This window comes from Aythya ferina (assembly GCF_964211825.1).
Source record: "Aythya ferina genome assembly, chromosome: 1".
In the NCBI taxonomy this organism is placed as follows: domain Eukaryota; kingdom Metazoa; phylum Chordata; class Aves; order Anseriformes; family Anatidae; genus Aythya; species Aythya ferina.
In genome coordinates this window covers 86,139,446-86,282,905 of record NC_140296.1, presented here as the reverse complement: position 1 = coordinate 86,282,905, position 143,460 = coordinate 86,139,446, and the positions used below count along the sequence as shown (strand labels likewise).

The following is a 143,460-nucleotide window of genomic DNA, read 5'->3' as shown; positions in this document are numbered from 1 at the left end:
CCTTTTTTTGTTTGTTTTAAAATGTAGCAATATCAAACTTACTGAGTATGATGCAATGTTCACAGAAATGACCCATCGTGTTTTTCTGGTTACATTCTAGTTTTACTCCAAGATAAAACATACCCTGCTTTGACTAAGCGGCATCCCCAAGTATTTGATTGTTTCTTGACTGATCTCATCTGCTTTTGGATAGCAAAAGTTTTTCCAAATTTTCACCTTAGAAGTCTGTAACACTTCCTGGTGCACATGGTCTCCTTGTGAGTGTCACTGTCTCTCTAGCAACATGATTGAAGCAGATGTCTGATTCTTTCACTTCTCAGCTAGATTTGCTATGAACTTCTGTGACCTTTATCTGCTAACTCTGCATTTGAGTGCTTAACAGCTGCATGTGTACAGGACTTGTCATGAAGAATGCTCTTCATCATTGAAATGTTATGCTGAGACATTATTTCAGCAGTGGTAATGCCTGATGCAGCTTGTATCCTGGTGCATTAGCTGCTGTTCATCTAGAACTTCTGTGTGGTTCCCCGCACCCAATTAAATCCTGTAGACAAGCAGAGTGGCTTAGCTGTATCGCTGCTTTTTTTGACTGGTTCTTTCCTAGGTGGCTAGTTAATCCCTCAGTTTGCTCTTCTTTTTTTTTTTTTTTTTTTTTCTTTTTTTTTTTTTTTCTTCTTCCAGGGAGTCTGAGGTGCAAAACCCTACCATTTGTGTTTCTTTACAGTGTGTTTTTCTAATGAATCCTGAGTACAAATTCTACGTTCATGAGAACGTTTCAAATCCCAGCTGTGTGCTTTCACTATCTGCAATTGAGAAGCAGTATTTATTTCTCCCTGCTTGTCTTTTTGATCTGCCTGGATCAATAGCAATTCTCAAAATCCTGCAGTCATCCGATTTGCTAATCTCAGAAGGGGTATGTCTGGGGGCACTCTTAAAATTCATTTTCCCTCACTGGGAGCCAAAGGGAATTGGTTTACTGCATTGATACCGTGCCCACCATTGCACAGGGTATGATCCAGTTGAGAAAAGGGCTTTGCAGAATACGATTTTTCCCCCTGCTCCTCTACTCCCACTATTTTTGTGTGTGTGTGGTTGTGGTCTCGTGCTTTATTATTTTTCTCATGCAACTTCACAGTATCACCATCATTCCCATCACAAACTGGCTCTGTCATGCCTGTGGTAGCACAGACTTTGAAAGACCCTGTGTGCAAGAGAGTCAGAGAAAAGCACATCTTGGTGGATGGTTGTATCCTGCATGCCTACACTGGGAAATTTTAGACCTGTTAAACCCAAGCCCAGTGCATCAGCTTTCTCCCTCCAGGAACCTGCTGCCCTGGAATTCTTATGTGCTTAGAGAAAACTTGTTAATGCTGTATGGTGCAATGTGCGGTACAAGTAAACCACCACAGAAGAGATGTGAATCAAACAAAAGGGTCGAGAGATTCCATAGTACAGCCTTTACAAGGCTGTCAGAGGCTAGTTCTCACTAGTTGGGTTAGGGAGAATCAGTTTATTAGGGCCCAAGCCTCATGCAGTCAGTCCTTCAGGAATATCAGGCAGGGCAGATATAGTATATCTCCAGCAAGGAGACTGAGAAGTCATTGATTGAAAATATGAGGGTATGCAGCTACTGTGGTGGGCCAGGTGCCAGCAGCTGGGCAGGGCGAGGGGCCAGGGCAGCCCCTGGAGCTATCTCGTGTCTGAGTCTGGTTGTGGGGGATCCACGTTGGACGTGTGCATGTGTGCTCCCAGTGACAGGCCTTCATCCCAGACAGCTGGAGAGGGGAAAGGAAAGAGAACACTGGTGCTGGTTGTGTTTAAATGCTGAGTGTATCTCTGTGGATGTGTGTGCCCGTCTATACATATGCATGCATACGGGTATACACATGGGCACACATGTGGGCACACATGCCCACATTGCACACACATGTGGGCATGTGTGTGCTGTGAACATGTGTTCAGCCCTGTTGCTGGTCAGACCTGGGTGCTGGACCTCCTGTGGCCTTGTCTCCATCAGGCTGCGGGATGTGGCATCTCTGAACTGCTGATATTGCACAGCAATAGAAATGCACTTTGGGAGATGGGGCAGTTCAGGAGAGCGTAGGATATAAAACTGAGGAAAGTCATAATAACAATGACAACAGAGTAATAGCAGGATGTTACACTAAATATGGCTAAATTACTAAAGTATATTCTGATTGCTACATGAGTTATCTTTCCAACAAGGAAGGAAATATAAATGTTTTCATGAGCTATAAAAATCAGTGTGTGTGTGAAATTTCCACATGGTATTGCCTGGTCTGAAAATGAAAGCAGGTTTATTACAGCAATGAATGCAGTGTGTGTAAATGTTTCCCTGTAGTTTTCAAAGCTGTTCCTTAAAACTGGAAGTGAAAGATAACCACGCTGCTCTTTTTCTGACTCAGAAATTCTGCTGACATCAAATTTGTTCTACAAGAGAAACCACTTTGAAAGAAATTCTCTGTCTTGACAGTTTGGAGACCTATGCCTTACCCAGAGGAAATAATTTACTGTCTCCTGTATAACATTATTTTCTTATCCAGATTTTTCTAAATCCTGCAGATATTCAAATCTTTATCAAGTCCTGCCACTCTTGAGAAGTATATCACATCTCATTTTTCACCTGCCTGTGCCAGTGGCCATTTCACCAGCCTCCTGCAGAGTGCTGATCCCACACTGAAGTTTTGCTGTGTGACAAAAGTAGGCACATGTGTAATCTAGATAGGATTAATGATCATATTAATTTATTTTGGGAAGTGGTCACTACTGTGGCTGTTTTATTAGGGGCTGAGTCTCCAGCACTGCCTTGGGCACCGAATTATTTCATCATCCTCATCAGCTCTCAGACTGGAGAGCGACCCATCCGAACTACCTCTTTGGAAACTGCTCACTCATGTGCAATATATTGCCATTACAGACATCTGAACATCTGATAGAGACTTTACAGGTGACTTTCGCCTTTTGTTCTGTGCCTGACTAGAAGACAATACTTTAGACTCACTACAACCAAGTGTGTATATCCTGGCTCAAATAAAGAGAATCCTTTACCTGCACCTGTTTTAGTAAGCATATCTTGGCATATTGATTTTAGTGACAAAACATGAGAAACCACAGCCAGCTGCTATTTTTATTCACTATATTCAATATTAACATCAGAGAAGAGTTAGAATATAAGAGAAAAACTATATCTTGTTTCCTTTGTGTAGTTATTTACACGAAAATTGTATTTGAGCAGTTGCTATTACTGGAAGGCAACGGTCAAGAAAAAAAGATAAGTGCTTAATACTCTGCTTATTGAGGATTTTTTTACATGTCTCCATTCAATAGTAGTGAGAGGAAATTTTCTCACCCCTAATTCACCTGGAATGTTTTATATGACAATACAAAACAACAACAAAATATTTTCAGCATGTGTACTTCTAAAGGAATATGAAAAGAAAAATCCCAGCTTTACAATTGTAACAGGAAATAACATGCTGAACACTTCATGTACATTAATTTGAATGATCTCTTTGTCACTATTTTCCCTAACTCTGGGAGTAGATAGGTGGATGTCTGAATTCATCTGTGATCTCCTCAGACCAAGGGATGAAGTCGTGCTGGGCAGAGAGGGTTCTGCAGGGTGCAGGGGTGGCAGGGGAAAATGTAGGGCACTCTAGGCCTTCACACATCCTGATGTGCCCAGATCTCCTGGGATTTGGACATAATCATGCCTTTAATGTTACATCTTGCTAAGATTTTATTTTTTTTTCTTTTTAAGACAGGGACTTTGTGCTTTACTTTTTATTAGCAGAGGTTGGCCTTTTCCTTCGCTGTTAAAACAAACAAACAAACAAACAAACAAAAACTATCTCACATGGAAAAGGGGGAAATTTGAGAAGAAAAAAGAACGTTTTCTTCTCAACCTGAAATCAGTAGAGAGATGCAATGTTGATAATGCACATTAGTTATCTGAGACCACAGCCAGAAATAGATCCTTACCCACTTATTTATGACCCTCCAGTCATCATCCTTGAAGGTATTTAAAAGATGTGTAGATGTGGTGCTTAGCAACATGGTTTAATGGCAGACTTGGCAGTGCTAGGTTAGAGGTGAGACTTAATTGGCTTAGAGGACTTTTCCAACCTAAATGAATCTATGATTCTATGATTTGGATGGCCTAAATGAGATTTTTATTATTTATTTATTTATTTATTTATTTATTTTACAATCTGAACCTCATTCAGTTTTTAGCTTTCTAGGTTTCTCAAGTTACACTAATGTGTCTTCCACTTGTGTTGAGAAACTTCAAAATTAGTGAACGTGAGTACATCCTTCTGTCAGTAGTTATACTGAAAAATCTGCGTTTGGGAAGTGTGCAGGAATCTCGATAAAGCTGGGCCTTCCCCTGTTGCCACAGCAAGTTGTGTGACTAGTGCTTGTCCCTTGTTGTCACAGCAGTGGCAGTGCCTGTATTCACATCTCTGAGTCCCAAAGGCGATGAGGAAGGCCAGGTATGGTTCCAGCAGCTGAGGGAGGCCTATCTCAGAAAGCCATGTGCCTTGCTCCCAGAGACCTAAGGCATGGAGGAAGAATTTAAGTGAGCAGCACGTCCTGAGGCCACCACCCCAGGCTGGCTGCCCGAGGGCTGTGCAGGAGCCAGCAGCAGAGTGTTGGCCTGCTCTCCTGTGCATTCCCTGCAGCCCCCTTGCGTGGGGTCACACCAAACCCACCAGCACAGGGCCTGTGCGAAGTTTTGTTTCCTCCCCTTTGATGTTCTCCTACAAAACCACACAGCACAACGGTGGAGGTGGGGAACAAGCATCAAAGTCAAGTTAACGCTTGTATTTTGTGTTGATGTTGTGCTGGGTCTTGTGACAGCTAAGTCTCTCAAGTTTCTTGCCCCCAGCTTCTGTTTGTCAGTTAAATACATCTTGATAAAAAGAACAGAGTCCTCAATATGTCCCACTGTATAAAACAGCAAGCAAATGCCTATAAAAACGTTGCTTCTTATCAATTTGCTGCTGTAGTACTAAAGATGAACTGCTGTCAATAAAGACATGACCAGAAGCTCTCCTCACTGGTACTTGCTGCTCCCTAAAAGTGAGAATATGTGATAAAAAGAAGTATGATCAGAAGGTTGAGGGAGGTGATTCTCCCCCTCTGCTTTAATGAGACCCCATCTGGAGCACTGTGCTCAGCTCAGGGTCCCCCAGCACGGGGGGGGGGCCTATTACCCTGTTAGAACAAGTCCAGAGGAGGGCCACAAAGGTGATCAGAGGGCTGGAGCACCTCTCCTATGAAGAAAGGCTGAGGGAACTGGGGTTGTTCAGCCTGGAGAAGAGAAGGCTCTGGGGAGACCTTATAGTGGCCTTCCAGTGCCTAAAGGGGGCCTACAGGAAAGCTGGGGAGGGACTCTGTGTCAGGGAGTGTAGCGATAGGACGAGGGGTAATGGCTTTAAACTAAAAGATGGTAGGTTTGGGTTAGATATTAGGGTAGATTAAGATTAGTTACATGGAAGAAATTCTTTGCTGTGAGAGTGGTGAGGCGCTGGCACAGGTTGCCCTGAGAAGCTGTAGATGCCCTGTCCTGGAAGTGTTCAAGGCCAGGCTGGATGGGGCTTTGAGCAACATGCAACCTGGGCTGACTGTGGCAGGGAAGTTGGAATTAGGTGATCTTTAAGGTCCCTTCCAACCCAAGCCACTCTATGATTCTATGAACATTACACGATTTATTATTAAGGACATATTATTTTATAGATTTTTTTTTTTGATTGCTTGTTTCCTTCTTATTTTTTCATGTAGCCTGATAGGACTGCATGGCTGTTCTTGGTGTTTGTACCATAAACTATGCTCAGTGCTAACTTTAGCTTGATAGATAAAGAGTATTTCATGATTTCCTAACATTGTTATCTGTCAAGTGAAGAACTCAGAACATCTGCACCTGAAATGTTTTTCTGCACTGTCCTAGGTTTGTTGACTGGCCAACATATCCCTACAATGTAATAATCTTCAGAGGAGATGAGCAAGGACGATGTGTTCCTGAAGCCCAAGGAAGAATAGAGTGAACATATAGCTGTTGTAAAGGCAGAAGAACTTATCTCAAAACCAGGGGAACTGGAAGGGGGCTTTTTCAGTAAATAAATATCTGTGTGTGAGTTGAGTGGGTCATGGGTTGCATAAATGGTCTGACTTGAGTTCACCAGAAGAGCATGAATGTCTTCCTGAGCCAGCCAGGCCAGCATGGGGTAAGTGTCTAAGTGGCTCAGCCCAACACTGAGTGCAAACACTGAGCAATCAACAAAACTGACTGGGAAGAGAGCAATGCGCTTGTGCTGGCTTCAAGCCACATACTCTGTCCTGGTATTAGGGATGCCCAGCATCCTGACAGCAAGTATATAGAGACTCACATCTGTACTGTCATTCAGCCATATTGCTATTGCTATATTGTGCTTGTGTTGTGATCTCAGTACATTGCTGTATCTCTTTGCTACATCACGATCCCATGTAACATCAATTACCTTCAAGTAAGCGAATTAGGTGTTAAAATATTAAGCCCTCCTTGCATGGGCTATCTGAAAGAGCCTGGCCAGAGAGTACTAGGCTCTGGCAGCTTGCCAGTGCTCTCCCCACGGGGCTGTTAGCTGCATGGCTGCTCATTACCTCAGCACTAACAAATCCCCTCTCTGATCAAAGTTGACAGATTACTTACCAAACAAATATATAGGGAAGGAGAGATCAGCTGAAAGAACAAGTTGACTGTTGCTGCATATAACAACAGACTTTTTCATCTGCTTTTAATATTATTTTTCAATAAATTATGATTAAATAGCTTTATTTTTCTCTCGTTCATCACCTTGACCTTAGTTTTTTTTTTTTTTTCTTTCTTTTTTTTTTTTTTTCCTACCTGATAGTTTGTGGGATTATGTTTCTCAGACAATGTGAACAATAAAAGAGATTTTGGACATATTCTCATAAAAAGTGGTGATGAAGATGCTGTGCATATTTTCCAGACTACACCGGATCCATATTCACAAGCATACTAGTTCATGTATAAGGGCTTATATACAGGACCAGATCTTGGACAACTGTAAAAGAAAACAATAGTGTTTGGACAGCTGCAGGATGGCTAGTTTTCACTGCTAGGTGTATCTGAGCTTACTACCTCCATAACTGATTGGGAAACCAGCCTACTGCTGAAGAAACAAAGCACTAGGATATGGCAGCATCTTTACCAGTTCCTGTTGTTTCTGAAATGGTCACATCAGTGTACCTTGGTCACAGGAGTGTGTGATCAAGCAGTGACCCATTCACCAGGTCAGTGAGAGGCAGGATACCGTGCTGGGCTCTGCAGAAGGTGTTTTGTTCTTTCTCACAGAGTCAGCAACAGGAGAGCAACAGGTAACAAGGGAACATGCATATGAAGAGCCCTGGGTGGGCTTGTTTGGCTTATTTAAGTAGATTTAAAAAAAACTTAGTGAAATTAAAGGTGCTATTTATCTCACCTAAACTTAGCCACACAGCTGATGTCTGTATCTGAGCTACTCATTTTGGGTCCTCTTTTAAAATGGAGAGCAGACACAGGAGCAGCATTCATCTGGCCTGTGTTGGTGGTGTCTTGTAAAATAACACATATTTCACCCTAAAAGTACATCTTTCCCTTTGCAAGTAGAAAAACAAGCCACCCACTTCCTATCAGTTGAATCCTACCTCAAGACTAAATTATATTCCTGTTATTGTAAGCTGCTTCTTCAAGGGTCGTAGGTGTGAAGTGCACTCACTTGCAGCATCTGCAAATGGGGAACAGAGTGAGGTAGAAGTAGTGGGGGCGTTTGGATAACTTCTGTCTGTTGGGTCTGTGTTTGCAGTTACCAATGTCCAAAGTGCAACTGCTTGCTTATTATGCACATGGTAAAAATAAATCATTTTTCCCTGAATGTGTCATGTCAAAGAAATAATAACAGCCTAGTAATACCAAACTCCTTTACTTGCAGCTGTCTTTGTGTATAAGCAGTCACCCCAGGCAGGATATTTTTTTCTGAGTTCAGTTCAGTCACAGATCTACTGTGAAAAATGGGGAAAATAAGATAAGAAACAGCTATATTTGTTTTGTTACCTCTTTGGGAAAACAACAACAAAAACAGCCTACAAGCTAGTTATCTTCCTGCCTCTCATTTTCAAGTTCTGCTCATTTAAAAACAGTGTTGCAGAAAGACCATTTTTCATTGCCTCTTCTGTTTCTCCCCAGGCCTGTTGTACACTGGAGACACAAAAAGAGCCTGTCAGAAATATACCCTGCTCTGCCTTGTTTTGGAGCCACTTGCACCCTGTGGGGAGCTGGCACAACTCTTTTTGATTCATGTAAAAAAATGTGTAAGGTGGTCAAATGTGCAGCACTAATTGTTATCACTGCTGAAAGGTGCAGTAACAGCACTGAATGTACATCTTTCAGTTTTACCTCTCAACTTTGAGTGGGCTAGCATGCTGATGAAAGCCCAGGTAGTCCTTTAACATGTACCTCTTAGTGGTCAAGTTAAGTTTATTTCCACATTGCAATAGTACAGAATTTCTTACAGGTTCATCACAAATTCCTTTCCAAAGATTTCCACCATGTCCTACAAAGCAGCTGTATTATCATGTGTTGAAATGCTAGCCCTTGCCTTCCAGGAGGAACAGGAGAAAGAGGGGGAGAAGGAGCCAAGAGAACAACTTCTATATCCATATGGGTATAGAAGAAATATCCATATGGATATGGAAGAAATTATAAGCTAATACACACTCATCTTTATCATCATGACAGATTTTTGAAAGCAACAACAGTACAAATTGATCTGAAATGATGCAGGTGTGAGGCACTGTGTTATCACATGTAATGTTTTGCTATTGTTTCTTGCCTTCCAACATACGGATTTTTGAAATTGTGTTATTAAAGTGCAGTTAAATCAATGAATTTAACAAAGAGAAGCTACCTATAAAGGAAGTATTCATGATACAATCCACAGGCTATATAATCATGTTTTGTTTTCATCTAATATGAACATCTAGATAGTCTTACCTGGTGCTTACCTGCTCATTAAGCAGGCTGTTTATCATGGCAGAGGGGTGTGCGTGTATGTGTACACAAATATAACATCTATGCTACTGCCCTAAATTAGAACATCTAAGAAAATGAACAGCAATCTTATTTCATCTATTTATGAAACTACGAGGTCTAGATCATGACTTCATAACTACAATGGACCTCAAATGTTATCGCCTATGTTATCCTTCCACACATTTTAAAAGCAATATCTGCAATAAGATCTCTATTGAAAAGTGTACCAAACCTGGATGTAGCATTGAGTCCTGTGCATGATGTGCCATCAGAGCAGGCAGCTCCAGAGTACAGGGTTGTTCTTAGGCCATTGCTAGTGTAAGGAGGCAAGGAGGCAGAAGTTACTGTCATCATCCTCATTTCAGCCTTGATTCTGTTGCCCAGGCCAACTGTGGCCTGAACGAAGTGACGCCACCACTGAGTGCTGCAGTGCCGGACATGCTGGAACTTCAGTACAAACTTGAATCGAAGGCAGCCAAGTGGTACGCCACAATTGATATCGCTAATGCATTTTTCTCCATCCCTCTAGCAGCAGAGTGCAGGCCACAGTTTGCTTTCACTTGGAGGGGAGTCCAATATACTTGGAATCGACTGCCCCAGGGGTGGAAACACAGCCCTACCATTTGCCATGGACTGATCCAGTCTGCGCTGGAGCAGGGGGAAGCTCCTGAACACCTGCAGTACATCGATGACATTATTGTGTGGGGTGACACAGCAGAGGAAGTTTTTGAGAAAGGGAAGAAAATAGTCCAAATCCTTCTGAAAGCCGGTTTTGCCATAAAACAAAATAAAGTCAAAGGACCTGCACGAGAGATCCAGTTTTTAGGAATAAAATGGCAAGATGGACGTCGTCAAATCCCAATGGATGTGATCAACAAAATAACAGCTATGTCTCCACCAACTAACAAAAAAGAAACACAGACTTTCCTAGGTGTTGTGGGGTTTTGGAGAATGCACATCCCAAATTACAGTCTGATTGTAAACCCGCTCTACCAAGTAACCCGTAAGAAGAATGAGTTTGAATGGGGCCCTGAACAACGACAAGCCTTTGAACAAATTAAGCAGGAAATAGTCCATGCAGTAGCCCTTGGGCCAGTTCGAACAGGACCAGATGTAAAGAATGTGCTCTACACTGCAGCCGGGGAGAACGGCCCCACCTGGAGCCTCTGGCAGAAAGAACCTGGGGAAACTCGAGGTCGGCCCCTGGGGTTTTGGAGCCGGGGATACAGAGGGTCTGAGGCCCGCTATACTCCAACTGAAAAGGAGATACTGGCAGCATATGAAGGAGTTCGATCTGCTTCAGAGGTGGTCGGTACTGAAGCGCAGCTCCTCCTAGCACCCCGATTGCCGGTACTAGGCTGGATGTTCAAGGGAAGGGTCTCTTCTACGCATCATGCAACTGATGCTACATGGAGCAAGTGGGTTGCACTGATTACTCAGCGGGCTCGAATAGGAAACCCCAGTCGCCCAGGAATATTGGAAGTGATTATGTACTGGCCAGAAGGTAAATACTTTGGGATATCATCAGAGGAGGAGGTGGGTCGTGCTGAAGAAGCCCCACGTTGGGCGCCAAAAAGACTGTCGTGGTTTAACCCGGCTGGCAGCTAAACACCACGCAGCCGTTCGCTCACCCTCCCCCCTCCCTCTCTGGGACGGGGGAGAGAAATGGAAAGTGAAGCCCGTGAGTTGAGATAAAGACAGTTTAATAAGACAGGAAAATAATAATAATAATAATAATAATAATACAATGATGATAATAGTACTACTACTAATAATATTTACAAACAAGTGATGCACAATGCAATTGCTCACCACCCGCTGACCGATGCCCAGCTTAACCCCGAGCAGTCCGGCCCCCTCCCCCGGCTAGCCACCCCCTATATATTGTTTAGCATGACGTCAGATGGAATGGAATACCCCTTTGGCTAGTTTGGGTCACCTGTCCTGGGTCTGTCCCCTCCCATCTCTTACTGCACCCCCAGCCTGCCTGTTGGCAGGACAGAGCGAAAGGCTGAGATGTCATTGGCTTGGTATAAGCACTGCTCTGCAACAATTAAAACATCGGGGTGTTATCAGCACTCTTCTCATCCTAAGCCAAAACACAGCATTCCACCAGCTACTAGGAAGAAAATTAATTCTGTTCTAACTGAAACCAGGACAGCGTGCATCTACATGGGCATGTCCACTGCACGAGAATGTACAGTCACAGCTTGGGTGGATGTCCACCATCAGGGTTAGGTCAGCTAGATGGCTGAACCTACAGCTAGCCGAGGTTTAAACCACATGTGAGCAATTACATAGGTAGCCACAGCAATAAGGAATTAACCTGAGGTTGTCTGATACATTTGAGTAACAGGAGATAAGCTTTGGAGGGCATCTGGTGTTGGAAAAAATCTCTTGCTATTTTTTTAAGTCATCTGATGATATCTGAATATGCCATAGTATTGTAATTGCACAAAACAATAAAGATCAACGTAATGGATTTAAAACTTTTATCAAGAGCTATTTATTGCTGATGACACACTTTACAGGAAAACTTATGAGCACCCATTAACTATGGTGTTCAGTGTAGGTTCAATATGTATTCTTGAAACATGTAAATTACAGTGGTTGAAAATATTTCATTGCAGAGGAAAATGGTATTCAATAGAAACACATAGTTTTATGTTGAGAAGTTAATTTTATTTTATAGTAACATATGGAATAAATCAATTATAACATTAGTGCAATTTCTTATTTCCAACACTAAGATGCTTTCAAATGTTGGAAATTCTTTGAGGGCTGACTTTGAGCTGCTCAGGACACTAGTTGGTGGAGTCCCTTGGGAGGCAGTTCTGAAGGGCAGAGGGGTCCAGGAAGGCTGGGCACTCTTCAAGAGGGAAATCTTAATGGCGCAGGAACGGTCTGTCCCCACGTGCCCAAAGACGAGCTGGCGGGGAAGAAGACCAGCCTGGCTCAACAGAGAATTGTGGCTTGATCTTAGGAGAAAAAAGAGGGTTTATAAGCTTTGGAAAAGTGGGCAGGCCACTAGGGAGGACTTTAAGGACGTAGCGAGGCTGTGCAGGGACAAAATTAGGAAGGCCAAAGCTCATCTGGAGCTCAATCTGGCTACTGCCGTCAAAGATAACAAAAAACGTTTCTATAAATACATCAACACAAAAAAGAGGACTAAGGAGAATCTCCATCCTTTACTGGATGCGGGGGGAAACTTAGTTACAAGAGATGAGGAAAAGGCGGAGGTGCTCAATGCCTTCTTTGCCTCAGTCTTTAGCGGCAATACCGGTTGTTCTCTGGATACTCAGTACCCTGAGCTGGTGGAAGGGGATGGGGAGCAGGATGTGGCCCTCACTATCCATGAAGAACTGGTTGGTGACCTGCTACGGCACTTAGATGTGCACAAGTCGATGGGGCCGGATGGGATCCACCCAAGGGTACTGAGAGAACTGGCAGAGGAGCTGGCCAAGCCACTGTCCATCATTTATCAGCAGTCCTGGCTATCGGGGGAGGTCCCAGTTGACTGGCGGCTAGCAAATGTGATGCCCATCTACAAGAAGGGCCGGAGGGCAGACCCGGGAAACTACAGGCCTGTCAGTTTGACCTCAGTACCAGGGAAGCTCATGGAGCAGATCCTCCTGAGAGTCATCACGCAGCACTTGCAGGGCAAGCAGGCGATCAGGCCCAGTCAGCATGGGTTTATGAAAGGCAGATCCTGCTTGACGAACCTGATCTCCTTCTATGACAAAGTCACACGCTGGGTGGACGAAGGAAAGGCTGTGGATGTGGTCTACCTTGACTTCAGCAAGGCTTTTGACACTGTCTCCCACAGCATTCTCCTCAAGAAACTGGCTGCTCTTGGCTTGGACTGGCGCACGCTTCGTTGGGTTAGAAACTGGCTGGATAGTCGGGCCCAAAGAGTCGTGGTAAATGGAGCCAAGTCCAGCTGGAGGCCAGTCACTAGTGGCGTCCCCCAGGGCTCAGTGCTGGGGCCGGTCCTCTTTAATATCTTCATCGATGATCTGGACGAGGGCATCGAGTGCACCCTCAGTAAGTTTGCAGATGACACCAAGTTAGGTGCGTGTGTCGATCTGCTTGAGGGTAGGAAAGCTCTGCAGGAGGATCTGGATGGGCTGCACCGATGGGCTGAGGTCAACTGCATGAAGTTCAACAAGGCCAAGTGCCGGGTCCTGCACCTGGGGCGCAATAACCCCAAGCAGAGCTACAGGCTGTGAGAGGAATGGTTGGAGAGCTGCCAGGCAGAGAAGGACCTGGGAGTGATGGTGGATAGTCAGCTGAATATGAGCCAGCAGTGTGCTCAGGTGGCCAAGGAGGCCAACAGCATCCTGGCTTGTATCAGAAACAGTATGGCCAGCAGGGCTAGGGAGGTGATCGTCCCCCTGTACTCAGCTCTGGTGAGGCCGCACCTCGAGTACTGTGTTCAGTTTTGGGCCCCTCGCTACAAGAAGGACATGGAGGTGCTTGAGCGGGTGCAGAGAAGGGCGACGAAGCTGGTGAGGGGCCTGGAGAACAAGTCCTACGAGGAGCGGCTGAGGGAGCTGGGCTTGTTCAGCCTGGAGAAGAGGAGGCTCAGGGGCAACCTTATCGCTCTCTATAGGTACCTCAAGGGAGGCTGTAGCGAGGTGGGGGTTGGTCTGTTCTCCCACGTGCCTGGTGACAGGATGAGGGGAATGGGCTTAAGTTGCGCCAGGGGAGGTTTAGGTTGGATGTTAGGAAGAACTTCTTTACTGAAAGGGTTGTGAGGCATTGGAACAGGCTGCCCAGGGAAGTGGTGGAGTCACCATCCCTGGAAGTCTTCAAAAGACTTCAAAAGATGTAGAGCTTAGGGATATGGTTTAGTGGGGACTGTTAGCGTTAGGTCAGAGGTTGGACTCGATGATCTTGAGGTCTCTTCCAACCTAGAAATTCTGTGATTCTGTGAAATTCGGCGAAGATTATTAAAGGAAAGTCATCCTTGCTCATCTCCTCTGAAGATTATTACAATTGCCTTTCAGTAAGTAAGAAACATTTTCTTGTCTGCATCTTCCACAGATTTCAATGCATCCTTTAAAATCTATTTTTTTTGTCAATTGAGACTGTAAACTTTGAGAAAGGTACTGTATACGCAGGTCCTAGCACAACAGAGTATGAATAGCAAAATCCTATGCTGAAACTTGGAGATTACTTTATCTAGTATAAACATAATAACAAAGTATTTAAAAAAAGGCTGAATATCATCAAAGTAAATAGGAAATACTTAGCAGTCTATTTATTTTCCTTTTCTTCCTATCAGAAACAATATCATTTTAAAGAATCCTATCTGAAAATCTATTATTTCTAGAAAAGATAAACAGAAATAATCATGTCCTTCAAAAATTGTAGGAAATCAACCCATACAAATTACTTTTTTTCCATTTTCTCTGGGGAAAAAAAAAATATAAGATGTAGTAAGCAGTTTTCTGATTAAAGGAAAAGAAAAAGCATATATATCTATACACACACACACACATATATATTTCTCTAAAAAGAAAGTAGAAAAAACTCCACAGCAGATTCTATATAAAACAAAGACAATAGACACCAGAAGAACAAAAAAGAGGCTCTGGTTGTCTTCCAAGTTCATTGTAGCCCTGTTTCTTCTACTGCTGTTTATAGAATTACTAAAGCAGATACTCAGCATGAAGCCCTTTTTATAATTTTCTATGTAGAGAGAAGGTTGAAATGTAATTAATTTATTTTTCCTCACATGAAGCCTCTACACTACATTCCATTTCTGTTAACTCAGAAACTGAAATAAAATAAAACTGAAATAAAAACAAAAGAAGAAAATGTAGATACTATACTACTTTCAAAATTCTGACCATTGTTTACCTTGTAAAAGAAGAAACATGGACTAAAACAGTGGTGGCAGGATTTTTTTGTTGTTGTTTAATGGCTCCTCAAAATAACAGACAATTAATTTAGCCAATTTAGGCTTACTTTAGTGCCAGGATCCAGCTGGAGCTACTTAATGGCACCTTCCCAGGTACACCCAGCCACTGTCAGGGGTCTGGCGCACTGCAATCCTGCACAGCCTTTCATAGCATGTTCCAATTAGTCTCATTCACACAGCCAGAATTTCTAGCAAATATAGCATGAAATGTGAGTGAAGGCTTACACTTCAAATTCCCTGAACAATTATTTTTTCCCCCAGTACAGACATTTAATCCATACTGAGAAAAAAAAAGTGTTATCTGGAGCAATTTATCACAATGCTGGGAGGCTATTAAAGGAAAAACTGTCAGGAAATGAAGTTAGAAAGCAGAATTGTATAGAAGGATTAATTTGAGGATTTTCTTGCTCTTTATATCCTTTTGTATATTTAATACTGAGAGAAGATACCTTCTTCCCCATGGAGACAATGTAAAAGAAAAAGTAAAAAAGTACATTAAAGAAAAAGTGTAGTCCTGAAACAGAAAGGGAAATGAAAAATTGGCACCAAAATGAGTATGAGCTGCTAACAGAAAGAGAGAGAGAAAAAAGAATCTATGTCTTGTAAAAAAAAAAATCTGAACAACTGAAAAAGCACTTAAATGTAAGGTGTAATTAAGTGTAAATGGAAGGCTGGTTGGCAATCTAATATAGATAAAAATTCAAATAAATATTGCACAGTGGTGAAGTGTTTTGGCCTAGCCAAGTTGATGGATGAAATAAAGACGGTATGTCCCAAATACAGTCTAAAAGAAGCTAGCAAAAGTAAAAGTAAAAGTAAAAGGAAAGGAAAGGAAAGGAAAGGAAAGGAAAGGAAAGGAAAGGAAAGGAAAGGAAAGGAAAGGAAAGGAAAGGAAAGGAAAGGAAAGGAAAGGAAAGGAAAGGAAAGGAAAGGAAAGGAAAGGAAAGGAAAGGGGAAGAAAAAGATAAGGAAGGAAGGAAGGAAGGAAGGAAGGAAGGAAGGAAGGAAGGAAGGAAGGAAGGAAGGAAGGAAGGAAGGAAGGAAGGAAGGAAGGAAGGGAGGAAGGAAGGAAGGGAGGAAGGAAAGAAAGGAAGAAAGGAAGAAAGGAAGAAAGGAAGAAAGGAAGAAAGGAAGAAAGGAAGAAAGGAAGAAAGAAAGGAAGAAAGAAAGGAAGAAAGAAAGGAAGAAAGAAAGAAAGAAAGAAAGAAAGAAAGAAAGAAAGAAAGAAAGAAAGAAAGAAAGAAAGAAAGAAAGAAAGAAAGAAAGAAAATTTCAAGCATATGCTCATTAATTTCGCCTCACTTGGGATGCTTTGGTGCCATCTAAGTAAGCGTTCCTCTCGTCCAAGTCCCTGCCAACCAGCTCTTCCCCACCCCGCAGGGAATGGGCCATGCCAGGCTGATAGCCCAGATCATTAAGGTCCCAGATGCTCTCCAGAGGGGACTTCTCTGCTGCATGGGATGGGGCCTTGGGCAGTGCAGTGATGGCTCTGGAACTTCAGAGGACCCGAACCTTCAGAGGGCCAAAATGCTTCCCACAGCCTAACCTGGAGGACTCTCAGCACTTTTTAGTCAAGAGGACTCAACCCACGTAGGAGTGAGCTATGAAGTCCTGGAAGAAGGCACACAAATGCACAGGCTGTGACATTTCCTCAGGGAAAGGGGAAACTTGTAGCCTCAGGCCTGTATTTGATCAATGTGTTTTCTTTTTTGATGTCTCTGGTTAGGTTAGAATTTATTTGTGCCAGAGTCCTACATATAAATGCCACAGGTTAAACATAAAATTATGAAAAGTTTGGTCATAAATCTGCTAACAGTGAGATTTTGGTTAATTATAACTGAAAAGCTAAAATAACAGAACATAATAAATGACCATTTTATAGTAGAAAAAAAATGCAAAACAACAACAACAAAACCTTAATTTTCAAAAAGAAAGGGTTATGTATGAATTCTCACAGGCAGTAGTAGAAACTTCAGATTTGTGGTTGGGCAGCTGAAACTGTCCTCACATACAATGTGGAAATAATGGTTTTCCAAAAATAAACAGTCACTGTGACCTTGAGTAACAAATATGTAGCTTTTGAGGATGGTAAAAGTCCTTAACTTTTCAGGGTTGTTCTATCTAATTCAGTAATGACCTGCAAGTGCCTTTCAAAGGAGACATAAAAATCAATACTGAGTTACAGGAATTTTCTGGTACCTTTCCCATTATTGATTAAACTCTTTTTAGAATGTAAGGCAATGAAACATTTATTACTTTTTCAAACTTTCTTTTTCCTGATTTTTTTGTCTCCTTTCTTGCAGTCCGGTCTTTGCAGTTACTAATTTTACCTTGCTTGAAGGCACTCCATATTTCAAAGATATGAGGTACATAGCAAGATTTTCCCTACTTAAATTTGTTCTAAATATTGTACTGAGTCTTCTAAAAGGTCAGTCATTTAAAAAAATACCACATAGGCTCTGCATTCTCAGTCATCAGGGAACCCAGACCTTCTACCTCTATGGGGAAGAGGGATTAAGTAGGCAAATTGCTCAAAGTTGGAAACACACACCTACATGTTTCCTCTTGAAACTGATAACATTAAAATACAGTTAAACAAATTAAACTTTTTGTTTTTTCCACCCCCACTGGAGACATTTCTCTGGATCGGAACTATTGCGTCCAGCACTTTTCTCTGCACACTATTTTTTCTGCACTCACCGATCCTGAAAAGATGAAGAAGAAATGCACAGCCAGCGGAAACTAAAATTTCTTCTCATCTTTCAAACTAGAAGTAAAAGATGGGAAAAAGCACAAGAGGAAATACAACAAAACTAATGACCCGAGAGGATGCTACCCCACAGACCAAGTCATCTTTCAATATAGAAATATTTATTGAGCTTAAATCATGTTTAAATTATAGTAAAGTAGTGATAAACTTTATTTATTTATTTATTTAGTTATTCAGTTATTTTTAAATGAAGCTTTTAAGATAAAAACCAGCAACATGCACTGTTTTGTTCAATTGCAAAACTGAGGTGCCATGTATTCACAGCTATTAAGGACTTATTACAATATCTATCCTAATTTTTATACTTCATCTTTTAAGTACTTCTGCAAAATACAATTGAAATAGACAATAAAGCCCTCAGAGCACAGGCTATGTTTTGGACTGCACTTGTGGTATCTTATAAGGCAGTATCAAAACCTGTACCAATTTCAAACGAGTTTCTATGTTCAGCCCATACCCCAGCACACCAAGCAATATGTCCTACACAAGTTCATGTTGACCTGCCAAAGCAGATACCAGCAAACTGATGAATTTGGTTTAAGCTCTATCTTCCTTCCATACAAAAGGTGCAGTCATGTTTCAGTGCTGGATGGAAGGAACTTGTAAAATGTTGGGAAAGTGTTTATGTGTCTGTTAGAATTAGAAGGTAATAGCTTTCCTTTTTCAAAAATCCAACTACAGCAGGCATTACACAGTTTGCATAGTCAAATCCTTCCTAATCATGTTAACTAAATATATCAGCAAACTTTGAAATAACTGTTTCTCTAAAATGGGTGGGTACTAAAAGTAGGTAAATTTTTCAGTGTGCAAGTTAGTAAAAGGTGTTGCCCAATATGTACAGAATTTGTAACAATTGCTCCTGAGGAGAAACAGGCTAAGTCATGCATGGACCACTGCTGGGAGAGGTCTATGCCAGGCATAAAGGGTGGCTGGAGCAGGGGATGGCTGCTGCTTTTTCCTTTCACAGTCATGGAGTTGTCATAGTCCTCTCACAGCAATCCTCAGCTCTACCCTGCAAACACAAGTAAAGCAAATGAGGAAATGGGATGCACATAGGATGCACATGCACTGGTGTCTCCAAAACTCACTCTCCTTATCTTACTGAAGTCCCTAGGATGACTGAGAAAATGCTGTAGAGAAGTATATCTGTCTCTCCAGCTTCCCCTGAGCCATGAGAGACCCAATGAACTTTTGTTGTTTTCGTTTTTATTTTTTTGGTTTTATCTTTTATCTTTTATTTTATTTTATTTTATTTTTTCCTTCTATTTGCACACAATTGTCTGTTGTTAAACTAATGTTAGACAATAAAGATATGCTTGGGCACTGGCAAACTACTACTCCTACTGAAGTAAGCAAGAGGAAACCATTCACCTTTTCTCTTTTTCCCAGTTCATAGCTTGGTAATGGCAAGATGAAACCATTCCTTTAGATGCAGTTGCCATCCAGTCAACATTTGGACAAGCGCCCAGGTCCCTAAATCTTCTCCACTTATTCCTGCTCACTCTGAAGAAGTTTAAATACTTGAGAATGTTATTAATGTGCAAACAAGACCTGATCCAGACCTCAATGATATTTAGAGATCCTGTCAACAGCCCACTGCATAATATTTATACTGGAGGAGCTACATACACAGCACTTGGCTGATTTTAAATGACTAATCATGGCTTGGAATAGCAATATTCTCATCAAAAATTGCTTCTTACCAGCAATTAAGTACTGTGTTTTTAACTGCCTTTGGGGTACTTTACATAAGCACTGCTCATTAGCTCCATCAGGAACAGCAGAAACAGAACGAAGGTTATTTTAAAACTAAAATGAGCATGCAAGAAAACAAACACTTGGGCTCAACACCTCATCTGAGGCTGATGGGTCATCACAGTTAATATGCAGTATATCACCGATGCAATATGAATAATCCATGTCCCACCGTGCAGTCTGGAGACAATAATTATGAAGATTTTACATACTTATCCACCTACTCACATTTTGATTTTAGAGTAGTCTGTAATGTCTTGCATTCTAATTAAAAAACCTTTATTCACTATTCCTCCTCGCCCCATGTCAGAAAAAAAAATATTAAAAATTAAAAACCACAATTAAGGTAATTATTCATCACTTTACAGTTTAAATCCTAAAATGCAGAAAATATGATTTCATTAAAAATGGGTAGTCAGTAAAATAAACCCTGGCTATCTGATATATTATTACTGTATGAAGCACTATTGTGTAAGTTCCTCTTTTAACTCTTCACAAAGGGAAGTAACAGAAAAGTAATTCACCTCAAGTGTAATAATCCTGATGTACTCATAGTACTCTACAGAGAGACCAAGGAAAGGTACATGGAAATGAAGAGAAGACAAGCTCTAGTAGGCCCAACAAACCTCCCAAGAGCTGTCTTCCAAATTTCAGTCGGAGGAGAGAAATACACCACCAAGCCCAACAACTCAAATGCTGTTTGCTTTGAGAAATATATTTTCTTCTTCTTCTCGATCTTGAGAGAGAGAGAAAAAATTGAACTAGATGGCCTTTAAGGTCCCTTCCAACCCAAACTGTTCTGATTACATGAACCTCTGTCACGCCATGCGAAAGGAGGCATGTGGTGACTGAACCTCTGTGGAGCAGTCACTGAGATGTAGCCTGAGCCAGAATCTGAGAGGGCTTGCTAAAAAGCAAGCCTCCTGAGAAATTTTGGTGTGCTGGGCCACCACCACCTCTCCAGCCTGCCCCAACATTCAGGCTGTTTTGCAACTTGTGCAGCTTTGTGGCACGTCAGTGGGGAGAAGGGAGGCTCCAGAGCTGAATGCACCAAGGTCTGCAACCTGGGCTGCAGAGACAGGTTTTGGGTACGGAAGAAGGGAATGCAATAGCAAATGTAACCTCTTCTGAGGCAGGAGCTGCAGCTTCACTTGTGGGGGAGCTGTGGGGCTTCATGGGGTATTTCTAGCTCTCGTTTTTGCTCAGGTGGCTCATGAAGAGGAAGGGGATGTGCTCTGAAGGAAAAGTTGCTGATGTTACCACCACTGTCTTGCTTGACAAAATATAGACGGAAAAATCTGAAAATAAAGTTTCTTTTTGCAAGAAAGCTGTAATTTGGAGTCTGTTCATGTAGAACAAGAAAATGAAACTATGGCTCTGACCCAGATGCAGAAGGGACTGGGGAGGGAAGGGAATATGTTCCTGGAAAGTGGAGCAATGAAAGCGCCACCATCCCTTTCCAGCTGCTAATGATATCCAGCTGTTCTTCCCCACTAAGCATATCACTTTCCTCCCTCTTAAAGTTACGGTAATGCATTTTATTAATCAGGAAGAGTTTGAAGTGACTAATATCCACTCATGCAAAGACATTTCAGCATGGCATTTTTATTCTTTTCATTCCTACTCCATCAGAAAAGCAGCAGAGTTAGCCGTGTTGATAGACCTACATAATTAATGCAATTTAAATTAATGCAATTTAAGCCCTGGTATTTTCCATTAAAATCCTTTTTTTTTTTTTTTTTTTTTTTTTTTTTTTTTTTCCCAAGGTTTAATTATAAAACCTGGTTGATTAATTTTATGTATTGAAATAAATTTTAATTAAAACCTTTGTAGTTCCTTAAATCAACTTACCTTACACAAATTACTTGATAAATTTGACAAATACATACAACCACATTACTCTGGGTTTTTAAATTGTTTTTATTTTTGTCTGGAACCCTAACGAGGGCACATGTCACCTGGGCAAAGGCAACATGACCTGAATGGCTGAGTATGAGTCGTTGTTGGCTGCCACATTGATTAAACACTCATCCTTTGAGCAAACTGCTCATATCTGTCCTGGTTCTGGTGCTTGGGATGGATGCCTTGAATGAAAGCATCACAGCCTCATGGTGTGACCTTGGGTGAATTCCTTAAGCTTATTCTAAGAATGGTGCGGAGAGGAGAGGAGAGGAGAGGAGGGGAGGGGAGGGGAAGGGAGAGAAGGGGATAGAGGATCGGTGTCCCTGGATGTTGGTTGCCCACTGACAGTGGGGTTAGGAACTCTTTTGGTATTGAGCAGATGGGTAACCACCCAGGGACATGGCATTTTCTCAGTGGCACCCTGATACCAAAAGAGACAGTCCAAATTCAGCTGGAGTTAAGAATCTACCTGTATACTTGGTGCACAAGGGTAAGAGAGAAGGACTTTGTCTGATGCCCATGCACAGCTTGTTTTGTGAATATGCAAAGTGTTTCTGCTTGTCATACCATCACCTGGGTACCTCTAATTATAAATGAACTGAACTTCCCTGAGAAATGAATGCAGACAACATGCCTTGTTTTTAATTATAAACAGGTGGTACTTTTCAGCAAAGGCTGAATTAAGAAAGCTAAGGCTGTGATTAAGAAAGCTAAGCCAATTCTCTGCTCCTTTGTTCAGAAAATACAATTTATACTTTAAACTTCTAATCAATCAAAAGCTTCAGATTTGAAGCAGAGCTTATCATAACCATATGGAAGCTTTTTGTATTACCATTGTTTATAAACTAACCAATCATTTCCAATTCTCTCTCAAGTCACTTGTGGCATTAACTTAATGCCAATGTAGGCAGTGCTAGCAAATGATGAAAATGTCAAAGAAGGAGATCAAATGTATGTTTGTTGAAAATGAACATAAAAAATATTGCATCTGTGTAAATTGCTTCCGAGTGCAAAACATGCCTTACTTAGTAAGAGTCCCATGCATGGCCAGCAATATCAAGATACTCAGCTGATCGAATAGCTTTAATTTTACAATTAGGACTACATTTCCGTAACATCTGCTCTGGTAGGAAAATGACAGTGGTGACAAATCTACTTCTTGTATTTTGGAGAACTTCAATCATATGTGATAGGAGCAAAGGTCAATCTAAGGAACAACGGGGACTGAAGGAACAAATTGATGCACATATCCAAATAAAGTGATACTATCATTTGATTATTATTATTTTTTAACCTTTGACATTAGCTTCTTTCTCATATTCTTTAAAAGTTTGTCTTCACTGAAGAAATATTACTTTGAATAGACTATATTTATTATATTGTGTTTAAATTAGAAGCACTCTGTGACTTGGCCTGCGCACTGAGTTATTAAAATTGTTCTGATAACTGTCTGGTTTAGTCCAAGCCCAAGATGCCAAGGCTATGACTGCAAATGCAGGATTTCTTGCTGTGCAGAAGTGAGATAACAAGCAATTTTGCTGTGGTAATACAGAGATTTTAGATCAGTCCCCACCTAAAATACTCATGTTGCCAGTAAAAGCACAACATTGCTACTATGTCTGATGTGTGTGGGTGTTAAGACATCAACCAAGCAAAGCATCCTTATACCCGTGGGTAGCACAGCTGTGCTGGCAAAGGGCTACAGTGTAGGTCTGGCTGCAGCACTGAAGTCGGAACTGAGAGGCAATATTTATACATTGTATACAAACAAATTGTATACAAACACAAATATAAAGAATATCAGATATGTATATATTTTTTTCTCCTTAATGTTCTTTTCCTGGCCAGAGAACAAAAGAAATATTCTAACTATTGTCATGACGTAAGCCAGCTCCATAAAAAAAAACACGAAGGATGCTATCCTGAATCCCAACAGGTACTCAGTGTGTGGACTTCAGTGCAACTCTTATTTATATCATTCCTCTACATATTGTGTCTGTCAGACTGTAGCTACGGACTGTGGCTGCCTGTCAAGATGCAAAAGTTAACACTAGCTCTGTAAAGGCAGATAAGGAGTATGTGCTCTGAAGAAAGCATCTTTAACATACGATGTTGCCTGGCATCTAGGTGCATGATTATGTGTGCTCTAAGACTGCTCGTGTTCCTGTTCTGAAATCGGAGTGCCTGTATTGACACTGAGTCCGGACTCAAAGAGATAAAGAAGATGACCAAACCCAAAACAATAAACCAAAGTCTGTTAGCAGCCTTCTGGATGGATAATAAAAGGCCTGCATTTTTGCCAGGGCTAGAGAATAGAGAAGGCTGGACAAACAGTTTCAGAGATGTGGGCTACATTAGGCAGATTAAACAGAATCTGCAGGATCTGGAGACAGGTGAAAATCAAGGAACATCAGGGAAATCTGAAAAGTGAAATAAGGACTTTTATTTATTTATTTATTTAATAGTACTTAGTGTTTTTTTTTTTTTAGATGTTTCAGTGTTTAAAAAAAATTCATAAGGTTCCAAATAAAATGACAAACCAGGGGACATGGGAGGGAGAGGGAGAAGTATCTCGGAGAGAATCATGGAATGGTTTGGCTTGGAAAGGACCTTAAAGACCATCAACTTCCACCTGCCTGCCATGGGCAGGGGCACCTCCCACCAGACCAGGTTGCCCGAAGTCCCATCCAGCCTAGCCTTGAACACCTCCAGGGATGGGGCATCCACAGCTTCTCTGGGCGACCTCTGCCAGTGCCTCACCACCCTCTGAGTGAAGAATTTCTTCCTTATACCTAATCTAAACCTACTCTCTTTTAGTTTAAAACCATTACCCCTTGTCCTATCACAGCACTCCCTGACAAAGAGTCCCTCCCCAGCTTTCCTGTAGGCCCCCTTTAGGTACTGAAAGGCCACAATGAGGTCTCCTCGAGCCTTCTCTTCTCTAGTCTGAACAGCCCCAACTCCATCAGCCTGTCTTCATAGGAGAGGTGCTCCAACACCTTCATACTCTTTGTGGCCCTCCTCTGGACTCATTCTAATAGGGTAATATGTCCATGTCCTTCTTGTGCTTGTGGCTCCAGAGCTGAATGCAGCACTCCAGGTGGGGTCTCACAAGAGCAGAGCAGAGGGGGAGAATCAGCTCCCTCAAACTGCCAGTCACAGCAGACTTCTGTGCAGAAGTTATAGCTCAGTGTAATTGTGTATTTGCTTTAGAAAATTTAGAAAAGTGCTGCACAAAGAGACAAGAACTAGGGACAAGCAACATGATAATGAGAATCTGTGCTTTTGTGTACTACAAAACCTTTAACTTCAAAATAAAAGTTATTAAAAAGACATGGATCCTAGAAGAATCAGTTTTCTTCACTAGGGAACATCAGCTCATTTCAAAATCTAGTTAACATTCAAGATTAAATTCTATAGAGCAAAAGAAATTTCCTAATTATAGTTTAAAAGCTATGCTGTGCATTTGGATTATTAGATCCATGTGTAACCTTTGTACCAGATCTTCAAAAATTTTGGGTGAAAAATGCATAACTTTACTAGTCTTAGGGTAATTTCTACAAAAAAAAAAAAAAAAAAAAGTATTTCCACATTTTATTTTATATATATATTTACTTTATTATGAAAGAGCACACTCTTTCCTCATATGTTTTTAGTAATACACACTTGCTCCAATCTAGTTTGGCAGTATGATATGCAGCTCATAAATAAGCTGCTCTTGTGCTGATGTTACCTTTCTTTTTATTGTAAGGTAATACAGCTGTGACTCATGTCTTTGCATAAATATTTAAATTATGATTTCAACATTTTCATTGTGAGGATACTGTGCCAAATACTGCTGATAGCTTCAGTGGGTGCTACTTTGAAAGGCAAGTGGGAATAAGTGATTTTATTTTACTTTTTTTTTTTTAAATGAAGCTATTACAGAGTCTTCCAACAGTTTCAGATATTCAAGGATATTCTGTAAAACAACATCACTGTACTGTTAGGACCTTCAACCACCCTATTGCTTGTTATATCAATCCATTGTTTTGTTACACTGGGTTCTGAACTGCTGAAATTCTGGTAGGTTCCCTCTACCTTTCGTAAGAGCTTGTCACACACACTGAATAATAAAACCATACCTGCCTATTCCAATATACAACATCCCTCATTCGCTCATCAGTTGGGACTCAAGTGTTTCACATACTCATGAATAAAAACAGATAATCTATTTCAAGATTAGAAAACGAGATCTTTCAGTGCTATTGTAATACATTTAATTCAATGAATTAATTTATTTAATATAAAGATTTCCTTTAATTAACATTACCAAACACTTAGTAGTTCGACAAATCTCGCCCTGCGTACTTTTGTTTGTTGATTAGTATCAGCAGCCAAACAAAAAGCATGGCAACAATCCAAAATGATAGCATGATCTGAGATCTGTTGCTGGGTATGATAGCTCCTAAAAACTCTGAGTCTGAAGTTGCTCAAAGAGCTGTTCAATGAGCTGAAATCCAAACCAAATCTGTGAGTACTTTAAGGCTTGTCTATCAGAGAGTCCCAGAACAGAGGCATGTGAAGTGGACTGCACCTTCTTGAACACAGAAATAAGAATATAAACCTATTTCCTGCAGGGAGTGTCTTACAAAGGCTTGGTAATATGTGTCCTGAAGCTTGACAGAGACACGATTATTATTTACAGAACAATATTAGAGTTACCATCTTGTATTTCTTTTGACAATGAAGGAAGTGTTCTTCCTTATTCTAGGTAGGTCACTACTCTTGTCTTTTCCCCTTCTTTATTAAAACAAAGGCAATTAATATTTGTGTTAAGCTTCCTCTCAACACTGTAAGTTGAATCCTGTTGTCATATTTTCAATAATCTTTTCATGTGCAAGAAAACATATGCAAGAAAGATGGATAGGACTGATGTAGTCAGAAAAATTAGTAAAGACACAGAGTAGCTAAAGTGAAATCCTCAAGGACCCTGAAGCTGTTTATGAAGTGGAGGAAATGTGGGTGCTGTCGAGCAGTCTGACTAACCTATTTCCTAAACAAATAGAAGACAACTCCTTTAGTGCTGGGAGGGAAAAGCACTAGACAGCGACAACTGATCACCAAAGCTGTTCTCCCTGAAAGCTCTTTTCTAGCTGCCCAAGAACCAAGAAGCATTATGAGGCTATCAGACTCACCATGCTGCTGGCTGTACAGTTCTCAGAGCACTCCATCCCCACAGAACTGAAAAGTAATGATGCAGAAAATCCTTCTAACCAAAGTGATTGGGCTTTCATGGATAGCCAGAGAAGGAACCCCCAGCTCAGCAGCCCATGGATTTAAAATAAAAACAAACAAAAAAAATCCACATACAAAAAGAAATGTCATCTGAACTGATGTCTTTCCATCTTTCCATTAGAAAAATACAAGGAACCCGTATATTTAGTTTTATGCAACTTCCTTTATCTGTGGTATCTTTGGAAGCAGGTTATGCCATGCTTGCCTTTTGGACTGCTTTGAAGCACCTGGTGGTACAATTGCCTGTGCAAAACTGGGTATTAGGCTAAAATAATCAGGAATCAAAGTAATTGTGCTTAAACTCACACTCGCAACTGCTTAAAAGCTTAGCTCTCAAAATGAAAACATGTAAGGAAATAAGGCCACACAATAGGGCAGACTCCTCCAAAACAGAGATGTACATAAGATAACAAATAGGGCTGTTTGAGCAATGTTGAAATACAGCACAGGGTGAATACTGATTCATACAAAGTGATCCACTTTTGTCTAAATAAACTAGCATTTCCTTTTCCCTGACCTTTAATGCCCTCAGCATGCACCAGGGACAGACTGCAACCAACCCAAGCACAGACCCACAGAGCAGCTGAGGCTGGAAGGCAGCTCTGGAGCTTGCCCAGTCCAACACGCTGCTCAGAGCAGGGTCAGCAACAGCAGGTTGCTCAGGGCTGTGTCAGTCAGGTTTTGAAGATCTCCAAGGATGGAGACTCCACCACCTCTCTGGGCAACCTGCTCCAGTGTGTGACCACCAGCAGTCAGGAAGTGTTTTCTTATGCTTGGATGGAATTTCCTGCATTTCGGTTTGTTTTCACTGTCACTGATTATGTCACTTGGCGCCACCGAGAAGGGTCTGGCTCCATTGTCTTTACTCCTTGCATTAAGAATTTATATCTGAGCTCTCTCCAAGCTGACCAGCCCCAGATCTCTCAGCTTCTGCCTGTATGACAGACAGATGCTTCAATCCCTCTATCACCCCTGTGGCCTTTTGCAGGACTTACTCCAGTGTCTCCACATGTCTCTCACACCAGGGATCCCAGTGCTTGACTCAGCACTCCCGATCTGTCTCCCTCTGCCTCTGGTGACGCTCTGCCTGCTGCAGCCCATAGTGCTGTTGGCCTTCTTTGTTGAAATTCCACGTCCAACCTGGTGTCCGATGCCCACCTCCCCACAGTGTCCAGCACGGCCCTTTCTGCAAAGCTGCATCCCAGGCGGATGGCCCCCAGCCCGTGCTGTTGCCTGTCATTATTTCTTCCAAGATGCAGGACTTGGCATCCCCTTGTTGGATCTTAAGATGATCCGACAGCCTGTTAACTTCTGTCAAGGAAAACCCACCCCAGCAGCATTCCCATGTCATTTCTGAGCTTTGAAGGGTGACTTTCCATGTTCCTGCCCTTATTTCCAGGTATTACTGATGTGTATTACTTCCAGAAATAGAAGTAATGGCAACAAACACCAACAACCAAAAAATGGGTTTCTGTCATAATGGGTTTCTGTCACACCTCTTAATGGGAAAGCATTCCAATAGCTATAGACGCAGGCTTCTTTAGATGGTAAGATTATGGCTTGGATGCTGATGTGTATGTTAAGAATATACTATATTTTAGATAGTTCCAGTAACAGACTAAACATTGCATAAGCTTTTGTTGAAAAAAAAAATCTACATGTAAAGTATTGGTACTAATAACTCCAAGAAAGTTCTCATCTCTTAATGTTCATGAAATTTCAGTATGCTCCTGTGGAGTGCAGCTAACGGCAAGGCCCTAATTTTGCCACGTGAAAGGAAGTCTGGAACCTTACAAGCAGATGTCGTCCAATAAACAAGTAATAACATGTTACCCAAAGCTTCTGTGCTGATAGAAAACAATCAGAAATCATTTAAATATATGACTCACACACCTGATTTTGACACCTGGAATGAAAGACTTTCTAACGACTGTGGATGAAGGCCGTATCCTTGGTGTAATTATGCTGCAGCAGATTTGTAGAGTATAATTGGGAGCTACACAGTGACAACAAAAACTAGTCTGGCATGCACACTCCATAAATGCACCCTGCACATACATGTGTTACCCCCATGCTTCTTTCTTCAAAGAAGAGAAATACCATGTGCTTCTAGAATGAAAACACTGCTGGGTGCGCTATGTAATGTACAGCCCCTACCCCAACTCATAATGACCTTTTAATCTCTGTCAATTACCAAGGAATGGTGTAAGACTAAACACCAGCTGGCCCAGTGGCACCACCACTGTTGTTTGAAACCTGTCTCACACCTGAGTTAGGACTGTATTACTTTTCACTATCTTACTTGCAGCTTCCTGATTTTCCTCACATCCCTCTACATTCATGAAAATGGAAGACATTTCTAATAAAACCTCAAAACTGAATAGATCACTGAACACCAGAATGCACTGCTGGATGTATTTGATCTGTACCTCTCAGCAACTTAGAGCATGTGTCAGTAATGGGGCTCTATATTAAAGATAGGGCTCTATTGTTTAATATACCTCAATGTATACTACTGTCTTGTGTAATAAACGTTAATGAAAATGTGTCTGAAAGATAACATGGAAGAATAAACCGACAGTTTGGATCAATTTATTTATGGCATTTTAATACCAAGTTAATGCATGTCTCAAGTAAGAATTTATAAATCTGGTAATTTATAGAAAAAATAAATCACAGCTTCACAAAAAGCTAACTTTCAACAGTTTGCCCCCCCAATCCCAATTTACAATATATTTCAACTGTTGGTAGAAAGTTAACAGTGATGTGAAATTCTTAAAAAATATTTGCAACAGCAATTGAAAATAAAATTATGATATTTACTCAGTGAAAAAGTAATAGGAATTGTGTTTCCCAGTAAAAGATATATCAGAAAAGCAGCAAAAAATCCTCCTCCTACTTATTATGTGCTACCTTTCCCCCTGCCACATACATCACTGGCAAAGGCAACACTTAACAGTAACCACTCCCAGGTTCAGTACTTCAGTGTTTTTGGCAAGAAGTCAAGCTCAGAAGTCCAGTGCTTGAGGTGTATGCTGCCCTTGCCCCGTGTGCTCCAAAGGCCGCTGTTCCTTGGTGTAAGATGGAATCAGTGACAGCTCAGAGTAAAGGTAGGGAGTATAAAGATTTTCCTATGGGTTCATGTTCATTTTTCACTCTTTCTTCACTTCTCCAATACAAACTGGAAAACTCAGAAATTTTAATTATTACACCTCACATTTGAGTTCTTATACAAGATGAGGGATTTGAATGTTGGTGTTCTATTTTCACTTGTGCACAAAAATCCCTTCTGTTAAATGTACACATGCAACCACAGGAGGAAAAATGTTCCTTCTCTAACTTAATTAAAAGTCACATTTTCAAAGGTCATTGCACTTGATAATAAAAAGGCAATTAATATGCATTTGATATTAAATATATCATACAGACCTGAACTTCTGTGCAAACCACTGCTTCAGACAAACACACATTTAACATTTTTTTTAAAACTAAGCCTCTAGTTAAACAAAGAAAAACTTTTAAAGAATATTTTTCAGACATTTTTTTAAGAACACACAAAAACCACTCCCTTTAACTCCTAGTGCATTTAAACACCTCTTTGTATTTTGTTTTGAATTTCTTCATGTTGTTCCCACATTTAACCTTGCTATCATTCTATACTGATCCAGTGACATGATACAAGAATACGTTTTCTCTGACCTACCCAATAAGGCTGGCATTTGTCATGCTGTTGGTACAAACACGAAAGCTGAAGGTAAGATTATTGCCTCACTCCTTTACCTGTGGAAGAGCTAACGTTTCAAAGTGGACGCAACTCCGTTTTCATTCTTGTTGCCTGTGAACTCCAAATGGCCAGTTTCAGGTGTCAAGTGCTTACAATTCCAAGCCAGGGTTTTGGGTTGTCCCAGCATATTTTGTGACAACTTGCTGTTAAAACTATGGACACAGAAACTGAAAGGGAGATTTTGGTCCCTGAGGTATACTAACTGACAGCAAGAACTAAAGCACTGATATTTAATTTGGAGTGGACCCTCTTTAAGGAAAACTGTTAGCTTCAACTTTCAGATTTTAACAAACAATCACTAAAAATACCCCTAAGCAGGACGACAGAATATATGCAGTATTGGTCAAGAAAAAGTATACCGTACAGAGTAATTTTAAAGAGTTTTCAGTTACTGAGGACAAAGAAGCTGTCCTGTGAATAGCATGCTGTATTAAATTTGTCTTTCAAAACAAACACAAAAGGGCAAGAACATGAAACATGGCCTAAACCAAAACGGCCATTTACTCCTACCTCTTTAATGTACAGTTACAGGACTGAGTGTCTTAAATACTTAAAATAGGCAAACTGACTACATATGCCAGAAGCCAAAACAAACTTTTTAAGTCTTTGATTGATCATTTCAATAGTGCTCTGTTTACCATGTCAGCAACGTTTTCATTGCCAAACCAGTGGCAATGTTTCCTACTAATAACGTATTTTGAGCTAGAGATTAAAAGGTTAGTACCACTGAAGGTGTTTCAGACCAGAGGTGACTAAAATAAAACATCTTTGGCAACCACATATGCATGATTGGTAATTCACAGCAGCTGGAAGAATTGTAAGACATTTACAAAGTCCCATAGTGCATCATTAACTTTTTGCAGTTTGTTGTATAAAGTACCAACCCCTGAAAAGTTTAACTAAACATCTGAAGTCACCTCAGAAGTTGCAGGGTTTTTTATGCCAACTTTCTCAAACAAAGCCATGGCTTGTGAAATTTTAAAGGATGATGGGATATAGTCCACGCAAAGGCCTCCAGTGCTGTTGGAGTTGATGGGGAAGGGAGGAGAATAGTGAAGGTCTGAATACTTAAATTTCAATGTACCACAGGGAGGTAGCTCAGGGACTGACAGCAGATGTATTCATGAATGAATTTAGTCACACGGGTAGTATCATCACACTGGTGGTGGAATCTTTTCAAACAATAAAATAAAATGAAACAAACAAACAAAAGTCAGCCGTGTCCAGAGAGTCCATTATGTAGTCTCATTTATCGTTACCTTAAAACGAGAAAGAATGTGCATTAGTAACATAGTAAATTAGAATTTACTTTAAACCATTTTAACACAGTATAAAACAGCTAAGTGATAGGAAGAATTCAGAATAACCATCTTTTGTTTTCAGTTAATGTAATTATAAATTAAATGTATCTTGTGACACAAATGCAAATAAAAGCTAGCACTTATGTGTGTGGGATGTGTATACAGCAGAAGAGAAGAAACCACACTAAATAAGATGGGTAAACTTTTAACAAGGAGAAGAACTGAAGTAAGGTACACTGAGCTTTTTTTTTTTTTTTTCCACGAATATGAGCTCAGCTTTCAGAAATTTTGGAAATATTGCAACTGATTTGTACAACTGCATTGTGATTCTTATATGTAAATTAGTATGCAATTCAGCAGTAACTGTTACAACACAAGGAATTTAAAAGAAAAACAGATTTTTTAAAAACAGCAACAACAAAAGGGTACTTAAGCAGGAAGCTTGGTACTATTATCAGCACCAATACCTTACTTTGTGAGAATAAGGTCAAAGAACTTTATATCCCAGATGCAGAATAATATCCCATTTATAGCCAGACCTCTGGTTTTATACCTCATTAGAGAGGTGTCAACTTAAGCATGCAAAGGTGTTTCTTAAATTCGAGTCTAATAAAATATGTCACTTTAATTTAACCCTCACCTCCCCCAAAAAAGTGTTGAAATCTCTCAGGTATGTTGAAATCTCTCAGGTATCCAGATACAAAAGTAGTGTGAAAGACTTATCGGAATCTTAACATAAGGACCCCAGTTGCTACATACGATTTGCTTTAATAGTGAAATAAAACAAAATATTAACTCTTTCTCCACTGGGGAAGAAGAAAGAAAATCATAAAAGAAAGGGCAAGTAAATGACCTGATTTTGATGAAATTATGAACTACAGTATTGTTCTTCAAATTCTGTCATCAGGTGCTGCGTGAAAATGCAGTTAGTTTAGCAGATCCCTAAATGGGTTTTTGCTATGTTAGTATTCTCTGTTCTGCCACACCAGATTTTTGCTTCACATTTCAGCAGCTGCAAAAGCATGGCCCAGACCTACAGAGACATGTTCAACAACAGCGCTGCTGCCATGCAAGACTTACTGCTGTTTCAGCACATGAAGGATGAATTCAATCCTCTGTAGATTCAATCCTCAAACTTACTATACTGATGACTGCATTGGAGTTCCATTGTTTTGTTAAGAGATAAAATGGAACAAATTAATTAATGGAGTTACAGTACCAAAGTTTGAAGGAAAGCCTGGTCAGCTAGCTCTGGCTTTTAAAAACAAAAGGACATTTACCAGAAAAAATGTCTAAGTGGGTGGGTGGTGGTGGTGATGACGCAGCCCTGCTCCAATCAGCAACACAGATTCAGTATATCGTATCATGTTCTACCCTAACACACAGATGAGCAAAACTACAACCAGTACATATCATCACTAATTCTACTCTTGTTTAGACACCATCATTAAAAAAAGCAAAACAAAACAAAGCAAAACCCAGGAAAGTTACAAATTTCTTGCAACTTTCTTCCCCAAGCTTACCACGTAAAGAATGTAACAAAAATCCTCAATTGTTACTGGTTGAAAACAAGGGCTAAAATGGGTTCTAAAGGCAAGAGTGAGCTAAGATGATTTCCACTTGTGGGGCAGAAAGACACTGGCAAGCTTAGGGAAGGGAGAACAAGATCTGTTTTTACGAATTCCCATAGTGTAAGTTTAGATACATATGCAGGTTACTGATTAGTTGTTTTTACAAAGCATTAAGCCTGGAATTTAAGTATCTTATCTGCCCTCTTGATATTGATCTTTGTATTATTTTAGGCATCCCCCATGTGCTTGAGAACCTGACCTGGAATTAATATTAAAGTTGTTTAGTTCAGCTTGTTAAAAATTTACCCACTTATTCGCAGCTGGTTTTATGTTATATTTAATAACCAAGATTGTTCTCATTTACAGATGTATTTCAGAGTTAGTACATCAATGTCAAAACATTTGTTCAGTGTGATTTTTAATCAGCATTTGTTTAGTTTGATTTTAGTTCTTCTATAAGCTCAGACAGTCTCTTCCATGCAAGGAAAATTACCACTGAACAGTTAATTCACACTGTATGAGTAGAAACAAACATTATCCGAGGAGCATGCTCGAGTTCTCAGCTATCTGTTTAATTAATACCCCACCCCTCAAAAAAAAAAAAAAAAAAAACAACTAACTAAACAGTAACTCCAAAAAAAACCTTACTAAGAAGAAAATATGGCTATGCTGTAAAATATTTTCCTTGGAAATAAATTTTGAAACACAATGGCAAAGAACAAATGACATCTCCACAGAAACTTCTTACCATACAAGTAATCTTACTACAATGTCTTACTGCTGGCATAAGTAACTAACCCCATCATCCATCTATAATAATAACTTTCTTTTAAAATTAAACATATATGAATAGGTTGAAGATGCATCTTCATTGCATATGCACACAGTCCCTTTCCCCAGTTTTTGTGGGTAGGTTTATTGGTGTCTCTTCTTTTTATACAAAATGAATTAAGAGAAAAATACTAAAAGAACATTCCGTAGATTAAGCAGATGAAGATTCCTAACCATACAGTAACTCCAAGGGTGCCAGAGAAAAGGTGGAGGAGATACACAAAGCCTTTCAGGGAAGAGAAGTCTTCCCTTTATTTAGACCAGATCCTCTAAATAATTTAAAATGTTATGAGAAGAAATAAAAGACAAAGGATGGAACCATATTCTAATTGCAATGTGCACTGTAACGCAGGCAATGCAAAACTCTGCTAGGCTGCTCCAAACTACCCAAACTTTTATAAACTGTGTACAGTCAGCTTAGCTAGATAAAGAGAGAGGATAGCCCAAGGTTTCACATGCATCTAACAATCATGAATTTCATGGTGCATAAAAATGAATTCAAGACAGCATTCTTTGTTCCCTTAGGTACTATGTGACTAAACACCCTTAAACACTTGTGTGCATGAACAACAAAAAGCATCAGTCATTTTTTTGCTCAAAATAAATGGTGGAATACAAAAAAAAAAAAAACAACACAACACTTAAACTAGCGTAGACAGCTTTTAAAGTGATCTAGTTCAAATAATAACTAACCTGAGACGTACTTTGCTCCGATTAACATTACCATGCTACTCATAATAAAAAAACCCAAGGGCAGACTACAGAAGATACTAGTGTCACCTGATGTCATCGAGGGGAAGATGTTTCCAGTCAAGCAAATCAAAAGAGAAATATATATATATAAATTGCAATACATATGTTAAAAATCATATGAACAGCAAAAAGTAACAATTGCAAGAAAAAATAAAACAGTTTGCAGAAAAAAATAGAAAAAGTTCATGCAACCTCCCCCAAAATAATTCAAAACAAGCTCTCAATAAGAGTTCACATTCAAATTCTACTGTTAGAACTACCTAGGTGGATACCGTTTCTATTATTCTCCAATCTTAAATGCTCCTAGCAGGCATAGGACAGTATCAAAGCTAGAACTAAGAAAATTAGCATTCTTCCCCTAGTGTTAAAGTGGATAATCAGTGAGGTCAAGTTTTTGTAAACATAATTTTTCACATTAGCTGAAGAACAAGACCTAGTTTTATTTTCTGCAAGGCAGATATTCTAAGCTTCAAAAGGAAATAAAGAATAAAAAATAATACACACATCAAGCACTTGGGATTTAGGGACACATAACAGCATTTAGATATAAGGCAACTAAATCATAATACTGAAGTAAATCTTGTTATTCGTGATAAATTACCTATTTCCCTTCCAAGCATCCTTGAGAGAATTGTTTGCATAACCACGCTGTTAAATAAAGTACTTACATCTACATACAGGATGGTAAAAGAAAAAATTTAGTTTTTATCTCTCATCAGTAAAGTAAGAAACTTTATGCAGCTTGAGGGCTGCAGCTGTGGGTTCTGGGGGTAGATTCTGAAGATTCTTAATCTTTTCAGTAGTTTTTTCAAGAAAAGTGAAACAAAGAAGAACTTGTGTCCTGTAGGCTGATTCAGGCCTAGAAACTTATCCTGAAATAGTGCTGAAATATAAACTCAAATTATAGAACATAGAAGACTGCAGACTATTCAAGCCTGATAAATGGAAAAGTCCTCTACTTCAAAAGAAATATCTTTTTTAGTCCCTCAAAGTGTATGTATGTTCTATGTGTGTGTACAATAGGTGTATGCAGTGCTTCCCTTTATAACTTCTAGCTCTTAGTCCTTCCGAGTCAAGCAGGTTTTGATGCGGTTAGCAATCCCTCCTTCCTATACAGCAAACAATAAAGCCAAGATACAGCAAGAAAAATCACTGGATGAAACTTTCCTCTTTTTCAACATGAGTATAAGAAAGTTTATAAAATTCCTACACCATCTTAGAATTAAGCTGTATCTCTTTAATAGGAAAGAATTTTTTTTCTTTGTTAACTATCAACATTCTGTGGAACCTGCAGTTAGTCTTGATTTAATGTCTTATGCTTTTAGAGACCTACAAGATATTGCTTGTGTCTTCCTTTCAAGAGGAAGACCAGCCTATATCCTGCTTTGCTTCCACAGTGTTTTTAAGTAATCATTTTCAAATCATTGGAATCATCAACAGATAGAATGAACAGAAAAGGTCACCAAACTCAAGATTAATTAACTAGTCTAGTTAGCTGATTAATATTTGACCTGTGTTAATGTCTGGTTTACCGTTTGAAGGAGCTTCAGATGTCTCCCAGCCCATAGATTTCATCACAGCTTTCTTCCACCTGGCATAGCGATATTCACTTTCTGAAATAGAGAAATCAGCGAAAAGTCTGTCAGTGCCTATGAATGCAAGTATTTAAAATTGTTTTGAATTAGTTAAAAGAAAAACCCTCAAAACAACTAAAATAACAAAACTATGCACAGTAACAAGAAATAAACTTTAAAAAGATTCTGTGTGTTCTCCAATCAGAACATATACAAATAGGACAAAATGAAGCAATTGTTATTCATGCATAAGCCCTTCAGTGTTGAAAATAAGTCTTGAAGAAGGGATCATAGCAGTAATTATAATCAAAATGGTAAGACGAAATTCTTTATAAAAACAAGAAGAAATAATTGAAAAGACAAAAATGTCTTGCACATGGATTAATTATGCCAAGTACATGCTTTTTGTTTCTAGAAGCATTTAAGAATGACGAAAAAGTTAACTAAAAGAATGATCAGTGTAGACTTTTTAAGGCCAAATTAGGAGTCTACCAAAAATACTCTGCCTGTCCTTCCTATGTCTGTGAAAACGCAAAAATGCACAAGAACTTTAGAAGACATCTTTCTCAGTAAAAACAAAAACAAAAACACAAGAACAACATAAAAAACCCATCACATTAAGTAAACAGTTGACACATTACCTTACGGAGCTATGTTGTTTTAAACTTTTTCCAATCCTACTAGTCAATAAATGAACAAAACAGCAAGTGAAATACACTTTTTCCTAAACCTAACACTACAAAGCTGATTTTTATCATTTTGAGGATATTTACATACAGCTGTTTTTATGCTGGTACGTCAGACTGCAACAAAGAATAAAATTGATCTTCTGAACATAAAATAAAACAGTTCACGGGTTCCTGGAGAACCTTAATGGGGTTTACCCTCCGGGTTGATCTGTGGTTCAAATCGTTCACATGTCACTGCTGTCAAATCTCCAGGATTCAGACTCCAAATTCCAACTCCTTCTGCAGCTCCTGCTGCCATAGCAGCTCCTAGAGCGGTTGTTTCAGGCATTGATGGCTTTACTGAAGTAAATCAGAGAGAAGGCCATGATGCTTTTTACTGAAAGTCAACTTGATGATATCAGAACTCCAGACATATATGTCTAAAGTAACACATTTTCCTATAACTGTTACATGAGCTTCCCTGAAGTTTACCACCTACAAATCTCATTTTATTTCCATTCACATGATTATGAAGTTAACTTCAACTATGAGTCTTCCAAGTCTTCAGAATACTTCAGATCACTTATTTCCTCACTATTGAATAGTGGGTGGCAACCCTGTCCATGGCAGGAGGCTTGAAACTACATGTAGATGATCTTCAAGGTCCCTTCCAACCCAAGCCATTCTATGGTTCTATGAATCACGAAATTGCCCATTTTCACATCATGCACAAGGCTACTGACCACCACCAGTTTCCTCGGGGTACTTCTGTTAATAAGGTGACATTTTGTTGTCCTCTCCCTCCCCAAAGCAGTGATTACTGTTTAAGTAACCCATGTTGTTCTCCTGCTCCACACATTTTGTTATTAAAAGCATCTATATTTAGAAAAGGCATCTTAAAAGAGGTTACACACCTGTACTTACTAGCTGGTTTGCCTTCCACAGGTGCTATAAAAGACCAAACCACCCCCAAGATGTAAATCTGTGCTATTAACTCTACAACTGCCTGCTTCTGTACTTCAAGAGGAGAATCCCTTAAAAGCAGGTTTTATTGATCACATCCTTTCAAGTGCTAGCTATGACAAAGCACTGACAGTATAAGCCTTGTGCATTATGTCTTATTAAAGGCAAACTATAGTAACTCTGGAGTTTAAAACTTTCCACTGGCTTGCTATCGCTGAAGTGGCTCAAGTTTATGTAGAAGAGCAGTGAAGGTGCAAAGTTCTGATTTATCTCTGAGCAAGATTTTCAGGGCTGACATGTTGCAGGACAATGTAAATTTCATTGATTTTAAAACTGTTAGACAGTTAGATATTGATCTGACAACTTTAAAGTTTAATACCATCACAGTGCTATAATATTTCAACACGAGAAATGAGTCAGAGATGCTCTAGGAAAATAAACCTTAAAACTTGATGCTAGACCTAAGCATTTTTTTTCTGGAAACAAAACCAAACCAAAATACACTCTCCCCCCCCCCCCCCCAAAAAAAAAAAAAAAAGCAAACAAACAAACAAAACACAACATTCTCAGCACTAAGAAAAGCCTAGCAGTAACAACAATAACAGCCATCCAAACAGCCCTCATTAGCCATTACAAATGAACAGCATATTCAGCTTTAAAAAGAAAAAAGTAGTCATAGTTTTTTTATCTTACCTACTGGAATACAGAGAATGTCTGATTGGAGTTGCATGAGAACTTTGTTATTGGTCATTCCTCCATCTACTTGCAACTGACTTAGTGGTATCCCACAGTCCTTGTTCATTGCATCTAAAATCTGAAGAGCGGTATATGTTACAAATTAACTGCAGAAAAATCTCCAAATGCAAAATATTGATAAGTCAGTGTTTGCTGAAGAGTGTTAAGCAGGTAGGTCTCCTTCCCCGTACATCAAGAGGCCAAAACAGAGGTAGTGACAACACAGTTTTGCTTAATATACAGGAAGTGCATTCAATTTATCACAGAAATTCTAGTGTAGGAGAATTTTCTCTATACCTATCCGTTGCATATATGGTCTAAGAACTTTGAGGAAAAAAAAACAACTGATGACCACTACAAACTTCATTAAAGCTAACAAAGGAAGCACACAGCATTATCCTACAATCGTCTATTACATGGAGAATATTGTTTTTTTCTAAGGTTTTGTAAAAACAGTCAATTAAACGTCTCATTTACATTTTTAATGTCAGTATATAATGCTTGATGATAGGAATTAACTAGTGCAGAATGATTTTTCTCTGTCATTTTTCAACTTATTTGAATAACTGTAAGTGTGCTTTTCTCAGCTTTAAATGACAGCAAAATACACAAACCACAAAAAAGAAACTACAGTGCATTGTATGCTATTCTGCATTTCACAAAGTACGCAGTTATACAATCCTTACTTGGAATTCAACATGTTTCTATAAATGAACAAACAGGTAGGTTGGTAAAGTACAGAAAACTATATAGAGATGGGTTATCCAGCAGATTTTATGTATTCTCAGACAGTAAGTCAACAAGGAACTAAAAGCATTGCCACAAGATGAAAATTAGAAAGTAAAAGGCCAACTTTCATTGTGGCAGAATCTGTACATGGGTCTGCACTGAAATAAAAAAAAAATACATTAGAAATAACCAGGAATACAGGATATATAGCAGAGCATGAAAGTTTACTGACAGTACTAAGCTAGTACTAAGCTCCCTACAGCTTATTTTCTTCATCTTTTATATTAATCTATACTGAATTTCACCTGCCTTTTTTTTTTTTTTTTTGTTAACTATTCAGAACTTCAGCAGTGCCTCTTCATCTTAGCTTTACATATACTGCTGAAACTCTGATTTTGTTTATTATTTTGCAAGAGCATGTTGAATCATATTATGCACTTAGACTAAAAGTTTAAGTGTATACTACACACTTTGACTAAAAAGCAAAAAGAGAAGCACAAAAAAAAAAAAAAGCACAAGGAAGGAACTTTTGAGAGAAAAAATGATCAGAAACAGAAGAACTGGATGGCACAAAAAATATTAAACAAACAAACAAACAAACAAACAATGAATAGGAATTTTGAGTCTTTTCCCAAAGGATACATAAGATTTACGTTTCAAACAGAATTAAACCAAACTAACTTTGCTTTTGAGAAGACAAAAATAACAATGTATATTTGAAAACTGTACATTTTATGCACTTCTGTAGGACTTAATCTACTAATTTAAGTATGTCAGAATACCTAATGAGACACTCCTACCACTGTGATTTAAGTACATTGAGTAAAGAATAAGGAAATAAGGAAGAGTTAGATAAATTCAAACAGTTTCATCTTCAGTTTTGAAAGCTTTATTCCTCATCCTGCTCCTCCCAGACACATGCCATTTCTTGTTACGTTTGCTACAATCCTCTGCAAGGCAGCTGAGGTCATTAATCCAGCAGAAAAATAGCCCAGCAAAACAGGGATAATTTTTTGCTAGAAAGATCATTGAGCTGTCACGTGAGATGGAATAGATCGGAGGACAGACAAAGAAAGAGAGGAGCAAGAAAACAAACCAGGCTATCACTTCAGTTCACTATAACTTTACCCTGACTTCTAGTATCAGAATTAAGAGCTTGCTATTTCCAAGCTCCTTCCACGACTTTCAGAGGACTCAGAGGCTTCAAAAGGAGATGCCTTGGTGAAGTTTCTAGCTGTCTTTTTTCCACAGGAGTACTTCTTGCTTTACTCATTGTTGCTACAGAAACAGCAAGCTACTTTCCTCATCTCACACAGTTTCAGGTGGGTATTAGTTAAAACACAGAAGTTTAAATAACATTAATTTAAAACATGCAAACATATTAAAGTTTCACTGTTACCCTTTGGGGGCTATGAATTTCATTTTGTCCTGTGTTTGTACAGAACACAAGGAGCAGATAGTAATATAAAGATTTTAATGCTCAAAACATACTGATATCAAGCCTTATGATTTGGTTGAAGGATTAATTTATTGTGTGAGAATGTAGGTTTGCTTTTGCAGAATGCTGACAAGTGCAAAAAGAGACGTGGGCGAAAAGTGAATGCAGATTTCACTGGATGTTTGCTGCTCTCTTGATTTAAGTATTTTTTGTTCTTATGGAAAACAACATCAGCCATATCTGTCACAGCAGATGATATAAAATATAGTCTCTTATGTTGTAGAACCAATACAGCATTTTTGTTATGGTATTGGCCTTGTCATTTTACTGTTTGCATGTTCTGCCTTTTATAACAGTCATAAAATATGTTCACCTTATTTTAAGTGCTGATAAAAAGTATGATTGCTGCTCCAAAATAATGTACCACTCAACCTGATCATTCTAGCTGAGTTCACAGGAACAATCCTTCAATACTAGCATCACGTAAAGAAGATAATAGCATAGAAGTGTGGTATGAAGCATCTTCATTACATCTTTTTAATCCTCTCTTTTCCTGAAGAGTTACACTGTTCTTATACTAATTTACAACGAATTTATGAACTAATTTGCTTTTACCTCTCGTGTTTGAAAGCAGACAGCTTCTAGTGCAGCAAAGGCGATGTGGTTTTTATTTGTAAACTGAGTAAGGCCACAGATAATACTGTTCAATAGAGGAAAAAAAACAAAAACAAAACAAACAGAAAAAAAAGCAAGAGTTAGAACATACATCTTTACCAGAAAATCTTTCAGACCTAGGCCTTTTAATTCAAGTCTCATTCAGTTCCATTGTATAAGGATTGCTTCTTAACATTAAAAAGCTGGTTTCTTTTTAATCTGAATTCCCTCATTTTTGTAATAACCTGTTATCATGACAAACCTTTCAGTGTCCCAAAGTTTCCTGACCCAAATGTTTTCCATGCCCCTCCCCCTCTTTTTTTTTTTTTTTTTGGGTGGTGGTGGTGATTAGGATGAGTAGCTGAGTCAGCTAATCCTCCTTCTCCCTGTAGCAGTTGCTGTTTTGAACAAATTAAATACAAAAGAGAAACAGTGGTTGCTTGGAGAATGTTGTATCCAGATACACCAAAGGAAGAAAAAAAAAAGTCTGATACCTGTAAGGATTTGTGAAATAATTTAATCTTCCTGCAAACGTTCATTCAGAACCTTACCCTCTTGCACTGGGTTCCCAGTATGGTGCATACAGTCCTGAAAATGCTGGCACAAAGTAGCAGCCATAAGAAGTCCCCACTTCTGCAGCCAGTTTTTCTAATGCACACACAAACAGTCTATATTTAGCTTTTTACAACTGCACCAATACTTAAAAAATGACACTTAAAGATGTTATTAAATAGGGAAAATATTCAGAATATGTTAGGTAGCTACAAAAGCAATCAAGCCATGTACCATTAGAATATGCAACTAACTGCAACTCTGCTTCTCTTTGACTAGCTGTCCATATCCAACAATATAAATGGAAGATGGGGCATAGGCGGCTGTGGTAAATGTAAAATCAAACCCCAGAATCATTTACTTGATATTCTGATCTAGATTCAGTGAGGTTTTCAAAGGGTATCCTGTGGGTAAAGAATGTACCTTCAAAGCTTTCCAAAAGGTCACAATTTACTTGCATTTAAGCCGAAGCAAGAAAGTGAAACTGGATCACGACCAAAGGGAGTTAAGAACTAAATTCCCATTAATTTCAAATGGATTTAGAGTTCTAAAATCTCATCTTAAGCATATAATCACATCCAACTACAAGGAAATGTGGAGTTGCTTAATGTCTGAGTAGTAACTTCAGATATCTGAACTCCTCAATATTAAAATGTGGAATTTTAAAAGCTGTATTAAAACAGCCAAAACTACAGACGTTATGTGCAGCTCCTTCCTGTAACAAGAAAGGAAAGTAGATTTTTTTTTTTCAGCTTTTGTAAATTTCTTGTTTGCATTGATCAAAGCAGAGCAATAGAGAAGAAAGTTAGGGAAACTGATTCAAAAAATCTTTTTAAAATGGTACTTTCACACAGATACCACATATAAAGGAATGAAGGGAGAAGGAAGGACATCTTCAGGGAAAAAGAAGCAATGACTGAGACCCACATGATTTCAGCAGCATTGACAAATTAAAGTTCTTGAAGTTCCTACATGTCAAAGATCTAATCAAACTTGTGAAGCCAAGAGTGACTATAGTGTTTCAGCAACTGGCTAATTCCAGTGACAGTAGCTTATGTTCTATATGGTCTGTCAGGCTTTCTCATAGATTATTGTTTTCTGAGTTTTCCTTAGTCTTTGAATTCTACTTTTTCCACTTTTCAGTAAGATATCAAATTATTAAAATAAATATAATGAATTACTTTATAGTCCAAAATCTAGTTATATCAGTCACTTTCAAACTGTTACAGTTGCATGTTTCTGATGTTTTCTCCTTTTTCAAAATTTTGTATATTCCTCATTTTTATGTCACAAACAAGCTTGTTTTAAGTTCAGCTCATGCAGAAAACATTAGCGACCCAAATACTAAAGGATTACCGTGTTCTTAGCCAAAACAGACTGCCATCATTCACAATTCTTTAAGAGACAGCTTTGCAAATGGAGGTCTCTGCATTAGTAGATGTGAACCCTTCTACATAAATCATTGCATATTTAGAGCCTCAGGTTGTCATGTCTGTGACAGGAAAGAATATGTACAATCTAATATGCTTTTGGTTCTGTAACAGACTTAAACACTCTTGATTCTGGAAAATAATATTGTACAAAACCAGGAATCTGTATGGCAGTACAGAATCTTCCTGAGTGCGTGCTCAGTAACGGAAAGTTAGCAAAGGGTTTCAAACACCTTAGTGATAAGCTGTATGAAATATTGGTGAAAAATATCAGTAAGTAGTGATTTCATGGGTGCAAAACAAATTGTTTGAACAAAGTAAAATATATGCATCTTCAGCTTTTATTTACTTGAATATTTTGAGCTTTTATTCAACAATAAGGCAGTTGTCAGAATTCAAATATCAAGACAGTTGAAAAAAATACTTAAAATTAAAAGCTCCAAATTGCAAATACTCACCTATTTCCTGTGAAGTCTTAACGATACCTAGATTGTCCCTCAGCCAACGAACAACAGCACCAGCTATTGCAACAGATCCCTGAAGGAAATAAAAACACTTGCATGCAATTTTTCCATGGAGGGGAGTTACCTAATTTTGTGAGCAATCTTCTTGGTCTCACTAATTTAAGGACAAGTAGATCCAGTAGCCTCAGCCTTCTTTTTATAACAAATTAATGTTTTATGCTTTAATTTTAAAGATAAGACTATTTATAGCTAGAGCCTAAGTACACATGTCCAGAGAGACAGAAAATGTAGGCATTTTCATTTGTCAGTTCTCTCTACTGCTTCAGCAAATGGCCCTGAATGGTTCCATCACATCACAGATGAATGGCAAGGCTCCCAGCTCACACCACTGTCCAAATAGACTTCTCTACAAGACAGTTTCAAGTCTACTAGACTAAGCTTCAAGTAGTGCTGCTTCCAGTTTACATTTTCATTCAGAGCCATTGCTATAAGGGAACAGGGGTGTTTTCTAAACAGCTAGCTATTACAGTTATAAAATAGAGGGATGATTAAAACAAAAGGCTGAATGCACATTTCTTGCCTCTCTGCAAAGTGTCTTATCCACTAAATTGTAGACAATTCTAGCATGGATGCAGTAGAAGAAAGAGCACTTAATAGCTTCTGTTGAAACTATTTCTTCAGACAGTATCATTAAGGACTTGGAGATGAGGAGGAAGCAAAAGTGTGCATACAGATTTCTGAGCAAGTGGAAATAAAAAAAATAAATCACTCTCAACACAGTTCCAGTCCTTTCTTCAAGTACCTGGACTAAAACCAAAACAAACCTCTTCACCTTCATAAAATGAAACCCCCAAAGTTGCCAGAACATGGCAAATAAAAAGCTCAACTTTCCTAAGGGAAGGAAAAGGAAATGAGCACAAACTCCCACATCCTAGTAATTGTAAGCCACAAATTATTTTCCCAGAGAAGAAAATCCTGTGTGTTGTCTTGGTCTATTTGATATGAAAAACATAGGCTCTCTTCATAAGCTCCATTGCAGCTGACAGTTCAGTACACATCTTGAAAATAACTATTAGATCAGGCCCACTGAACAACATAGATGGAAGAATATTCATTCTACTGATCCCAAAGAAGATCTGGTGCCAAATATGTGCCAAGCGGATCTGTGCTTCAGAAGCAGAGCTTTAGAACAATGAGTTAGAGTGAAAAATTCAGTTTTCTACAGAATTTGGATATCCTCAGAGCTGTGTGGAGAACTGAGGAACTAAAGGAACTGGAAGTAGGAACTTGATTTTGAGGTAGGCAAAAAGGGCTGTTTGATGAATCTTGTCCCAGAAATTTGGCTTAGATTTTTAAGTTAGAAGTAACAAACATTTGAATGAAATAAGACAAAAGACATCTAGTCATGTTTTTTGTTAATAGAGGATAGTTGAAACACTAGTACCAGAACTTCCTCCTTTTTAAACCCAATCTTAGTATGAATTTTTATTTGTTTATTTAGTAAAGATTTGGAAGACTGTGTAACTGAAAAAGTGTTTCAGCCATTATGCCAAGAAATGCAATGCAGAAATATTTTTATTAGATTAAGTGATCTAGATTGGAGGTAGATTGGACCAAAACAACGCATAAGCCTTGAGGCACAAAAGATATAACAAACTGCTATTTAAATTTCTGTGCAAATTAATAATTTCACTGAAGATAATAGAAAGATACTAGAAAACAGAAGTAAAGAAAAACATGTATAACTACAGAAAGGAATAAATTACTGTACTTACTTCTAGTGCGTAACAAACAGGTTTGTCTCTGCCCAGTTTGTAAGCTATTGTGGTTAGAAGACCATGCTCAGAAAACACAGACTAAATAGGGAAAGAAGAAAAGGTGAAGCATGAACACAGGCCTAAAATATTTAAACCAGTATATGCAAATGATAATGAAGAAGAGACAAAACTTTCACTTAAAAAAAAAAAAAGATACAGAATGCTTAAGCATAATAGATATCAATGACTCTACAAAAGTTACATAAGTTTAGTCAGGCATTGGAATGGGTTGCCTGGGGAGGTACCGTCCCTGAGATTGTTTAAGGAAAGGTTGGATGTGGTGCTTAGGGACATGGTTTAGTGGGTGACATTGGTGGTAGGGGGATGGTTGGACCAGATGATCTCTTCTGAGGTCTCTTCCAACCTTAGTGATTCTATGATCCTATAAACACCAAAGATAAAACCCTTGGACTGCTGGTTTTAGTTTTCATTTCCACAAGCTGCCTCAGATCTTTCCAGACTCTCTATAGCAAAGAAATGGGGGTCTTCAGGAGATATAGGAAAAGAAGCCTAAGCTCTGCATTATTTTTTTAACTACTAATACAAAGAAAAACGTGAAAAGAAGAATAGCCAAGACGAGAAACAGAGCATGTGGTTAAGTAACACAAGACTCATCACTTTGTGGATGAGGTTAAGAAACATACACAAGGGAAAAGAAGGGATCTTGCTACAAAAAGTTCATTTTGCAGCTAGGAAATGGAGTCTTACTGAAACACGTTGAACAGATTTTTACTTTCTGTTCTTTCATATTTCAATATTCATTTTTCCTTACCTCTAGCAGTGTAATTGTTGCTTATAAGTTTATGAAATGTTAATTTATAGTTGTACTCAAGTATTTAAATGAAGATCAATAAAAACAAGTGAAAAATTGAAAAATGCAACTGACCTTCTGACCTGTATTGCACAGCAAGAAACATCCTGTTCCATACCTAGCATGAAAGGAACAAAAAGTTAAAACAAGGATGTTTAAAGGATAAACAATTACTGCAATTCCTGAATCCACAACTCCCTTGTGGAGAATCAAGATATCACTTTTTTTTACCCCTTGAAGTTTATGGCAGCATTAACTGATGATAAAATCATCACTCTCCCCCCCCCCCCCCCCCCAAATAAATAAATAAATAAATAAATAAATAAATGCAGCCTGAAGCTGAAAAATCTAGACCTACACCTCTTTCCCTGGGTATTTCTTGTATTCTTGTATAGTACTTATCAAGGAGCAGATAGGGACGAAAACTAAACATGAATTCATAATGGGTGGCAGTGTTTACTTATTTCAATTTAAGACGATTATGAAAGCCACTTTATAAAATAAATATTTCAAAACATCAAATTCAAACCTTTAAAGGTGAAAATTCAAGACACTGCATTCCTGCCACAAATAAGAGGGTTTTCTTTAAACATATTCACTTCAAATATTTCTGAAAGTGGCATGTTTCTCATTTGAAGACCACACTACATGTATGTGTGCATACACACATACAAAGATGCAGTTTAATAAAAGGAATACAATAGACTCATAATCCATGCTAATTTATTCCAACTAATTATTAATTCTCAATATTTTTTACACCTTGCAAATCAACAACCTAAACACAGTACTGAGAAAGTTCTCAGTTATATTTGGAGAGAAAAAAGGTAACAATACTACAAATAGGTTAAACATTCTCATCTGATAATTAACTTTTACCATTTTCTTTATAAGTTTGTTTGTTTGTTTTTTTTTCCCAAAGTCTCATGTTATAAAAATATTTTTTATAAAAATACTTTGTGACAATATTGCTTAGAACCATGTTTGTTTTAATAAAATACAAGGCTACGAACAATTAGATTCATGTACAAATATAAAAGATAACATGAAGGTTAATTAGCAAGAAATATGGACTAATGTGCAATTAAATCTGTGAAAGTCCAAAACTCTGTATATTCGTACATGCTGTGTTAGGCACGCAATTGTAAATGAAACAGTAAGTCATTTAAGCAAAGAGCTTTTCCTCAAATGAATGTTTGATTACACCATTTGCCTGATTTAACTGATCAGCTGTTTTAAACAAGGGAAACTAAGAGGCTGAGAGCTAGGAAAACAACATTTTATAATCTCCATATTGATCTAGACACAGAATGAAAACTAAGCACAGCAACCTAGAGATTGCCTTTTCCTATCTAGCAATACTGTCTGTTTTTTGTCATTGAAGCCTACACAATCTAACCTGCATTGCCCATATTTGTTTAACTTTACCTTACTCGGTTTATATTACACTAGCAACTGCTATAGTCTGTGTTTTGGAGAATTTTAAAATGTAAAATCTTCTTTCACACAGAGGTATTTACTCACAATGACTTTGTTCCAAAGTATACCTCACAAACCATTTAACAATTTTCCCTATTTCATTCATAAGTCAGTACACTGTTTATTTTGTAGGTCAACACAGTCAAAAGGTAGAGCTATTTATGTTGTAACTACAAAAGTATCTGGCAGTTAGGTTGAAAGAGAACATAACACTAAATTTAAAACGGAACAGTGACCTACTGTTTATCTTACAACTTTCATTATAACTTACGTGTTTTTTGCCTGCCCATCTTGAAAACACATTTGCCCAACAAGAGCAGCAGACTGGTCGCCCAAGCACTGAAAAAAAAAATAATTTAGGAAATGTCTGCACATGAATCACATTCATGAACAAGTAACATGAAAAGATATATTTAACTATGACTCTAACCTATTAGGAACACACAGGTAATTGAAAGTGAGAAAAAATCCATAGAGATAACCTGTGCTTATTATTACTCTTCCTTTTGTAAGAACTGCAAATTAAATGTGTCATGGAACTTATGGTGAACAACTTAAATCAAAATTAAAATTTACTATCTTAATGTAGAAAAAGCTGGGAAGCCCCACATTTCTGGATTATGTATACACTGAACTACTACTATAAAGCAGAGCTTGGTTCCATTTTGTTATGCTATTCATTTATTTAGACTCTAAGTTTCCAGCATAACTAGACATGCATTAAAGTTGACAGCTGTATTTGCATAGCCAGGCCTTATCTTCTTAATTTACTGGGTTCTTCATTATTAGAATCAACCTCAAAATTTACTTAATGTAAAGGAAATTTACTTCATATGAAGGAAAAAAAACTATAAAACTGGAAACCATCATCATAATTTGTAGCATGATTCACCCTTCTTAAAGCTTTTTCCAGTGAAGAAATGCTCCTGCAGTATCTACCAGATTCCCATGCCAGCATTTTAGTTGAAGTTGACTCACCCCAGAAATTGGTACACCTGTCAAAGCTCCAGATTTCTGAATCACAAAAAGAGAAATAAAAGCTTCATATTAGCTTTTTGTGAATACAAATTTCATGCAATCAAAAATAAACTAAACTTTTATTTTAATAGGGAGATGCAAATCTTGGATGTAGACAAAACACGTGAAAGAAAGGCTAAATCATACAAGAATGGACAGCCACTTAAAAACACTGTCACTACTACTGTAGAAGTTGCTTTATAGTATCCATGTAATAGAAACTGTTGCAGTTTTCAAGACAAAGATTGCAATACAAGACCAACAAACACACAAAAGACCACAAAACCATACAGGTTTTTCACTGAAGGTACAGATCCTCTATGTAAGCCGAATTAAACTTAGTTACTTTAAAGTCTGCATCCCCTTGATCCCTAAAGTCTAGTCTACAGTACTTCAGATTCACCTTCCAATTAACAAAAAAAGTGACTAAGAAAAAGCATAAAAAGAATAGAAAAATATATCCCCATTATCCTGTTATAGCCAAACATGAAAGATAACTCAACCCAAGAATAAAAGCAAGGAAAATGTGTAGGTAAGCTGAAAAAAAAAGGGGCGGGAGAGGAGAGAGAAGAAAAAAGCAAGTTGTGATATCACTGCTGTTTATATGGTATCACATATCTATCTATCTATCTATCTATCACTTATGCAGTTAGCATTTTTCCACAATCAGTGCTGAGGTGGCAGAATCATGGTACCTGTCTGGCAAAAGGCAGGACCCGATTATCACAGACAATAGTTTAAGCAGTAAAGAGATTTTTTTTTTTAGTATTTTAATGCTTCTTTCAATTCTGATAAAAATCTCTAGTGAGAAATGGAAGATAGCCACAAGATATTTATGAAGGAGAAAGTGTCCTGGAGAAAAACACTTTCTGGTAGGAGCAACTGTCTGTCTAGCAATTTGTTCCATAGAGCAAATGAGGAAAAAAAAAAACAACAGATACTTCACATAAAGACAAATTTCTGGGAGAATAAAACTCAAGTGGGAGAATTAGTAAGAGAAAAAAAAAAAAAGTAAATCCTGTTAAATTATGTTTATGAAAAGCACAGATTCCAATCCTGAACATAGCATATGTTGACTAAATTTTAGTAACATTAAGATTGTAGTAACGTTAAGATTGTAGAAGCTGGAACTCTCTTCTTTTTATATCACTTTAAAGAGAAATGCATTGAAGTTGGTTTAAAGTCGGGGGGAAAAAAAGGAAGATTTAATGACTAGAGAAAAACAGAAGGATCACATAAACAGTATGGTTGACTTGATTGCACATTGGACTTGAGCTTAATGCAGCTCATGCCTAAAATAGAGCAGTAAAGGGTCACAGACTACACGGTTGAGTTGAATTGTACATTGGACTTCAGCTTCATGAAGCTCGTGCCTAAAATTGAGTAGGAAATTTACAGGTATATTTGATAGTATACCTGTATACTACCTCAACAGTTGTAAAGATAATTTTTTTTGAAATTATAGTACACAGAAAACCAGGTGCAGTATAACATGCAGCCTGTGTCAAGTTTAAAATGAAAAGGTGCAAAACAGTAAAGTGACTAGAAAAAAAGTGACTGTGATGACACGCTAGGAAAAGACAGATGCCTCATTTTAAGATACAGCATTTCAAGGGTCATACAGAATTTCTTCCAAACACTACCACATATTTTTTCAGTTGCATTCTTGCAGTAGGTGTCATAATAAATCTATATCTTGACAACTTTTACCTCTTTCTTTAAAATCGTTTCTTTGTGGAATTGTGAAAATGAATTTTCAGTGAAGCCATGCAAGTGCATTTCCAATCTGATTTTTTTAAATGTATTTTTTAATTCTCATTTCAATTGACTGGAATTAAGGTAATTCATTTTATAGATGTACTAAAAAACCTGGTATGAATCTAATGTTTCAGTATAATAGAATGAATATTTGTAGACAGAATGGCTCAGTTTCCTCATTTATAAAATGAGACAGCCAGCATTTACTAGACAGTAGCTGTATTTTTGTGTTTGCTGTGAAAAGAAATATTCACCAGCCTACAAATTAAAGCAAATGCTTACATAAAGATTACACTTCAGAAGCAACTTTGACATGAGCACCTAGTGTAATATCTCAAATTTAGAAATATTTGCCAAATTTATTGGTCTAGAAAGCATGCTTTTACTAATCCTAAAAATCAATGGAAATGCACAGCACCTGAACAGAGTGGATAACATACAGGTGGTCAGCCTAATAGAAGCCTCTACTCACCAGGCTAGGACAGATTTTCTAGTCAGCAAAAGGAAGAATGAGAAAAAAATGGGAGGAAAGGGGAAGAGAAACAGAAGTTCAAATTTAAAGTGACCAGTGACCAGTTATTCTGTTTCAGTTGCCAGGCTGTATCTCCTTTTTCATTACCACATTGCCTAGTATTTCATTTGCCTCACTTATTCAGCTTAATACAGCTCATTCTCATCTGACCATTCACATTAGTAACAGTTAGTAATGATTTCTAGTGGCATCATTTTTGACAGATTAGCAAAAGTACTTACATTTCAGGCAAATTAGAATTTCGTTTTAAATAAAGTTTTAATTTGCGTTACTTACAAAATGCTTGTATGTTCTTAGTAAGCAATAGGGTAAAATACCATGAAAAAATGTGAAATCACAACATCTAGCTTATCCTAGTCTCAAGATTTAAGAATAAATTAGATGTCACTTTATCAGAAGAATTGGTACTACACAAAGTAAACTTAAAACCTCAGGCCAATGATAACAAACCATGTTTTACTCCTAAGTCACATTCACAGCTCCACTGGGAATGGTGCAATTAGTGTAAGAGTTCATAATATCATTATTATTATTTTTTAACTGAAGTTCGATGTAAATATATGCTGCAAAAGGAGTTTATTAAAAACAAAGGACAAAAAAGCAATCTAAGGTGTCACTTGTGATCTGCTAGTTCATCGAAACTGACCAAATTCTGCCTTCAATTATATGGGAATAAGACATTACACACTTTGTCCAGTCTTCTTAGATCATTAAGTAACTTTCACGTCTTTTTTTTTCAGTTGTACAAGAAGTACAACTACGGTGCCTTAATAACAGCAAGCTCGTTACTTTAGATCTACTGATTACACTTTGCAATCTGATGGGTAATTTCTACATCAGTAAGTACTTATCAGCAACTTGTCTTATATTTATCAAAAACCTCTCTGATCTTGCTTTGCTTTTTTGACTGATATTTAACTTCATATAATAACGCACAGGAGATAATGACTCACAAATCAAACCATACTGGTCTAGAAAAAGCCAAATAATACCAGTCTAAGAAAAGCCATTAGTTTTAATGAAAATTCTGTCAATCAATATTGATATAATTATATTTTTACAAGATCAACGTCACAAGAAAACATACCATCAGGCCATAAATCTCAGATGAGCTTCGTACTTTTGGAAGTATTTCCATAGGAATATCAAAGAACCTGAACACAATATAAAAGAAGTTATATATATGGTCAGTGATAAATCAGGAAGGATTCTGCATTTATTTTTTTAAATAAATATAAGCTATAAAGAGAAAAAAAGGTAACTTTGATTTCTAGGTTTTAATCCATCACTGTATGTTTCCCCATTTCTTACATAATGTGACACTGAATCAGGGAGTAAAATGAGAAATATTTGAGTATTTTGAAGACGCATCCAAGTCTTTCACATGGGAAGTCTTTGCTCTTCCAACACTGTCTTTATAATATTGGTATTAATTGTAACAGACTAAAAATTAAATTAAGAAATAAACAAAATATTAAATGGCATTGTTTTCATGAAATAGTCAGTCCTCTACTGACAGAAAAAATCAAGGCTCTGCTTTTGCAATTAATCCAGATAGTGGATTTTGGGCTTAGAGAAAAATTAATTGTAATTATTAATGTTAACAGTAAATACAACAGTAATAACTGACTGTAGTCTGAACAAGAAATTCTTCTATTAAATGAAACAGTCTTTCTTTACATATCACTTACAGAATCTACTTAAAGAACAATATGACTGAAAATCTGAGCTTACTGGCAGAGCTCAGGATCCCAATCCAAGGAATGAATGTTGAACAACATCGTTCTACTGGCATTGGTTACATCTGTACAGTGAACACCTCCATTCTTCCCACCTGTCAAACACTGAATAATAAAAAAACCCCACACTTGTAATAGTCATGAAAAGATACAAGTTTACTTCAACAAATTACAAAAAAAAAAAAAAGTAAATTCATGAAGCTTTCAGCTTGGGAGTGGGAAAACTGATATTTCTGCAACAACTAAAGGGGAAGGCTTAATATAGTGGAATTAAGGCATGGAAAAGATGCTAAGTCCAGCAGTACAATTGTAAGGGTACTGCAGTATCTCTTGGATTCTTATGTTGCAAAGATGGCTAATGCATCTTTCTGAAATCCAAGTTTTTCAAAAGGCATAAGCAACGTTTTACAGAAAGTGGAAAATTACAAATAAGCATCTACAAAACGTAGTGCTATAGAGACGGTACAAGCTTTAATTGAGTTTCTTTAACAGCTTGTAACAACATCACTGGGTGATCATTCAGCATAATTTGATACAACACTCCTGCTAGGATCCCATCTCTCTGCCTAAAGTTGTGCTAAAAACAGGCTATAGGGTGAACTGGTAGGAGACAAAAAATTCCTTTTTCTAGATGAAGAAAAGTATAAAACTGGTCAGCAGATTATGATTAAATATTTTTACAAGCAACCTGTAAATACTCAAAATTTGGTTTTGTCCGTGTCTCCAGGAAAAAAATGCTTTTGTTATGAATTTGTGTGGTATGGGAAATGGAAATTCATTTTACAGAGGAGTAATAATAAACTCGTGAGTACATACCCATATAAGCCATGAATCAATAGTCCCAAACATTGCTCTTCCATTATCAACTGCTTGTCTAATCTCTTCTACATTATCCAAAAGCCACCGAAGTTTCACTGCACTAAAGTAAGTGCTAAGTGGAAGACCAGTCCTAAACTGTAAAATCAAAAACAGAAAAAAAAAAAAAAAAAAAAAACCCACAATCAAAAAAACAGCTTTTAGACATCATACAAAGATCTTTTCAACACATGCTACAGTTAAATATAAAAATAGTCATATCAAATGAAAAATCCAAGACTCAAAATCAGATGAATTAAACAAACTTGTTCTTTTAATAAGTATTAAGCATAAAATGAATCTGAAAATATCAAAAACAAATGGCTAGTGCACTAATGGACAAAGATCAAAGCTGATCTAAATACAGTACAAAGACCAAAGACCAAACAGTTGTTTGCAAAAGTCTGGTCTCATCCATGGTCTCATCCATGACTAGACAGCAAGTAAAATTGATAAAAATGAGCAGCATGACACAAGAAAGATGGATTTTGTATTCTATTTGAACTTAAAAATCAAGTAAGTTTACATGCTCTCTTACATCCACTTTGTGGCTGAAGGAAAATGCATAAAATATAAAATATTTATATAACCGATCAAGGAAAACATGAATCAAATAATTTTGATACCATTCTTTAGGCATTTATTTTCCAAATTCTTACCGATACTCTTATTAAGAAAAAAAAAAGGACGAATTTGCTTTTCATAAAATATCTCTGCAATTCTCAGACTGGTTGTAACTAAGTTAAATATTATGGCATATGATGAAAAATGATAATATTTCACATCAGTAAATGATTTTTGAATATTTTTCTATTGGATCTTATTTTTTTGGTGTGATATTTAGTGAATGGATAGGGAGTACTCAATTAAGTCTTACAAAGGGTTACCCAATTCTCTAGTAAGAATATGTAACGAGTATTAAAAATCTATTTTGAGTCTCAGATTAGTATATAGTATTATGCATTTTTAAAAATCATTTTACAGCTAAGAAGGAACTAGAAGCTACAACTGACTTACTTTGTAATGGGGAATTTTTGGTCAAAAAATCCATAAAACGTTATACACTGTAGCAGTAAGTATCCAGCTGCTATTTAAATAGTCTGTAATATCTCTCACCTTAAAAAAGGATTTGTTGTTTCCTGGAATTCTTTTAAGAAGCCTTTCAACTGTTGACTGGGTTCTCAGGTCAAGCCACACTACAAACATGAATAAAATGAATTAATTAAATGATCTAACACACCAGTAGTGACATATGTAAGCTGCTTTTACAAAATTAGAGCTCTTGGCAGTAAATTCCTGTCTTTATTTATTGCCTTTTTTTTTTTTTTTTTTTTTAACACAGCTGAAAGAATACTGTATTGCTATTCCATTTTTAACACATGTTTGTGGGGAAAAAAAAAAAGCTTGGATGCACTCATTTGATTTAGAACTAATGATTTGAAAACTCAAACAGGATTTTCCACATAATGGAATATATACTTTTCTCTATGAGAGTATTAGCAAATGACTAATGCTGCTTACTTTATAGCAGATGAGTGTCATTAAATTGGAAGGTCAAAACAAACAGCAGGTTGATTATTTACTATAACTATGAAAACTTTGAACTGAAGCGCTATGCCAGAGCTATCATAGTACAGCTGAAGATAAAGCTGTAAACAACAGAGGAAAATACCCAAGAGTCCTGATCTTGCAATGATACCATGCTAAACTAAATTGCCATAGGCTAAGACAAACAATCTAGACAATTACCATTTCTCAGCTGTCAATCTCAAAAGCCAAGGTAAATTAAAAATACAAATACAAATCAGTATTAACTAAATCTACATAACGTGTTTCCTTTAAAGTTAAATCAAAGTTAAATCAAACTCTGAAAATTTAGTAATCTTCATTTTAATGGAAGTGGTTGTGCATAAGTCAGGACTTCATGACATGCTAAGGATGTACAAAACCCCTTAGGAACACTGCTTTTTGTTAAAAGACTATTAAGTGATTTATTAAGTTATTAGGTATTAATTAACAGAATAGTCTTTTTTTAATTGCACTTGCATATACAAACACACAGCAGATGACACAGATCTCAAACACTCAAAGAAGTCAGTAGGCTATATCACAATGAGATCTGAAAAGAACTAGGAAAGCATTTTTCTACAACACATTCATTCTACAAAGTTACATATTTAGGAAGTATAGCAGTTACCAATTGCGTTATAAAGAGGTTCTCCAGTGATCTTGTCCCAAACCACTGTTGTTTCCCTCTGATTGCTGACTCCAATGGCTTCAGGACAAAATAGAAAGAAGTATCCTTTTCAGAAGGTTTGTTTTCCTCTTTTTGGGGGTGAGGGAGGGAAAGGAGAGGTGGAGATGAGGGACGAACAGGTAAGGAGAAGAGGAAAGTAAATGGGAAATAAAATGCTTCCAACTTTTTCATGTTACAGTCTAGAAAGATTACTTCTATTAACTGTCGATTCGTCTTTTACTGCTTAACTTACATGCTCTAAATCTTTTTTTTTATTTAGCTCAAACTGAGACAGCACCAACACTGACAGGTAAACTATTTTTCTCCCAGTAACTCCTAAACATTTTATATTTCAGAATTTCTTCATTCATTGCCTGCCACTGTGATTTTGTAAGATTGTTTAAGTCTACTCTGTAGATTTTGCATTGCTGATATACACAAACAGCCTCTTTTCTCATTACTCCTCCCAAACAAATGACTCTCAGTAAGAGAACATTTTCTTTGAGGCTAGTGCATACTTTCTCCTTATTGACTTAAAAAATAATCTGACTTGCTCAACTACGAGCATATTAAAGCCATGAGTTACACTTAAGAACTGGGAATACCTTTTATGTTAGTGATGTCTATGTTCAGTTGTTGCAGTTTCTCACAGGTTCTTTCCACACATTCATAGACAGACTTTAAGATTTCCTTTGGATCTTGTTCCACCCATCTTTAATAAACAGTCAATAAAAATGCACGTTAAAAAAATACAGTTAGGAGAAAAAAAATCAAGTATATTCATTTTGACACAATCATAATTACAGAGAATGTTTTACATACCTATAAAAAGTTTAATGATTTTCAAAGCATTTTTAAAGAGTAAGTTGTATTTTCATAGCAAAACTATCTGCAGAAAACAAGAATTTTGTTTTGTTTTATTCCATACAGAGGGCTTTGGAGCAACCAGTAGGTCAGTTAACAAAATGATAGGTCAAACAAACAAAAAACACCTCAGAGAACAAACTGTGCCATCTCTACGGACTAAGCTGAAGAATATGATTAAATTGCAAAAATAACCAGCTTTACCACTTTAAACAAGACCACAAGAAAACGTGTTAATGATTGGTCAGAGTGAAAAACTAAGTATTTTTAGCTTACGTAACACAAAGCACATACTAGATGCCTAAAATAGTTATATTATGCCATTTTTCCTACCACAGAATCATTTATAGCAGATAGTATGTTCTAAATAGTCATTTTAGATCATCGACTTCAGTTTTGGTCATTCATACACAACAATACATATGCTCTACTGAAATGTCCATAAATGAATAAAAAGCCACAGAAAATTCATACCCTTCTTTAGGGAATTTCTGCTGTATCTCAACCTGATGGTGACTCAAGAGCTCCGCTGTTTTTGCATTAAACACCTGCAAATAAATTACACAGTTTAATTTTCTATGAACACAGAAGTTTAAACAATGATAAATAACATTTGTTCTTTGGAATAAATACAGTGAAGTTATAATTGATAGCCACTTTCTCATGTATCAACAACTACAAAAAATATCCATAAGCAGCGATCAGGTATTAGCATTTATGCAATATTTTGGTAAGCTTTGCTGTCAATGATAACTGCTGAAACCCTGATGTTCAGAAATGTTTTAGTTACATATTCGAATTGTAGAATAGAGCAGGCTGGAAGGGACCTTTAGACACGTCTGGTGCAACCTCCTGCTCAAAGAAGGGTCACCAAGCTGCCCATGGATTTTTTCCAAGCAGGTCTTGAAAACCTTCAGGGATGGAAAAAGCACAACCTCTCTGGAACACGTTAAAAGTTATTTTTTCTATTCTATTCCCCAGAAGAGAATTCTTAAAGAGGTCTATGTTCTTCCTTTTCTGTTGTCACCTGAGAGATTACACAGAAAAGCACCACTGTATTTTTTCCATTGTATTTACTTAGCTCTGTTTCACCTACCAGCTCAGCCTTGACATGAAGCTATCTTAGAAGAGGGTAAGCTCCGTCAGTAACTGCATGCTTGCAAGGAATTGATATAATTGGATAAGAGTCTTAAAATGCTAAGCAATACGGTTAATAGGAGAGATTGAGTCTTGCATGTATGTAGCAAGATATTTATACTTGAAATTCCCTTTATGCCAAAAGCGTAGTAACATTTACTAAGGTGTAATAATAAAGATAGAAGACATTTTATTGAACACAGGTTTAATATGTATGTATGTGACTTATTAGCAATGTTAAATATTCAGTAATCATTCACCATTAATCATTTAGTATTCCTTGAAATAGGAGGTAGCACATAAGGATCCCTACTCTTAGAAGGAAATAAATACAGATTCCACCACACGAGGTCACTCATTAAACCTAGAGTGTGTGACCTGCAGATAATAAAGGGTGAAGCTCTAGCAGAGCGAGGATTTTGCCTCCTTCTAAGTAAGCTGTTCTAGCAGGAATAATTTCTCAACAGAACCAGTAAGACTACAAACGCATGGATTTTTTTCATGTCCACAGAGAAGAACTAGGTAAACACGAACTCCCAGTCCAACACAAACAAAACCGCAAGCTTCTGACATCCTCAACAAAAGCAGCAAACACTCCTTGTACCTCTGGGCAGGGGATTAAAAAGAGTTGCTGAAAACAATACCATGTTATATAGTAATAATAGAATTTTGATACACAGAAGGAAGCTAAACATGAAGGAGACATTACATTTAAACCCATTAGAAAATGGTAAACAAAGTAGGAAATAAGCAGAACACATTGTAGCTCTTGCTCACCCCCACCAGGCTGTGGCCAAAAAGAAAAAACTATCCTTGTTTCTCTCTGACAGTGGTGCAAGAGAAATAGGTGACAATGACTAACACAGATAAGGTCAACACATTCCTGTTGAAACAGGTTTGAAGTGTATTTCCGTAACTACTTTCCCTCCTTTCTAATTCATTAATAGCTGATTCCAGTTTATAATAATGATCTCTCACTTCTCACAGGGGAAAAAAAGTCAAAGTCAGTTTTGTCCTAATTGTATCAGCAGTAGATACAGAATTGTCTGGGCCATTTGGGCATGTAGAGCTATCTTGGGGCAGAGATGATCTGATGGAAGGCAGTGAAAACATCTAGAAATGTACCAAATGCTCTGGTGAGGGATTAAGGCAAAAAGAGTAACACCCTCCTTCCTCTCCCAGCAAATGTATCATACAAAGAAGTAGAGCTAGAGCTTTGACTCAAAACAATGAAGCAGAGAAGGCTATGTAGCTATGTTGTATGAAAGCAAGCAAACAGAAAAGCTGATCATTTAATTCAAGTTGTTTCATCCATGACATCACACTAAGGAGTGCTAACAGTTGCACGGCATTACATTCACCCTTTATCACCTTAGTGGAAAAGAATTCAGATCAACCAGCCCTACCAACTTTCAAAGAATGAAAAAGAACCGTGAGACAAACAAACACAAGGCTTATGTAAGTGATGAAGAAGCTTCATGGCTGAAAACACAATAAACAGTGACAGATTTTACAAGTAACTTACCATTAGTCATAACTCTACCTGCAGAAAAGCTACTTCAGTTAGCCTATGCTGTGTTTTGATGAGTTTATGTTAAGCTGAAACAGCTATGGCTTTGTAGGCCAACACTCTCAAAGACGGAGTTTTGAAATTGCATTGAAATCAACCCAACTGGGGAAAGGATGACAGAAACAATAATTCCACCCTTAGCATTTAACCAGAATTAGCAAGCAGGCAGGCAGATTTCATGAATGAGCATTTTAACTCATCTCAGAGAAATTATCTTGCTTGGAAGGCTCCTGTCAAACAGCTCCTCCCCTCCTCCAGAAGCACTTATGATTATGGGAATAAAAAGCAAAACCGTAACCCTTTTAAGTGATAAAAGCTAAGAGTTCACGGAAAAAAAAATAAAGCATTTGCAACATTTTTAACTTTCTTGTTAGCTACACGGCCAATTTTTTTGTTTTTTCCCAAAAAAGTTGGGCTACTTAGTGGAGGAGTAGAAGGGATTCCCTTCTGTAGGGTAAGCTCAATGGATGCTACGTGTTTCCTTAAGTAAAAGCTGGTTTTGTTTACTTAAAAGAATGGTTATGGCGTGACATAATTTTATTTGAAGTGTTTCTTCTGGATATCAAGGCAGAAAAAAAATGTGCACAGGGTGGAAAAAAATAAATCTGTGACTGACTGATAAACCTAGGACTTGGAGTACAGTATGTGTAATTCACTGTATTGACACTTCATCGAATATTTCAATTCTTGCTGTTCTTGGGTAAAATGCCAGAAAGGCTTTACCCAGCAAATACCTTTCAAGAGATCAGGCAGAGCCATTAACTCCTGACCCCAAGGCTTTTAGTGAAAGTAGCAGGTGTTACAATGGATTTTAATGATATCATTCTTGAGTAAAATGGAGTGTGATAGATGCAAGTATTTGATGAACTTATTTGGCAAAACATCTAGATCAGAATTTGTACTCAGGTACAGTTGTTTAGCCTACCCATTTTTCCTCCAGCTTGGTATCTAAAGAAAATGAGCTGCAAGCAATGGGGATGGCACTCAAAGCCCTGAGCTCTCTCCAGTAACTCTGAACCGGTCATCCAAGCTCATCCCAACTTAACAGGAAAACTAAGATCTCACACAAGGAATGACAGTTTCTTTTGCAGAAGAAAAGATCCAAATAAAGGTCCTCTGAGGGCAAGGCGACAGCATAAGCTAAAACTGTTTGTGTGCATTGTGTATGATAAGGATAAACAAGGAGTGGCAGTAACAGAGATGCAGTTTCCTCAGTTCTGATGCTTATTTATCATCAGACAGCCTCATTCATGGACGCAGGAGAATCTCACAAATCCTGGCTTGCGTCCATACATAGAATCGCAGAATAAGTAATGCTGGAAGGAATCCCTGGAGTCCTCTGGCCTGACCCACTGCTCAAATAATGTTAAATTTAAAATTACACCTGCTTATTCAGGGCCTTTTCCAGCCAGGTGTTAAGTACCTGCAAGGATAGAGATCTGTCTTTTTGGGCCCTGATACAGTGTTTGAGCCTAGTGAACCTTTTGTTCCTCAATTTATTTGAGGTTTATGTTGCTGTAACTTGTCTTTGTCGCCTGTTTTCTTTTTCTGTGCTTCTCTGAGAAAAGCCTTGTTCTGTTTTCTCTACATGCAGTGTTTAGATAGCTAAAGACACCCCTTCTATGCCTCCTTACACTTGCCCCAGACAGACAGCCCAGGGTCTCCCAGCTTTGCCTTGCATGTCACGTGCTGCAGCGCACAAACCACATTAGAGACCCTCTGCCAGCCTAAGCTCAATTTTTTGGACTCTGTTCCTTTGGGCGGGGGGGGGGGGCGCAAAACCAGACACAGTGTTCTCAGTGCTGCCTTGTAAGTGGCACATAGACAGGAATAATTAGTTCCTTTGATCTGCTGGCTGTACTCTTCTTAACATGGTTAATCTTCACCGCTGCAAGGACACACAGCTTTCCTATGCTCAACTTGCTGTCCAGCAGGACTCTGGATCCTTTTCCACCAAGCTGCTTCCAAGCCTTCTGTCCCAAGCGCTAGAGTTTGTTGAACTTCATAATGCTTCTGACAGGCCAGTTCTCCACCAGGACTTCCAATCAACTGCTCACCTGCAAACTTGAGAGCACATCCTAACCCACCACCCAGGATGCTGATGACAATACCACAGGGTATCAGCCCTCACTACCAACCCCTGTGGAACATCACCACCATTTAGACTGAACTATTGATGCTACCCTAGCCAAGTTTTTCACCCAGACATCTTTAGGCAGATCAAAATCTTGTCCTCTGTTTCAAAAATAAATAAATAAATAAAAAAAGGTAATGGCTGCACAGCATAGACAGGTGAAAAGTAACCAACAGTTTGATTTTGACCAGTGACTTGCCTGGGAACACTAAAAGGGGAAAAAAAAAAAAAAAAAAAAAAAAAAAAAAAGAGATCAATGAGAAAGCAAATGAGCAATGAGAAAGCAAAACAACTAGCATCTGTTAACAGGTAGCAGAAGAGCCAGGGAAACAACGCAGACAAAGGGAACACCACCATTTGTCATACAGCATTTCAAAGAAAAATCTCTTCTAACTCTGGCAATCTCTTTCCTGTATAGGATTATCCAGATACATGTATTGCTATCTGAGTGACTGATGTGGCTTGTAGCAGATCCCTGCATGCTTTGCCCTCTGCCTCCTTACCCCATGTTCTAATTTTAATTCAGTGACGAAATGCATTTTTTGCTCAAATTCATCCAATTTTATTATCATAACAGTTTGATTGCACCGTCAAGGTAAAAGAATTTAGAAAAACTGAGACTGAAGATATGAAGAACTGAAAAGAACGATAGACACTATATACTTTCTTAAAAATAATTAAGTAAAAAGGTATGGCCTCTTCTTTATTTGAGCATCTGAATTCCTGAACAGAAACATACCTCATTTCAGACAAAAAAAACCCACAAACAATTAAATAACAACTGACAGTATAAAAACTGCTGATGAATGCAATTAGTGCAAGGAAATTCTTTTTAGAAGAACTTGTACTCATAAAAAGATCTTGAGTATGAAGTTCAAAGTGTCACTTTCAGTTCTACTAGTACTTTCCTTGTAGGCTAAGAAAAAGAGTTAACTCAGCTGCACGTGTAAAGCAGACAGAATTTATTTTCAGGCATTACAGGGAACTTTTCCAATTATTTTTTTGAAAAGGGCTCCTGACTGGCATTCCAGATAGCCCGCTGGTGTCATTTGTCAGTTTGGAGTTTCTCTCCACCCCTATATCTCTGCTTTGTCATTTGACAATCCCATGAAGGTCGTGATATTGAGAAATAACGGTAACACAGGTCAAGATACTCGGTCTCCTGCTTTGTGAAAGAAAATTCCACATGGGGGAAGCATATCTCATTCATCTTCCCAGTTTAACATCGTGCATATTTGGCAACATTTCCTATCTGGTTGTTACCTCTACGTAGGTTCCAGAACAGAAGCTATCACCAGGGTCTATGTCAAATGGCTACAGCTTACTGACTAGGAGACAGGACAGCATGCATAGAGATTTGCAAGCAGGAAGCTGTTCTAGTAAGTTAGGGAGATAGTAATGACATTAGTTACCGTCTATTGCATAATATGGAAATGACTAGAGCCTTAACCTAGGGAGCTGTCATTAACCGCCCCATCCTTAAACAAACCCGTCCTCCCTCGCTGCTCAGCCAGGCCCACCTTCCGCAGGGTGGGCGAGCCCAGCCACCTGAACGCCGGGACGCGCTGACACCGAGCCCGGAACTGCAGCAGCCGCCCCAAGAGGCCCCCACAGCGGGCTGGAGCCCGGCCGGTGGGGTTTTTACACACGGTATCTCCCCGCGGCCGCCCGGAGGGAGCTCCATCCTCCTGCATGCAGCAGGCCGGGGGGCCCTCAGCACTCCCCCCCCTCCTCATCCTCCTGCGGGGGCGGCAGCCAGGGCAGGGCGGCGCTGCCCTTCCCCAAGGGCGCAGGGAGGCTGTGGGGGGGGGGGGACACCCGGCGCAGCGTCCCCGCCCCGGCCCCCTCCCCGCGCGATCCCCGCGGCGTGCTCACCAGGAAGCGGCTGGAGCTGGTGCCCTGATCGATGGAGCCCACCAGCGGCCCCAGCGCCACGCGGTCCGACGCGGCCATCAGGACCACCACCAACAACCTCCCCCCCCCCCCTCCGGCTAACGGCCGCCGCCCGTCCCCGCCTTGCAACGGCCGCGGAGCGGGGAGAGCCGCTCAACGGCCGCGCTCGCGCTGCCCAACCGCCCGCCCTGCGGCGCGTGGCCACCGAGTGAAGCCGGCGGGCGGGGCGGGGCGGGGCGGGGCCGCCAAAGGGGCGGGGCCAACGGGGGGCGCTGCCGCCCGCGTCGCGAGCCCGCAGCCAATCGGCGCCCGGGGCGCGGCGGGGGCGGGGGGGGAGAAGGGCGGGGCCGGGAGGCGCAGGAAGCGGGACGGGGGTGGCGGAGGAGTGGGCGGGGGGCGCGTGACGGGCGGCGCGCGGGGGGCCGTTGGTGGCCGTTGGTGGCGCGAGGGCGGGAAGGCTGAGGCGGCCCCTGGGGGGAGCCCGGGGCGGCTTCGTGTCCCTCTCCAAGCCCGTTTCTGTCCCGTACCGGGCAGCTCCGAGGGCTTCTGAGGCAGCCACCCTCGCCTGGGGCAGCCACCTGTAAAACGTTGGCCGCAACAACGGGGTCGGTGTCGCTTCGCAGAGCTGGTCTCTGCATCCAGCAGAAGTACTGACTTCAATAAAAAACTAAACCCACCCAAACCCCGTGATCTTGGTCCTCCGGCCTTCCTACGTGTCGGCAACTAGTGCTTCAAGAAAAACTGCTGGTGTTGCAAGACCCGTGATGGAGTTGCAAAAGCTAATAAAGCTGACTAAAGCATGTGAGAAGTTAACTAGTGAAATGTTGCGGTAAATCGTCCTCTGCCGGCTCCAATTAAATGGATTTGTCTTTGTTTCCCGTTGGTGGTAGTTGTCCAAAGTTGAGGTATTTTGTCAGAATATGGTCAGACGCAATCAGATTGCTGCTGCGTGGTAATATGTGGTGTGACATCTGATCCAGTGCTTCCATTTTTTTGTGTCTGTTGGCATCAGGGCACCTTGGCATGGATGCTAAGGCTCTTTACTAATGTATAATAGATAGCAAATGACTTAGTTACAGCCTGTAATTACAAAGTCCAAAATGAGACAGATAACAGTTTAGTAAGAAGTTGCGTGCTTTTAAGAGTTAGAGTAAGAAAGCACTTGGAACTGCTTACTAAATGTTATCAAAGATTCTCTATTACCCTAAAATGTTTTAACCATGACTGGCATTTCTTCTTAAAATGTCAGCTACGGTTCAGAGAATACTTAGCTCTGAGACTTTGCTTCTGCAGCCCAAACGGAATGACCCGAGGCAGGTGGTGCAAGGAGGTGGCAACAATCCTCTCTGGCTGTGCAGGAGAACCCTCCAAATTCTCCACCTGTCAACTCTCACAACCTACACTGCGGGCAACCTCTACACTACAGCCACGGGCAGCAACCACAGCTGACTCTAAAAGTTTATGCAGGGCTACACCATCTCCATACAGACTAACAGCTCAGGGAATTAATCTCAGAGGATCTTACTGAAGTCTAAATTCATCAGTATAATTAGTACGATTTTTGTATTTTCTTTTCTTTCTTTTAAAACCTGTCGTATGATGTTTTGAACCTAAATTTTAGCTTGAGGTATGACATAACTGTTTTCAGCAAAGGTTGAGGTCTCTCAGGATCCAGAAAAGGAGGAAGTAATATCATGACTGATATTTATGCAAAACATGAAACACTACTGCACCTATACAAAATTTTAAAAGATCACTGAGTTACAGAATTTTCCTAGGATGTGCAAATCTACCATTTTCTTGGGTATTCTTTAGCAGTGTCTCTGTATTTTCACACACCTGGGAAAGGAGAGATGGAAATGATAACCTGTGCCATTTCTTTACCCTGCAGCAGACTCTTGAGCAAGACAGACAGAAGCAGAAAATTTTGGCAGACTCTAGAAAATAGTGTCATGGAGAACAACTTAGTCTTCCTAGCTCATTCAACAGAATAGAGTAATATGAATATTCAATAGAACAGCGTACTCTTTATCCTTCAATGTTTTTATTTTGATGTTTGAACACTTTTTTTTTTTTTTTTCTTTCCCTGTGGTATTTATTGCTTTATAGTTGAAAGTTGCTCTTTGGAGACCTGTCAGTACAGATAGTGGGCACTGTTCCAAGGAAGCTGTTTGCAGGGGAAGGAAGGGTGGAGCTGCGGCCATACCTCTGCGGTGAGATGGTGCGAGGCTACACGCGGCTCAGATATTGTTAAAGGAATTAGTTTGGTGATGGAAGCAGTGTGCCCAAAGGAGCATGAATATCGGTGTTTCTCCACTTCTGAGTATGTATAACCCCACTGGTGGTTTTGGATATTTTAAGGGAACGAACACGTTTGATGCACATTCATTAAGCACATAAATATTTACAATACATTTTTCCAAGACAAGTAATTTGTTTCCTAAATAACTGTTTTCAATAGCTAATAACACCTTCCCCTCCTCCCACCTTTTTTTTTTTTTTTTTTTTTCTTCTTTTTTTTTTAGTATCAGCAGAATGATGGAGGCATGTTGGTAATTACATTCTGCTCTTTCTGGCTGATTCTTCTTTATTGACCTCAAGTTGAGGACAAAATGTGACCGTGTCAGGCTACTCCAAGCATGTGATACCGTGTGAATTAAAGAGTGGATGCCAGACATCCACATGTCTTTCCATTTCGCCTGTTAGTGACACAGCTCGTCAGGCTGAATCCTGCTGTACCTTACTGATGTCTGATCTTTGTGTTCCTGTAGGAAGAGCTGAAGGGAAATATTTGGAATTGGCCTACAACAGGTGTACACACAAAGTGTGAAGCGTGCCAGGATCATGAGTTATGCTGTTGCATGTACCCTTTTGCCTACTGGGAGCATGAATGATACATGTGAGATTGCAGATGCTTGCACGCTTGAATACATTCAGTATCTCATGCCAGCCCAGGGAGCAAACACAAATAGATCATGACCTTGGTTGCCGGTGCCCTCGCATTTATGGTACGTGGTCTGCAGCACTTGCATGCAGGGAGCCTTTCCACGGATATAGAGGAAGCAGATTAGAACAAGCAACTCTGTTCTCTATCCTAGGCTTATTTTGGAAGGTGTCCACAGTGCTCTGTCACCATTTGGCAAGAACAGTTTTATTGTGAAGCCATGACTGTGGTGATGCAAGATGTCTTGCAGGATGCATTTTACTTCTGACCTGATATTAAACAATAGTTTTCCCTGAATCAGATTTTATATTTAGAATCACTCTCTCACTCTTCAGACCCTGAGCAATCATTGTTGCAGTTACCATCTCTCATGTGGACAAAAGCAACAGTCGGATGAAGTAAATTCACACTTTAAAGACAATGAATGCCACTTTGAAAAGTAGTTCTTAAACCAATAAATCTGTACATGCATAGTATTACTCAAATCAAAATAGAAAAATCAGAAAGAAAAAAAAAAACACCATGATTTTTATATAGATAAAAGTAAACATTCTTGGGAATTAAAATGAATAATTCAGAGAAATATAAATATTCATTACTGGTATAGTAGGTACTCCATGTCTCAACATCCTTAACTCTGAGGTGCTTGTTCTTCTAACTTCCATACAGAAATTATGGCAGCTTACTGCAAAATTAATTCCCAAGGGAGAATGGACACTGCATCGAGGAAAAGCATTAAATTTGAGATAGCTTTCTACTTGTTTGCTGTATTTTGATGGCTTTCTTTTTTTTATCCTTCCTTCCTGCCTTTCTGCCTTCCTTTCTGCCTTTCTTTCTTTCTTTCTTTCTTTCTTTCTTTCTTTCTTTCTTTCTTTCTTTCTTTCTTTCTTTCTTTCTTTCTTTCTTTCTTTCTTTCTTTCTTTTTTTCATCCTATTTTTCCCTATCAAATGAATTAATCTAGTTTGTGCTCCATAAATGGATGATATGAAGGCCACTTCACATAGACTCATCCTGTTCTTTAATTTGACTTTCAAATTAGCAAAGGCAAGGCAACTGCTATTCTTACAGTACATCTTCTGACATGCATCTTTTTTGCACTTGATATTAGCAATTTAAGCTTATTTTTAGAAATATCTATGCACAATGATAAGATTTAGAAAAAAATATATGTTAATATTTCTCTAAATATTAACGTTTGTCACTTTTCTGTATAAACACAGTCTCGGAATGGAAATGTTAGCAGTACACACTCTAGACTCTGGATTCCATCTGTGGATATCAAAAATTCCAGGACAGCTGTAGTGAAACTATTAAGAATCATCGGTGGAAATTGTATGAGAACCTGGAAGCTAACACTACACTGGATTTCAAGAATTTCTGTTAATTCTGCACTAACCTGAGCTCTTGCATCATGCAGAAGAACTGAAAATAGAAAAAGAGTGTTTGAAGTGAGAAGCATCATATAGTCCAGAATGATAGTGTTGATTGAAACATATCATCAAATATATCCTTTTTTTTTGTAGAAATATATTTAATTATATTAAGGAAAATTCGTTTTAGTGTATTTAAGGAAGTACACCCCATGCTTTTGGTTGCAATTTCAGTTTTGTTATTTCATGCTGAATTGCCAAGCAACATTCAGAGAAAGGGCATTAAGAATTTAATACTGATTATTCTATGGTGGTCATGGCATTTACCCAAGTTAGTTAGAAGGCCCCGGGATCCATGTATTTCTTTGTCTGTGAACTTCAAAAGCTGTTGGCGTATTGGCTCTACAAAACCTCTTGCAGCAGTGTCATGCTCCTAGCATTTTTTTTACAGATATGGAGAAAGGTTCAGAGCAGCTGCATTACTAGCCAGTGGTCACGCAGCAAATGCTTAGCAGAGCAGAGGTAAAGGACAGCTCTCTCTCAGGTCAAAAGGCACTGCATTCCTTATCTGCTACATTTCTCAGGAATCAGTAACTGCATTCCTGTTGACCTCAGAGAGCAGGGCTGAATTACCTAATAATAACCAGCAGAGGCACGATTCCACAGGGTAAGCTGAGCCAGAAGCACATAGGTACTAAAAGAATGCATGTTTACTACTGCCATCCAGTTCCTGCCTGTGCACAGTTTCTGCTGCTTGTGAAATGGGTCTGGTTTTTGTTGGATCCCTTCTTGAGTTGTCTGAGCTCATTAACATGGCAGAGAACAAACCTAGACAAAATAAAAGTGGATTGTTTTCTGCCAGGAAGCTGAATTGGCTCGCTTTCTGTGATGAGTGCCAGAGCTGGTGCAAGAGCAGAAATTTCCACAGCTAGGAGCATGGGAAAGGTTAAGAATAAGTAGGAGATGATGTGGAGGAGTCGAAGGACAGGATGAAATACCAGCAATAGCAAGCTTTTACACTGCCACTGCTCATGGACCTTCAACCTCCATATCATCACATCGAATGTCAGCTATCTCTCAGGACATTCTGGAGATATGAACAGCTATACTATTGTCAAGAAACTGTATCATCTGTTTCTGAGAACAACTTTGATATATCACTATCTTCAATTTTACATATATCTACATGAGCTATCACAAAACTAATGTACCTCTGTCATGAAACTGATGGGAGAGCTCGGCTATGTAGCGGTGTTCTGAAGATTCTTCATGCCCTGGTTATATCCGAAGGCAAAATGAGGCCAGCTACCAGTAGCTGGAGTTTTAGGGGACTAGTAGATAATGTATGAAGAGGGGCTAAGAAACCTGTGTTTGCTCAGCTGTAAAATAAATTTGAGGAAACATTTATACTGCTGCCTGTACTGCCGGGTGGGAGGGTATAGGAGAGGTGGATCCCATCTGTTCTCAGAGGTGCATGATGGTAGGACAAGGGGGAACACACACCAATAGGAACACATGAAATTATGATCAGATGTAAGGAGGGGCTATAAATAATAATAATAATAAAAAATTTAAGCTATTTATTTTTTTTTCCCTCACAGTGAGAAGTGTCAAATACTGGAGAAGGGAAGTTGTAAAATCATCATTCAAGATACTCAGAATGCAACTGGACAGGGCCCAAGCAGCTCTAACTGGTCCTGGTTTGAATGGGTTGGACTGGCTAGCTTCCAGAGGCTCCCTCCAGCCCATGTGATTCTGTGGTTCTGTTTTTTTTTTTTTTTTTTTTTTTTTGAGGTTCAGTCCAATGAGCACTCATATTGAGTACCCTTTAACTTGATGACAGGTCCATAGGTACAAGTCAGCTACATACTTTCAGTCCCTCTCTGTAATCTACACAAAGAAATAAGTTGGAATATGAAGTAGAAACAGAAGAGAACGTGAAGCAAGTGCACTGATGGATTACAGATCTCAAAAAAAAACACTAAGCTGCAGTTAAATAACCTCTTTCTTTCCTTCAGAAGTACTGTGTATCAATGTTCATGTGACAGGTCTCGAAGCAGTATCTAGAATATGCTTCAAGCAAACTGACCTCAGGATTGCTGCCACTACCTGAACCATTTCCAAAGACTTTAGCAATTATGTAGTGCTTCATAGTCTAAAGCAGTTTGATAAAGACATCTGAGGGGCGTATTCTTTGGATTTTGAAGATGAAGACAGTCCTGAGATCATTCAGAGACAGTCACTGATGTCACCTTTGCCTTAAATAGACAAAGTAAAAATAACCTGTGTGGGGCTGTGTGTTAGCAATGGGACAAATGATATTGGAGAACATCTAAGGTCTTGAAATACAAAAAAGGAGAACCCAACAGAGACCCAGGGAGTACAGTGATTCTTCTGTTTTAGAGACTGGAAGGCTGGGAAAACATAGTTCAGAGGCCTATCAGAGGGCTTTGAAGACTTGCCTAGGACCTTCTGAATGGATGACCAAAGAAAACATCTCTAGGAAAATGAGATGCACAAGGAGATGTCAGATGAGGAGGTCTTAGTTTGACTGATGAAGCCAGGGGCTGGGGTCCAAAAGGACTCATTCAGAGTAGTGGATCTTTTCTGGTGCCTAGGTCTGACACTGACAGGATGGCACACACCAGCAGCTATTGTTGAACCTTGTGCTCTCTATTTTGGAGTGTCCTATATTCAAAGAAATACTGACAGACATGTAAAATACAAAAGTTTCTGTGCATTGAGACAGAAAAAAAACTAACTTCTTATCTCAGCTACCTCAGTGTGGACATCAAAATGAACATCAACCTTTTAGAATATCATCAAAGCTGTTCTGCTGTGTTTATTTGAGAACTGAATTGGATTTGAATTAAATTTGGAAGATGCATAAATTTCCTTCTGAGATTGCCAAAGTAGAACACCAAAGCTATGCTTACGGAAAAAAAAAAAAAAGAATTATAGCGAGAGAGAAAACTCTCAAAATTGGAATCAACTAAAATAAACAACAAATAAACTAAATATAAAATACTAAATAAATACTAAATACTAAAGGAATGGAGAGGAGAGGAGAGGAGAGGAGAGGAGAGGAGAGGAGAGGAGAGGAGAGGAGAGGAGAGGAGAGGAGAGGAGAGGAGAGGAGAGGAGAGGAGAGGAGAGGAGAGGAGAGGAGAGGAGAGGAGAGGAGAGGAGAGGAGAGGAGAGGAGAGGAGTTTACCAAGCTATTGATGAAGTTATCAATGTCATCAATGAAGCTGACCAACAGATAAGTGTTCTTGTGGAATGAAGAAGAACTGAGGTTGTGAGGTAAATAAATAAATAAATAAATAAATAAAATTAATAATAATAATAATAATAATAAAAAGTAGAATATCCTAAGGAGACCGTGAGAGAGTTGGAGTCAGTAGATATCATTAGGGCAAAAAGCCCAGTTACCCAAAGAGAAAGAAATGGGTATGTGGACTGTTCTTCAAGCACTGAATTTGACATTTTTGATGATTTGTTGTGTGCTTTCTGAACATCTGCAGAGACTACATGTCTCAAACATTAAGTAGGACAGCTAATATAGAGAATGCACTTTCCTAAAGTAATGGTGGAGAAGCACAGTGAAGAGAAAAAAGAAAATCAGTTTGTCTGAGAGACGACCTGCACACCACACAGTCCTGATCGAGCAGAGGAACCAGCCGGCTGCAGTCAAGGAAAGACATGGTAGTGCTCGTGTGAACTTCCCATTCTCTAAGATCCAGCTGCATTGCAATCAAACTCAAAGGGCAAGAGAGCAGGCCAGAAGCAAATTTAGGAGGTTTTATTTCCCTTCAGTGACAATAAGGTAATACTTACGAAGCATCGCAGGGAACCAGCGCGGTCAGGTTTACATGCTGTATTCCAAAGCACAGGTGCTTGTGCAATAAGAGGTGTTTGTTACAGGTTTATATACACAACATAAAGGTGGCCCCACCTGTGCCATCAGCTGTGGGCTATCTCAGTAGGTTATTATGTGGTTCGATACACGATCAGATTGTGTGAATCCTGTACACTGGCTAAATGGTTTTCAGACAGCAAGTTCCTGTTTTTCTTGAATGTACCTCAAGACATAGTTTCCTACTGAAGTTTCCCAGGGTAACTTTCTGAAAACTATAGCCCACTGTAGTCATGTGCGGTATTCTCTCATGTTCTGGAGATTTTGCAATTTCCGTCCACCCAGCAGTGGTTCACTAGAAGGATATATTTATATAATCATATTGCAGCTCCTTGTTATTGACTTCTGCCTAATTCCAGTAATGCTCTTGGTACATTTTCAGAAGAGTGCTTTGGTTCCAGGGAACAATAGAATTGCTCAGGCTGGAAGGGGCCTTCAGGGGTATCCAGTTCCAACCCCTCTGCCATGGACAGGGACGCCACCCACTAGATCAGGTTGGCCAAGGCCCCATCCAACCTGACATTGAACACCTCCAGGGATGGGGCATCCACAGCTGCTCTGGGCAACCCGTTCTACTGCCTTACCACCCTCTGAGTGAAGAGTTTCCTCCTAATACCTCATCTAAATCTATCCTCTTTGGGTTTAAAACTATTCTCCCTCATTCTGTTCTTATGTGATTGAGCAAAAAGCTGCTCTCCATCTATTTTTATAAGCCTCCTTTAAGTACTGAAAAGTTGCAATGAGGTCACCCTGTTGCCTTTTCTTTTTTAGGCTGAACATTCCCAGCTGTCTCAGCCTGTCTTCATGTCTTCACAGGAGAGGTGCTCCAGCCCCTTGATCATCTTCATGGCCCTCCTCTGGACCCACTCTAACAGCCCCACATCCTTCTTGTGCTGGCGGCGCCAGACCTGGATGCAGCACTCCAGGTGGGACCTCACAAGGGCAGAGCAGAGGGGCACAATCACCTCCCTTGCTCTGCTGCCCACCCCTGTTGATGCAGCCCACAATGCAGTTGGCCTTCTGGGCTGCAAGCACGTACTGCTGGCTCATGTCGAGCTTTTTTTGTCCACCAGAACCCCCAATTCCTTCTCTACAGGGCTGCTCTCAGTGAGTTCTTCTCCCAGTCTGTGCTCATGTCTGGGATTGTCCCGACCCAGGAGCAGCACCTTGCACTTGGCCATGTTGAACCTCATTAGGTTCACATGGGCTCACTTCTCAAGTTCCCTTCTGACCTGGATTCCAAAGCACGGGTGCTTCCCATGACCTGAAGTTCCCCTCAGGTCACGCACTCTTCTGTATGAGCACAAGCTCCTTAGGGGCAGAGTTGAGAGCTAGGGTGGAAACTGCTCCAGTTGCTTGGTTTTGATCTGCCCATTTGTGAGTAATTATTGTAAGCACATTCACTTCTAGCAGCTGAGTTGATTCTTCTATGCAATTTAATAGAATTCTTGTAAGTATAAAAGAGCAATTTGTCTGTACGTACTCTTTATTGGGAGTATTAAGACAAAAGATATTAGAGGCATAGGTAAAATCATAAGACTAGACATTCAGATGATGAACATCAATGTAGCAGTGGTAAAATTCATCTACTTATTGCAGAAATAGAAAAATTACATTTCTAAGGACATCATAATGCTCCTATTCTTAGCTGACTTTGTTCTGTGTGAGATTGTATTTTTGGTATAATAATAATACAAAGAAATTTAATTGCTACCCTTAGCTTTTATATATTAATTTTTACATTATTATTTCATTTCTACCAGCTGAAGGCAACACACTGCTCAGTTGCATTTCTATGCTATATATTTAGGGGTTTTTTTTTTTTTTCCATTCTATGCAAAAATAGTTATCTGGTTAATGACCAAGAGACTGCAGAGCATCTCTGGGTGCACCACAGCTGAATGTTTCAAAAATACTTCTCAGAAAACTCTTGTTCTCCCCACAGTCAGGGGAAGATTTTGCAGTGAATTTAAGAGGGAAAGGAGATGGGTATTTCTCCTGTGGTTGCCCTAAAATGTGCTTGGTGTTTGTGTGGGTAATTTTGCCTTCTATGTGTTGTTTTATCACTGCTTACTTAAGAAACCAGATTAAAGTTTTAACATCAGAATACATTTTTGTTGGATATCTTTTCTTACTATCTTTGTTTGCTGTAATTTGGTAAACAAGATAAGCAATAAGTAAATAGGCAATCCTACTGACACAGTGCATTTTGTACAAAGTTCTCAGATGATTAATAGTGGAACATGTGAGTCTGCTAAAACAAAAAAGGACAGAGAATATTAGATTCAGATGCTCAAAGGCATCTGAAATGTAGGAAAGTACAGTTGCAATTAATTCACAACAATATTTTAAAGCATGACATGAACTTTGAAAATAAATGGTACTAATACTAAACAATTATAATTGCAATAAATGCTAATGATAAATACATGTAGGTATAATACTAAGCAGTTATAATTATTTTGTATGTATAATATAATACATGTAATTTAGTAAATAACATTATTTGTGTATAAAAATATATAAACATATAAGATTTAGTATAATAATATACTATTTCAAGACACTGTATTAAAATAATAGCACAATATACATCAAATAGCATAAAGTAGTGGTCTTTAAGAGTTTAACACCATTCATTTTCATAGAATGATTTAGGCTGGGAGGGAACTCTCAAGGTCAGCACATTACCCTCTTCATGCTAGTCTCCCCAAGCTCTACACCTCTAGTGTGCTGCTCAGAAAACTCAAAGCCCTTTCAGCTCCAAAAAAGACACTATATGATTAGAAAATGCTTGTTCTTGTGTCAACTCCTTAGTCCATGTACACATCCAGTTACATGGTTTGGAAGTGTGGTGGAGGAAGGTACTGAACAAACTGAGGAGATCAGGATTTGACCCTTCTTATTTAAAAGTGTTATAAACTCTGTGAAAAATAAAACCCACATTGTCATAAGTTTTCAGTTTTGAATAGTGGTGGAAATATTATAACTTGAATAAGTGAAAAGATTACTGCCTACTTGGACACAATAGTCTTTGAGGACATCAAGAGCTGATGAAGACTCTGTGAGTGATTGTGGCATGCCTGAACTCCCACTCACGCTAATGGGGATGCCTGAACTAACAGAAAAGCAGAAAGTTTGAAGACATTGGTGAAAATTTGCTCAGCCAGTATATGGGATCATTCAGGTAGCAGAAAGCCACAAGTTACTGCAAACCTTTTTATTTGCAAATAGTAGAATTAAACATTATTACATTTATTCAAAGCAAAGTATCAATATTATCAAAGATCTAACTATCAAAGTAACATTTGGAAACATTCACTTCTGATTTGAATTCTTGGATACATTTTTCTATTGTACTTCTTCTGTATTTCTTTTGTGCTGCTATTGGATTTCTCTGTGATTGTCCATCCCTTGCTATTACATCTGGTTGATGGAAAAAAGATATCCCAGATCAGTGGGAGTATTTTTTTCTAAGATTAAAAACAAAACAAATCTTTTTTTTTTTTTTTTTTTTCTTTTCCCTCCCTAGAGACTCAGTTATGCTGTTCCTTAACAGCACAGAGGGCACAATATCCAAACAAAATAATTTTTTTCCCACAACCTCTTCTTGAAAGACTTTTTTGCTTTTTTGCTTTTTGCCTCTTTCTTTTTAAAACATCACAGTAATTAGAAGCCTGACATAAATCAAAGAGCTCTCCCATGGCTGAAATGCTATGTTTTCCTTCTACACCTCAGCAGGAGGATTTACTCTTCATCATTTTGACAGCTGAGGCAGCGTATGTGAAACAGGTGATCCCAGCTAACAAAGCATGTTTCTCTTGACAGCCTGCTGGGCAGGAGAGGAAGGATTTAAGAATTACATAACAGAATTAAGCACTGAACATTTCAGATGCTTTAATATTAGTTCAGGGCTATATATTTTGTCAAATAAAGGAGAGATTTTTTTCTTCGAAATGGATTAACTCAGAGAACATATTTTTATCTTGGAACCTTAGTTTTGCTGTTGTTGTTGTTTTCCATGGTAGTCCCATAAAATTTGAAGATAAAATTTATACCAGTTTACAGGAAATATCTCCTGAAAGAAACAACCTCCATGCTATTGTTCAACTATGCAAACAACCCTCATCAGATAAACTTGAACAGTCAGCCTTACAAAGAAATCTGATACGCAGCTGCTCCTTGAAGAAGAAGCTGCTGCGGAAGACAGATGAGAAGGTGTTTTTCCTGAATGTGTTCTGTTCTTCTGCAGGTAGGGAGGCCGGCGGATGGATACTGTGTTTGCTAGCCTGTCTCTGTTTTGTCGAGTCAGGTTCAGAGATGATACTGTTTATAACCAATTTCCCTGGTCATGGGAAAGTTCATTCTACAATTTTATGAGTAATGCTCAGTTTATTTACCGCAGGAGGCAAAGAATGAGTAACTGGAATGTGCTCTGCAAAGGAAGCAGTTCAAGGGTGGAGTGCCTATTTCTCAGGAAATCTTGTGAAATTTGTCTTATCTCCCTAATGCAAATCTCAAGAGGCTCAAACCATTCCTCTCTCCTCTGTGTATCTTTAAGCACGAGCTGTGCCATCTGCAGCAGGCGATCCTGATAACCTTCTGGGGTTGTGGACCTGGTGTAAAAGAACGATTTCTTCCAGCCCGCAGGTAAAAGGTCTTATGAATTGTCAAATGGCTTCACAGCAGTCATTTTTTGGAGGTCAGGACAAAGTTTCCTTTCCCTTCATTACAAATGCACCTGCTGTTTCTCATTTCAGTCAGGTGCTGATTGCATCAACAAACATTTCACTACTTATGAGATATGTCCAACCTGCTAATCCTAAGGGGTTCAGTTCACCACTTAAAACAGCAAAGGGAAGAAATTAGAGGCTTTGATTATCTGTACCTCTCCTTTTCTTCATTTCCACAACTCTCCTCACTTCTCTCCTGTTCTTTCTTGGCAAGCATATCTGACCAGTGCAGATTGGATCAATCTGTAGCTCCTAGGGTGAATCAGGGTGCCGGCAATTTTTCCTCTTTCCTGGTCTGCTTTAAGAGCTGCATGTCAGATGGGAAATCCCCTTCCATTGCTATGAAGAGCTGGTGAAACCCACTCAGCTCATCGCAGAGGTCCTATTGCTTGGCAGGCAAGCAGCAGAATAGCTGGGGTTATTTCTTCTCAGCCCTCTCCTTAGCCAGAGCTGACCAAACAGCTTCTGCTTTTCAGGAGAGCTCCTGCTTTGTGCTGGAGACTCACCTGGGGCTGTGGAGAAGTTGTGGGATTTGACTGTGCAGACATGGAAATATGCCCCTCCACCCCCCAAGTCTTTTCCTTCGGGTGATGTACCTGATTCAAACACTTTGGTTAAAAACCAACCAACCAAACAAGAAGCAAGTCAACCCTTCAGGGCCATCATCAGTGACCATGTCTCCAGCTTACACATTGGCTTAACAGCCTGTCTACAGAGCCTGGAGAACAGCACCTGCACCATGACAGCTTTTCTCTGCCCTCCAGAGCCTGTGAGCAGCAAGTGAGCTGCTTTATGGCAGAGGAGGGGGCAGCTTTGCCTGCACATACAGTAACAGCAGGCTCAAAGAGCAAAGTTCAGACACGAGGCTAGATGTAAACTGCCGTGGCCATTTCATCATGTATTGTGCCTGGATGAGTCTGAGGTGTTGTGAAATATTTCTTACTTACTTGTGACAGTGAAACCGTAGCAGAATGTCAATTGCGCTCTGGTACCAAGTGCTCCTTTGCCTGGCACCTGGGTGTATGGAATTGGCTGACGTTGCATGAGAGGCTGCTCAGTTTTATGATGATATTGAAGCACCTTTGATTTCTGATGATTCATGTAGTTCTTTCTTAAAGAAAATCATTACCAAGTCATTAAGATGCCAACTACCTAGCACAAAACAAAAGAAAAACAGCAGATTATTAAAAAAAAAAAAAAAAAGAAAAGAAAAAGAAAAAGGAAATAACCAAATTCGCCTGAAACACAGTCCTACATTTTTCAATACTTTTAGAATGCCAAGAACAATAAATACAAATATTCTTTAATACTGACTTTGGAGTTAAACTTTTCAGCTTGGTAGGTGCTATTCCTACTTTTCCTGTCTTCACAATTGCCTTTTCTTAAAACAAACAAACAAACAAACAAAAAAGAGAGCAATTGTGTCGTGTATGTTGTGCTAAACATCCCCAATTCCTAAACTCTCTTTTTGGTTTATTGATGACAGAACCCAAACTTGTTCCAGTATTTCCTGTGACTATGGAAATTACTTGGTCTGTGGCCTCCTCCTTTGGTTAGCTTTCACTTAGATTTCAGTTTTGTTTAGTGACTTCTGAAATCAGTAGAGGTTGTTTCCCTTTTGTGTAACCAAATCCACAAGATTGTCTTTTTTTTTTTTTTTTTCCCCTGAAAATGTCATGTGAACTAATGCTTGCTATTAAGTGATTTTATGAGTTGAGAAAATGAGCCATCAATATTTACAGGTCTCACTCAGGGATGCATAGGAACTCAAGAGCAATGTGGTCAGTATTGCCTGAATTGTCCAATACTCAAAGTTGCTTTAAGCATAACAATCTTCCTTTGCCTTTAGTGTCCATTCTTCTCTTTTGTGATTGTTCTGTTACCTCTCTGTCTAGTTTCATATCCAGTTTTTATCTATTGTACTGCTGTGCTTACAGCCCTATGTACTGGTGTATTTAATCAATGTGCTTTCACACATCACTGTTACTTTATGCTGCAGTGGCAGCAAATATTTCCAGAGAAGTATCTGTTGTCTTTTGTACCAAATACTGTATCTTCCTCCTTCCTCCTTCCTTTTTATAATCTCAGACCAGTTGAGGCTGGAAGGTGCCTCTGGAGCTTGCCTGGTCCAAGCTCTGCTCAGGGCTCTGCAGTGAGACTTGACTGCATGGAGCTGTCCCGTCGGGTTTTGAACACCTCCAGGGATGGAGACTCCACTGCCTCTCTGGGCAACCTGTTCCCATTGGAGGACCTTCACAGGAGAAGAGTGCTGCTTTTTTTTTTTTAATGTGAAATTTCCTGTATTTCAGTTTGTGCCAATGCCTCTTGTCCTGTCACTGGGTAACACTGAGAAGAGTCTAGCTCTGCTGTCTTTACTCCCTCTGCCAGGTATTTATGCACGTGAATAAATCCCCCTGAGCTTTCTCTTCTCCAGGCTGAGCAGTCTCAGCTCTCACAGCCACTCCTCTTAAGTCTGGTCCCTCAATCATCTTTGTGGCCCTGCACTGAACTTGCTGCAGTAGGTACTGGGGATCTTGTACTGAGCATCCGCACCCTGGACCTAGCACTGCAGGTGTGTCTCACCAGGCCTAGCAGAGGGCAAGGATCAGCTCTTAATCTGCTGGCAATGCTTTGCCTAGTGCAGCACAGGATGTTATCGACCTTCTTTGCCATGAGGACACATTGGTGGCTCAAATATATGTATATATATATTAATTTAAAATGTTTTATCTTATTCCTAAATCTTTGCATTGTTTCTGTCCCAGTCTTCCTGAAAATGTAACTTACTGTTTTCCACTTCCAAGCAAATATATTTCTTGTTTTCAGAAACCACAGTGGATGCATTTTTCTTACATTTCTTTCCTCTTATTTATGCAACTAAAAAGCCTTTTGCTCTCAGCTTTCCTTGCAAAATCTCAGTTAGAGACTCCACCTGAAAAAGCTTCTTTGGTTCTCTATGCCCATATCATTGCTTGATTTTTTTTTTCCTGCTCCTTGGCAACAACCATCAAAAAATCAGCTCTGCAGTCTTTCCTCAGCTTTCCTCCTGCTTTTCAGACCCTTGCCATTCCTTCCACTCACCCGCTCTGCCACGTCTCATGCCCTTGGGTATCTCTTCAGCAGCAAACCGCAGTGGTCATAGTTTCTTTGCTAGCAAGTGGAGCTGGTGGTTTGCCTGCAGTTGTTTCAGCTTATGATTTTTGCTGCCTTTCCTTTTCTTGTATGTTTGTGGCACTGGTGCCCAAGGATGCCTGACTCTAACAAAACCACAGGCAATGCTTTTCTGGGATCTGGTTTATATGGACCAAAGTATGGGAGTGTTTTCTATTACTACCTTCTTAAAAGTATTCAGTGGGTCCACTGCTTTTTCTGTTACAGCTCCCAAATTTCCCCAATCATCTCTGTTGTAAACCTCCTGAAGACAGTGCCTGAATTTAGACATAATTTTCAGTTGAATTTTATTACTAGAGAATCTGAGATAGTTGAAAAAGTGTATTTTCTTGGTTACCAGAAAGATGTAAGAATAAGAAGTGAAGGATGTAATAATCAGAGTTAAAGCAAAAGCCAGTACTTGAGAAAAAGATACATGAAATACATCCAGCTGCCACTGGATGGCTCTGCTTGGACAGTGCACACGTGTGCCAATACAACTAACATAACCAGACCACTGCAATACCTCCTGGGTTTCTGTGATTTTTGTGGGATTTTGATAGATTATCAAAAAATCTCTTATTAGCAGCCTGAGTGTTTTCAACTTCATTGTGTTACACTGATGTATTCTAAAAAAAAAAAAATGTGAAAAGAAGAAAAAAAAATCTGTTGCACGGTCCCGTTTTCCAGTTAAAAGCTCTTTCCCTGACAACTTGAAGCCTCAGCAGTAATGACTAGTTGTCACTAAACCAAGAAGTAATTCAGCAGCATAAGGCGTGATTTATTCTTAACAAAGAATCAATACAAGCATCAGAATTAGAGTGTGTATCATGTGGCACGATTTCATACAGATAGGCAGTATTCCAGCCGGTCTGTACTGCTTCTGGATATAACACAAAAGTTTTATAATATAATTAACTGGCTCCCACCTTGAAATTACACAGCTAATCTTGGCTCATCCCAGAAAGTCCACCTGACCAGAGTGGAAATCTGATCAGAAGAAAGCCAGCAAGAAAGCTATGGATGTCGTAGTGAGCTGGTCCTGCAGAGATGAATAGCCTTCCTTGTCCTCAAGGCACAGACAGGTGAAACAAGCTTCTCTTCTTACAGTTGGGATTTGCTGAAGCTTAAGCCTGTTAAATCTGGAGACCTGCTGAGAAGGGAAGCCAGAGCTCACCCAAAGGAAAAAATCAGAAAAAGGTTCCTGGGGGGAGAAAGCCAAGGGGAGGAGGGAACAGAAGGCTACACCCTGCTCTGGCCACATTGATAAAATAATGTCCTCTGCCTAGGACCATGCTGTTGGCTGCAGGAATCTCCTTCTAGACACTATATTTTAAAAATTCTTTTTAAATGAAAGGTGCAACTACTTCCCAAGCAGCAGAAAGCATTTCCTCCCATGTCTACTGGTTAGTCTTATCAGAAATCTAATGATGATGCTTTTCTATCTGGTACATAGGACATAATTAGCTGCAACTTAATTAAGTGAGCAGATAGGAGTAGCCATTTTGGACTTGTGAAGCAAAAATTGCATTATAACACCCTGTGTTCAAAGAAGCAGGGATTCCTGCAGTAGAAAATGATCTGGCACTATGGAGCTGAGATACAGGCTCAAGCACTTTTTATTCTGCAGTTACATCTAAATGCAGTGATCTGGAATGGCTGCTTAATTTGTTTACCACCTGAAGTACATTTTCTACTCATACTGAGATTTACATTTGAAAGTGTAGGGACTTACAAAAGAATCATGCGTTCTGGGGAAAAATCCAGGCAAACAAAAAGCACTGCTAAGTTTTCCCTTTGAAACTGCACTTTAAAAAAAAATGGGCTAGGCTTACCACAACACAAATTCTATGAAAGGAGCAGAACTGGTGTCTTTGTACTCTGGAAAGCTTAACAAATGAGCCCAGAAGACTGCTAAGGAAACCTGGAAGGTACAAATGCAAGCAAAGATGTGTAGCTGCTGATAACCCATTTAGTCAAGCAGGCTGCTGAGTTGGGCAGGAATAAGGTACGTTGCTGAAAGAAGGTGCAGTTTGCACTCTGTCCAGCACAGTTTCAAGCTGCTCTCTGCTGCTGATTGAAGAGCTATGATGTGTTTCACGGTATTTACTGTGTACACCAGTAATTCAGTACATATATGTCTATGTACTTATACATTGCGGATCCCCTTTTAGCCTCATTGTTATCTGATGCTAGAGAGATGTAAAAAAGCAGATGACATTTAGATTATGTTTTGTTCAAAGACATTAATTTATAAATTGTTGTACTATTAATTAAAAAAGAAAAAAAAAAGAAAAGAAAAAAAAATGGTTTTTTTGCCAGACCTTGGCAATGGAAAGAGGCTGATCAGCCCTATACAATACTTTTTTTTTTTTTTTTTTTTTTTTGGTGTTTTACAAGCACTGTGCTTCATACACTCCAGACTAAATAACAGTGCTTATATGATCATGTGCCCATACATAGTTGTGCACAGAAAGCACATCATGCTCTCTGCTGTCAGTGGTATCACCTGTGCAATAAGGTACTTTATATGGAATGCACCGGTGCAGCATTATTTATGGTCTTTGTAAAAAAAAAATAGGTAGAGCGATTTGACCACTAAAGATAAAAATAAGATTGTGAATGAAGACAGGTTGAGAAAGATTTTGGAAGTGTGACAACAGCAATCATCCAGTTCATGTAAAGTATGAGAGCAGAAAAGAGCATACACTGAAAAGACTCCATCAGCTGGCTGTGCATTCCTAGCAAGGCTAATGCTGGGAACAGACAGTATAACAGCTTCAATACACTATGTCCAACATTGCTGCCCTTTCTCAAAGCAAACTCCTATTGAAGATTTTATCACAGGGTGCAATGATCTTGCTTGTAATTTTCTTAGATAAAAGGCCTTGTTTTTCTTTTTGACTTGCACAGAGTTTGAACCTGTAGAATTTTTATTGACTAGAAAGAGCATGTAAGTCAGCAAATAGTTCGCTTGTCACTGAAGTACAAAAAGCAAGTCACAATGCAACAAGAATCAGGAAGGACATGGTCCTTGCCTCTGCAGATAACTAAAAGATCTAGTAGTCATTTGCATGATGAAACAGCTATTTTATTTTTAAGCATGTAATATCAAACACTGGGTGCCTAACGTAACCTCGCAAGGTGTGCCAAAGGTGCTGCCCCGCCTTGCTGGGGGGCTCCTGGCAGCAAGCCTCTGGGGACCCAGCGCAGCCAGACCTCTCCATGCTGTGGAGGGAAACACAACCACTTTGCTACAGCAAGAAGCAGGAATCATTCATCATCAATTTTTTATGACAAAGTACTGATTGTGTTATCTCTTTCCCATACCCACTTCCCTTCCAAAGACCGAAAGGATTCAAAATATCCCCTTTGTCATATTGCGTAAAGTAATTATATGCTAGGTGATAATCTTAAGGTGTTGTCCTAAACCTTTTTAAATTCCACAATTCCTAGTTAATGGCATTGACCTACCAAACAGGGGTAGAGCTAAAATTGCCTGACAACGTGTTGGAGCTTACTGCATCAGGTTTACCTGCTTGAATATATACACAATAAAATCTATTTATTTTATTTATTTTATGCATTTATTCCTACTTCTAATTTTAAGAAAAAGCTCTGGAATATGGGTCCTCCCAAAGGCTCCCCAGTTACAATTTCTGGTACAGACATTTCACATACAACTGGCAGGCAGCTGCCTTTGTGCTGCTTGACAGAACAGGCTCAGGCTACGCAGAGATTTATACTTAACCTCCATGGTGCAGCCATGATGTGGTACAGAAGGAAATCCAGCCCTCTCTCTTATGTTTATAGCAGTGTAGCTTTATCACTTATTATTGAACCACACTAACTGAATGGCATCGGTGGATGAGGTTTTCTTCATGAAGACGTGATAAACTGTCCTGTAATATCTTATAGATGAGCCTCTTGACAGCATTTTCCTGCTCTGCCTACATCAGCCAGTACTGCATCACAGTCAGAGCAGATGTGGACAGCAAAACAGCTGGTGTTGAAACCATGAAACCATGGTATGTGTGTTTTGGGGAAGTTATTTTGGATTACCTCTATTGTGGTCCGATGAGGAAATTTGCCTGTGGGAAGTTTCAAGTATGGTCCTGGTTTGTGTCCTCCTGGCTGAGTTTCATCCATGGGGAATCCTGTTTCACATGCTTCGAGACAGGTCTGTGAGGCAAACCAGAGCACAGCGAGTGCACACACCTGGCAGAAATGTTTTGAAAACACACTCCTGAACCCATATAAAAAGATGAGGTAGATGTACATAGTGCATCTTCTTGGGAGTGCTCTTTGTGGGAGAAGAAGGATTGTGGTAAGAAGGAAAGAAGGAACAGTGCAGCTTACCTGAAGCACTTTTCTCCTTCGAGGACGTGGATACATTGGACTCTTGATGCATTGGACTTGCTCTTACATCCTTGAAACAGTGCACGTCCTCTGTCTTTTAAGGAATATTCCCATACCAATCTCAAAGCCATAATGTTTGCCCATGGACCTCAAGCTTGGAGGGTGAACTCCCAGTTGACCAAAGTATTTTAACGTACTGTCCCTGATAAGACAAGCCATGTGTACCCTGAGTCTAACCTTCCTCATGACAAGTTTTGCAGTGAAAACAAAACTTGATAAACCAGCTAAGCTGTGCTGTTCGGGAGGAAGCTGAGATATAACAAGGTCTGCAGACAACAAAGTAGTCCTGCTGTGAAGTGCATTTCTGCTTTGGCATCTCACTCTTCATGTGTATTTGGCATCACCATGATCTTGATAGGTCTAGATGTCTTGCTGTGTCAATTAAAAAGAAAATGGTGGGTAATGGTTGAAATATGGTAAACCATAAATCACCAAAAGAGGAGCACTTTATCTAAGATTGTTTTAGATGTTCAGTTCACGAAGGTGAATGATTTCTTTTTATGTTTGTTTTAAATGGTTAATAAAGAGAAGTCTGTCTGCATGGACCGAGTGTGTTGTAACCAGTTATTTTAACAATACACCGTTTCACAATCAAGTTTCATTTAAACATAAAAGAGGAAGCAAGTCTAACGCGTTGTGGTTCAGTCAGTTATAAAACCCCCTCAACTCCTAAGGGACTTTCTTTCTATACTTCTGCACTATAAAGGATTGGAAATAAAGCATATGTCATCTTAGAAGTGTATTTGAAAAGGAAATAAAAACAGAACGCTGCATTTTGGGGTAGGACAGCCACACAGGAAGCTTTAAACAGTTTGTAAGACAACCAGTTTTCTGTACCCGGTCAGCTGCTGTATCTTTGGAGGTAAGAACTGAAATATACTATGCGCTATATAAAAGTATGAAAATGTTGCCCTTGCTTACGAAAGCACCTTGGTTCTGTTTGCGTGGGACTGCAGCTGGTACCTGGTGAAATGAAGATGTGCTTTCTCTGACTGTTCGGAATGCCTGCACATGTTTGCAGAGTCCCAGCCACTGTCCACATGCAATTTCTGCTGCCTTAAGAAGAGATAAGAGCATTTCAAAAGTGCTGTCTTCAGAACCACAATTGACTGTGATTATGAATGTAAAAAAATTTTGATTGATCCTTCAAAAAAATTTTGATCCTTCTGAAGACTGTCATAAAATCATACTAAAATAATATTCTCCAGAATACTTTTACAGGGAATCTTACCAAGTGTATTGCTTTTATAATAATTATGGTATTTTTTATTGATTTTTGCATGGTAGCATACAGTTCAGATCATCTTAGAAGTGGTGTACTCTATTTTTAGATTAGAAAATAAAATAAAAATAACTGTAATAGAAAAAAAAGGCCGTAATTTTAAAAATATTAACAGAGAAAATGTTGAGACTTTTTTTTTTTTTTTTTTTTTTTTTTTTTTTTTTTAAAAAAGATGATGTTAAAAAGTATATACAAAGAAATGTTGTCATTGCATTTTCCTGATTCACAGCCAATTTCCTGGTTCGATGCAAATTCACAGCATGACCTGGGTGTACACCCTCCCCTCCTTTTTTATACTCTTTTGCAGATGTGACCAATGTTTGAAGGTTTGTTAGTACAACATTTCTCTCACTCCTCCTGGGAAACCCCTTCAGCTTTTTCTGTCTTTCTTGCTTTGCCTTGTATTCTTTTCACATCTAGAAACTATACACTTCTCTTCTATAACACATGAATTTATTTCCCTTTTATTTCAGCTGCTTAGATACAAAATATTTCAGTGCAAATAGTTCAGTCATAGCAACAACAGACAACTAATTAAAATAAACACAGAAATGCAGAAACAGGAAATTATTCCCACCCCGGAGAAAAGCACAGTCTAGAAATATTATGTAGTCAAGTCATCCTAATGAATGTGGAGCTCGATCCCTTCCTGCCTTACGTTTCATATTGCTCCTTACAGCTTTGCATATGAGACGTAAAATGCTATCGAATCAGATTAACGGTGTCCTAAAACAAGTTTGTATGGGTACAGATAATTAAGGAAAATATGGAAAGCAATAAATCAGGCTGGCTTTGTACAAAGCTTCAAGGAACTAATAAAACCGAATTAGATGGGAAAGGATTTAAGAGCTCGAGAAGCTCTATTTACCCACATACCGTTTTCGTTTCATTTTTTTATGGAAGTCTGTCCCCCCAAAACTCCACTTAAAGATACAACAGCACTCAAACATACATTAAGAATGTACTTTTCAAAGTGAAGGAAGACAGGTGCTCTTGGAGTTCATTGCCATCCATTTAGCGTGATTGTGTAGACATTTGTCAAGCAAGAACATTTCACATTACAATAAACATATAAAGCACATTGTGTTTTCTGAGGAGGAGATCTCTCTGTTACTTCGTTGCACAAGGTGATTCCTTCATGCTCCTGCAATACAGGATTTTCATCCTCTTCAACCTTCTCTGTTCCCCACAAAGCAGCCCATATGTCCTTGTAGGAGTGGGACTCCTAGCTTTCCTGCAACTCCTGAAACATGGATAGGCAAATAAAGATCACAGAATCACAGAATCACAGAATTTCTAGGTTGGAAGAGACCTCAAGATCATCGAGTCCAACCTCTGACCTAACGCTAACAGTCCCCACTAAACCATATCCCTAAGCTCTACATCTAAACGTCTTTTGAAGACTTCCAGGGATGGTGACTCCACCACTTCCCTGGGCAGCCTGTTCCAATGCCTAACAACCCTTTCAGTGAAGAAGTTCTTCCTAACATCTAACCTAAAACTCCCCTGGCTCAACTTAAGCCCATTCCCCCTCGTCCTGTCACCAGGCACGTGGGAGAACAGACCAACCCCCACCTCGCTACAGCCTCCCTTGAGGTACCCATAGAGAGCGATAAGGTCGCCCCTGAGCCTCCTCTTCTCCAGGCTGAACAAGCCCAGCTCCCTCAGCCGCTCCTCGTAGGACTTGTTCTCCAGGCCCCTCACCAGCTTCGTCGCCCTTCTCTGCACCCGCTCAAGCACCTCCATGTCCTTCTTGTAGCGAGGGGCCGAAAACTGAACACAGTACTCGAGGTGCGGCCTCACCAGAGCTGAGTACAGGGGGACGATCACCTCCCTAGCCCTGCTGGTCACACTGTTCCTGATACAAGCCAGGATGCTGTTGGCCTTCTTGGCCACCTGAGCACACTGCTGGCTCATATTCAGCCGACTAGATGAGCCAGGCTCAGGTTTTCTTTTGAAGGAAGACAAAAAGAGAGTTTCAAGGAGGGGGAAAAAGGGGACTTGGCTCAGGACTGCTGCTGCTGCTGCTGGAATAGCCTCATGGAACAGTCCCACAGCTCTCAGGTCTTCCAGAGCAGCACTAGGGGAAGTGCAGAAGCACCGCTTGGCGGGTCCTCTTCTCTTCTGCCATGGGCAAAGGGGGCCAACTCCCAACTCAAGCAGCAGCCTCCATTACATTTACCTAAGCCAGCACTGGGCACTGGAGATAGCCCTTAAGAAATGGGGTTCACCCACCAAAAACCATGGGTTTCATACATTAAGGAAAGGCTATATACTCATCCATACGCACAGCTTGTTTCACTTCCTTCTTCGCTGTCCTGATTTCCCCATACTGGCTGCACTGAGGCTTCTCAGGAGCTGTTTCATGCCAGACGTCGTGGAAGGTGAGATGTGGATCCTGCAGCATATGTGGGCTTGCTGCTCCAATCTACCCTGCCTGCCAGGGGAACTCTCGCATGCATGCCCTGCAATTAGAGGGAGATCTCAAACCTCAGAGAAGGGGTCTGTTTCTCCACAGACTATAAAAGATAATACTAGGAGAAAACATACGAAAGATGGATCCACAAGGTTTGGGTTCCCTTGAGATGGGAAGACTTTAATTGCAGTCCTATCTAGTAGATCATAGGCTGTATCTATAGCTCAATTAAGCTATACCTATAGCTATATCCAGTGCTATAACTTGAACTGAAACTACCAAGAGCACAGCTTCAGTGCCATTCAGAGCCTCACTCAGAGAACTGAAAGCCAGATATATTCCATTTCAAAGCAGGCCTGTCTATTCTGTGTGCTTTCCATCCCCTCCTTTTGCAATGCAAAATAATGTCCCTTTCCCCACAGACCAGTGATTCCAGCTGGCACCATGTTCTTTCCATTCTCTCTAGCAACTTTTGATCTTGCTCAGGTTTTCATATGGGGCACAATTTATCATATAACTTTGTGTACCCTTCTCATGCGTTCCTTAAGCTTTTTGCTTATCCTAAGCCAAGAACTCCCATTCTATTTGCTTGCTCCCAGACTATAATATGAGATCTTTATGCAAACATTGGCACCATCTCCAAGCATTATATTCCAGCAAATTTGCTGCCACTCAGAAAATAGTAGCAATACCACTGGATTCTCCACATGGCTTTAAACATTCATCCTGCCTTTAGGCTTTTCTTCTGAAAAACTGAACAAAAACCCCAGGGAAGACCTACAAGCTTTTAAGAACTTCTGAGAGTAATAAAGACTACGTAAGATAGAAAAGAATGTAAAGCAGACAGCCTGCTCCCTCTGTCTCCACTGTGATCTGTGCTTAGATAGGATGTAGCCAGCTCCCTTCGCCAAGACAGTAGCTGTACAAGGAAATATTGGTTTGTTCATCTCATGTGAAAAATGCATCAGAACAACATTGTAGACCGGACTATTTTTCCTAGTACAACAAAAATAATGCATTATGTTCAGGAAGAGGAAAGTGAAAGGTGAATGTAAGGAGTGTGAAACCCCAAATACTGAAAGGCATTAGATGTAATCCCCATGCATTTGCAGTCTTGGTGTATAGGTGTGTGTGTGGCACAGGAGGGGGACTAAGACAAAGGATAAAAGAAAGAATTAATGGAAACTGTCATCCTTGTCCGATGTAAAACACGAGAGTTAAGGGTGACCCAACTGTGTGGCCAGCCATCAGTCGTGATGTAATAACAATGTGACATGGATATATGATAAGTATTAGGACCAGAGATATATATAGCTCACTTCTGCATTCTGGCTCTCGACAGAACCCATCAGAGCTTCAATCAGATTTCCTTGCAGAGCTGTGAATATCATCAGATTAGTGCCACAGCTCTTGCAACCATCAGAGGGTAAACTTGTAACTCATTCAACAAAACATGTAATTCTTAAGCATGATGGGAGCCTAATCTTTTTGAATTTGCCTGTTCTTTTGTTTCCAATTCAGTCTCAGACCCTGTGCTCTAAAACTCTGAAAATGGGTACTGCAGAATGCAGCATGAAGAAACGAAACCAGCAGTTTCATTTCCCTAATGTATCACCTTATGACAGAAACAAGATGCATCTGGGTAGTAGGAAAGACAGAAATGTCACATGCTACCTGAGCCCACATGGCTTTGCGCATGTTGGTTAAGAAGTGAATAGGTCAGACGTTATATTTTCACTTGTTTCTCAGAATCAACATTAAAAGTAAATGTAGGAATAAGTATATAACAGTTCCTGCTACCCTAAGCTGGTGGCAACTTGACACAGAAGCCCTCTGGGTCAGGGAAAGAGGGGAATGGAACAGCCTTTGCACTGCACAAGGAGGGGAAAGAAGGGAAAGGGGAAGAGAAGGGCAGGTTTACAACAAGAGCACCTCAAGCATTTGGGTGAGATTTCTGTGGTGGTACCTTACTTACATCTAAAACCTAACGCAAGACAACAGCAACTTACTGCAAAGATTGACAAGCTCTCTATATATTTGCATCTCATGTAAATGGATTAAAATGGACTATATTTCACTAAATGTTACCTGCCTGTGGGAAATCTCACACAACTTGAAGCAGCAGACGGGATTCAGACTCACCAAAGCAAGTGTTTGGACATATTTAATTTTCATGAACATTTCCTTCTGAAGGAAGATTATTTTTTCCTCCAGCAGCCATCTTTATAGTGTGGAAGTGATTTATTTTCCCCCTGAGGAAAGTCTTTTCTCACACTATCTTCTTGCCAACATATGCCTCAAGTCCATATCCACAGTTAGACAGGATTTAGCCAACATTTAATACTTCTGCAGCATTTTGCACGAGCAACTGCAACACAAGAGATACCTGACTCAGAAATGAAAGTCTTTTCACTCTTGTAAAATATTAGTTCAACAGTCGTCAGCGGCAATGATGTAGTACTGCATGTGCTGCAGAGATCCCACCTCACCACTATTCACATTTTGTGGAAATATGTTCCAGTGCTCCTTTACAGCAGGTGCTTTGACAACTAATTGGGATATATGCTTAAACCTACACAGACAATATCTGTAAGGATTAAAATGATGTAATCAGATTAAATAGTAAATGAAAGAAGTTCCCACTGTTTAAACAAAGACATTTTATTTGCTCCTCTATCACACAAGATATTTTGTCCTAAACAAAGAAAAATACATCTGTTTAAGATTTACTTTCTCACTGCTGGACCACACCATTTCTTTAGGACATCTTTCCTGTGAATCACCTCCTTGACATCTATTTAAATGAAAGGCACAAAGGTGGAGTTATGGACAATTATATGGCAGTGGAACTGCTAAAGTGTGGACAGAACATTTGCTGAGGAGCAGACACATTTCTGTCATTGCTAGTGAGCCCTGTCTTTTACTGCTAACATGGCTACACAGCTTTTGAGGATGAGCCACCAGCTCAGTGACTGGATAGGGTTATTGACTTCTGGAACCTGATTGTGCCTTTGCAGAAATGCGATGAAAACTGTTTTCAGAGCTGGTGATACTCATGGCTTTCTGTGAGTATCACAACAGTGAAGGAACTGAAATACTTCTGTAATGCACATCTGCCTATGTATTGCACTGAAATGTGTCTTTTCAAAAGCACGCTGCATCTAGGATGGTCAGTTTAAGAAGATCCTTTTACAGTAGTTGGAGAGTGATCAGCACATGTAGGGCACAATTCATCTAATTTCAATTCGGGTGTCTAAAACAAGTCTAATGAATCATGTCTCCAAAAAGCCTTGCTTTTGTTATTGACATTTTAATGTCTAAAAACTAGAGCCAATTCTATCCAGCTTAGCATATGGAAGTGATAAGTGCTAATTTAATGATCTGAGACTTCTTAGTGAAAAAGGATTCACACCTACAGTCATTGATCAGTCTGGATACTAAAGGGTTATACTCTTGATATGAATCTCAGATCAACATAGTTCAGAGGCAGATGACAAACCACACACAATAAAAGTTTCTTCAGAGAGGGAAAGAGGAGGGAAACCCTTGGCTTTTTAGCTGAAATAAAGGGCAAAAATATAAATATTTAAATGCAAGCTATTATAGCACTTATTACCAAAGCAAACCACTTCTTGTTCCTCTCTTCCCAATTCACTTGTCTTTGGATGTATCATACATACCATATGCTGTGTTACACAGAATATACTTTGATGCAATTGAGTTAACAGCACAACAGGGAGATGATCTGATCACTTCACTCATTGACTCAAGTCCCCCAGAAAGACAGAGACAAGCGTTAATGTTCAAATTAGAAATATATCTTGGCAGCTTGTAATAGAGGTGTGAGTATAATCATCACTCACTGACTTGGTAATGAACTAATGGTTTCTTCTTGTCGTTCTTCTGTCTGCTGGTGGTTCCTTTCCTTTCTTGAAGGATGCTGTCAGAAGGTTACCTTCACAGAATTGCCTACCTTTGTGAAGACCTGAGCTCTGAGCTCTGCACCAATGTGGCAGCCGAGGAAGTGGTGTATGAAATGAGGTCCATTAATTATTCTTCCATTGAAGAAGCACAAGGAAAAAGCTTCCTTCAGAGATGCAGATCTGCTGGCAAATGTTTTTCCTCTGTCCACTCTAAAGGCAGCAAACACAGCAGAAGGCAGAAGGATAATCTCCTACAGCCCACAGAGCACCCAGCGCCTGAAGGGCAGACATCTCCAGCTACAGACGTCTGCGAGGGGCTGGCAAGAAAAGACACCTACCTGGTTCCATCCTCCTGCAAAAGCATCTGCAAGAACTACAATGACTTGCATATAGCTGGGGATTATGTGGTGCCTATTAGCTCAGTGGCGTCAGATTTTACCTGTGACAGTGGCATCGGCCCTTTCCTGGAGTCCTCAGAGATTCCTCCACCCATGGAGTCCATGAGGGCCCCCCCCAGTGAGACCATCCGCAGGCCAGTCCAAGGCTTCTCATCGTGCTGGCGGCTGGCGAGCTTAATGCCACACCAGCAGCCTCTCTCTGACTCGGCCCTCAACGACTACCTGGAGCAGAAGCTGGTGGAGCTGTACAAGCAGTATATCATGGATAGCACAGCAAACAGGGCATCCCCCACTCAGATCCTGGCCTCGGAGCTCATCATGACTAACGTAGACCAAATCAGCATGCAGATATCACGAGAGAGGAATATGGAGACCACCAAGGCCAAAGACATTGTCATCAGCCGCTTCCTACAAATAGCCAGTGAACAAATATCCTCTGAAATTAGCACACCCAGTCTGCATATTTCCCAGTACAGCAACACTAATGTGTAGTATTTGAATTTCTACAGTTAGACAGTTTTTAGGTTCTGCAAACTCAATTTTTATTTTTTATTATTTTTTATTTTTATCTATTCAGACATCTTTTTGCTTCGTTAAAATTTATTTACTGTCTACCAGTTACATTTTCCAGCACATATTAAGTAAAAATATCTGTACTGCACAGATGTCCCCCTATTGTGAGCCAGATGAATTACTTTTTTTTTTTTTTTAATGTTTTTTTTTTTTTTTTTTTTCCCAAAGGCTTATTTCAGTGAGTGAGTCATGGACATTAAAAAAAAAAAAAAAAAAAAAAAAAAAAAAAGTAGAAAAATGACTAAGAGCATATGACACTCTTCCAGATACTCTCTTTCTTCCCCCTTGACATCTCAATTCATCTTTCCTCCCCTGGAATCTGCCATCCTACCTGAGGGTCTTTGTGAAGCTAAGGCTCACACCTCTGCAAGTACAGGGATCACAGAGCCACAGAAACAGAGAATTCAGGATGCCATCTGGTTCATCTCCTTGACCCAAACTGCTTTACTTATAACACCTCTGTCAGATATTTTTTATAATCTGTTCTTAAAGATACTAACTAATAGACACTTTACAGCTTCTTCTATACTAGGTCTAATTAATCCATTGGTGTCTTCCACCATCCCTTTTTTTACCGTCCCTTTTTGTGAAGCAAAAACTCTGTTTCCAGACAGACTTTGTCAGAAGGAGTGTGTGTGTATAGCTGTATATTTTGTGCTGAGCTGAACTTTTACGACAGACGTCGGTGACTTGAGATGCCAGACAGACACCCACCATGTTTGTCAGCGACTTAAAGACTGTGGCGTGGTCATGTAGGGATAGTGGTGATAATAAGGGGAATGCTTCTTTCTCTTCCCCCCTATTTTTAAGAGAATTTCAAATTGAAAAATAAGGGCTAAGCCAAAGCACCAGTAATTAATGTGACCAATTCCTTTGACCACTGAAGGAAAGCAGAAACAGACCACTCAGCAGCATGACCAACCCCTCCTTTTGTTACGAGCATTGCTGTATGTCATAGGCCAAGGTTATTTGAACTTGACATATATCTAATAGAAAGGTCTTCTGTAAAATCTCACAAGTCTTAAAAAAGAAGAAAAAAAATAATTAGCTGCCTCAAGGGCAAGGATGGTTACCTGCTTTGAGTCGGTATGATATATAACACATTGTCAATGACAATCCATCATTGGTTGAGTTTCTAAGTTTAATGTAAATACTAATTTATAATAAATATTCATCAAATGTTTTCATGCCAGTGACTCATGCCAGTGACTCAACACTGTTGTTTTGGCCTTTGTGTTCCTCTTTTGTTTTGTTTTACAAATGTAAGGCATGCATTTATGTGTATTTCAAAAACAAATGCGATGTAATAAACATGTCAGTTTATTTTATTGCTGCTCTCTTCCCAGAGACTACTGGATAGCTCAGTATATTTTCCTGCTTGTGCAATGAAGGGGTATCCAAAAAAACAGTTGCTATATGAACCTTTCCTGTGTGAAGTCAGAGATGGTAATTCTGTTGCCATAGCAGCCTACCCCAATACTATTATTCAACAACTCAAGATTGATAATTTCTGGCTTATAATGTTTGTAGACTTTTATCAAATTCAATTTACAAACAGAAAAAATACTATTCTAAAGAGACAGTAACATTCAAGATAACATACAGTCATGTGTTACACAAGCAAAATCCATTATTAATAGATCTCTCAATTTTTTTAATTTCTCCCAGAATAAAAAGATACACAAGCATCTATGAAAATGGCTTGCAGAAGACAGCAAAAGCAATCAAACAGTCATTTTTACATCCTGCAAATGCGTGATCATTTTTTTTTCAAAATGCATTTTTTTGTTTATTCCTATTGACATTCACATGACTGTAGCCATGGAGTAGCACAAAACAAAAGGAGAAGAACTTCCAGAGTCAAATACATATATATCAATTCCCTTGCTGAAAGATCTGGCACCTTCATCAGAGAGCATACTCCATTTTTGCACTCAACTTTACCCACTACATAGAGCACACACCGTGTGAACAAAAGAGCTTTTTATCATCTGTGACCTGGAAGTCCAGATTTTGGTTCTCCTCCTAACTGGCAGATCTGTGACTAAGAGCTATAGGAAACATCCGCTGGCCACAGCCTCCATTCTGAGAAGAGATTTAGTAAATAGTAACAGCACCTGGGGAACAGGGACTAAGCGGCTTGCCCACAGACTGATGTGGAAATGTAGTTTTGCTCACAGTGTTGACCCCTTAGCTGCTGTGTCAGAGTGCTGCAATGAGGATTTGGGGCTGGGCTTTCAGAGGAAAGAGCTATTACAGCAACTCACTATGCAGCTGTGCAAAAAAGACAGATCTTTAGCATAAGACAGCACGGCTGCTGCAATCAGAGGGCATGCTGGATGCTTAGATTGGATTATTCAGTCAATGACAAATCACTCCATTTGTACGGAGCTTCCTCCCAGGCAAATCACTTAGTATAATCACACCTATTCTCACATAAAGGTCTTACTTTGTATTATTGGACTGACATTTATGAATTTTATTCATGTAAGGGTCATAATCCTTGCAGAAGCTGATTTATGCTGGAAAGAGAGCTTTCAACCACTTCCTCCCAAAATATGGCTATTTTCTTTCCCCTGCCTAAATATAATTCCTTGGTTCACTTTGAGCCCTACTGTGCGTCTGTTTCTCATATGAATTACATACCATCCCAGTCCCTGAAGCAATACAGAGTAACTCTTGGATGTGACTTTTGCATAAACAAACAAATATTTCTTACTTTCCACTATGCTCAGCTGAAAGTTCATTTAAATTTCTGTCCTTCCTCCATTTAAAACTAATCTTCTTCTGCACGAGTGCCTCTCTAGGTGTGTCTGTTTCCTGCTAAAAGCACTTGGATAGCAATTAGGCTGCTATTAGCATGAGTCAGGTTATCTAAAGCGATTACCATCTCTCTCCTTCTCCCTCCCTCTCTCCCTCCCTCTCTCTTTCCCTCCCCTCCTCATCTGTCTCAGGGTCAAATGTTTAAAGAGAGAGATCCCATTTGTTTAGTATCTTTGTTAAATAATCATTTTTAAGGCAGAGGCTCATCGCTTCTGGACACTAGTGGAGTTCTGGTGGCTAGTGAATGTAGTTTGAAAGGAAAGCCTGAAGTCTGGTCTCATGACTATTTCCCAGCAATAGGATGATCTGAATAGGACTAAGATCACTTGAGAAGAAAATAATAATAATTAAAAAAGGAGTAAACATTAAAAAAATAGGTTGGTTCCTATTTTGACCAACTGTCAAGAAACTGATCATGGAAGAACCACCATTAGCATATTCCAGTAGCTTCCTAGGACATTTTTTCACAGAACATGTTGCTGTTAACATGATTATTAGCATCTAGAAGTTTTATTGTTTATACGTAGTGCAACTGTGCCCCTAAGAGTCCAAGGCTGTCACCGCAGGGCCATTGAATGCTCCTGGGAGCTTCCAGGAAGGCTGGATGCACAATGTGAGAAGCAAAAAAATCCTCGGGTTGCTGCAACAAGGGCAACCTCTCGCTCCTGTCTTTGGGTTTAAACCCTGTGCCGGCTCTGTTTTTTTTTTTTTTTTTTTTTTTTTTGTGCCAAGATGTGGCTGTGGAGGGAAGGAAAAGGGATATAAAGCATGGGCTGAGATCTGTGCTGAATGTGAAAGCGAGGATTTCACGCTCCGGTTGTTGTGTTCAGATGAAGACAAAAAGCTAATCACCTAAAACTGAAATAAATGAAATTCTGCAGCAGCCAGGCATAGTGCTGGGCCTTCAGTGCCAAGGCAGCTGCTGTGTGGCAGGACCTGGGTGAGAGGGGGGCACCCTGAGGTCTGGCTTATTCCTGCTGCTACTGGCCTTCCACAGCTGAACTAGGGGCAGCTATTAAGAACCATCCCTTCCTCAAGTCTCTTTCTACTATGGCTTTATGTCAGAGACAGGACCTTCACCAGCTGTAAGGTCTGCCATGGGGAGGAGGGGACAAAGGGACTACATGATTTTTTTTTTTTTACCATGCTTATCAGAGTTGCTGTAAAATATTGTTGTTACTAGCACTGGGCTTCGGTAGTATACCTTGTCCTCATAGATTCAGAAGGGATAGTCACTGACTTAGAGAGGTCACCAGGCTATAGTACTGAAATGATTACAGACTTTAAACCAATACCAGATATGTAGGCCTGTAGTGCTTCTGCTAATTGACAGCGCTAGTAGTAAACCTCACTAAATGCAGCCCACTGGACTCAGAAAGGAAGCTGTATGCCCATGACAGCTGCTGAGCAGCCACTTGGCATCCCTGTACACCCAGGAGCATGGCATTTCCCACAGAGCAGTACAGCAGCTGTGGAGGGTGCTTGGGAGATACAGGAGCAGCTTCAGCTGCATTAATTACACACAGTGCAGGCACTGTGGGCAGCTTCTCCGCCAGCATGAGCCGGTGGGGCTGGCCTCTGCTTGGCAGATAACACTGATTGAGGGCTGTATTATTTGGTTAAAAACATCACTGTCTTAGAAATGGATACATAAAAATAACTAGCACATAAAGAAACAGACCTTTAGGTCAAAATGGAATTATTCACATGCTTCTGCTGTATCAGGAAAAGCTGGCTCACCATCTCCCTGGCATTAATACTGACAGGATTAGGGTGACTTTTCAGAATATTAAGCAGGCTTTCCAATGGCTGAAGGGAGCAGTGTTCCTTTGGCTCTTCCAAACGTTGTGTGAACTACTCTGTCTGAAGTGGAAATGCCTTCAAGGAAAATTAGCAGTGCCTCATTTTGAGTTAGCATCTGATTACTGCTGAACTCCAGGCTGCCTTTCCCTCCAGCACTGCTTTCCCACTTTATCTCTTGAAAAGGCTGGTCACTGCACACTCCTACACTGTGCTGCCATGCTAGAGCTCTGAAGAAGGCCCTGAGACCTCTCTCCCTCCTCCTGCCGTGCTGCCTTGTTGCTTGTGGCCAGCCTGCTCTGGCTCTCCAGCCTCTCTCTTCCCTTCAGCCCCCCCCGGCAGTAGAAGGACTAGCTGGGTGGCATGTCAGGACACTAAATGTCTGGAGGGGAGCAGGGGTGATGACTGAGGAGGATGGGAGCCTGCAGGCAGGCTGGTGTTGGCCCAGGTGAGAAGTCTTCATGGGCAGCTGTGGGCAATGGATGCCTATGTGGAGCCAGGTTTGTGAAATGGGCACAGGACTGCAGGCAGTGGAGTAAAGAGGCTTCACAATACTCCTGTGAAGATGTTTCCAGACACTCCCCTACCAGATGAGACAACAATCTTGCCAGCTCCACCTGAGCCACTGAGTTTACAGAGCTGCAAGACCTACCGTGGGCTCTCATCCACCCCCCTCATCCACCCCCAGGTGTGCAGGCAAGGACCCTTGGAGCTCTGTGCCCTCTCTGCAAGTGGTGCAAGGTCTTGGCTTAGGCCTTGGGGTCTGCAGCAGCCCCAGGCTGCCCAGTCCTGGCCCAGCGCTCATGGAGCAGAGACTGGGCCAGAAGGATTTCTGAAAAACCAAGCACTGGGAAGGGAGGAGGTGAGAGTCACACCACTAGGCTCTGTGGCAGCTTTTTTCCTTTTCTTTATTTTTATTTTTTATTTATTTTTGTATGTGTGTGTGTATGTAATGGGAGACGAAGCTATGAGAATAAAATCAGAGAAGGCAGAGCTGATTTAGGTAATTCTCATTGATGCAGTTCTCTGTATTTCATCTTTACATGCAAATTCCCTCTTTTTTATAACTGTGTTGTGTTTGGAGCGTAGGGGTAGAGCAGAGCAAAAAAAAAAACACAAACAAAAGGAAAACAAACAAAACAACAAAAAAAAGAAACCAAAGAGTAATCATTTAAACAGTACCATTCTAGCTCTGGTAGAGAATTCCAATGCATTTCTAAATGAAAACCTTCCAACAAAAGAAAAAAAAACCGAACAACACACATATTAAGGATGTTAGAGGCAGGCAGAGCATGCCCCATCCCTGAAGTTTTTCAAGGTCAGGTTGAATGACACCCTGGGAAACCTGGTCTAGTGGAAGGTGCCCCTGCTCATGGCAGGGGGGTTGAAACCAGGTGATCTTGAAGGTTCCTTCCAAACCAAACCGTTCTATAGTATGATATGATAGCAAAAATGGGATCGACAGTTTTAAGAAAGAGGTTAGGAGCTGTCAAGGCCAGCAGTTTAAACCCATTAATCTCAAGGTGTTGAACTGTTTAGCAAAAGCTGGCTGACATATTACTTCAGAAACACAATGCTTGACTAAAGAGGTACAGTTGAGAAATAAAACAAACAAATAAACAAACAAAACCTACAGAACAGTTTTTGCATTAGTTAGGTCATATTAAAAATGCACAGCAGTGTTCCTTTTGGTCTGGAGAATTCAAGCAGAAATTTGATTACATAATTATATGAACCTAGAATCTATTATTTATAAAAACAGAATCTAACAGGTAGGGAAAGGGTAGTCTATCAGAAGATATTTTCCAAAATTAAGCACTGAAAATGCTAGGAACTGACCCTGAGAGGGTCTAGGCACTCACAAATCTGTGTGTATTAAGTGTTTAGCATCGGAGTATACATAGCATAATTTCAAAAATGCTCCATGCTCTTGCATCCATATTTAGGAGTGTAAAGTGTCTCAGGAGCCGAGGAAGGACTGACAGCTCTTAGCATGCCTTGGGAAGATTGATTTTTGCTGATTCACAGTTGAGAAACACCCAAGCCCCTTTGAGAACATCTATCCCTAAATTCTCACTGCTTTAAAACAGGAACCAAAGATTCCTTGTTTTGTCTATATGTGGCAGCTGGCATCCCTTTGATGTTCACAGGCCACAGCCAGTTTTGGTACTGATCTGAGTTACTGTAGCACATAGAGCAAAGAGGTCTCCAGGGGTGCTGTTCCTCCCTTGTCTGCTTGCTTTGCTGGAAGTCCTCGTGGACACACCCTAGGCACACAGCCCCTCGCCTTAGGGCTGCTGTGGCAATCCCAGGTGTTGAGATGTATGGAGGGCTGTGGTTCTTAGTCTCAGTAACCCAGAACCTTTGTTTAAAAAAACATACATACACATCAATGGCCCAAACATTTATGACGTATTCCTAATAAACTGCATTGTGCTCACTGTTTAGGCTGAGAAAAGGAAGGGCAAAGAAGGAGGGAACAGGAAGCAGCAGTGGAGATGCAAGATGACTTGGCAGATGTAAACAGCTGGTGTGACAGTAAGTCATATGTCATAATCAGCATTACTTTTATGTTCTCTCCAACATGTTCTGACTCTCTTATTATCCTGCTTTGTGGATAGACATCCACTTTCCCCAGATTCTCTTCTTTATAATTAGGTACATGATCCGGGTGAAATTCCAGGCTTCTGCTTCCAGTGCCTCTTTTCAGGTGATGCTTATCCATCTTTTAGACTTTCCAGCATCTTCCAAACTCAAGAAGAAACTTCCACGCTTGACATAACCATGGCTCAGGACAACTTTTCATGCAATATTCACAGTGCATATTTACCAGACACTACTTGTCACTAATACATCCCCTTATCCTCGCTGCTGCATGCATGTATTAGAAGTTCTTCACCTTCCTTCTTCAAGGAATTTGGACCTTCCTGGCTTCAGCCTCATAGCAGCTGAATTTTATCAAGACCTATTCCAGACAGTGCCAGTGCAGTTCTTAGTATACATCTGGTAAAGATTCTTTAGATCTGTTAGCCTATCATCTATTGCCAAAAAATTTCCAGAGAGGTCTTCTGGACACACAGAATCATTAAAGATTTGCACAGAAGATCTCGTTAGAAATATACATGTGAAGGCTGTAGGAGATTTCTGAAGGAGAGTGATAGATGCTAGAATCATATTCATTAAATCAACTTGAAACAGTTAAAATAATAGATTCATCCTTCTGTAAAATAATACATTACTTTTCAGGCAGGAACATGATTACTTCCTGATGATTTCATCATATATCTGAAGTACTTGTGTAAGAGTCAATTAATTTACTGTCAGTTGTCATTACATACACTATAAGGGTTATTGAACCAATTATGTATTCAAAATATTCTATTGTGTTAAAATATCAAAGCCAGTTGTACGAAGATAAAACAGTTTGAGGTTACATTCAGGTTATGTCCCAATTGTCGCTTACTGTGAAATGAAGTTCATTAATGGTGACCTGTTTCTTCATTCAGCTCACAAAACGATCAGCAGCATATTGGAAAAATCCATGGTACATATTCTTTTACCTAATGAAGTCATACAGCCTGTGATCCTTGTCTACAAATTGTGGCCAGCATATTTTAAAATGCAACAGAGCAAAGGAAGAGGAAAAAGAATATGTGATCTTTCAAATACAAATCAAAGAAAAATAGGTGAATTGTGTCTTTACTCCAGTTAAATAGCACTCTTCTTCGCAAGTCATTAACTCAATGGACTGAGTCATGAAACAAAATGTTATTCAGTTTAAGTGAGGGCACCACATGAAAGCCTCTAATAAAGGAAAGAAAGCAAATTTGTTCAAAATAATTGGATCCAATTAATTAAATTGAACAGTAACTTCAGTGACATGATTGCAACTTAGAGTGAAGCTATGTTTTCAGGTGATCCTACTAAGATTAAAGTTCCCAATATGGGACATCCAACTATGATAATTTTGAAGGCAGCGTATATCTGTGTGTCTATTTTTTCAAACTTGTTATTTTGTTTGTAATAGATGGGATAGGGATAGACTATGAAGAGATGCATATGTTTGATGACACAGAGACAGGTTATATGTGTCAAAAAGAGATGGACTGGGAATGTGGAATAAGATATTTTTTGTGCTTGAGAAGCCAAAAAAGCCCTTTGACCCAGGACACGTGATGTAAATCTGCAGTGAAAGACAGCTACAGTAGCATCAATTGAAAAGATATAATTCCTTAACACATTTAAGAGTTGAAGGAAATGATATATGCTCCAGATGCATGCTAACTACACAAAATGGAGTGGTCATTCCACAGATGGTAAGAGAAAGAGAGGAAGTAGAAACAAAGAGGTGTAGTGGTTCTGATGTAACCTGTCATATGCCACATACAGGTTCCTCTTTTTGGCTAAGATTACCCCATTTCAGTATTTCCTCTCAGTTTTAGCTTCTCAATTTTTCTACCACAGAGTCCAAATGTTGGAGAGTATGGAGGTCAAGATATTGTGCCATGATTCTTCCTGGCTACCTAGGACATGAAGTCATACTTTGAATTTTATATTAGTATTCCAATTTTATTTCACAGAGAGAAATAATTGTAAAGAGAAAGGAATTCAATTGAGAAGTATGCTAACTGTTTGTGGAAGAAACTTGATATTCTGTGATGGGGATTTTCTGCAAAGTTTAAGGGGGCTTTTTGATCTGAGCAATAGTTTGACAATGGAATTGTGCCTAGCTCCCACAGCTGACTCTCCCAACATCCCTGTGGGCATGGAGAGAGGGCAGCTTTCCTGGAAGCCTCTTTTTCATGGGTCTCTCCTCTTAAAAAGGAAGATGGAGAAGAAAACAGAAATAACTAGTCATTTCTCATTTCTTACTGGCACATAAGAGAGAGCAGTCACACTGATGGGAAAGGTTTTCCTGGACAGAATGCCCTGGAGACTATTTTAACAAATTGGAATCAGTTATATTTCTTTTATTTTCTTTTTACAAACCACGTTTGCTTCTTTGCTATCTCACCCAGGCCTGGGTGACCCAACTTGATCCAAATGAACACAGGTGTAGTATTGCTTATGTTTGACATAGTGGGAGCCAGAAATATTAATGCCCTTGAAAATCAGGCCTCTGGATTTGAGGTGGCCATTGGAGCGGGATGCTGAGGAAAAAATAATGCTTTAGAGCAGCTTGTTCTGATTAAAGGCACACTGCTGCATAGGCCTTGGTATCCAATTTCATGGATCCTAATTCAGCATGCACGTAGTCCTTACAGCCTACTGTGACTGCATGCTGTTTTGCAGCCTTTGAAGGAACAGATTTATCAAAAGCATATATTTTGGATTTGTCTTAATTTCCACATTATAGACAGTTGTAGTAATGCAGTCTGAAGGCAATAAAATCAAAGGCACTGTATCCAGCTCCCTTTTGCGAAAGGAGAAATTGATTTTGCTTTTAGAGAGGACTGAAGACACTTTGACATAATGTTCTGTGATTGTTTGGACTGAGCGATGAGTTAACCTAATTTTGAGATTTTATAGCACTTGTTAAAGATCAGTATCTTTGACATAATGAAAGGTCAGAATTTTGGTGTTACTTGGTATGTTTCTTCAGATATTATGACAAACCTTGCAAGGGGAACAGATATTCCGCTGAGTAATTCTGCATTTGAACAATACTAGAAGTCATGGTTGCTCCCTACCTTGACAAATGTCTCATACTGAAGAAGGAAAACAAGATAGTTCATTGCCTTGAGCTATGAGCTATGAGGAAAGAGAATAGGTATGCAGCACCATAGGCAGAAAGCATGTTGAAGTCATTCAGTGTAATTTTTTTTCCACCCTGAATTTGTAGCTAGATGAAACTGTGTAGTATGAACAATATTTTAAACCTGTATTTAATACTGTTCCTTCTCCACGTCTTGACCTAAGGCTTAATTTTGCAGTCTCCCTGATACACATCCTCAGAACTCATCTGAATCACTTTTTTTTTTTTTTTTTTATCTCCATGTTCAGTTTGTCTGTAAATTAGCAGAAGAAAGCCTTACTACATCTAGCATGACATATTTTGATGAATGCAAAATGTCAGCTGCGAAGCTTCTCATTTCTTCAAAGTGGAGTAAACTGTTCAAAAATTCTCTCTAGAAATGAAAGACCTATTACAGTCTCTGTAGAAACAAGTAGGATCTGGTACTTACCCATAGCATAGTCTAAAAGACTTTGGATCACTGTATGTTATGTTATGTTATGTTGTGTTATGATCACTAACTGTATATTTCTATTCCTGATCTCCCTGTGAAAAAAAAAAAAAAAAAAAGAATAGACAATTCCTCATTAAAAATAATTATTTTAGATGTATCAATTTCTTCATGTAAGTGACATACCAAATAGGAGAAGGGGGTGGTGCTTTGGCAGTTTTTCAAGCTGTTGCTGAGCAATTCCTCAAAAATGTATGACAGTGTTTAAAAGTAGATCACTTGAATTGAGAGACCTCCATATTTTTTCTGCCTTTCAGTAAATTCATTTGTGAATGTAGTTTTGTTTTACAAGAAAGAAGGAAAGACAACAGTGTAAAACAATGATATGAAAGTGAAGATTGTGGGTTGGCAGTAACCACTAAGCATTTTGTGCCTAATCACAGAAACAAAAACAGACTAAAATAATAGTATCACAGAAGGTCATGGATGAATAAGTTGAATAGCACTGGACCCCTGGGGGATACCACTAGCCACAGGCCTCCAACTAGACTCGGCATTGTTGAGCACAACCCTCAGCTCTGACATCCAGCCAGTTCATGATCCACCCCACTGTCCACTCAGGGATCCCACACTTCTGGAGCTTGCTGAGGAGGATGTTATGGGAGACAGTGTCGAAAGCCTTGCTGAAGTAAAGGTAGACAACATTCACTGTTCTTCTCTCATCATTCCAGGCAGTCATTTCATCATTGAAGGCTATAAGGTTGGCTAAACATGTTTTCCCCTTGATGAATGCATGTTGACTGCTCTTGATCACCTTCTTTTCCTCCATGTGCTTAGAGATGGCCTCAAGGATGAGCTGTTCCATCATCTTTTTAGGGATGGAGGTAAGGCTGACTGGCCTGTAGTTTCCTGAGTCTTCATTCTTGCTTTTCTTGAAGACTGGAGTAATGTTAGCTTTCTTCCAGTTCTCAGGTACCTCTCCCATTCTCCAAGACATTTCAAAAATGATAGAGAGAGTCTTAGCAATAACACCTGCCAGTTCCCTCAGCACCCTCAGGTGCATCCCACCAGGGTCCATAGATCTGTGGGTGTCTAGCTTGCCTGAATAACCTCTAAACCAATCCTCTTCAATCAGAGAAAAGTCTTCCCCCTCTCCAGGTTTTCTCTCTTGTTTCTGGGTTCACTAGTGTGTGGCTAGCCTTGGCAGTGAAGACTGAAACAAAGAAGGCATTCTCTGTATCTGTGAGCCTTCCCTGTATCTGCCATCACCAAGGCACCCACCTCATTTAGCAGTGCACCCACACTAAGTCTTGCAAAGGAAACACAGCTGGAAGAAGATGAGAAAGTTGCTATCAAAACCCCTCCACATCCAGATTAAGAAAAAATATATTTCTTCTTTAACTTTTTAATCTTATGTGTTGAACTTATCTCCCATTCTTAAGGAGGAAAATCTGGAATCTTGTTATTTAGAAACAGATAAACTATTTTTTTTTAAATGATGTGCAAAGGATACTTGAAAACATGAGAAATCTTTCATTTGCTGATTATTATTTATTCACAGACAAGTCTATAAAAAAAAACAACAACAATAAACTGTGTATACAATAAACTGCGTATATAGCTTGCATATCTTTTGATTCAGATCCAGGTGAATTTTGAAATAACCATTGCAAGTGGAATGAGAGACAAACAAACTGAATTTTATAACTTCATCAAGGGTAAAAGCAAGGAGTAAAATGACCTGTTTGTAAAGATTACATAATGATAATTGTTTGAGTAGAGTTTTTAGAGTACAGACATGTTTCATTTGACAGCCTTCAGTAGCTGAACTAATAATGATGTATAAACCATAAACTTTTTTTTTATTTTTATTTTTTCCATTCCTGTTTCCATTTATGCTTGCAGAAAATGTAGAGAGGATAATGTTATTTTCTTACATTTATTCAATTGCAAATATATTTTAATGAATCTCTGTTGGTCTTTTACTCCCTTGAGAATTGACTTTGAGCAGCTCACTGTGACTTCTCAACTGAAATTCAGGCTGTGCATACTGGTGGGCCAAATAAATGGAGTCAGAGAATGCAGATTTATTGCTCTGATTGGGGATATCCTTAAGCTACCAGGACAAATCACTCAGAAAGATAGTTTGGATTAAGCGAGTTTAGAAGTTTTTAAACTATTTGTTCTGCTGGCACACAACCCTTGTGTGAGGCATCCTTCCTATAAAGAAACAAATTAGAGTCGAGATTTGTTGGTTAGATGCAAGATGTAGGTTTAAATTTTCTCTTGTCCCTTCCACCCAAAGGAAAGGTGTTCCCATAGCAGTGCTGGGGCTATTATGGGAGCAGCTCCTTCCCCATCTAGGCCCTCACTTAACGAGCTTCTATAATTCTTTAAACTCTAGGAGTCTCCTCAAAGACTAGACAAATGAGGTTGAGCACAGTGGGGGGTAATTTAATTATCCAGGGCTTTGGGTGTTTTGAAACTGTCCTAGGAAGTGTCTTGTACCATACCAGCTATGTTCTTTCTTAAGGGAATGGCTGAGAATGGGAACATACAAGTCACTTTCCACAAATATATGTGTGAAAAAACATCAATGTGTGCAGAAGATAAAATAAAAAGGAACAACTACAGTCAGTGTAAGATAATTTTAAAGCAGAACAACTAGGAGCTTTCTGAGTTAGTTTATCCTCTTTTAGTAGCTAGATATTAGTAAAAAATAAACAGATTCTCTTTAAAGGCTTTGTTTTTGTGAAATTTTCATTAATATATGTTAAGAAATCTATGAATGGAAAATATGGCACTAAATATGAAGTCATGGCACAGAAGCTCAACAGTGTATGTGTGAACTTTGCAAAACTGATGTGGTGGTTTTACCCTGCTGGGCAGCTAAACACCACAACTGCTCTCTCACTCCTCCTCCTTAGATGAGGAGGCGGAGAAGTAAAGCAAAGAACAACTCAGAGATAAGAATAATTTAATTAAAGGGAAATAATAATAATAATTAAAGAAATATTATTATGAACTAAACAACTTAACTAAAGGGAAATAAAAAGGGAAAGGGGAAAAGGGAGGGGGAAAGGGAAAATAAAAAAAAAAAGAAGAGGAAAACAAATAAAACAAATGAAGGCTATGTGGAAGTGCAGAGGAAAGAAATTACTCTCTACTTCCCACAAATGAGCGATTATTTACCACGTCCTTGAAGCAGGGCCTCAACGCATGTATCCGGTGATTGGGAGGAGGACCAACGTTTTCACAACGAGAGCCCACCCCCCCCTCACTTCTTCCTGTTTCCACCTTTTATTGCTGAGTGTGACATCACATGGTATGGAATATCCCTTTAGTTGGTTTAGGTCAGTTGCCCTAGTGATGTTTCTCTTCTCACTTTTTGCCCACCCCCTAGGAGGGTTAGAGAGAGGCCCGATGCTGTGCCAGCACTGCTCAGCAGTAGACACAACACTGGTGTGATAACACTGCTGTTCTAGCTGCAAGTGCAGAGTACAGCACTGTATGAGCTGCTGCAGGGAAAGTTAACATTCCAGCCAGACCCAGTACAATTGATAGGTCAAATTGGACACATTTCATTTATTCAACTTGTTCTGCTTCCTTTTCATACTATCTGATATCTTTAGGCTGTAGAGGAAGTCTTCCCCTGCTATACACCCACTTCTCTGGCAAGTAAAAAAAGCCCAAATTTGTATCAAAAAATAGTATGGGATTAAGTTTTGATTCAGTACACATACTTTACTCTTCTTGCAATAGTAGATGTAGGAAATTTCATTACACACAAGACAGTGTTCATCTATGTGCATGCCTATGTATGTATACATTAAAAATATATAAGAAGTACTAAGTATTGGTACCACTTTAGTCTTTGAATATCTGAGTGTGCATATGCTTCTGAAATATTCTACATTGTGTAGTACCTGCAAGAAATTCTGAGACAAATCAGTATACTCACAAAATAAAACTATGATCCTAAATATTAAACACAGGAAAACTACTTAAACAAGAGATAAGAAAAATCTGTGACTGAGTTCTGTGTAAAAATCCAAATAACAATCATTAAAGAAAACAGCAAAAGCAAAACAACCAAAGTTATTTATATTTATTTTTATGAGATATAAAGAATGTAGAAAGCTTACACTTCCTTCTTTTAATCTATTTTTTTTTTTCCATTATAAATTAGTGACTTGTCCTCCTTGAAAGACTTAACAGTGACTGGAGAACTAATGAACATGTAGTCTGTGAAAGACTGAAGGCCGAGCAAAGCAAAATGAAAAGCCTTTTTATCATACTATTTAAAACAATTTGGCTTTACTCAGGTCTGGGAATTTCTTTATTTGGTCTTTTAACTCCCATGTCTGGTGAACATATTGAAAAAGGGTATTAATATTAAACAGGCAACAGCTGCAATTGAATTTGAGAGCCAAATGACTAATTTTCAGGAAATACGTGAATAGTCTTACTCTCATTAGCAGCCCAATTGAATGTTGTGGTTATTTTTAGGGTAGTGAAAATATATCTAAATGCACAGCTAAGAATGTATTAGTTTTCATGTTTCGGCCAATTTGGTTTTAAATCCTTTTTTATGAGGTTTAAGCTATCATGCACTGAGAAACACGTTAGCTAAATTGACCTGTGCAGTGGTAATGTTAGCCCACAGCTCCTGTAATTGAAACACAGTACATTACATGTTTTTAAAGATGGCATATTTCTTGGCTTAGGCGTGTTCTGATTGTAAGATCTGATTCAAGCCAATTTCCTTTGGGAGCTTTAGTCTCAGATGGATTGCAGTTTTCAAACAAACCCCTTGTCCTCCCAGAAAGCCATGTGAATTTGACATATCTTTTCATTATGTGTAAGTTTGTAAAGAAACGGGCATGCTGCTATGATTTATTCATTGATTAATGTGAAAGTTTGACTGAGGCTAAAATGAATGTTTGAAAATGATGCTGATTTAAAATGCTTTATAGTCCTATCTGCAGCCAACAAATGAAAAGAAGGTGAGGCCAGAGGTGATGTGTGTGCAGATGAAAGAAGAGAAGCAGGAGCACCTCTGAAAGGCTCCTTGGTGCAACAGAGCATTCGCTGTCAGCCATCACTCACAGCAGCAGGGTGGCTGCCAAGTGCAGCTCCAAGCCTAGCAGCATGGATTGCCAAAACAGCTTTTAACATTCCTGCTTTTCAGTTCCTCTTGCCTTTGTGAGCCTCAGTGTGGGCCAACTGTCCTTACCCAGGCAGTGCTCTGTTGGAAAGCAGACTTCCTTCTTGATACTAAACGTTTAGCATGCCCCAGTGCAGAGGCTTAGAGATCATTATTTGTACAAATGTAGCTGGAGAATTACAGGCACTTACAGATATTTGTTGTTCTTGTATCCATGGAGGAAATGGCTGAAGAGAACATAGAGCTGAAGAGATAGGAACATGCCTTAGCTCTGATGTGATCATGCAAGAACTACAGCTCATTAATTCAAATGTCTACATATACATATATATATATACAAAATGGCTATGAAGGAAAGTTTGAAGCTGGATGTGTTCATAACCAGTATTTGCTTATCTATCTGCTGTCTGAGTATAGATAGAGTCTGAAACAATGGCTCCGAGCAAAGAAGCCAGCATTATACATGCTGGGTGAGAGCCATTTTCAAGTTGTTTTCTATATAATAGAATTCTGTCCCACTTCAAGATGGAAAATTTGAGGTTGTGCCATCCAGTTACTGGCCACGTTCTAGTTCCACCCAGGATAATTTTCCTAAGCTTTTCCTGTGGCTGTATTTTGATGTGAGGATTTCTGAGCTGTAGCAGCTCTTAATTCTAGTTCAAATATTAGTGCCAGACAGCTCATGGAGAGGAAAGTTCTCATTATTTTTTCTTTAGGATTCCACATTTGGCAGGAGCTGTAGCAAATGAATTGTAAAAGGCTCATAAAAGGGCGCATCACCAGTCTGACATGAATCTTCACACATTTCTTATGTTAAAATGCCATTACTTCTCAAAGAGCTTTTGCTAGGCAGACAGATTTTGGAGGATTTCTGAGTGGATGACACATAGTCTCACTGATGCCTGAAACTTTCAGTTTCCAGATATTTCCAAAAGCAGACCCTCCTGAACCCCCAGTTTATATGGGGGAATACTACCTTTAGGACTGAGGGGTCTGTAGATCCAGAAGAGAAGGAACCTAAGAATATGGCAAGGAATTAGAAGGTCAGAAGAAGCAGAGTTATTTTTGGTACTACTCAGAAATGGGAAAACATGTATTATGTAAGGAATTTTAGCAGAATCAGGATTTCTTTATCTACTCTTGTTTTTAATGTGGTAAAACACTAAAAATGCCACAGATGTCCACAGCAGAGTCAAAGGGAGGTTAAATTAATCTTCTCCAAATTCACAACAGGGATAGTTTATTCTCATTTATGAGCTGTGAGTGCCAGTTTTTATTCTTTCTGAGGACTTTACAAACAGAAGGTGAGAACAAAGGAAGAAAGGAAGACTCATTTGTTGTTTCTGACATAGAAATTCACGTTCAACAGCTCATTATTTTTCTAATGACTTATTGAGACAGCAAGCAAGAAAAAAATATCTCCTTTGCTATGCAGATTGGGACATAAATATTCTTATCTCCATGTCAGAGTAAGAAGGAGGCATTGCTTTTTTTTTTTTTTTTTTTTTTTTTTTTTTTTTTTTTTTTTGAGTCTGCATAAGCATAATACCTAACACCTGGGAAGGGTCAACCCTGGCTGTGTGTGGACTAGGGAATGTGAGGCTGACGCTGGGAAGCAGCCCTGCAGAAAGGAAGGTGGGGGTGTTGGTCGACTGCAAATTGAACATGAGCCAGCAGTGTGCCCTGGTGGCCAGGAGGACCAACTGTACCCTGGGGTGCATCAGGTACAGCATTGCTAGCTGGTGGAGGGAAGGGAGTGTCCCACTCTGCTTTGTGCTGGTGGGGCCTTTACTTAAGTACTGTGTGCAGTTTGGGGTGCTGCAGTATAAGAAAGACATGAAACTATTAGAGAGGGCCCAAAGGAGGGTTACAAAAATGCTGAAGGGCCTAGAGGGCAATATGTATGAGGAGCGTCTGCGGTCCTTTGGTTTGCTCAGCCCTGAGCAGAGCAGGCTGAGGGGAGGCCTCATGGTGGCCTGCAGCTCCCTCACGAGGGGAGCGGAGGGGCAGGTGCTGATCTCTGCTCTCTGGGGACAGCGACAGGACCTGAGGGAACGGCATGGAGCTGGGACAGGGGAGGGTCAGGCTGGGTTTTAGGGAAAGGTTCTGCACCCAAAGAGTGCTTGGGCACTGGGACAGGCTCCCCAGGGCAGGGGTCACAGCACCGAGCCTGCCGGAGTTCAAGAAACATTTTGAAAGTGCCCTCAAGACACATGGTCTGATTTTCGGGTGGTCCTGTGTGGACTCAATCTGTACAGGCTGTGATGAACTTGTCCCTTGGCTCTTCTGCACTAGCACAACAAGAACTAGCAGATGAGCGGTATAACCAAGGACTGGTTTAGTGTCTGTGTGGGAAACACATTTGCAGGCATTGAAAAAGGGAGGTGCAAATTGTCACATCTTTGCTTCCATGACAAGCAGTACTGCTCCTATCGGATAAGAAATCTCCCAGCCACACTGTACCTGCTGGACCTGTGTTGATGTTTAGCTATAGGATGCCTCATGACTAAGGGACATACTTTATTGTTGGGACTTGGTAGCTTGCATAAATGGTTGGACTTGATCGTGAAGGTCTTTTCCAACCAAAATTATGATTCTGTGATTCTATGACAGGCCGTGAAATTTGAAAGGCAGAAGACATGGCTGGGTACATGCCAAGTCCTCTACTGCAGCCCTGAGCCCTGAGTGAGGGTGGTATTTCGGGTTTAATATGTGTGAGACAAGCTCTGCGATTTTTTGGATGTGCACTGCCCACAGCAGCAAGCACTTTATGCATCATTAGATTTTGCAATAATTGGCTAGTGCAGGCTCCTTTACAAGAAGAGAAGTGATTTTTCTGGCATCACATTTTATATAAGTACGCTATTAGTCATATGCCAGTGCTGGAATATTGGGTTTGTTTGTTGTCTAATGTTTCAGATGAATACTATTTAAGATTTATTTTGTAATTTTCGCCATGCCAATGAAAAACATATAGTTTGTGCATACGTTTTGCCATGAGGTTGGAAAAAATTGCCTCTTGATGCAAAAAGGGTGTCAAGATTTGAAACTTCTCAATGATAAATGACAGAGGCACCAAATACACCTTGTTCCTGTATATCACTTCTTTGACTGTGATGTGCTTTTTATATAACACTGTGGGTTTCATTCTTGTCCCCAGAATACCCTTGGAACTGAGGAGTGCTGTCCCAGCAATGTTATTATGCTGACAAAAAGGTTTTAATTTTTAGACAGTTATAAAATATATGAATGCAGGCATAATGTTTTAGTTTCATAATGTAATACCAGGAATAGCTCACCAGTCATTTTAATCAGATCATCATTCACTCAAAATCCCAATAATTTGCAGCATACCTTGTCTAAATGGAGGTCAGAGAAGACACTGGTAGGTCAGTAATTAGTGCTGCTTGTGAAAGCTGGTGCTTGGTAGATGGGACAGTAATTGGGAATTGTATAAAACTTGAAATATTTTACATGAGAGGCTGCTATGGTCTTGTGGTTCTTAATTTTTTTTTTTTTGGTTCCTATGAATTTTCATTCAATTGTGCTTGTTAATACTTTTCAATTTGAACAATCTACAAATTAAAGAAAGAGCAGTCTTTAAATCATTAGCTCTCCAGTGTTTTTGAATTATTACGGTTGATATAAACTCAGTGTTTTCAAATTCTTCTAAAGTCTGTTCAGACCTCTAAAATAACACAGCACCACATCTGTTCCATTCAGTTATGCCCATTTAAAATAATTATAATAGAAATTCCTCCTTCCTGAGAAAGCTCTGGACAGCTGGAGTCCTCCCTTTATCCTGCATAAGACTAACAGCTATCACATCTTTCTTGTTATCAATTCTGCATAATATTTTTCTCTCAGATGCATTTCAAGGCATCTGGCTTGCTAGAAATAAGGTCAGGAAGACAGAAAAAAATGAAGAAGTATGTTGTGTGATTTTTTGGAAAGACTAATATATTAAGTCAGTGAAGATATTTGTTTCTGAATTGCAAGAAGAATTACAGGACAGTCAGATTGCCATATTCTTGAAAAATGTTTGTCTAAACAGTTATGTTCATCATTGGTAAAATTCTTACAATGTTGTGAACATCAAGAACACCTTTAGGTTAACGATCTAAGAAGAAACTGGTAGCTGAAAACTTAGCTCATCAATAATTGAAAATACTTCTAGGGAATGTAATTTATTTATTGGAAATGCTTTTCTAAAACTGTGGCTTTATGGGTTTGATTGCTCTCCTCTGCCACAAGGTGTCACTGTTTTACCAACATCAGCTTTAAAAATCCACTGTGTAGGAAAATGCACAAAAATCCCTTCGCCTGGCATTTTAAGAACTTGGAAGCATACACAGATAATTATATAGCTTTTACCTGTATGAGGAATGTAGAAAATGGCAACCTGTCAAAGACTAAATCAAAGAGATCTCCTTGACACCTATTAATGTATGAGTGAGTTTTCAAGGTCTTCAGTCTGGTTTTTCTTCTTCCTCCTTGCGTAAAGGCATGCAGCGTGGCCATTTGATTCTCTTACCTTGATATGTAAGGTAAGGATTTGTTTCGTTAATTCTTTCTGTTTCCATGTCTGTGAGGATTAGATATGGCAGTTTGACAAACTCAGGTGCTGTCCCTCTCAGGTGTGAGACCCACAACCACCACAGCTGCCCCTCACAGCTTTGCTTGCTTTTGCTTTGCTGCCTGTTACCTTCTGGACATCAGGACCTGTGCAGTCGGACTGATGTCATTACGTGGCTCTGCCTAGGGTGCTGAGCCTTTTACAGGTAGCTGCACCGTTACAATACTGCAGAGAAGTTATGTTAGTATTAAGCATATGTAGAGAACAAATGGGCTTTGGCATGAACACTACAATTTTCTGCAAAATCATCAGCCGAGTAAGGCCCCAAGAATATTTATCCATTCAGGAAATTTTAGAGATAGACATCTTGTTGTCAAAACATGGCTAAATTTATCAGAGAAAGCCTGTAGGGTTATTCATCACTTCTATAGGGCTTGTCTAGTGCAGAGTTGAGAGCTGGCTGCTCGGCCAGGATTTCCCCTCTGCTCTGAATAGGGACTACAAAGGGAGCTGCTCAGCCATTGCATTATTTTATCTACGCTCAAGGTAGCCAGAAACACTATTTAAAAAGGAATTCATTATGCAAAAACCTTCAGAAAAGCTAGGGGATGAAAGGGAGAGGGAACAGGAGGGAGTGAGATGAGTTGGCTCACAGATTCAGTGGCATTTATGTGCAAGGCTGAAAGAAGTCCTGGGAAAGAGGATGCAGCAAGAGAGTTGTAAGGCATAGCACAGGGGAGGCAGCAGAGTGGATGAGTAGGTGTTTCTTGGGATTTTCTGCCCAGGTACTTAAGACCTTGGAGAGGATGCTGGAGTTTCTTAACATCAGATATGTCTCTGAATGGCTGAGTAGGAAAGTCTGATGTGTTAGCAGGAGCTTGTTGGTGTGTTAACAGTCGTTCGTTGTTCAGATCAAGGACAATGAATTTTGAGCTATGAAGGCCAGATACAGCCAACATACGTGTATCCATGAATTATAAAGATAGCAACCTAATAAAACAAAATGAAATAATAATAATAAAAAAGGTCAGGTATGCATTAAATCATACAAGTACCAGCTGAAAATGGGTGTTAAGATGGTGAGTAGATCCTCCATTTTGGAGTCTGTCTTGGAAATCTCAATGGGTCTTCCAAAGCTTCAGAATTATTGGAAATGTTCCTTCAGCATGGAATGAAGATTGGTGACAGAGTGCCATGTGAAAATCTTGCTGGAAATAGCTGTCTTAGTCATTACCTCTTCTGTGGATAAACAGTGACACTCTCTGAAGAGCATTCAAGTATAGAAAAAAGGGAATTTATCCACAGGAATTTGTGGGATTATAGAAAGGCATTAGGTTATGCACTCAGTATCGGTCAGACATGCTCTATGGAGATGCTCTATTGCCTCAACATTTCTTGTAAATTTTAGCTCTGGTGAGTTAAAGATGCATTATTCGATCAGTCAGAGAGCTAAGCTCTTCTTGAGGATTCTTTCCGAAAGTCAGTGTTGATACTAAAATCAGTGGTAAGAAAGAGCACAGATTTTTTTCTCTGGGACTCCTGTCTTTCTTTTCCTACCAATGAATATACCACCCCCCCCCCCCCCCCCCCTTTTTTTTTGTTTTAATTAATTAATTAATTTTTATCTCATGCACAGAAGCAAACCACATTTTACATGATGTTTCCTATGAGGATATCACCTCACAGAGCATGCTGACAGCAGCAGCCAGCAGTACGGCATCTGTTGTGCTACATCCTGGTATTGCACCTGTTCTTGCTTACAGCTTACACGTGTGCACATCTTCTCCAGCAGGTTTCAGTGTGCTTAGGCATTTCACCCTGCTTTATTTCTGCTGTTGTTAGTTTTCATTAGCCAGCGCATGTGCACTAGTAAGTGTTTAACTGAAAATCAGTCTTGACAAAACCAATGTTTGTAGTAGTAACAGCTAAGCCTAATAAAGGCAGACAGAGCATGACTCATGCCACTGGGATGTATAAGACGTTTCTGAGCTGTGTTGAATCTCTTCCCCGGGCTATCAAAGACGCCTCTCACCTTTGCTAATGATTCCCCAAATGTCACTGTGTTAAAGCCTTTTTTTCAGCTCAAACCATCAGCCATGGCTATTTCCCACGAGACAGGTCACTTTCTTTGTGAATAAACTGCACCTCAAGCCAAATGGAAAATAATCAATGGTAATGATGAATCTGCCTTCCACAAAAGTGCTCCAGGAGACCTGCAACAGTTAGAAGGCTAACTGTTCATTAAGAAAAGCACCAAACTAGGGGCTTTCTCCATGTGCTCTACTTGTCCAACCTTGGAGGAAGTGCAGTTTCATCCATCCCCTTTGCCTCCATGTGTGCCAGTGCAGATGCTCAGCTGTGGCTGTGCCACCACTGGTGCCTGTGGCTCTGAGGGCAAGGAGGGGTCATGGGGAACCCGCTGGGGTTGCACTGCCTGCAGTGGCTGGATGAAGCCACAGAACTCCTGCAGGGAGCAGCCCAAGAGCCCAAGGCTGCTGTGGCCTCTCCAGAAACATTTTTCTGACGTTCAGGGCAGCGAGACAAAGAAATGCTAATATTCATTTCAGTGCTTGACAAGCTCATTTCATGACTTTTTTTTTGCATCTGCCAGATTTACAGGAGCTGCTTCGGCAGGCGCTGTGTGGTCCCTGAATACCTTTTGGGCAGTATGCTATCATGTATTTGGTTTGTATAGCCTGCTTTTGACACAGTGGGTATTCCTTAGCAGATTCACTGAATACAGTCAAGCTGTCACTTATCAAAGAAAGGGACAAATATCAAAGTGGTATTTGTCTTTTCAGAGTCCTTCCAGGCTAAACAGGCTGCCTCTGTTAGCACACAGTGACAACACTCACTGCTCAGTCGGATGTTGCTCTTAAAATATGTATCTGCCTGTAATTACCACTGACCATAGTTGGGGCTAGCATGAGACTTGATGACACCATGACAGAAATATCAGGGCAGCGAGTGTGCCTGGTTCTTCTACCATCATTATTAAGTGGTGCAAAATACTGGAAAATAGCTGTGTGGATGCTGTGTGCAGGAACAGGTGGGATGTGAAATAACTTCAACATGTGGAAGAGACAGCTGACAGGATCAGAGGGGACTGCCCTAACAGCCAAGCTTTGCACTCATTAGACAACCAGCTTTCCCAGCTCCAACCAGACTATATTGCTTACATGGGCAAATGAGTCAAGTGGAAGACTTTAATCTGTGGAAAAGGTAAAGAAAAAATGAGGTGACCCCTTAGGATAATTCGTCTCGCTATAAAGAGACTGTTTCTGAAGACCACTTAAAGAACAGATGTCTAATGACTGAACTATTTTTCATTCTTTCCCACCATGTCATTATGTTAATCAAAAGAGATGCGGATGCTGTTTACCAACCTCTTACTAATGTTCAAAGGCACTTAACTCCTATTTTTGCCTTTGAAAATGTCCCCCAGTGACAGCAAATACATCTCCAGTTTCTGTGCTGACAAATGTAAGCCCTGTATTTCAAAAAACAAGAACAAAACCGACCAAACAAAAAACAACAAAACCACCACCACTAGCAAGAACAGAAAACCTACAGGGACACATTTCAACTTAAAAGGAGCTCAGGATTGTCTTGGTTTCCCACAGCAACCATCATGAATTCTGGAAGAAAATGGGTCAAATGAAAACATTATATGGCGAAATAGTAGGCAGCAGTGTCATAGTCTTATTTCTGGAAAATGACTGCGTGGATCTTAAGATGGTCTGTGTTCTACACAACAAATTGTTCTAATTAAAATAAAAAAAAATATATTGGAGGAACACTTGACCCGTTTTGGATAGAGGGCAAGTAAGAGTGTCAAAGGAAAGCAGCACATCCTTTCACTCCTTTATGGTGTTTTAATGATGGATTTCCTAGAAACTTGCACTAAAAACATTCAGATTTTCCTGACTAAAGCACCGTCATAAAGATTATGAACTTGGCACAGAATTAGAAACAATCTGTGATGCAGACAGGTACCAGCAAAATACTGATCTAGGAACAACAGGAACTAAATTTTAGTTCAGCCTTCTTTAACACTATGCCTGGTCAGTAGCATGTGAACACCTTACAGTTCTTTATTGCTTTTCTTGCTGCTATTTGTTATTTCATCCCAGAAACATTTGGAAGAATCTGTGATGCTCTAGAGAACTGTTGTATAGAATGCAGAGAGCAGAGAAGATTTTTTAAGATCCTTATGGTCTTTCCCCAAAGACAATCTGTTCTTTGCAAAGGGTAAGATAAGTACGTGAGTGATGCTGGCTTAGGGAAAGGGTGAAACAAAACAAATGGTTTAAATAGATCAGGTACCTGGGCAGAAAAAATAATAATAATAAAAAAAAAGCATTACATTTACAAACACTTTGTTGAATAAATCAAGGGAAAATCCCAAATTTTCAACCAAGTAAATTAAGCTTGAGAAAATGCAGAGTTTTAACACTGTCACCTTATTTTGAGTAAGGATTGATTGTGATCTATTGAATTCAATGAGGAGACTAAATGTTCTCCTGATAAGCTGACAGATTGAGTTTCAGAACACAGGGACTATCTTTACAAGATCAAGACAGAAAAGCTTCTCTCTCTGTACACTGTACTGCTAAGTATTCCTCAAAACATTTCCCATGGGATAACACAACCCAGTGCCCTCTGTAGAGCTTTTTATTTCTGATGCATGTTAGCTGCTTCTGCTTTCACTGCAATAAATAGAGTGAAGTGTTATGTAAGGTATTTTTTGTCCCGTTTTGTTTCTTTTGGGGGGAAGGGGAGGCTGGAAGGCATTGCAGTACACAAGTCTTTTATTTCCAGTTACATGCATTACAAAGCAAAGCCAAAGACGACCTTTTCTTCTGCTGATTCTGTTAAAAATAGGTTGCAGGAGAAATGTGGTATAGAAATTTTGTTTACTGTATTTCTGCTAAATGTATCCTCTCTTCTTTCCACATGCTGTTGTCCTCTGATGGCAAATGCTGACAGCTGGCAGCAGGGATTCTCCTCTTCCCTTTTGGCCATCTCAAAACCCCACCAGTGAGCTGTGCAGACTGAGCAGTCCTTTGGCAACTGGGCAACTAGTGTCACAAGGGATGTTTGCCTCCTGTGCTCAGCCACCGCCCCGTGCCATGGAAGTATGGCCACGGTCCTGAGTGGCTGTGGGTGTGACCTCTGGCTTTGCACTCCCGTGGTCTCACCTGGACCCTCCTTGAACCCTGTGTTGCAAACAGGGATCTGTGCTCTGATCCACATAATGCGGGTATATGAGGTTGCTTTCTAAGCATAATTTATCACAAAGAGCATGGTATTCTGCTTTTACAAATAACCAGGAAAGAAATTAGGAATTAGGTACCAGCTGCTGAGCTACTGTCATCTATTTTTTTGGAACAAACTGTGGCTAAAACTATGTAACAAAGGGATTTACATAATATAATGTACTTTATTCTGCATTATAATGTAAATCTCTTGTCCTATGGCTTCAGCCACAGTATTTTATGTCAGAATAGCTGATGATGCAAACCAGATTTCACTATTGCTGAGACCTTGCTCTCTGATCTTTCTTCCATTCATTTGGAAAAAATAATGCAATTTCCTTCCAAATGTCTCCCCCAAAAGCTTTTAAGAGATAAACATTTCCCCCTTCCTTTATTATAATGTAAACTTGAACCCATAAAGTTTTGCTAAAAGAGTATAAATCTTTCCCCTCCAGAAGTTATCTGCCATGTTTCTTCTTATCCTTTGGATGACTGCAGTAATTTTTATACTGTGCTGTCGGGACTGTAATGTTAAGTGCTTCATTAATGATGATTTGTGCCATTGAAAAGTTTAAAATGGGCAGATCCTGGCAAGGGCCTGACATTATTTATTTTCACTCTTTGTATTAAACTCAGCAAAGAACATTTTAAGAGCAGTTTTGCTTCTACTTCGAGATGCTATAAGCAATATTTCACATGCCATTGCCTCAGAGACAGCATTAATCAGGAGAACAATAATAATGGGTGCACACATTGGTAATAAATATTTGCATTTATTTGTAATAAAAGGGATACATTTCACTGTGTGAAAAGAAGGAAATAAGTAGAGAGAGATGCTTGTCTGCGTTTGGAAGCAATGATGATTCCGGAGATTTGCTGCCAGAAGAGTTAAGAATGAATAATGGGACCTCAGGGCCCCGGGTCCCGCAGAGTGCCTGTGGTGCAGCAGGCAGAAAATGATGGTGGAAGCTGGGGATTGCCCAGGGGACAGGCTGGGGCTCCCTGGGGAGCCCTGCTTCAGAGGAAGACCATGGCATGCTGCTTACTTTGGGGATGGGGAGGGATGGAGAAGAGCAGGAGGTAGGAAGGGATGGCTGGGTCTGACCTGACCTTACCTGACCGGGGACCTGCCCCTGGATGTGGGGTTGTCCAGCCTGGACAATGGACACAGGAATGGGACTTACGATAAAACACAGCTGGGATAATTTTTTTTTCATTATTATTTTTTTACATTTCATTGTCTACTTGAACATTAACCTTTTCTATTTTTTTTCCACAGTATTTTGTAATGAAATACAAAGGCTCATTTGCTAAGCAAAATTCTTTCTACTAAGACCAATGTGGGATGGTATAAAATACATATGTGTTTGTTGCTTAACTACATTTTTTTTTCCAAGATGTAAAAAATTATTGGAAACAAACCTAGGAGAGATGTCAGTTTTTGACTTTTTGATACAGAAATAGATTTTTTACTGCAGCTTAAATTTCAAAAGACCTCACTTAAGCCCCAGGCACAGGGAATGTCAAATGGTAGGTAATTTCCTTTGTGTGTTTTAGTTCACTCTGATGATACTTCTTTAGGTAGACTGGTGCTTAAGTACGTACATTAGTAAACTGGAGAGAATTACTTCTGAAGAGTTGAGGATCTTGTGTGTGAGCTCCAGATGGCTTCTGGAAACATAGGATTCGAATAAACTGCCTTTCATGCTCAGGAGAAAGGTTAAAGTGCAGTGTCCCAAAAATCAGTTTTATGAGCAGTATTAAATAGCTGTGCAGGAAAGGAAAGCAAAGGTCAAAGACAGAACTAAAAGGCCCAGAATTAAATACCTTGGAGAAATTATATTGTTAATAAAGATTCTTACAACCCCTTTATGATTAGTGTTCCTTGGAACTTTGAGGAGATCAGAATTACAGTGCACTGTAAAATGTCACCAGAAGAATATTTATTTAGTCAGCATGGATTAAAATACACGAATCTTTTCCTGACTCAGTTTAGCTACAATAATTTTCCAGCATGCTCATGCAGAAGTCAGAAACTGGCCTAGCTGGGCCTGTGTTTTACAGTTCAGTCATTCATGGATCCCCGTGTACAGGGATAATCCATCACTCTGTTTTATAGAGTGAAATTCTACAGAAATTACAGTTCCCACAATAGAAATAATAACACAAAGCCAGATGCATGAGGCCCTTGCCAATTTCAGTGGCAAGAATTGTATTTATTTCAGTATGACATGAAAAAAAGACAACCAGCTAATGACAGCAGAATTCTTTACTATCAGATTGAATTTAATTTTACACTTAATCAACAACCATGATTTAATTTCTCAGCAGACGCGTAGAGCAGATGCAGAGATGCTGCAGAGGAGGCAGTGGCCCCAGAGGCACGGAGGCTGCAGAAAGGAAGAGGTGGGCGAGAACTTGGCTGGGGAGACCACGGCTGCCAGCAGGGACAGAGCCAGGCATGTCCTGGCCATATAGAATCACAGAATTGTTAAGGTCGGAAAGACCTCCAAGATCATCTGGTCCAACTATCCCCCTACCACCAATGTCACCCACTAAACCATGTCATGGGATGGTGACTCCATCACCTCCCTGGGCAACCTGTTCCAATGCCTGACTGCTCTTTCTGAGAAGAAATGTCTCCTAATTTTCAGCCTGAACCTCCCCTGGCAAAACTTGAGGCCATTCCCTCTCTTCTTATCACTAGCCATCTGCAAGAAGAGGCTGACCCCCACACACAGGGACCACAAACCCTATTGAGAGGAGCACCAGCTGTGCACAAACTGAACCATAATCTCTCCATACACCTTTTTTATTTCCACATATCCATGCTTTTCCCTCAGGATTTTTCTGGCTCAGCTTGGCCCAAACCATAGGGGAACTCAGCCTGCTGAGGGAAGCGCTGCCATCTTCTCCTCATACAAGTCCTTATGACAAGGATCAGAGCAACTCCTCATCCCTCTTTGCAACCCTGGCAAGCAAGGCAGCAACCCTGAGAATCAAGGGCATTTTTGTGCACTAAAGCACGTCAGGAGGCAGGTCCTTAAGAGTTCTCCTGGTGGTGGTATTCCCTACAAAAATAATTAATCTGGCATATTGACATTTATACCCAGGACTGCAATGACCTCAGATCAGCGGTGGTTTGCCTGTGGCACTGACAATGGCAGAACTGACGCTCAGAAAGCCCCACAGTGTTCACAGCAGCACAAATGTCGTATGTCTACTCCCAGTTAACAGCACAGGACATTAACAAGCTCTCTGATGAATTTAAAAAGCTTTATAAAGCCTGTATAAATCCACTTGCCTTTTGACTAATGAAACTGCCTCATGGTTTCATTCTCCCCTCCCATCTTCTCCACCTAAACGGAGGAGTCGTGGAGTCTCATTTCCATTACAGATGCTGTTGGTGCAGAAAAGGAGAATGCCTGCAGAGAAAGCTCTGGATTAGATGTGCTCCCTGTGGAGTGCTCAAAAACCATTTCTGTTACAAATTTGAGTAAGCTTTACTTCATAAAGAATCCTTTGCAAAACCATGCTTCAGTCTGGTCACGGGATACGAAGTCTGCTGTGTTAGACGCACAAAGTGCTAAGAGAGGCTAAACCAATGATGGATAAAGGACCAAACACAGGATCCACTCAGGATACAATGAAATCACAAACAGAGCTATGTGGATTTTTTTACATTAAAAAAACACTCTTTTGAAATGTATCTATAGATGAATCCAAATAATTACCCAATGTGTGCTGAATTTCAGGAGTAGTTTAGCTTTCCAAACATTTCCTCCTCCTAAACTAGGACACCAAACTGCAAAAATTTTAAACCCCCTTTTACCTGGTTCTCCTCCCACCATTAACTTAAAACTGTTTGCATATTTAAGATTGACCATCCTGGGAGAATATCAGTTATTACATTCTAATATATTAGGGAGCTAGGTAGATAAGGAAAATCCTGTGCAGACCCATCCTGGAAAAGTGCTGAAGTAAACACTCAGTTCATTTAAAGTATGTGAAGCTCCATAAACAGAAAAAAACAGGGTGCATATCTCTAAGCAGGTAAACATTTCAGTGGGAGTTAATTCCTTATTAGTCACCAGAGACTCAACTATGAGGAATTAATCCTTTGGAAACCAAATTTCATCAGTTCCACTCCTCACAGTACTAAAATCTAAATAAAACATCCCGATGTTTGTGTGTCACATGATGTTTTGTGATTAAATGGATCTCTGCCTCTCTTGCAGACACACTTATGGATATGAAACACAGGTAAATACCCTGAAAATTAAAGAAAATATTAATCTCAAATGTATTTTTTTCCTGGTTCTTACTTTGGGAAGAACCCAAAGGGAAATTTAGGTGGTTCCAAAACTATGTTTTTATCCCCATTCTTCTTAGTGTTTTTTTTTTTTTTTTTTTTTTTTTTTTTTTTCCCTTTTAATCAGTGTTTTATGTTCACAGTTCCAACCAGAAGCTGGAGTCCCATCTGCTTTGCTGTGGTTGGCACAGGACAGCAGAAACAGTAAAATATGTCCTTTATTTCGTGGAACATCTGTAAAGAAATACCCATTTCCTCCCATTAAATTGTCCAGCAGTGCTCCCGGTTTACAAATCTCATGACCCAGAAGATGTCAGGAGCACAGCATTACTTCTCGTGCAGCTTTCAAACCTGGGTCAGGACAGGAGCTAGAGCTGTTCTACCAGATCTGGCAGAAAAGGTGATGCCCTTCAGAACTATGCTTTGTAATCAGAGAAATAAAAAGGGGCTGAATAGAGACAAAAAACTCGGCCATTAAGTCTGATATGAAAATGTGGAAGGAAAGAACAAATGCTATTTGTGATGTGCTGTTTCAAATACCATTGCAGGCTAGAAACAAAGAACTAAGGGAGGCTTTCGACTCCTACATTTTTTTGCAGATAACACATTGTGGCTTTCTACAGGTAGGCATAACATTGCTCTAAAAATTGCTCTCTGCAGCCTGGGACCTGGGTAGCTGCAGCATGTCCACTGGTGTCCTTAAACTAAGCAGCCTGCATGCTGGAAGGGTCATTGCCACATTGATGCTTGCATGAAGATGATAGATGATACAGTGTTTGGCTTACAAAAATGGGCAAAGTAACATCTGCAAAAGGCTTTCCTTTGTCACCTTCATCATGCAGGCATCATATATCAATCTTATAGAGTTTTTTTTTTTTTTTTCTTTCCCCTTACCAATGATTGGAACATTATGCTAGGGGAAAAACATCCTCATCTGAGAGGAAGAACTTGGGGAAACTGAGAAAAGCATTAACATGACAGCTTTGAATGGTGGGCAGACGCAAATATATGTTACACAAAGAGAATCTTTGGGTTCTGACCTTTATCTTACAGAGTCTTTAGTTGGGGCAAAGAATAAAGGAATGAAAGCAGTGTGCTGCAATGTGGTCCGAACTGTGTGCCTATTATTTTTTTAAGAATTGTTATTTCTTCATTTTTATTTCCAAACCAGGAAATGCCATGATTCCCTGACACGCCGATGAAGTCTGGGTTTGCCAAAATCAGTGATGATTTTGCTAGACAGACTCAAATCTTTTCAGCCACACATTAAAGGAGGGAAGGAATATTATTAAAGGATTTTTTTTTTCTTTTAAACTAGTAAATAGTAATTCAATGTTTTGCAGCAGTTTGAATAAAAAAAGCCATGTACAGTTTGAATCAAACATTTATTCTTTCAAACACTGTGTGTTTTTTCTTTTGAAAAATACATCTGTGAAACCTGAGTACTCTTCCATACTTTGTAGAAAACATGGAAAACTGTGCAGACCTGGTATATCAACATGCTGCACCCATGAAACGACCATGTGCCTACTTTATTGTTTTAGTTTGAATTAGGAGTGCATTTGTGTCTCCAGTTACTGTGCCTCACATCAGAGAATGGTCTTGGAGGACATGAACAAAATTCCTTGGTGAAAGTGAACTGGCAGATGCTCTTCTGGTGTGCACATAGGGCACTTCAGCTGCTAATGGGTATTTAATCCATAAAGCCAACGTAAAGCTAGTCTGTCATAACCTCCCCTGAAATGGTGTGTTTGACAGGTGTTTAGTGTAAACTGTTTGAATCAGCAGATCTGCTTCCATTACTTTACATTAGCTGCTAATATAGGAGTGCAGCACCCAGTGCTCAAGGGAACACCTGACCCACAGACTAAGGTACATTTCCCAGTTCCTGGCTCCAGTTGCCTGTTCTGGCCTAGCTGGTGCTTGTGCTGGGGTGAGACCTCAGTGTACAATGTGGGAGGGAGACCTGGACCCGCAGCTGGTGTGATTCAACAAGTACCTGAAAACTCAGGAGTCAAGACAGTAGGGTGTACTATGCTACAGAGACTGCCTGTCCAGAAGATAAGGCACAGCTGGTGATGGGTAACTGCTCCTGTGCTGAGTAGGAGGGGCAGATGACGATATTTGGGGCCAGAAGGTTTGTCTTTATGTGAAAACATTTCTCCTGAGATTCCCACACATAACTCTGCATCATCTCCATCTGACAAATTCAAAGCTCTGTTCCTTATAGAAGTCACAGCTGTCTTAGACAAATAGGATATCTGTTCTGAATATACATTAAACATTACTATAACCTCTGCTTTAAATTTATATTAAACCATAAGCCATAAGTTACTGGTCATGTGTACCTGAATGCTGTACCTTTTTCTTCATCAAACATAAAATTAAGGAAAAACGTAACAGCAAATCCTTCTCCTATTTACTAAAATAATATGTATTTTTTTCACTCAAAAGATGTCTGCCTTCTCAGGTGTAAGGCCTCATTCCAAGGGCTTTATTTTTTAATGAAGAGAAACAACCTCAAGGTTACCCTTGAAAAAACATGTAGTAGTTTATAATCATACTAGACAGACAGCTTTATTAAACAATTTTTCCCTTCATAGATTTCTCATGCTTCTTAGACTGTATGTGCAAGCAGCGCAACACATACAGAAAAGAATTTAATTTTGGACAAAGGAAAAAGATGCATATCACCCTATAGACATTTGTACTCAGGAACATACACCTATACTCACAGGCACTACCAAATAATCTTAAGCATCTGTGTTTTGACAATCTGGTGTGCATAGAGCCACAAAAGTATCTGTATCATTTTGCCCATCTATATTTCTTTTTATGAATGATAAATAATTAGTGGTGTAGCTATAAAGCTTATGTATTTCTAGCCAATGACATCTTCAAGGTCCCTCTGCTGCCTACTGCTTGACCTTGGTTTAAAAGCACACAGAATGGAAACCTTGAAACCAACATCAGCAAGATTCATTCTGACAAAAAACAGATGCAGCACAATAGAGAAAAATACACATTTAATTTTTTTTTTTTTTTTTTTTTTTTTTTTTTAACACACTCACTATTACCAGTTCTTTAAAACATCCTAAGGTACAGACTGTCCTTCACACAAGTAGCATACATTTTAATACTCCAATTACATTCAGATTGGTTAACAGTGTAAATACAATAACTGTGGCAGTCTACATTATTCAGGCATGGTAGTGGGAAAACACATACCTGCTGAAATAACATAACAAAGGGCTATTGCCTTAAGATGAGTCTTCTTACGGAAAGACTCCCAACTTCATAAAAATACAATAAGCATTTTATTTCATAATATTTGAACAGGGAGGCCGCAATATAATCAGCTGATACAAATAGCTGAGTGATTTGACCTTAAAGACTCTGTTTTTGTCTTATATTACTTTTCAATTTTATGTTCAGTGTCAAGTCAACTAATCCTAGGTAGGGCTTAATATAACTCCAACTTGTTTTCTGAATGGGAATGAATACAATGTCTTTTACAAAGTGGGAAGCAGATTTTGAGATCATGTCACATAACATGGATCCAGGTCCATATAAATGGACAAAATTGCACCTGGCTCTCCAGCCACACTTGTCCATGGGAAACATTTGCTGAATAGAAGTCTGTCTCAAGGGCTGCCACTGGGATGACTGTCCCTGCATTATTCAGGGCTTTTACAGGAAAGAAAATAGAAACCTTTGCTGATATAGGTTGTCAATGTCACAAACATGAAAGTGGTGCTTAAATAATAAAAAGAGGTAGATCATACAAAGCTTCCTGGGTTGCTTAAGCTGCTCATGACAGAGGAAGGAATATTTTAATACTGATAGAGCATAGGAACAAAGAACATAGGACAATGTTTATGAGGTTATCCAGGAAAGAGGCAAAATATGAAAGAATTAACATCAAATAATAGTGAAAAGGACAAGTATTTTATTTGAGTGGAAAAAAAAGGAACATAGAGTATAATTTTCTACTCTAAAAGAGTAGAAAAGGATACCTGTAATGGCCTCTGTGAGAACAACACTGGAATATACATGTAGTGTACCTGTCCAAAGTCTATATTTTATAAGAGTATGTAGAGATGATTTGTGAAGACAGGAAGGTCCTCAAGACATTTATAATGATTTGAGTGGTTAAAAGAATCTTAACATGAGCATGTGATCTTTGGAGGCATGTGAAGATTAAGTGCATTCCACAAATGGTTGAAGACTCATTATAATAATAATCAGTGATCCTACAAAGTAAAAGGTGACCAACAGATTGAAACAACAGGTGGAAAGGATTGCTGTTACAGTTGACCCTGACTTTCTGTAATGCTGTAAGACATTCCTGCAGCAGAAAAAAATATTATTTCCTTTTAACACAGAATCACAGAATCATCTAGGTTGGAAGAGATCTCCAAGATCACCGAGTCCAACCTCTGACCTAACACTAACAAGTCCTCCACTAAACCACATCACTAAGCTCTACATCTAAACGTCTTTTAAAGACCTCCAGGGATGTGACTACACCACCTGCCTGGGCAGCCAATTCCAATGCCTAACAACACTTTCAGTAAATAAGTTCTTCCTAATATTCAAACTAAATCTCTCATGGTGCAACTTTAGCCCATTCTCCCTCATCCTGTCACCAGGCACGTGGGAGAACAGACCAACCCCCACCTTGCTACAGCCTCCTTTAAGGTACCTGTAGTGTGTGATAAGGTCGCCCCTGAGCCTCCTCTTTTCCAGGCTGAACAATCCAAGCTCCCTCAGCCGCTGCTTGTAAGTCTTGTTCTCCAGACCCCTCACCAGATTCGTCACCCTTCTCTGGACTCACTTGAGCACCTTGATGTCCTTCTTGTAGCGAGGGGCCCAAAACTGAACACACTACTCAAAGTGCAGCCTCACCAGACCCGAGTACAGAGGAACAATCACTTCCCTAGCCCTGCTGGCCACACTGCTTCTTATACAAGCCAGGATGCCATTGGCCTTCTTGGCCACCTGAGTACACTGCTGGCTCATATTCAGCCAACTATCAACCAATACTCCCAGGTCCTTGTCTGACAGGCAGCTTTCTATCCACTCATCTCCCAGCCTGTAGTGCTGCTTGGGGTTATTGCGCCCCAGGTGTAGGACCCGGCACTTGGCCTTGTTGAACTCCATACAGTTGGCCTCAGCCCATCAGTCCAGCCTATCCAGATCCTCCTGCAGAGCAGAGGAGCAGAGCCTTCCTACCCTCGAGCAGATCAACACACGCACCTAACTAGGTGTCGTCTGCAAACTTACTGAGGGTGCACTCGATCCCCTCATCCAGATCATCGATAAAGATATTAAAGAGGACTGGCCCCAGTACTGAGCCCTGGGGTATGCCACTAGTGACCGGCCTCCAACTGGATTTGACTCCATTTACCACAACTCTTTGAGCCCGGCTACCCAGCCAGTTTCTAACCCAACAAAGTGTGCACCAGTCCAAGCCAAGAGCAGCCAGTTTCTGGAGGCAATAAACTGTGTGGATAAACATTACAGTCTAGTAATTCTTGAATCGACCTCTCTCAGTCTGTGGACAAATAAACAGTTTTCAGTGCACACACAGCCTTTTAGAAATTTCATACACGAGATGGTTAATATATTTCTGAACTTGTTCCCTTCTATGAATTACATAGAAACAGTACACAGGCTTCCATATGTTTCTGACACACTAAATATCACACCGTTCTCTTTTCTCTTGCAGATGTCTTTATGCACCTCAAATCACTGATACAGTCTCTTTCCAAACCCTTCCTCATTTTTGCTGTTTATCCAATTCAGTGTTAACCCAATGACAGTCCAAGCCCTATGCTTTAGTGCAATATTTGCACATGCGGGAATTGCCTGATGTTTCATGCTTTCGTCTGATTTTTTTAGGCACCATGACATCATGGCTGTTCTCCCAGTTCAGAACAGAACAACCTTCTTTTTGCCTTTTAAAAGGAAAACAGTAGCTTTAATTCTCTAGTTTCTTAGGGATCAATCTCCTCAGGTATAGCTACAGAATCTCCTCAAGTATAGCTATAGAACATCATTTTCATACCTATTTTAGGATGCTCTTTTTCATTTTTGTTTCCACTCTTACAAACACACATACACAATGTATATTAACATCCATACTTGAGTATTTCTGAAGCTCAAAAAAAAAAGTGATTTTAAAACTAAGTAAAATTTTAGGGAAGAAAGTGCTTAGATTATTCTAGAAATATGGTTTCTTATGGTTGAAAGGGGGCTTGTCTGCTATATTACTATACATAGCCTTTTTAAAAGTTTTCTTCTTTGTAATTTGATATTTTTGTAGAAAAAATGCAATAGAATATAATGAGAGCTTTGAGCACAAAATGTCTGATAATGACAGGAGCAGTGAGAGGAGAAGCAAGATAGGAAAGAGACTAAAGACACTGAAAGAAAGGCATAGACTTCTGGAAATCTGCACACGAGCTTAGGAGTGTATTATTGAATCTGAAGCATAAGCTGTCTTTAATGTAATTTTATCCATTACACCCAAATATAAGGGTGAAAACCAGCAGAGGTAGAATATATTTCTATGAATCGTTATTCTTACTGTTTCTCACCTTTATTTCTTTTGCTTGTTAACCACTTCAAACTAAATTAACTTTTAGTTAAGACCATTTCATCTGTAAAATTGTAAATGCCCTATAGCATGTTTTTGAAGGCAAAATAATCTCTTAACCTGAGAGATGAGTAAGAGGAGCCTGAGGTCTTTTCATCAGAGCAGCCTAAGAAATGGTGCATTGCAGACTTCAGCTAAGATGGTGCAGTTAAAGGGAAAGACAATTGATCACATGAAGATAATTTTATAAATTAGATTTCTAAATTATTGTGTGTGATTCACAGTTTTGGGAAACGATTAAAGCAATAGATTTCATTATGCAAGAACAAGTATCTGTTAGGAAATCCATCGTCATTTAAAAGATGCTGTGACAAATTTTCCAACACGAGATTCCTGGAACAAGGGGTGGGCACCACTCTCCTTACCAGTGGTTACTGTCATTACTTCTTCCTGTTCTGAAGCACCATAAATTAGCTGGCATATGATGTATATTCACACTTTTAAAAAGCAAAGCAGGTAGAGATGATTTTTTCTTTTCTTTCTCTCTCTCTTTTTTTTTTTTTTTTTGGTCACACGAACTGTCCTTCACAGTCTTCTGCACTTGGCCAAAACTTTGTTTCATATTTCATCTTTAGAGTGCTTTTTTAAGCTGCTTAATCATAAGTAGAAATTTTCCCTCTGAAGATGCTTATGTTTTTTTTTTTTTTTTTTTTTTTTTTTTTGTAAGAACTCTTCATGAATGGGGCAGGTATCAACTTCTTGTGTTTTGAAGTGGTGTAACTCAGGGAATCTGTTTCAGCTTTGAAATAATCTACAGCTCTTGCAGACAAACACAAAGCACTGACAACCCTATAAATAGAGATAACTCTATAAAGAGACACTAACTGTTCAAACACTCCAAAACGTGGACTGGTCATGGAGGAATAAGAAAAGAACTTCAGAATATTGAAATAAATGTGACACTCCATCTTAATTGGATCCCTATATCATTCAATTTAGAACTTAGAAGAACATTCTCAAAAGACATGATTCAAGAGGAAAAAAACAATACCTCTGATTTTCTAAGTTAAAACTGATTATTTAATTTATTGACATCTTCTGGATTATATATATATTTATATTTTTTTAAGTTATTATTATTAAATGAAGGACTATAATAAATTTCACATAGCTGTGAAATAAAATAGAATTTGAGCATTTGCACGTTCCATATCTTAAGGTAGAAAATGAAATTTTGACTTAAGACTTTATGACTTCTCTTAAAATTAACGTATTTGAACTACTGTTTGGACATTTATTACTATTAATGTCACTTCCAAAAGAATGCAATTTATGTAACAGATGAAAACATGGAGCAGAATATGAGAGTCCTGCTGAATATGAGAGTCCTGTTCAGTGAGTTAGATTTCAAATGTTTGGGAATTTAAAATAAATTAACAACCAGAATCAATAAGTCCCAGTAAACACATAGTTATGGAGTTTGTCGTACCTCTTTGCTAATAGTGTGACAGTGTTAAAACTCTAATGGTAGCTAAGTTAGAAACAGCAGGGAGGTTGGTTGAAGGCCATTGACTCCCTTTTCCCCTTTCTCTTTCCCTGGCTCATGGAGGCATCTCTGCTGGTCCTTGCCAGGCAGCTCATGGGACACGTAAGTTGTGCTGTGGAGCTCCTGCTGTGCTTGAAAGCTATATTGCTTGTATCTCTAGTAAGCCTAGAAGAGCTTTATTAGGGTGTAAGACGTCTCTGGATGTCTCCAGCCATGAAATGCTACCAATTCAGTTGCCGAAGCAATTTTTTATAATAATGGCCTGAGACAGGATCAGCATTACAGGGCTTCCGAGACCTCTGGCAACTGCCTCCCTTGTCTGTGGTTACCTCCAGCCAGGTATAAAGAGTCTTGAGATATGAGAATTCATAGTTAATGGTAGCACTACATTTGTTCTATATTTGTACAATAATAATAAGTCACTTTAGGCAGTCCATTTTCAGGAGATGACTGCCTTGTTCCACAGACTGAAATCTCAATTCCCTCAGCCTTGTGAGTCATACTGCACCTTTAGTCATATTTTAACCTTCAGAACTGTGCTCTCTGTCACATCTTATCACTTAATACATGCTGTTGAGCACATCATCACACCACCAGATAGACCTCTGTGACTTTTTTATGAAAAACGAGTTCACTTTCCTGTTTTTCAAAAATAGTTCCCCTTTAATATAAATGCTTAATATGATTGTCCCCCTTTAATTTGAATGTTACATTCATGCCCTTGACACACTTGCTAGATAATAATAACAATCAAGTCTGTATATGCAAGGGTAAAACAGAGTATTCTTTTACCATAAATAAACATTCTGTTTCCTGGGTTTCATCTAACTAGATTTAATATTTTTTTTTTCCAAAGTCAATTGAGGTATAAAACACTACAGATCTGGGGAGCTTTCAGGAATGTCTTTAGTCTCTTAATGTTCAGATGGTCAGAGATACCTTACCGACCTCCTACGTATTTTACATGGAATCTAGTGGCATAACAGTGTCTGTGGAGAGGGAAAGGAGCTCTGAAATGCAGTTGGCATTTCACACGTACCACTAGTTTATTCTGTGGTGTTATAAGCCATATGGCTCTACAAAGCCTTATTCTAGGCAAACAAACTCCCCTATGCTATTTCAAAAAAAGAGAAGCAGTCAAGGAATGAAATATGGGGTTACCAGTTGTCATCAGTCAAACATCACATTAATAAAAAGAAAGTTGGAATTTGACTTATATAGCCTTAAAGGTACTTTAAAAAAAAATAGTCTTTTGGTTGCGTTCACCTTTTGGAAGGAACCTGTTTGTTTCCAGATGAGTGTAAAAATCCTGGTATCACTATTCACACTCTATTATGCACTAAGACCTCTCTATTTGGTACTAAGAGACTTGACTTTCACTGTTCCCTGAGGTGTGAGAAGCTGTGATTTTCATTACCCGTTGTTCCACCAGCTAGGAGCAGCGGTGACCCATTCACAGCTTTCCCTTGGAGTTCTTATTTTCCCACATATCTCACTGCTACAGTTGTTTGTAATTGACCCAGCAGTGTCCAGGAGCTTCCATCTCCCACCACCTCCTTTATGCCAGAAGCTGCTGATCATTGTCCCTGGCAAGCCCTGCCCACAGTTGCCTTTTTTTTTTTTTTTTTTCCTCCCTGAACACCTCTGCTTGGATGACTCCAAATTCCTCTGACCCTCATTTGATTCTCATGTGCTCACCAAGAGAGTTATTTACAAGAGCCAGCTGAGAGCAAGAGCCAGCATGTTCTCCTTAGGCTCCTCAGAGAGCTACTGCCACCTCATCTACAGAGCATTAGGGATCTCTGCATTCTCTGCTTCCGATGCAGCTGGATACAGTAGCTGCCTAAATCTGGTTAGAATGAAGACTCGTGTATATTTCTCAGATCTTTGTCAACATTATTTTAACTACTTTAAGACACAAACACTGTTCTTATTGCTGGCATGGCTGCAATTATATTGATCATAATAACTGTATAATTGTAATTACTATAATAATAAGATATTATATAGCAATAACAACACTACTAGTTGTTTTTAATCAGTTTAAGTGAAAGACTTGATATTCCAAATATTATATATCTTGCTTTTCTATTATAGAAAAGATTGCTAGTTAAAGCCTTCAATTTTTAGGAAGCCAATTACAGGCTCTTGATGCTCTTAACTTTTGACAATGGGAGCACTTATATGATTACAAGGAGATATTATTTCTAAATCTTGATCTTCATTTTTAATTATTATAATTATTATAAAATATACAAACATAAATAATTATATAATTGTTTAAATATAGTGTACATTTCTAGGATTCATCATAATTATTTTAAAACTAATTACTGGTTTACAGGGTGTGAGTTCGTTTTCCAGAGTTTTTACAGAGCTTGTTTTCCTAAAATGAACATGGAATGTATCACAGTTTTTTAACTGACAAGTGACAGAATTCAATACTACAGTAAAAGCTATGTTTAAATAAATAGTAAACAGCACTGAGAAGGGAAAAATAGCAATGCAATCCAAGTTATTCATTCCAGCAATATTGCTTTTGTTTCTAGATGATAAATTCTTGTACTTTAGAATGATCATCTTATGCATAATATTTCAGTAATGCAAAGATAGGGATTGGAAACCTATAACCGCAAAGACAAGGTCTTTTACCCTGACTTAACCTCCTTTCACTACATGGAGAAACTGTATATCATATTCAAAAAAGTGGCAGAGAATACTATTGGCCAAAGACCCATCCAGATCTTCATACTATTAATAACGAGATAGATTCAGTAAGAAGTTAGAGACTTAGAAGTAAGATGTGAAGAAACTTGGCCTTGTCCTCTTTTAAATGCTTAGTTTTATGCATTTCTTAATGGAGAATAAAAATATCTCTAGTATTGGTTTAATATTAGACCGTGCTAGAGAGCCTATGGCAAGACTCGTAATCTGGGAGGAATATCTGGTGATAACACAGTTCTAGAAGGTGGCCAGCAAATACCAACTGTCAACTTTTTGGAGAGCAATGGTATGCCCAAATGCTTTCTACCTTTTGATATTCTGTCAGAGAAGATAAATGCTTTGTTCAATGTCCACCTCAGGTGTAATTCCACTCAGATTTCCGAGCCTACTTCGAGGTATTTAGGGAAATTCACTGGAAAACCTACTTCTTGAGAGTTTATGCCGGTGTTCACCTCAATGAGGTGATTAGCTTTTCTAAGTACATTGCCACATCCTAGTGAGGGACAGAGGAGATAATGAGTAAGCACACAAATCTCTGCAATTGCAGCGAAGAAAAAGCACCATTAAATCTTCTAGATTTTGCTTTATTAGTATGTAGTAATTGTTGAAGCCATATTTTCTCACCATGGTGAACAGAAATGGGACCTGGCTAAATCTTTGTAGTAATGGGCTGTGTTGTGGGAGGCTTGGTTTGCATTGGTGCTCCATGGGTTAATGGGCAGATGCTACTCCTTCAGCTAAATTTTGTTTTAGTGATGTCCCCTGCAAATCAGAATGAGAGGACCATGAAGAAAAGGGTGATGGAGGCAATGAACCAACTTTATGCTAACGCAGTCAAATTGTGTCTTGGCTTGAACCCCAATACTGGCCATTAAGGTGGAAAACAGTTGGCTGGCAGACACTGCTGCTTCCCTTGTAGCATGGGCTACAGCACAGTTACATATTCTAGATAATTACATTCTATTATTCTATGATTCTATACGCCTAAAACCAGTTATGATAACCTTCATGGTAACCCCTCAATTAATCAGAGGATTTATAAATACCTTTCTCAGCTTTAATCTGCTTGCTTTTATCCTTTCCTGTATCTTTGATGGATTGTCCAGACAGGACGAGCAAGTGACAAGACAAATACTTTCAGAGGTGGTAAAAGAACAAGTTCATGGTGCAGAAAATGCGTGTTCTCTAGTGCCACACTCTGAATTTTAATTTAGGAACTCTTCTATGAGAGAGAAAAAGGATGTCACCTTTCATCCTACCTATTGGATGCATTTAAATTTTAATTTGGATTAAGTTTTCATTTTAATTTGGATTTGGAGTAAATTTTTTGAAGTAATTCTCTGAACCAGTTTCACTTATAGTACTTTGGTTTGTACCATGGAACAGTTTTGGAGAGTATGGACTAGATTAATTTCAGCTAAAACCCAAAGACAAGGTCCAGGAGCACAACTACAATGCTCCAATTACTGGTGGGCATTAATGGGCTAGACTTTGCAGATGTCATAGTGAGAGTCTGCTATAGATCACTCAGGCAGTCTGTCTGAAGCAGCAGACAAAATATTCTATAAGCAACTGGGAAAGCTCTCTCAATCTCTAGCCCTTGTTCTCATGCGGAACTTCAACTTACCAGGTGTCTACTAGGGGAGCAGAGTGGAAACAACATAGCAGAGAGGAAACAGTCTGGGAGGTTTCTAGAGTGTGTGAAAGATAACTTCCTGACAAAGCTGGTGAGTGAGCAAATGAGGGACAGTGCCCCATTGGATCTTTTGCTTGTTTACAGAGGACTTGTAAATGATGTTGGAGGCTGTCTTGGGCATAGTGATCACGAATCAATAGAGTTTTCTATTCTTGGAAAAGTAAGGAGGAGTGGTGAACAGAACTTCCACCCTGAAATTTTGGAGGGTAGACTTTGACCTGTTAAGGAGAGTGGTTGGTGGAGTCCCCTAGGAGGCAGTCATGAAAGGCAAAGGAGTCCAAGAAGGCCAGACACTCTTGAAGAAGGACATCTTAAAGGTGCAGAAGCAGGCTGTCTCCACATGCTGAAAGATGTGCCGGCACAGAAGAAGACTGACCTAACAGAACAGAGAGCTGTGGCTAGAGCTCAGGAAGAGAAAGAAGGTTTATGAACTTTGGAAGAAGGGGCTCAGAAGAACTCAGAAGGCACTCAGAAGAACTACAAAGATGTCATGAGGTTATGCAGGGAGAAATTTAGAAGGGCCAAAGCACAACTTGATCTTAATCTAGGTATTGCTGTTAAAGACAATACAAAATGCTTTTATAAATACATGAAAAAGAAAATGAAGACTAAGGAGAACCCATACCCTTTATTGGATGTGGAAGGAAACATAGTGAAAAGAGATGAGGAAAAGGCTGAGGTACTTAATGACTTTTTTGCCTCAGCTTTTAGCAGCAAGACTAGTTCTCCAGGTACCCAGTCCCCTGAGCTGGTGGATAAGGACAAGGAGCAGAATGAAGTCCTCATAATCCACAATCCATTACGTCCATTTAAAAAGGACACAATAAATGCTATTTTATTCAAAGTTTCACAGTGGAAGAAAAACAAACCATAATCTCCTCAGTCACACAGGCATTGCAAATATTGGAAAAATACATTAAGAGAGAATGTGTGAAAATCATGCAATTTTACTATTTCACTACGTGTCTTTCCTAAGAGGAAAAAAAAAAAAAAAAGAGGGTAGAAATGAAAAGTCCTGTTTTCTCTGCAAGTATTAAACAGATTGATGTCAAATGCTATTGAATTGGATAATAGATAATACCCTCTGTAATCTTACTGCTAGAATGTCATAGAACAATGTAGCTGTTTTAAATAATTATTTGAAAAAAAAAGGTAATTTTCTTTCTCTTTTTATTTTTTTTTTTTTAAAGATGAAACTGTTTTGATATTTTATAATATACTTCAGTGAAAAATTATTCTTTTTGATAGGAGTTTCAGAGGGATTAAGAGCTATCCAAACATTAATCTTACATATCATGCATCATGAGCAGAACTATAAATGTTCCTACTCTACAAGGTTTTGGCACACAGTTGTAGAATACCATGAGCAAATCTTCTTCCACTAGCAGAAATTAAGTAAGTGGCTGCGTGGTTTCAGACAGATCTCCAGCTCTATTATTTAAAGGGTTACTTACTAGAATGGAAATTTCATCCTTTCCATTCCAGACACTAGCAAATCAGGTAAACTGATAACACTCACTTTAAACATGTTTAAACAAACATTTTTTGATGGTTTAGGACCACAGCAGGGGATTCTTGCTCTTCAGCAGAGAGTTATTGCTCAAAAGAATGTGGAGATTCAGATAGCAAGACTTGGTAGAAGTGCTGTGCTATGAATGCCTGTCACAGAACAGATTGCAGAGGGCAGGCTTCAAGAACATGGCAATGAAAGAATTGGTGGAGGATGCATGTGGTCTCCAGCTCAACTAACTGTGGTTTGATAATGAGAAAGAGAAGATCCGTGTCATGGTTGTAAACCCAGGTTGCTTTGGATTGAGAAAAAAAAAAAAAAAGAAAAAACAAGTGGTGATGTATGTAATAATCAAAAACTCTCTTCACTGTGCTTAAAAGTTCAATAAGACCACACAAATGATAAAAAAAAATAAAAAATAAAATCAGGACCACTTTCTGCACTGATTAGCAGTAGAGAATGACATTATCCTTCCCTAATAGAGTTCTAAAATTACCTCAGCTGGAAAGATGATAAGCTTCTCAAATTAAAAAGAAATGAAAATTAATAAATGATAAAGTTCCTGGAATCAGAAAAGACATGGCAATAACTACAGATTTTAAATAATAATTTGACAAGGTATCATAAGATACCACTCATTATTTTAAAGAAAGTCTGTTTTCAGCTTAATGTGAGGTTTTATTCATAGAAATCTCCTTTTTTGTAAGTAAAGTTTTTCTTAAGGAGTTGTGCATTGCTGCCGTCACTAAGGAGAACAGTGCACCTAAAGCTTTACACAGTGGACATGGCACTGTCAAGAACAGGACTGTAGCTGCAAACATAGCTTGAAACAGGAGCTTGATGGCATGCATTTCAGTTATAAAGCCTGACATCTGCAGTACACTGTTTATTTAGATGTTTTATAAAATTGTTTGCTACATTGCAAAAGGCTCTGAAGAGTTCAGCCTCCAGGAAATGTGTTTTTGCAAGATGCCTGCAGTGAATCTCTGCTAGATCACTGTGCCTTCCTAAAATGCCACTGAACTACAGCACATAACTTATGCAGAAAGTCATTCTTTCACATTTCAGTGGAAAACCACAGCAAACAGGAATTAGCACTAATTTCTATATACACTGTGCTGCCCTGAATATCTCACCCAGGCAGCACAATTGGGTGCCTCTCAAGGCCACAGCCATGCTGTTGCACAGAAGGAAAGTGATGTAAATTAGAATGGAAAACCTTTTGGTGTTGTGAATAACAAAAAACTATTTGCAGTTATGAGAGGAGGTGGGTGTTGGTGAAGTAGTATTGAAATTGTAGCAGCTGTATTTATTAAAAAAAAAAAAAAAGCTGTTAAAATCTTCTATGATCTTTGAAAAAAAAAAAAAAAAGAAATAAAGAAGCTCCCCCAAGACCCTTTTCTTGGCAGCCCCAAGTGTTGTGATTTGAAATATGGCTTCAGTAATGTACTTTACTCCAGTAAAGTAGTCAGAACACAAAATTCTGAGTAATCCACTGGGCATAAATAAGACTAAAAGGTTACTGCTAGCCATTGAGAGTTTTAAGGATATGAAGAGCATTCAAGCCTTGTTTATGAGGCTGAGGAAGAAATATGGGAAAGAAAATACTTACTGTGTAATCACTTTTATATAGGTCAGGATAATTTCCTGAGCCTTAAGTAATTGCTTGTACATCACTGTAGCCTGTTTATGATGGAGGAGAGGTGAAGAAGAAAGCAAGCAGCTCATTTCTGCCTTTCTTTCTCTGGAACTGGCTCACTGGGCTAATGAACTAAGTTGGAAAGGGCCTCTGGAGGCCTCCTGGCCCAAGCTACTGCTTAAAGCTGACTGTCTGGGGCTTTGGTTGGCCTCAGCTCGGGTTGCTCAGGCCTTGCCCAGAACAGTTGTGAGCACCCATGGCACAGCCCCGGTAAGCCCCTACCAGCAGCCACACAGAGCCATCCCACAGTCTCCTTACACTGCAGGTCCCAACTGCATCTGAGGGGGCCTCCCTAGAAATTATATGCCCTTCCCCCAAAGGATCAGAGAAGGTTAAGCCCAATTTTCCACCCCTTGTACCTCCATGCAGGATATTTCCCCTGCCTCTGCTGGCCACATAAACCAGAAGGATTTGTCTGAGGACATTACCTTGGGACCTTCTCATCCCCTTCCTGTCCTGCACCATGGAGGAGTCAGTCCTGCCACTCACACACACTGATGCTAGTTTTGAGTCTGAAGTGGTAACAAATGCAATCTCTAATGCACTTGTGCCAGCAGGACTTCCTTGTGAATCATACTTCCATTGCCAGAAATACATTTTAAAAACACAGTTTCCTTTACTCAAAATTCGCAGCTTCATTCCACTGTTGTCCTAAAAGAAATAATGCGCAGATCCACCAGTATAATCACAGTTTTCTACCAGGCAAAGCAACTCTGAGATAAACAAGCACCCCTCAGATAAACAAGACAAATTATTCTAGGAAAATATTGCCCACACTGAAAACTACACTAATGTAACTGTACAAATGGGGCAGCAAGTTTCCTCAAGATTGACTCTTCATTGAAATTTCAAGAGTGGCTGCCTGAATTTAGATACCCAAATATATATTCTAACACATAGGCAAGTGACCTGATTTTCAGAAGTGTTCAACACTCAACAGATTCCCTTCAAAACAGTTTACTTTTTGGTCACTACTGACACTTTCGGAAATGCTGCAAGACAGAAGAATTTGAGTTGCAGGGTTTTCTTCAACTATTGACATATGGTAACTTTTTTTTTCTGCTTATTTTGAAAAAAAAAATAAATAAAAAAAATAGAACAAATGCTGCTAACTTCATTGATTTTCATCCCCTTAATTAAAACCAAAACCAAAACCAAAACAAACAAGCAAACAAGCAACAAACAACAAACAAAAGAAACAGAAAATGCCCTGCTTTAATAAACTGCATCTCACATTATGATTCTTCTCCAGCACCTCGAAATGAAAGTGAATGAAAATGAATTGAAGTGACATTCCTATCCCATGTGATATTTTATTTCACCAGGGAAAGATATTCAAGACCACAGATTATATGTTCTACTTTTACCGTTATTTACAGATGTTATTTAGTACTGAAAGTTGCCCAACTTTCTGTTCAAGTATTTATCAAGCCTTCAATGAACTTTAACCCAGAATGCTTTAAAATGAAAGATACAATCATTTATTTAGGTAATGGAGAGGAAATTAATAGTTAAAGAAAATGAAAAACACAAAGACTTTCATAAATAAAGTACTTAAGTATTTTAAGTACTTTCTGTATTTAAAGGGGGCTTATAAAGAAGATAGAGAGTGACTTTTTGCTCAGTCAGATAATGAGGGACAAGGGGAAATGGTTCTAAAATAAAAGGGGAGATTTAAGATGAGATGTTAGGAGGAGATTCTTCACTGTGAGGGTGGCACAGGCTGCCCAGAGAAGCTGTGGATGCCCTATCCCTGGAGGTATTCAAGACCAGCTTGGATGAGGCCCTGGGCAACCTGATTTAGTGGGTGGTGTCCCTGTCCATGGCTGAGGTGTTGGAACCAGGAGGTCTTTGAGGTCCCTTCCAACCAGAGCCATTCTATGAGTGTGTAATTAATAATAGTTTCTGTTAAAGCCAAAAAAAAAAAAAAAAAAAAAAAAAGGGAGCAGCATGTTGAATAAAAGTTGAATGAAACCAGCATTAGTCAGATTATTTATGGTTGGTTCATTGCTAACTAACTAGTAGACAAACACGCACACACACTGCACACACACTTGAGCAGGACAAGTGGCACTGGAGCAGCAGGTGTGTGGGAAGTTGTGCCTTCTGACTTCTCCCCTGCTACAGGGCACCAGTTGGAACAAGGAAACTGCTGTGGAAAGGGAAACATTTGGGAGATTCAGACTGTTTGATCAGAGGAACAGTGGGTGATGCCATGGCTGCTTTGACATGACTGGGGTCACCAATTTGCTCTTCAGTCACCAATGGGGCAATGCTTATGCATGTTGCCCTTCAGTTAGGACTTACGGCACTGTCACAGTTGATCCTAAGAAAATGTGAAAGAGTGCATTGCAAATTGTTACTGGACAGTGATTTTTGGAATCGTAAACTCATACTTTTTTATAGTTTTACTTGCCGCTATTTGAACACAACGAAGAAGTCTGTCTGCCTACTCCAATTAGTGTTTTATTTTTTTTATTTTTTTATTTTTTTTCAGTCATGTCTGACCTTGTTCATGCTGTTTTGTTCAGTGTCCTTGAGCTTAGCTTTAATCTTAAATAAAAGCACAAGAAATGCTACGTTTTCAAAGGCAGAGTTGAAAAGCCATTGACAACACAAATATTGTAATATTTTTATTCCACTTTGTTGAACTCTTCTACTTGTTAGGAGCTCTGATTCAACTGAGCTAACAAGGTTATCAGATTATATGTCTATTGTCTTGTTGTGACTTCCTTGGCTGAGTTCCTTCAGTAAACAATGCTGATGTGATGTTTTGTTCAAGTAGCAGAGCTGGAGGCAGCCGGAGGGAGGGGATGGAGTGGGGACGAGGGTCACAGATCTGTCAAGGCCTCCATGGCAGTGGTGCAGCAGGGAGCGCTACCTGCGGTCAATATTAATCAGTCTTCTGCTACAAGTGCTCCAGGTAATCGCTGCCAGCCTGTGGCAGCAGAGGAGCTGAGGATGGGATTCTGTAAAACATCCTCAAAGGGTACTGAAAAGGCAAGCAAACAGGACTTTGCAGATATTCTCTGTTCAAGCTGACACATACCAAAAACCTTTAAAAGAAGGTAAATAAAACCATTTTAAAGGCATTAAACTGATGCATTAACTTAAAAACACATTTCCACTCACCCCATCCCATGACAAGAGTACTCAAATTACAAGAATAACTGTGTAAATAGCCTCTAAAAAGAAAACACCATTGCACACTGCCTTTTCTGCTCCTCTGTGTTAATTTAGATTACCTCTAAGCACTGTCATAAACTTGCTGTCTCCCTGCTGACATAATTAATACATGCCACCATTGCTATTTAAATCACAGAGGATGCCAGGGCAGCAGCTGCACAGTTGGAGAACTTGCATTAGCATCATGTCCGTTAGATAGTACTTCTGGTCACTTTTTGGACTGTGATGATAGTCTGAGAAACAGAAAATATGTTAACTTTGCAATATGGAAGTAACAGCTGTAACCCATGTGACTATGGCATGATTCACAGCAAAATGCCACAATATACATATATATATTTTTTTTCTGGAATGGTGTACATAGAAAAACATGGGACATCACAGAAACCCTTCACCTTCTTCCCCTTCCTGCTCCAAGCAATTTTCAAGCAGCTAATGTTCATGTTCTCTCCTACATCTATATAACTGGTTGATGAGGTCCGTTTGCAGGCACCCAGTAGAGATAGGATTCCTCGAATAGTGTTATAGGTTTTATTCAACACTGATAAACTGCTAAAATATGGGATGTGTCTTAAAACTTGTGACTGAATCACGAGAAAACTCACTTTATTCAGCTCTACACTGACTATTAAGTTGTGGCAAACATCCTGTTTCTGAGCAGGATTGTTCAAAAACAGCATTCAAACATTATCACAGTTTTAATACACTTAAATTATTGCTGCTACAACACTGGTCCGTGGGAACAACATGGTCACCTGGATGAACAGCACGATCACTTGACCGGTGTGCAAAGTGATTGCTTTGGCCCCTAAAAGTGTGTGCATGGAGTGCCTTTACTGGAAGCATTTGGGAAGGCATTGATTGATTTCTATAGCAAATATCCTGAGCCTGGAGATTCAGATAAATCTCTGGAGATGTTGTCCCTCCAACACCCTGTTGGAATCCTCCTTGGTCACAGCACATTCTCCCTGGGACATATCTGTATTTCCCATCTCATGGGGCTTTTCACCAAGACAAAAATGCAAAGTACTTTATTCTTAATAAAAGAAGAACAAAAATGGACACCCAGAACAGAGCATTTCCTCTCCAGAGTAATTTCAGAATAAGTGTGAATTAGAAATCTGCTATGCTGTTTTAGGCAAGAATAGTCTTGGCATCACCCACTGCTCCTCTGATCAAATAGGGATGTTACTTAACTTATTGCCAGTTAACAGCAAGCTTTGATTAATGATCTGGATA

General features: G+C 39.4%; 2 protein-coding genes and 1 long non-coding RNA gene across 12 annotated transcripts; 2 read left to right on the top strand and 1 right to left on the bottom strand.

Moving 5' to 3' along the window:
- Positions 1–29,300: 29,300 nt before the first annotated feature.
- On the bottom strand, positions 29,301–64,213 carry GK (glycerol kinase; the record flags this gene model as incomplete). 10 transcript variants are annotated; one of them, XM_084517157.1, is made up of 22 exons in its annotated part: positions 63,996–64,213; positions 57,754–57,827; positions 57,021–57,127; positions 56,377–56,454; positions 55,296–55,375; positions 54,141–54,278; positions 53,320–53,429; positions 52,673–52,739; positions 51,526–51,543; positions 49,257–49,292; positions 48,550–48,617; positions 46,875–46,917; positions 45,947–46,027; positions 44,166–44,244; positions 42,277–42,373; positions 41,687–41,771; positions 38,863–38,983; positions 37,423–37,566; positions 36,497–36,577; positions 34,905–34,991; positions 32,890–32,960; positions 29,301–31,767 (listed from the first exon to the last, which is right to left on the bottom strand). In XM_084517157.1, the coding sequence occupies exons 1-21, from the start codon at positions 64,071–64,073 to the stop codon at positions 32,917–32,919; spliced, it is 1,716 nt and encodes a 571-aa protein (XP_084373283.1). In that variant the 5' UTR covers positions 64,074–64,213. The 10 variants fall into 10 exon arrangements, with proteins under 10 accessions (XP_084373283.1, XP_084373276.1, XP_084373284.1 ...); XM_084517150.1 differs by lacking the exon at positions 63,996–64,213 and adding an exon at positions 63,641–63,829; XM_084517158.1 differs by lacking the exon at positions 51,526–51,543 and having other exon boundaries at positions 63,996–64,212.
- Positions 64,214–85,207: 20,994 nt separating this feature from the next.
- Positions 85,208–94,461, top strand: TASL (TLR adaptor interacting with endolysosomal SLC15A4). Its single transcript, XM_084517241.1, has 2 exons — positions 85,208–85,408; positions 92,181–94,461. The coding sequence occupies exon 2, from the start codon at positions 92,182–92,184 to the stop codon at positions 93,055–93,057; it is 876 nt and encodes a 291-aa protein (XP_084373367.1). The 5' UTR covers positions 85,208–85,408; position 92,181; the 3' UTR covers positions 93,058–94,461.
- A 3,841-nt stretch (positions 94,462–98,302) lies between these two features.
- On the top strand, positions 98,303–101,640 carry LOC311435821. Its single transcript, XR_014692425.1, has 3 exons — positions 98,303–98,623; positions 100,210–100,299; positions 100,420–101,640. It is a non-coding gene; the product is annotated as an uncharacterized lncRNA (long non-coding RNA).
- Positions 101,641–143,460: the final 41,820 nt, after the last annotated feature.

Bases quoted from the DNA above. Each gene is read 5' to 3' on its own strand.
- TASL (XM_084517241.1), top strand. From the start codon at position 92,182: ATGCTGTCAGAAGGTTACCTTCACAGAATTGCCTACCTTTGTGAAGAC.